Source organism: Natator depressus, chromosome 9 (assembly GCF_965152275.1).
Source record: "Natator depressus isolate rNatDep1 chromosome 9, rNatDep2.hap1, whole genome shotgun sequence".
In the NCBI taxonomy this organism is placed as follows: Eukaryota; Metazoa; Chordata; order Testudines; family Cheloniidae; genus Natator; species Natator depressus.
This window is the reverse complement of record NC_134242.1, coordinates 69,561,903-69,706,081: the sequence shown is the minus strand read 5'-3', so window position 1 is coordinate 69,706,081 and position 144,179 is coordinate 69,561,903.

Here is a 144,179-nt window from a genome sequence, read left to right as displayed (position 1 = left end):
CTATCACTGACCATTTTTAAATCCGTATTGGATGTTTTTCCAAAAGATGTGCTCTAGGAATTTTGGGGAAGTTCTGTGGGCTGTGTAATACAGGAGTTCACACTAGATGAGCACAGTGGTGCCATCTGGCCTTGGAATCTATGAATAGATGAGCTTCCAAAAACTGAATTATAAATTCACACATGTATTTGCATCAGAAATGTTACCATATTTTATCCTGTCAGTCAGGGCTGTTCTTATCCATATGCAAACCAAATTTCCCAGTGCCCTATGCAGCTGTGTGCTGCTCCAGCAACCAGCCCAATCCCCCAGCCGGTTGAGCCGACCAGGAAAGCTGCCCCTGCCCCTGCTCTGCCCCGCCTCTTCCCCTGCTTCACCCCGCCCTCCTCTTCCCACCCCTGCTCCGCACCAGACCCACCCCCACTCCACCCTTTTCCCTGAGCTACGTCCCAGGGGACTGCAGCAGGTGTTGGGCATGCCCTGCACTCACCGAGTGGCAGGAAGCGGAATGACCTGGCCCCAGCCTGCTGCGCTCTGCCGGCTCCCAGCCGCATCACCGGTGAGTGTTGGGGGATGGTTCCCCCTTGCCTCCCAAGTCCCAAGGCTGGGAGCCAGGGGAGCAGAGCAGAGCAGGCTGGGGCTGGGTCACTCCACTTCCCGAAGCCCCATGAGAGCGGGGTCGGGCCCACCCTACAAACACCAGGTGGCAGGAAGTGGAGCGACCCGGCCCCAACCCGCTCTGCCAGCTCGTGCTGGGGGGCGGTTTCCCCCCATGCCCCAAGTCTGCTTCTGCCCCCCACAGACCTTGGGCGCAGCCCACCCCCCGCGGAAGCTTGGGTCCAGGCCCCCCACCGGGGGGCTGTGTAGGTATGGCCCTGCTATCAGTGAACAGAAACAATTCCATACATGACAGGTTTCAGAGTAGCAGCCGTGTTAGTCTGTATCCGTAAAAAGAAAAGGAGGACTTGTGGCACCTTAGAGACTAACAAATTTATTAGCGCGTAAGCTTCAAGTGAGCTGTAGCTCACAAAAGCTTATGCGCTAATAAATTCCATATATGCTTCTCTGACTTCTCCTAACTGATACTCAAGATGGGTTAGTGAAACACACAAAGATTAATCTGGATTTTTAAAAAGTGACCATAAAATTCATTGAGTTTTTATGCCAAATATACATTTGAGGGGGGAAAAAAAACTAATTTAACTGGATAATTAGAATAATTTGATGAGCTGTACCAGGATTGGCAATGGCTAGACATTTTATAGTGCTCCATGTAACATGGTTCGGGGGTCACTGAGGTTTCTAGTGAACAGGTGTGCATACTATAAAATGTACCATTGTATCTGGTACCTGTATTAAATTATCCATCACTGGATTACACAGCTCAATGTAGGTGGTTACAAGGGCTGTTTATTCAGACTGTGATATTCACCTTTGAGAAAAATTTTCTAAAGGACAAAAAATGTTTTTCAGAAATCACTAACTCCGATGTTCTCTGGTTTTGGACTACCCTCTTGGACAGGTAAAACTCTTGCGTTAACTGGTCAGTGTAACCAGAACAAGCCTATTCACTAAAGTTTTAATTCCCAGTTCTCTGAGCAATATCCTCCTCCATTCTCACTCTCACTTTTTATGTGGCTCAGCAGGCCTGGTAGCCGGTTGCTGTTTGAAATTAATTAACTCTCAATACTGACTACTTACATTTCACCCTGACAATTGCCTACTTTTTCCATGTAGCAAGCTCTGATGCATCCTTTGTTCACAAAGGTGGGAAGCAGCCTCTTCCCTAATATGCAACTGGTTGCCAATCTGCAGAAGAAAGGTGCTACTAGGGGATAACAAGCAAACTTCCATTCCTCCTTTTTCAAGATCAAGCCATATCTAACAACAACAACTCTATCTGCAATGTCAACGTTTATATGAACTCAGCACATTGTGTGGGGTGGGAGGGAAGCAGTTTGGCCAGGCTGTTTGTGAGACTCAGAATGTTTTGTGTTTTTCTTACAGCCCCAGCTCCTGGAGTCATGAGAATCTCAATTTGCATATTTTAAAAAAGGTAAGTTTCTACTCCTCATAGTTGTAGAGAAAAGCTAAAAACTTGACCTGAGTGTAACCCAAAAAACAACAAAAAACAAAAAACAGAAGACAAGGAAAAACAACCCAAAGGCTGGATTTAAAAAAAAAAACACAACACAACATGATTTTTAAGAATCTCTTGATTTACCCTGGCTTGACTCATAATTTATGAATATTGGGGTTGACTATACCAGGAAAAGAAGTACTACATAACTCTCTACTTTCCAGGTCCTCACTTTCTCTGTTTTCAAAGCTCCAAACCATTTTCTTGTGTTGTTTCGTACATTCCCAGTCTCTTTTCCTTTCAGGAGTAATATGTAGATTACATCTTGGCTGTAATGTAGTATTTCTCCTGCTCAGATAATACCATACTTAACATACTAGTTTGAGGCTAGGAGCCAGATTCTCCACTGCTCTGCATTTTGTGTATCCATTACACCTGTACAAAGTGAATGTAACATGGATGAAAAAAACCTACTAAATCAAAACTCTCCATTTATTCACACTGTTGGAAGTGTTTTACACACATTTTGTGCAGAGGTAACGGCTACACAAAATGCAGAGCTGTAGGGAATCGGGCCCTCTCCTCCTCCAAACTCAGCTTTGGGTAGGCTCTCTCTCCTCTCAAGAGACTTGATTCTCCTCCTGAAGGATATATGCGACTCCCACAGAGTCCAATTGGAGTGATTTGTATCCTGTGGGGAAAAGATTGGGACTCACAGTTCTTTGTCTCTTGTTGAAATACTATATTTTCTCTCCTTTGGCCATTTTTTCATCTTGAACGATGCACTGCTAGGCTATTGGACACATTTTTCCATTCACTCTGAACAACAGGTGCTCATGTCTTACCTTAACAAGCAGCTGTTCTCAAAAAAGAGTTGTCATACTCCTTACCTTGTACAAAAGAATTGTAGGAAGCAACTTGAGACAAACTGCATCCCACCACCACTACCTGTGGAATAAATAAAAACAGCATGTGCACCAACACTGGTGATGGAGAAACATACCTTCTTCAGAGACATTAACAAGGATGGCTTTGTGGTTAAAGCAGCTCCTTAGAACTTAGGAGATTCAGGTTCCATCCCTAACTCTGCCACAGACACCCTACCACACAGGCAGTGTAATGCTCAGAATTTTAAAGTCTCACAATATCTGTGGTTTTCTTAAAGCTTCAGCTCCTGGAGTCATGTGAGAATATTAGTTATTATTTAACAAGAAAGTAAGTTTCTAAGTCTCTTGGACATGGAGAAAAGCGTGAGAACATAAATCCTAAGGGCTCAAAACCAAAAGACTAATAAAAAGAGTGAATATTTATTGTATTTTCCAATCCTGAATGCTAAAATAATCTGCTCTTTTTGAAGAGGACTCTCTCATGATTTCTCAGTGCCAATACTGTTTAGTTGATATAGTCTGGCTCATAATCATACTCTATCTTAGATACCTATCTGCAAAACAGTGATAATAATTCCTCTTTTGCACAGGGTTCCTGGAGGTCAGTACATCGATGTGCCTGATATGCTCAGGTGCTATGGTGATGGAGACCATCACCTAAACAGATCAATAGACCTGTTCTCGGCGTCCTTGAAGCTGCTCCTAGACTTCTTCAGCTCAGATATGCACAACTAAAAAAACATCATAAAATGAAATAGGTACAACCATACCAAAGCTCCGAGTCCTTGGTTGGTATTTCTTCCTCACCTCTGATGCAGCAGACTGCAATATATTAACATACCTTCCCATCTCTCACATCTTTCTTTTCTTTCCTCTGCTTCCTTCTCTCCTTTCAGCTCCCATAAGAGACACTGGGATAAGATGTGTTCTCATGCTGATAAGATGGTATATTAATATTGTGTTGTAACATCAATCTAGAGTGCACTTTATTTTCATGACCATTTTCCTTGCCCATTCTTTTGCTCATGAATATACTGTATACTGTCATTTTGTATGAATACTGCCCAACACCTGGTTTTGTATAGTTGGGCATCTCTTGAAATGTACTGAAAATGAATATAAAATATTAAAGATGATATTTTACTGTGATGCAGGGACACGAAGGCTATCATATAATTTTCATAGGCACCATTACTATTGTGAAGATGTTGCTGAATGGTTTAAAGGGGCTGCAGTAATATCCCAGTGGAACTTTTTAAAGGATTGGTCATGTGATCAAACTTGTTCTTCCATTCCTTTGAATGGGCCCCGATTCCGGAAGCTGTTCCGAGTAAGCAGATTCCTGTGTGGAGCCCCACTGAAGACAGTGTTGCTCCATGACAGCACAGTGTTGCTTTCAGCTTTGGGGACTCTGACATTTGTACATTATACTAGAAAAGACTTCTCTAGTCACACAACCTCAACGGGCACAGTAGCCTGAAACTGATCTTAAGTAATGAAGCTTAATTTGTTGGCTTTTTGACCTAAGCTTTTAGAATTTTTTATTGTCTAGTTATAAACCACACACCTTAGGAAGGATGTAAGAAACAGTAACTAGGTATCTTAATTAATCCTGGCAAGGAAAGTCTGCCCAGAGAAGGTCATTTACTGTATGTGTATGAATTTCCAGTAATGGAATGCTATTTAGTGAGTAATGTGTTTTCTCTTTTTCTGTTACATAAAAGAAACCAGGACTTCACTTGCATGGGGTGGGTCAGTGTGAAAAATAAAGTTATAGACGGAGTAAACACTGCATTATGCAATATGAATGGTTCTATTATTCATTTCTGTTTTAAAGGCCAAGTGTTAGTGTCTTTCAGAAAGTGATGTGGCATTTTATTTGTGACACACTGTTGACTGTTCTCACTTTTTTTTATACTAAGACCTGTGTGACCCTCTGCTCTCTGTTGGAAAACATTGCTAAAATACGTATTTTTATAACTTGTTCTAATTAATTTAATCGGCAGAGTTTTTGGAGCAACAACATGGCATTTTAAAGAAGATATTAATCAAAATTAAATTAACTACTATACCTTTCTAGCTGGAAATCCTGCATCATCTGGAGCTACCAATTGGAGTTATAGTAATTCTTTGAAGAACTACTAATCAAAAACCCCAGAGCATTGACTGATGTAAGGAGCCTGCCACATGGGTTTGGGCTGCATCAAAAACTGACAGACGTGAGCATCAATGAAGAGAAGGGTCAGGGAATGAGGTCAGATTATTCTTTAGTACACATTATGTATTCCATATGCATGAATGCAATGGGAGCTCTGACTGCTCAGCACCTTTCAGGATCTGAACAGTTAGTCAAAGATGTGAGCTGAACAAGGCACCTATAACATATCTTTGTGTGAACCTGACATACTGGAAAGTTCAGATAATTTTATTGATTTTTTCAGTTTATCGCGAACTGTTATGAGCCACATACATGTGTTTCATTGAAATAAAGTGAAACGTGTTGCAAGTATTTGTCTGTGTGTTGCATGTTTATACTAGTTCCATTAAAAGACTTGTGACAAGGTCAGACTTTTGGATTGAGTGAACCCCTAATTCTTGCAAATCTTCCTGCATCCTTACGCAATGAACAGTGCCCAACAAAACTCACTTGTTTTGTCTCAGTTCCACCTTTTCAGTCAAGCTATCTGGAGTAGCTCATGAGAGTGAGTACCAAGCTCAGGGAAGACTGTCAAGAAGCAAGGCATAACCTCCAAATTGGTTGTGAGTTCTACATTTAGATTTTGCCAACCAAGTAACAAGTGTGAATTCCTCAAGCATTATAGCAGCCTACCATGGAGTCACAGACATTCCCTTTGGGTTCTCCGGTCTAGCTTGCCACCCAGGCAAACTTGCCTTTGTGATAGACGGTCCCTTACACCAAAAATCACAATAATATTCAGGTTACTCCCAGTCCCAAAGGACCAGTCACTTACTCCACATCAATTGCACATTAGACCTCACACCAAAGACAATGTTTGAAGCCAATCCTATAATAAACTAACTAAAGATTTATTAACTAGAAAAAAGAAATGAATTAGTTACAAGGTTAAAGTGGGTAAACACACGTGCACACACACACACACAAGTTACAGCCTTAGGTTCCAAAAGGTAATAGAAACTGCTGTGATATGCAAGCTTTCTATGTCCTGCTAGAGCTAACCCAAGACAAGCAGCTTGGGGATCCCTTGCTTAGGCTTAGAAATATTTTCCTCTCCAAATTCCAAGCAGCACAGTGATACAGTTCCTTCTCAGAGATTTTTATTCTCTTCCCCCAGTGTTCAAACTGATGGGACAAATATTTGCGCCTGTCACCCCTTCATGGAGAGCAGGAGGGGGCAATCAACATCTTTGGCCTTTGATGTGTCACAGTGGCTCATTTGGTTTCAATGGGCCTTCTTGTGTACAGGAACAGCACTTTAATTAATGCTTCTTTTCTGTTTGGTGAGTTAGGAAGTTACAGATGTTGTCAATGCAAACACTCAATATAACTTTATTCCATGGGTACAGATGTTATAAATAAGATCAATACTTGCAGTATCCCACAAGCATTTCATCAAGTCTAAACACTAAATGCATTCTTATAAACTTAACATCTATTTAAACAATGCTAACACACAGGAGAGCCAGACTGGCTTCCAGCTATGTATTTGTCAGTGTGGCCTAGGGGCCTTGCCATGAAGTGACTCCTGGTCTGCCAGTGTCACACCTGGATTTATAAAACCTGGAAGTCACAAACCACACAAACCAAAAATGACCAAAAACTCTAGAAAGTGGAACCCTATATAAACTGAAGCAAGCAAGTTCTCTGCTAGTCTACCTTACAGCTTCAAGACTGAAAGAGTCTGTGAGAAATATCTGGGTTAGCACGGTGCTACATGTAGTTGATTTCTACAGAAATGCTATACTTCCCAGTCAGGTGCGGACGTGGCCTCCCAATTCAATGACTGCACTATACTAAACAGAGCCCAGTGCAACCCTTGTTTGCACTCACCTCCCTCCTCACCCTCTCTCTTGCCTCCTCCCCAATCTCCCTTTCCCTCCAGTTCCCCCAGATTCCCCTTCCTCTCCTCATCCCCCCAGTAGCTTTTCCTCAGAAGCCCCAGGTCCATGGCAGCAGCCAGAACAGACACTTGATGAGGAAGACAGGAAACAAGATAGGCCCAAGCGTGCAGCTCCTGCCTCACTATGTAATGGATCATATCCCCACCCTCTGCGTACAAAGCTCCCATCCCTTAGAGGAGAGATGCAGGATATGCAGTAAACAGGGGCCATGAAGATTCGAGTCACGCCCCTGTTCCACCCTTCCCCAGTAGCCAAGAGGGAGTCAAGTACTGGCCTCCAATCAGGAAGAACACATGACTTCTCAGCCAATGGGGAGGAGGCAGAAGTGGGACCCAGGGATCAGGAAATCGTGTCAGGACTATAAATAGGCACATGGAGGGGCTGTTTAAGATAAAGTGTCCCCAGAAGGGCAATAGTGGGGGGGGGGTCAGACGAGGGGCAGTAGTCAGTGATTTTGCACCCTTGAATTCGATGGCTGCAACGGAACCCATGAAACCCTGCTAAAGTCACACCTGCTCCCAGTTAGAAACAGAACTAGGAATATTAGTTGTATATTGAGATTACAGGTGAGAAATGGCATTAGAATTTCTTCACACTTCTACACATAATTTATGGGTGTGTTTGGCCTATAAGTTTCATATTCTTTTCTTGCCTAACTATAATGCACGTATTAAATGGATACCTTTTTACAGGTAGGATGCTACTTTGCCTGAAGCAGAAGTTGTACAACATGAGCATTCTGTCTGTTGTCCACTACAGTGCTGAAACTTGGACATTGACAAAGAAAATGGAAAATTAATGTAGAGTGGAGAGGGCAATGTTGAGTGTCTCTCTGAAGAACAAATGTATAGATTCAGTAAAGACAAAGATAACTAATGTCCTCTACAAAAAGAAAAGTGGCACTTTGCTGGCCACCTCATGAGATGGACGTACAAAAGTAGTCTGAGAACATTTTATAATGCTGTCATATAGTTTGCATAAAAATGGAAGGGGGGCTGCAAGCTAGATGCAGCGACAAGTGGCAGGTTGAAGTTACTAGGATGGGAATGATACAGGATCAGAGAAAGTGGTGTTTAATGGGAAAGGCCTTCATCTAGTAGCATACTAAAAAGAGTTGATTAAAAAACAGTGATCTTGAAGAACAAGATCAACTGTTTCTGAGAGAATGAAATCCTCTGTGTTGAGGCCGAACACAAAGCCTGTGTGTGATTTAAATGCTACTACACATAGACCTTGGGCTCACACCATGCATTTGGATGAATTTCACCCCAGTGACTTCCCATCCTGACATTTCAATCAGTCCACTTAGCATGTATCCCGCCACTCTCTCTCTCATTATCGGTAGCGTCATACTCCACAAGTAGTCCCACTGACTTCAGTGAGATTACTCAAATATTGTATTATTCAATTGGAATAAGGGTGCCAGAATTTGGCCTTTTTAGCTTTCATAATTTCTCATTATTAGCAAAAAAAAGGCTAGACAAGTGGTTTCCAAGGCTTCTGAAAGGCATCATATATTTCTATATTGATTCTGGCTCCCTCAGAACATGTTGCTGCATGAAAACCTTTTCCCCCATGACGACTTCCATGTCCACTCAGACAGGGGACTCATTTCTATCCTTATGCTTGGTCTTTTTGCAGAATTTAAACATAATCATATGTAACATACAGTTCCTGTTTTGACTGTTAGGATTTTTCTGGGTTCCTCCAGTCCCCTGACTGTCAATGCTCTCAATTAATGACCATAAATGTTATTTTGATTATCTTTTCTGTGCATTCTGAAGTTCCCCAAGGTTTGGTTTTGAATTCTAAGCTTTTGTACATTTACAAGCATCCCAGAGGTATTATTTTCTATCAACTTTGCTTCCGTTTTCATTGTTATGCAGATGTTCAAATTTATTTGACATTAATAGATTACCACAGTTCTGTAATGAATATTCTTGGTAATATAAAATCCAGTCAAGTGACTTCCTTATACTCCACCTAGGACTTCATCATCATATTCCTCTGATTGCTAAATAAGGTTTGAGATGGATTTATTAGGAGGTTCTGGGTATTAGGGTTTTCATAGGAAAGTCTAGCTAGTCATTATTATTACTGACTAAGGTCTGATCCTGGCATTTTTGACTATGTACGGAGTATATAACCACACTATAAAAATCTTTTGTTTTTTAATTGCTAATTTAATTACTAACATCTTAATATTATTCTTCACCTGGTCTAGGAATATTCAAAACCTAATTTTATTAATATATAAAGCCTTTTATACATTAGTAGGAGTAGTAAAGCTCTCAGTGTATGGAATTATCTTCCTATTGATAAAGGGCCAGAATCCTTAGTTAGTGTAAATTGGCATGGCTCTATTGATTTCAGTGCCTTCTCAATGGATTATACAAGCTGAAGATCTGGCCTACACTATTTAGCTTGCATGATCTAGAGCAGTGGTTTTCAAACTTTTTTTCTGGGGACCCAGATGAAGAAAATTGTTGATGCCCACGACCTAATGGAGCTGGGGATGAGGGTTTGGGGGAGTGGGAGGGGCTCAGGGCTGGGGCAGAGGATTGGTGTGAGGGCTGCAGGGTGGGTCCAGGAATGAGGGATTCAGGGTGTGGGAGGGGGCTCTGGGCTGGGGGTTGGGGTGCAGGAGGGAGTCAGGGCTCTGGCCTGGGGGTACAGGCTCTGGGATGGGACCAGGGATGAGGGGTTTGGGGTGCAGGAAGGGGTTCTGGGTTTGGGGGGGGCTCAGGGCTGGGGACTGGGGCGTGAGGCACGGACTTACCTCCTGCAGCTCCCAGTCAGCAGCGTAGTCAGGGTGCAGAAGCAGTTTCCCGCCTGTCCTGCCCCCGTGGACCGCACTGTGCCTGAAGTGGCCAGCAGCAGGTCTAGCTCCACGCAGCTCTCGCCCACAGACACCGTCTCCCCCAGCTCCCATTGGCCAATGGAGCTGGTGCTCGGGGCAGGGGCAGAGTGTGGAGCACCATGGCGCCCCTGCTTAGAAGCCGGGCCTGCTGCTGGCTACTTCCAAAGCACAGTACTGTGTCGGAACAGGTAGGCACTAGCCTGCTTTAGCTGGGCAGCATTGCTGATGGGACTTTTAATGCCGATCAGAGTGACCCAGTGCCTGACATGCTGCGACCAGATACTGCGTCGCAACCCCAACTTTGAAAAAAGCTGATCTATAGCTCTCTAAATTTTAAAGGATACACAAGAAATCTCAAACCAAAAACAGATATGGGGGCCAGAGATAGTCATGGCACAACAATGAAAACAACAATAGAAGGCCTGTGTGCTTCAGTACAGCAGGGGATCCAGAGAAAATAATGATCAGAAGTTATGTAGCATTTTCCTCAATTTCTTATAACTGGCACTGCTATGTTGGCTTTTGAGCAATGAACCTGTACCCTTATGTCTGCTTTTTTGCCAGTCCTAACAAGACATTGGGCTGAACTATGACGTTTGCTACACAACTACCTGTGATTGTGTATGCTACTGCATTAGCATTTCTTGGGATGAGGGGAACAGAGTGTTGACTCTTCCCAGTAGATATTTGTCACTCTGGGGGCAAGTTGCTCACTTTGCAAAACAACTACAAAACTGGAGCCTGGATGCTTCATCTGTCTTTCCTACTTTATCTAATTAACATTTTATAAGCAGCTTGATATCCGAGATATACACAGTGCTCTGGAATGCTGGCATATGTCACAGGGTCCATTCATTACAGTGGCACCTCCTACTAGCTGTCCTGGGAATTAGCTCTCCAAGGCCTGTGCTCCTCCTCCAGTGGTGTCTTCCCCCATCCTCTCCCATTCTGCAACCCCTCTCACTCCGGGATCTGCAGTCTCCGCTTTGTGACTTAGCCCCTCCAGCTAGGTCACTCAGCGTTCCCCCTTCCAGAGACAGTCCATCAGCAGTCCTAGGCAGTCTTCCCATTCACTGCCAAGGTGCCACTCCCTCAATGGCTTGTGAGAGGATCCAGGCCCGCCTTCTATTCTGGGTTCCAGTCCAGGGACCTCAGCTCAGCAGTCCTGGGCTTCCTCTCTCTGCTCTCACTGACGCGTCCCTGGACTGCTTCCTACAACTCTGGTTCCCCTTGTCTCTCTGGGTGTACCAGCTCCAAGAACCCTCTTCAGAGGGAGTGACTGCTTGTCTTCTTTCAGCCTTTCCCAGCAGCCCCCAATACTCCTCCCTCTTCCTAGGGAGAGAGTGACTGCCCTTTCTTAGCAGTAGCCTAGCCTGTAGCCTGCTATTGACTTTATAGGCCCTGCCTGTTCCTGCACAGGTGTGCCTGCTTGCAATCACCTAGTTCCCTGCTCCCTGGCTCCCCCAGGTGCACCTTGTGGATTTAATTGGCCTCCCTTGACACCTTAAGCCCTTCCCATCCTGTGTGGGGTGGACACGTCATCACAGCATGAAAGGCACTGTCCATACATCCAGAACATGTTAATTCAATCAGAGTTTTTGAAATAACTCATTTTAGTTAATTGTTTATTTATTTATTTTTGAAAGGAATGATGTGCTGATGAAACTTGTCAGGTTAAGAATGCTTGAGTATGAACTATGGCTCTATTCTAAAAAGGACTGTGTACAAATGGCACCCTCTTACTCACAGATCCCTATGTCAATTCAGAGTCCTGTCTTCTTACATTGCTGGAGGAATAGATTTTTACTCCTGTTAGTACTGCAAGACATAAATGGGAGAGAAACCTGGATTCTATTTTGGCTCAGATATCAACAAAATTGTTAATTATGCTCTAACTGCAGAATTTTCATCACTGATGAAGTGTGAGACAGAAAACACCCAGTCTGACTTTCAGCTTGCAGGGCGGCCAGTTAAGTATATATCTTCATCAGCTGAGCAAATCCGATCTGTAAATCATGATGAGATAATAAACATGGAACCCAATGATGCTATTTTTACAAAGTCACTCCCTTTAAAGCAGAACCTCACTCGACTGGTTTTTTGGCCCAGAGAACAAGCCAGGCACTGGGGCTAGTAACCAATGCAGCTCATCAGAGGGCCTGCATCTTAGGCAGAGAGACTAGTTCATTCAGTTGTAGGTTCTTTGCTGAGATAGAAAGTCATTTTAGTGGTTAACAAGAACAAAATAAAAAGTTTATATTTACAGCTGTATATGTATGTCACTGCAAGATTTTCTTTTCACGTCTCAAACCATTCAAATAAGTAAGTACGTTGTGGGGAAAAGATAGCAAGCACTAACAAACAACAAGCCAGATTCTCAGATGGTGGAACATGGCACAGCTCCCATATAATCAGTGAAGCTAAGCTGATTCACATCCACTAAGAAACTGGCCCAACATGTGTATGAGTTACGTGGCCTACAAGGATTGCTTTGTAAAAGTTATTTTCTGTTTTTAAATCTAAAGTTACATGATAGGTATGAACATATTGATCTCCACTATGTCCTACATGCATTTTTCCCATACTTTAACGGATTTCAATAATTATCATTAAGAAAATGACAGGGAAAATAAAGCACACACTTCATTTTCTTCTGTCTATTGCACAAGGTTTCAATCCATCCAGCACCAAGCATTAATGATAAAAGAAAGGGCACAACACAATAGGAAAATAGAACAGCTTTATCCAAGGTGTAAGTGGAGTTAAAGAACAACTATTATGACAAATCCATTTCACAGAAGAAAATTCTATACCAGAAACTATTATGAGGGATTTTCAGAGAAGCAAGAACATTTAAAACACCAGGATATACCATTAAACATTTCATAGAAATAAATCCAGTAATAATATGCAAATAGTTAAGTAAAGCTGTCTGTGCAAAATGTAATCAATAATGTGGTCTGTGCCAGTTAGAATCTACAAATGCTTTATACTCTCCTCCAAAATCTCTCCTTTTTAAATTCAGTTACATCTCTGCCCTTTCACTGAACTAAACAAATGGCTAATTTCAACAATTTTTAAGCTCAAACACACAATATCAGGATTACTTTATTGGTTTTCTGTTTCCAGAAAACTTGTACCCATATGTGTACATTAGATTATTAATATTAATCATCATCATAACTTTAGTGCATTCAGTTAAAAAGTCTGGCTAAGTCATGTTTGTCTGAATTTTTGATATTGCCTTTGAATTGTATTTAGTAAAGAAAATAGTCTGAGTTAAAACCTGAAAAAGCCCATCTATTACTGTGTATGAATTATTGCATATCATATCTAGATATTTCCATGTTGTTTCCATAAATACCCTTCATAGTTCTAACATTTGTTTTTATGTAGCGTCTTCCCAGACAATGCTATACATTGAGAGTCAATAATAAAGCAAAACTTAAAATGTTTTCTCTTAAGTTTTGAGAAGTCATTCAGTTACTCAACGGAGCAGAAATTATTAAAGATAATTAGACAGAACAAGTAGAAGAGTACCTTCTTTCACCACTAGGTCACCAATTTAAATCTGATCCCGGTCAACAGTGACCAGAACTCACTACCTTCTGAAGGCTTTGTGAAATGAATCATTAGTTTCAGTCAACACTTCCTAGTAGAGAAGTATCAACACAGAGAAATGATTACTAGAGCTGGCGTTATTATTGTCAGTCTCAGCAGAGAAGACAAAATTTCTTTTCAGATTTCAGCCCAGCTTCCCTGTTTGCAAGTGCAAGTTTCAGCCCAGCATTTTGCACTGGCAGAATGAAATGTGGGTGTACCTCTAAGTACTTTAATTGCACTCACAATCTGTGAGAGAAAAAGGGAGGGCATCCTACAGAAAAAAAAATTATGGCCTGGCAACTAAATTACCCTCTCTCTGCTAGAGGTGATCCCTCCAGATTAGCATGGACACACACTGGAGGCGCATCGTAAGGAAAGCTGGACTTCTGTTGACCATATGTTCCTATTCTGTAGCTAAATGTCAACTTCAATCTACAGGGCTGTCAAGCATGAATCTTTCACAAGCACCAAACTCACTTTAAAATATTTAAAAGCATTATCCCCTAAGGAGACATGAAGAAGTGAGAGAGGAGAAGATCAGGATTGGTAAAATAGGTAGGATAGACGAGGTTAGGTAGAGTAGGAGGAAAACTAGGAGGACAATTTACAGTGATGGATAAGGAGTCAGAGAAGCTGACAGAAGATGGAGGTTTCACTTCCCGATCTGAGAAAGTAATCTGGTCCCAAGAACATCCTATAGTTTATGAGCAGGAATTTAAGAAGACTATCAAAGAGGGAATTGCAGTAATTGAGATGGGAAGTAATTAAGGCAGAAAGAACGACTTCAGCAGAGGCAGAGTAAAGTTAAGGACTATGTCATCTTGATTTTCTTTGGAATGGATTAATGAGAAATTGAGCTATTTATAAAACATCCTGGTTTTACTAGAATTTCTTCCTTCAAACCTACCCTTATTTATAGCTCTACCAAAGTTACTGTTGCAGTCTGTTGGTTAAGAACTATTTTCTGAAGTACCTTATACAATTTCTTTTTTCATACTTTAAGGTTTTTATGAATCTATACATAAATATATTTTTAAATGTTAAAACATTAAGCTGAGATAGACCCCAGATCTAGCTCTGCATGTATCATCTGAGTCTGATATTTCTACCGAGATATTAACCAGAATACCAGTTCCAAATGCTCATAACATTTGGAGTAACGTTTCTGGATTTTTTCCTGCTTTAGCCAATATCGAGTCATTTCTATGAAACTGTGCCTGCGGTTATGGATGTACCACTCTTTTGAATCCAATGGAATAGGGTAACTAAGGACATCATTTGTGTCTGAGAATCTAATCTAATTTAAACCAGAGGGTGGAGAGTGGGAAAGCAAGGAAAATCAGACCGAAGTTAAATTCTGATGGTACCTGTGTGCCAAATAATATTGTAGAAAATATGTAAAATCATCTTCATTACGGAGACTATAACAGAATTGGCTAAGGAATGGCCGCTTCACCTGAATTTCCTTGCTTTCAATGTATATAGTTGGGCCTGACTTATGCTGTTGCAGAGGGACTTTGAGTGCTAACTGCGTATAGTTCCTGCAGTTAGGAATAGCAGCTCTGCAGCAATAAAGTCTTCTCACCCTGTTTATTTTGTGAGGCACATTTAAAAGGATTACTGAAGAGGAAACTACATCGCTGAATGGCCTGGGAGTGTCAGTCCCCTGGGAGTCCCTGATATGATGAATAAAGTGCAACGTGAATCAGTAGTGTGTGTGAGGATGAGAGGGGACTGAGAACAAGGGCAAAAGTAATGTTAGAGAAAAAGCAGACACAGGCAGGAGCCTTTAGAGTAACCAGGAATTTAGCATCCTCAGTGTAGGGGACAAGACATATGTGCTGGGAGACAGAAGAGTCTTTCCTAAAGTGCTGTATTGTAAGTGAAACAGTACAAGGATCACCAGTAAGGTCAAAGAGGCAGAGACGTTTGTGTTTATTGTTTCTCCTCTTGGTTTTCTGGGGCACTTCAGCAACTCCCTTTGGGCCAGATTTCAACCAGCCATGAGTAATTCACAAGCTGATAGCAGGGTGGAGAGGAGATAGGGTACTTGTGCCCTATCCCTGTATAAAATCTAGTCACAATTACACTCCTTATGCTTCTCAAGTGCCTACAAGAGGCTAGCACTGACTGCAGGGTTGGACTCCTGAAAAAGAGAGTGGGAAAGAATGGGGTCACACTCCTGCATCGCACTACACTGCCCAATGAAGCAAGCCAGTGAAGACAAGAACATCTGCTACCATTTTTCAAAGTACGTAGAAAGGGTTGTCCTGGTCAGTGTTCCTCAATGGTACAATGCCTTGAGGAGCTCCCACTGGGCGGGTGTGCTTCCTTTGTACTTTCCCACAGCCAGAGTTGCTATAGGGAAGGTGAGACCTTTTGCTTTCTCACATATCCTCCAAATGGCCAGCTGAAATCAGAAGCTTGGAAGCCTTCAGAAACGAGCTCCACATTGTGCTCTTCAGGAGAGAGTTTGCTATTCAGGTCCCACATATTCAGGTCCCAAATAGCTTTCCAATCACCTAGTGTGTATATATATAAGTGACAATAATCAGCATCAAACTGTAAAACTGTGCCACAAACTGCCAATTACTTTGTGTAGTCAAAAAAAGAAAAGGAGTACTTGTGTCACCTTAGAGACTAACAAAGGTGCCACAAGTACTCCTTTTCTTTTTGCGAATACAGACTAACATGGCTGCTACTCTGAAACCTGTCATTTTGTGTAGTCAGTATTTCACTTCCACCATTTTAAAAGAAGTGAGGGAAATGTCCTAGAGATGTTTTTGGCATATTTCCACACATTAAACTTTTTGAATTCATGGAGTAAGACACACAAAGCATGAAATAGAGCAGAGATGCTTTCAGGATCATGAAGTGGGGCTGTGTTCATTATCAGGAGTTTTCTAACTTTCCATTACCAATGTGTACAGGTCTCTGAAATTGATCTCTTAAATTTATTTTTTGCAGGATGAAATCTGCTCTTTTAAAATTCTGAACAAATCCCTATTGTGTCCAACTTTGTACTATCAGCATACCATTTTCAGTGTTGTTCCTCCGTACCGTCACAACAAGAGCCTCAAGCTTCTTCTAGCCCCTTACAATCAAGAAAAGAAAGTCTAAAATTTTCCAACTCTGGCTGCTTCAAGTCAGGCACCTTCACCTGTATTTAGTGCCTAATAAGGGCTACATTTTATCTGACTGTAAAGCAGTACAGTGCTGCCGCTTCCCCAACTGTGGCTGCATTAGGGCTGTTCATGTTACAGCTCCAAGTTCTTTGTGGAGCACAACCACTACTCCTTCCCCAGAGCAAATGGGTAGGAAGGGGCTACAGAGGCAAAGAATGGGCAGAGCCTTGGTTCAATCCCCTACACATGCTTGCTAGAGGAGATGAGCGGCACAGAAGGGGAAGTATGCTGCACACTTTTTATGTCTGCTTTAGATTACTTTCCCCCGGGACCAGAAAAGGAGTAGAGTAGAATTTGAAATCTTCAAGTTGCTATTCCTCCTGAAGCTCCTCCAGAGGTAGTGCAGCCAAGCAACCTCCTACTCAAGGCTCAAGTTAGTCATAGCTGAGTCCTGTGTTTCAGAGGTGCTCATCGCTTGAAGCTCCCATTGATTTCAAGACACCTTAGTTTTGGTGCCTGAGATGAATTTGAGCCTAAATGTCTATATCGTCTGTGCTACACATACTAAACCATGATCCTGTCTGATAGCCTGTACTTAATTCCCCAGTGCACCAACTCTAAGTGCTCTTCATTAACCTCTAGCTTCTCTCACCAGGGCCCTTCCATGCCCCAGGTTTGCAGACCTTTGAAAAATCATACATATTTAGAAATACAAAATACCTATAACATATATAGAAACAGAAGGCTTCTAAGAGAAGAACATTAACCTGTGCGGAACAATGTTTTGAATTACCACATCAATTTAATCCCAGGATGCGCTAACTGCTCTATTTCCAGCCATATTATTGGATCCCTTGTTTGACATCTCTTGTTTGCAAAACAGATGTCTGAAAAAAGCACGAGCCAAGATGAGTTATGTATGCTCTACAGCAAATGCAGAAGAGTACTAAATTCATATCACTTGAACATGGGCTTAAACAGTTGTCCAGCCCAATATGACTAAAAGGGAAGGACACAGAGTGGCATTTATCATTTCTGTGGGACAACGCCACCTTTATGAAAATAAGTGCCATAATACACCTGGATCCAGGTTTCAGAGAAAAGATTAGCCTCCAAGTGGGGATACAATGAGTTTGCAGGGCACATCAAACACTCAGGAGCCATCACTCCACAAGTCCTGTCACCTGAGGTCTGCCTATATTCAGCACTGTGATATGGGGATAGTTATCCTTGGAAATAAGTGTTAGGGAAGGGGAGTGTAAAAGTAGCAGTGTCACAGCGCCATGCCACACAGTGAGACAGCAGCATAACCTGTGACAACCTGTGCTATTTCCCCACTCTTCTCCCCACCTCACTTGTATTTCAATTGCCTCTCTTTTCCTCCCCTCTGACTTCCAACACATTTCCCCTTTGTGATCTTCCTGCACATCATGTCTGCTACCTGTAACATAGACATCTATAGTCAATAAGGTTGTTTTGTAAGACCTTAGAGTGGTCTGGTGTGAAATCCTGGTCCCTTTCAAGTCCATGAAAAAACTCCGGTTGACTTAAATGCGGCCAGGATTTCATACAAGGTCTATTTTGATACTCAAAACAAATCTACTTTCACATCATGGCTTTTTGCCTTGATGATCCACAGTGACCATTCTCTTTTCTGAATGGTAATGAACAACCAACACCTGCTGGCCATTACTGATTAATAGGTTTCTTTTTAGCATGTAATGCCATATCATAGTAAGAGAACACCGATATACTGCATAAATACTGATCTATAGCATGGTAAGCATCACTGACTGCTTCTGGCTGTCATTGCAAACAGCATTTTTAGAAACTGGGTTTTATTCAGGATAAAAGTATGATCATATTTAGGTTTCACTTATAACATTAGGAGCCTCCAAAATGATGTGAAGTTCTACCAATATCTGGCACCTTATGCAATTGTTTCTACTACACATCAATCCTTAGAATTAGGTTAAAAAAAGTCACATACAGACTTAATTTCCTTAATAAAATTTGGGCTGGTTTATTTTTGTTTTTCATCATTTCAACTCATTAGAGTTAAATTCCATGTCTGTAAAAAAAAACAATCCTGTAAATTTAAGCAAAATGCCATTTTAAAACAATGTTCTCATTAAATGAGAACAAGTTCTTCATTCTACATTTTTATTGCTTGCTTTTTTGTTCGGATTATGCACCTTTTCATTTCAGTTTTGTAAATTATGTTCAATACAATTATGCAGTTATACTGGGTTTTTTTAGCGCACCACCTTCCCTCACCCGCCAAACTTAAAGCCTTTTGTATTAACTTGTTTTATGACACACAAACCACATTAAAGATTTAAGTGAGTGCTGTTAAATCACAAATCTAATATTCAGACAACTTTGAAACAATTACAACCTAAACCAAAAAATTACCAGTAGCTAAATAGGACATATAAGCAAAGCAGTTATTAAAAAATAAAATGAACTGTATATTATTAACATTACATTGCTAACATCATGTCTTAACATAACTAGAGCAGGGTGAATAGTCAGAAAAATTACTCAGGAATATTTTTTCTAATTTGAATTGTTTTTCGATTCAGCCATGCTCATACCCATTTTTCACTTGCTTTAAATATTCAAGCCAAATATTTTTTCACATTAAGTTTTGGGGAATGACTGTTCTTCATGCAAATATGCATTTTCATATGCTAGAACATGCAAAGGCAAGTATCTGCTATTTGCATCAGAAGTGCTCACCTCCTGCCTATAAAGTGTCAGGCTTGCAATCAAGGAGCAGAAACAATATCATGCAACTAAAGTGACCAATCATACACCACAAATAACAAACAGTAAACAGCCAAGGCAAATAGCTTGTGAACCATCTGTAGGCACACAGATCATTACTGTGACATTCACACAACATAATATTTTTATTTGTATGCTGAAGACAGCATCCCTATATTAAGAAGATATTTCTAGTCAGAGATGGTCTCAGGCAGAGACAAGTCTTCACTGGTGATATGCTTATCTTTTAAAAGGAAGTATGTTGCAATGAACACATTTTGCCAAGATCTGACTGCCTATCTCATCAGTTAAACAGAACTTTTACAGATAACTAGAATAGCACATTCTGACAACTTCCAAATGTTTGTTGAACATTTATGAAAAACAAATTCATGAAAAGCAGTATGCTTTTTGTTGACTACAAAAGGCTTAAGTGTTTGCTGTAAAGTTTTCCAGCTTTAACTGTAACATTAAGTTAATCTTTGGGGCCAATCTCCCAGTATATTTATATTTTTGGAGGTAGTATCAGATCAATACACATACACTTAGCTATGAGAATAAGACTTATAACCTATAAATAGGCAGAATACTGAACGAAAGTCCAGAAGTTGAATAATACTTGGACAGAGTTTGGCAAGACCAAGAAAATGGAGAAAGACAGAGTCTCTTCTTAGTAGTTGCAGCCAGAGAGTTGTCAAATGTTTCACGCCCCAGAATTCAGGAAGTCATGATTTGTGTAACAGATTACTGTGTTCTCTTAGCATACTTAACCCTTTTGAAGCAGAGAAGAAGCAATACTTCAATGTCATTCAAATACTTGTTAAAAGTAATGGTTTCTATGATACTAAAAGGGTATAATGTCATTGGCTGAGCTAACTGCATCTTACACAGACTTAATATATTATATTAATTATAATCAAATTGTATAAAATAATACATATATAATAAATGTAGGATAGCACATTGCTAGCATTGAGCATGATATTAGATGTGCACTGCTAGTTAAATGTGAGGTAGATGTACACTGCCAGTTAAATGTGAACAGATGCTAGGGATTACTCATTTACTAAAAACACTATGCAGATTTGTGGTCTTCAGTGTCCTGATCTTACATTGCCAAGGATTGGATACAAAGCAGAAGTATAATTACAAGTATAATGTAAGTATATAAGTAGAATTCCAGGAGCCATTTCTAGAAAACATTGTATTGATCTCTGCACTTAAAAGTCTTTTGTTAATAAATTCCCTTGTTTATTTCCTGATTGGTATCTTTTGATCTATACTGTATAAAAACCACAGGTTATATTCTGTTTATAAACTGATGGCACAATACAGCCCCAAATTTGCAATGAACACAGCATTGTGTGAAAACAGTGGGATTTTTTTTATCCAGACAGGTGTTTTTTGTCTATAGACGTTTACTACACCCAAAACACTTTCACACAGAGTCCTTTGAAAGAATGCCCCTTTATTATCAGCTTGCTACATGTACAGAGTTCATTTCAATTTATAGATACCCCTTGCTTCATAAAAATGAATGCTATTTACAGATTTACTTATCCCCATATAATTTATTAAATCAGAATTTTTGGATATCTGCAGTTCAGGCTGCTGCTTATCAATCTCGTACCGTATTGCACATGGACTGGCTACTCCACTAGTTGAATGAAGAGGTCATTTTTAATTAGAGGATCCTATATTTAAAAGAAAAGGGATCTATTGTTACCTAGCAGCTCTGTGTGCTTTGGGAACCAGGGTGCAGTACCCAGCCTGTCTGACTCACAAAAGACTTCTCCCCCTCCCCCCCGGCCGCCACCACTGCTTGAGCCAAAACCGATCAGAAGAAAGACTTAAACAATGAAAAGGCAGTGGGAGACAAGCCTAAACCCCTGGGATAAGTGTGTTGCATCAAAGATGGGACAGGGAGGCATCTCCATTAGCATACAGAATGGAGAACAGAGATTCTAAGGCAAGAACCACATGGAACTCTGGGACCAGAAAAGCAGGGAAGCACTGCATAATGGGGGAACTCTGCTCCAGATGTTAATGAACCCACGCCTGCACACACCCAGCTCAGTAGTTGTCAGATCAATTCTAGTAATAAATCCTTTATTGATATCCAAAATAGTGACGCTCCCTAATTGCATTGTGAGCTCCCTCCAAGGAACACTGCCCATAGCCAGGAATGATTAGCTCCCATTGTCTAGCCTGAACAAAACAACTTTGGTATAGTCCCTTGAGCCATCAGTTTATACATAAACAAATCTAGTGTTCTCCCCTGAACCATTGTTGTGCCTCTACAAAAAACCCTACCCATGCTCAAGTAAGTGTTCTAATGCCCGGATCCAAAATCTGCATCAGTTCCATGGGACTTCATCTTCTCCTGACTGATTGTGCTGGAGACAGGAGAGCCCCCAGCAATCCGGACCCTCAGCTACCATCAACCCTGATCGATTCAAGCTTCACAGGGTGGTGAGAATCCATCTCTCTCTCTCTAGGTGAAGCCTTCTGACCCTGACTTGTGTGATCAGTTATAGTTTTCTAAACCTGACTTTTATAATGAAATTTAAGTTAGATTTAATATTATCACTGTTTTGTTTGTTTGGATCCCCTATGGCTACTACCTGGCAATAAATAACTTTCATGATTAAGCTGGTTGCTTCTCTCTCCCTCCCCCATGGGTGTTTTTTAGTTTCCTCATTCTCTCTGCAGCAACGCTCCTCGTTCCTAAGCTAAAAGATCCCTGCAGTGCCCAAAAATCCTGTGGGGTTTGCTCATTAAGTGGGTTACTACCAGAACTGTAATGTGAAAGTGGGGATAGGGACGTGCTGAACCTGGGACATATGAGGGTGGCAGATTGAAAGTGCTGCTCGAGCCAGCCTGCTCAGGCATGTTCTGTTCCTGCGTGGTGCCCATGGCATATAAGGGTGACAGCTTGGAGGTGCTGTTCAACCCAGCCTGCTGAGTCCAAGGGCCTATGAGGGTGATAGCTTGGAAATGCTGCTCAACACAGCCTGCTGAGTCCAGGGACATATAAGGGGGTCAGCTTGGGAGTGCTGATTAACCTAGTCCTCTCTGATGTGCTCTGTTAATGTGCGTGTGTGTGTGTGTTCGTGTTCGTCTGATTCTAGGGCTGAAGGTACCCAGCCCTGGGGAACCTAGGTCCTGCAGGATAGATCCATTGGAAGAGAACTTGCAGCAGGGAGAAGTAGAGCTCTGTATGAGAACACAAGTGACACAAGCAGTACATTGACAGAAGTAAAGAAACCCACCCCCCCCCAAGAGTAACCCTAATAAATGAGAATACCCCAAAGTAACAGGCAAAGCTGGTAACACTATTGTAATGGACTTTACCTTTGAGAGACTCTGTAATGACACACAGCAGGTAGTACAACTGGCTACATCTAGGTTTGGTGCATGATCTGTGAAGAAACTGCAAGAAATGATCTGCCTGTTGGAAACTCCTGGGTTGACTCTCTGTTAGCTGACGCCAATATTGCCAATCACAAAAATCATGAGTCAGATGACCAAAAAAATATGATTTTGGCAAAAATATTTTGAGACATAAAAATTATTTTTCTCTGCCTCTGATTTTTTAACCCCCAGACCATGCCCTTTGGATATCTGACAATTACAGTGCAGCCAACTCTCATAAATGTATAGCAAATAAGGCAATTTTGGCCTCCATTGAAGTAACACTTGCTACAGGACCCAACTGAGACCAGAACCCTGTTGCACTAGGCACTATACAGACACATAGTTAGCGATAGTCTCTGCTGTGAAGAACTTACAATACAGTGAAAAGTATCGTGGTAAATTTGTGATTTGGGAGCTGGAGCTTGGACTCATCTCCTGTATGGGCTATCAAACTTCCATCAGCTGGGAACAACTGTTAATTCCCTCTGAGTTGCACATGATCCACATTGATGACCTACAGCAACCTTTTGCATTCAGAATTCAAGGCCTATATGTGACCTAAGCCACTTTTAAACAGGGATTTCAGAAGATAAGAAGAAGGTGTTGCATCCCTTGAATAGATCACTGAAGTGTCTTTTTAAGTCCCTCCTGGTCCATTACCATAGTTTTAGCATCTTGCTATCCTTAAGATGAAAGAAACCTCAGCTCAAGATCCTTCAGGGATCATCACAATCTCAAGTTTCATGACCACCTTTGTAGATTAAAGGGAGACATTTCATTCTCTTCATTCAAATGTAGTTTCTGCCATCCTCTTAATCAGAGATTCTGAGGTTTATGAACATTATGAACTCTACCCGGACATTAAAAATGGTATTATGGATTTGAAAAGAAAGACTACCATGTACTTCTACATTAAACTCAGATGACAAGGCCAGTTTGTTATCAAAAGGATAACTTAGTTGCACTGTATGGAGATTTTTAAGAGAAAAAAACCAACAAGGGGAACATACCATATGTATCAAAGAGTTCCTCACATATGTTGCTTTTTTTAATCCAAAAAGTAGCATATGTGAGAAGGACACTTGAAAAGTGATTTCTGTACTTCTCATCTGCCTCATTTTTAATTACACTAATATCAGATTTCCTATATCGCAACCTCTGCAACAAAGTGCTATTGCTCCAGTAAGTGTTGTTATCAAGTTAGATGGCTGCAGAGAACTTTCTGAAATTCTGCCCCATCATAGGCTCTCGAAACCTGAGGCACTCTAAATCACTACACACTTTTATAAATCTTGGACGTAATTTATGGGATGATCTGTGCAGTTCTATATATCTAGTCATTGAGAAGGACTTTTAGTGTACAGCTGAGAGAAAATCTGGATGGGATCTTACAACCTAATTAAAAAACATGGGGTAAAAAAAAAAGCATAGCCTCAGTTAAGACAATAGCAAAACTCTCATTGACTTCAGAGGAGCCAGATGTTCAACCACCTTGGGGCAGAACAGAGAAGCGGAGATCCGGTTTTCACTATGAGAATCAACAACATGCAAAAAGCTAGTCTCAAATTGAAAAAAAAACAGATAAAGAAAAACTGAAAAAGCACCAGATTGAAAGAAAACAAAGGAAAGCTGGGGGGAAAGGTAGAGTCTGAAATATAAATAATGTAAACTAAATAAATATGTAAGTAGACAGTGCATATTCAGAAAGATAAACAGACACATTCATAAATAAAACATTTGAATGCGTGGTAGAATGTTAGACACATTGTTAGACTACATAAGTGCTTAACTCTAAGTATTATGCTCATCCATCTTCCCCCCATTACAGTCTCTTGTTGAATCTTTTCTTAAAGGCGATTGTGAGCTCTTTGGGAAGGGACTTACTTATGTTTCAACAAAAAATCTTTATTCAGCCCAAATGAACGTGGTGAAAAAATTTCATTGTGGTCAAAATTCACCAGTTTTTCATTGAAAAATAGTAACCAGGGAGGGTTGTTTGTTTGATAAACATCTGTGGGGGTTGGTGATAAGAAAATATTTTTGGTAAACGTATTTGCTTTCTGGGTTTTCAAAAACTAAACATCTTTACCAAAAATTGAACATCTAAACTGGGATTTTTTTAAACCAGCTATTTGGTTTAGATTGTTTTATTGAAAACCTGAAAAGGTGTTCATGAAAAAACAAAACAAATAAAATAATCTGTGAATTTTTTCTACCAGATCTAATATTATGTGTTTGTATAGTGCATATAATATTGGGGCCATGATCCTGATTGGGCTTTCCCACAAGAACAACAGCAGGGAATATAAATGGGGTGAGAATAGTCCATTTACCAAAGTGGCAGATGGATACTAACATTATAGAATCAAGAGGGCACATTATCACTTTAATTACATGTAGTTGTTGGATACTCAACAGCAAATTCTTGTGACCTTTTCTGAAATGAATGGCAATGCTTCTTACTTAAGAACTTACAATGAGATTCCTTTAGGCCCATGTTTTGAAAGGTGAATGTTTATGTTGCATATATTTGTGCATTCATACTGGGCAATAACAAGCCTAATTATTCATCTGCATGTGAAATTACTTGATTTCACATGCAAATAAATATGCTGTTAGCATTCACAAATTTGGGATGCAGAGATTTCTATTAAGAACAGGAATGACAGATTTTGCTGATTTTTAACACCCAACTATAGCATGCTTTTTACTGCTGCTGTTAATAAGCTTGGAGAATTCCGAGAGATTTGGGTGAATAAGTTCATGAAGAGATTCTGGAGGTACAAACTAGGTGCTTGCCTTTGAAAATCTGGCATATAAAGCCTTGAAACAAATTGAGTGTTGTGTGTTCAAGAGGAAGAAAAGAGGATTTTTCAAACAAAAATCAATCAGTCATTCAGTCAATAGACGTGAGCCAAACAATACATGAAACATTCAAAAAGACCCAAAGGCATGTACTAAACAAACTGTAGCAGCAGCTGGCACAGTGTTAAGAATAACGCCAAACCACTGCATAACAAGTGGCTAGTTTCTGTGAGCAAAGATCCAGGCCAGTTCAGTTCCACTAACGTTTTTCTCCATTATCTAAAAGCTGACATCTTTTCAGTAATTACTGCAGATGATACCACCTCTGATGTAATTAAAGAATGATTATTTAGAGTGAAGTGAGTCAATATCATCCTATTCTCTGTTTAGGCCAAAGCCAAAAAAAGGGCTTGTCAAAGAAAATAGATGTTTTGCATTAGGGAGCAAAAGGAGGGGTGATACAAGGAGTCGAGTAATTTAATGGGCAACACTGCAGTGGAATTAACTCAATATGTTCAATATGGTCAGTTCCGTGTGCAATAATATTGGACAGATGGATATGATAGCTATGTACTTTTGCTGCCTTTGCATTAGTGATTCAGTACTTACAAAGCAAACCTCCAATAGCTCCTGGCTCATTGCCCAGTGAGAGAGAGACTGGAAGCAAAATACATTAAATGCTCCTAAAAATCTACATACTCTGCAACACTTCTGAAATAAGTCTCTTTCAAAATGACCCTTTGGACACCAACCAAAAAAAAAATCATCATCGTAACACGATCCTATAAACTTTTCGATTTAACAGTTAAATAATAATGAGTGGAAACTGAAAGGCGCAATTCACTTTGAATGAATACAAATGAGGGAGTGTTTGATGAATTCTTTTGTTTTTAGCTAGTAACTAGGTATCAGGATTAATTATGTACCCTACTTAAAGCACAAATATTTCAACAGAAGAATGGGGTTAATGAATGCACTCTTAAACCCAAAAAGACAAAAGGTCACAGCTGACCAAAACCATACAATTTCTTAATGCACCAGATTTCTGTGATTATATGGCAAAGGTTATATTTAGCCAGTTAGAAATAGCAAACAAATTGGCCCTCCAGGAGCTGAAGGAGAGAATTTCTCAAAGCATGAAGGGGCTTATTTAGGCAGGTACAGCATTGTCCACTCGTATTTTCATGGGTATGCATGAGACTCCCACTGACATCAATTCACAGACTGATCAGGTCTGAATTCACCCATCTATGCTGAGAAGTAGCAATATGTTATCATCAACAATAAAACTATTGACAACAGGGATAATGTGATACTTCCTAAAATCATCAGTGCTAACGGCCTGGTTCAAAGCACATCAAAGTCAATAGAAAGACTGATTTCAGTGGGATTTGCACCAGTCCCTAATACTTAGGTCTGTAGCCTTATCCATCCATCCAATGTATCCATCCATGTATCTACTGCAGCCATCCATCCATGTATCTAATGATTTTAGAGAGAAATCCTGTCCCTCTCAAGTCACTCCAACCACCAAACAAGCAAGCAAAGAGAAACATATCCCGGAGAAACACTATTGTTATTATAATCAAGCAATTAGAGTTCAGGGGGTTGATAAATTTCAGGTTTATTTATATATATTAACTATATCCTTTTCTAGTGAATTTGTTTAACAGTATCCTGGGAAGAAGAAACACTCTGAGAAGAAGAGACTACGATAGGTTAAGCTTTCAAAGCGGTCTTTTGTTTCTGGAACATCTCTTTGTTATGAGGAAACTCCCTTTTGAATTTACTGGGGTTTTCTCAGTTGAAGGCTGGGTTTCTGCTTTAGGGAGGAGCATCTGATGAATCATTCGCAGTTTTTTTCACAGCCTCAGAGTTGCCCTCCTGTTGTCAATATGATCAGTAATTTTTAGTTACTAGTTTGAGCAAACCCCGAGATGTATGATTGACAGTTTAAGACAGTTGACTGAAGAAATGGCAATTATTTCAGTGTTTATTCTCATGATAAGACAAAGACCATTGCTCCTGTGGCATTGCTACTTTCATCTTCCCTGACCCCACTTCTCCTCTCCTACACCCTTCAGATCTCAGGAACCATCCTGCTGCTCACCTGCATTAGGGTGGGCCTCTGAAGAAAATATGAGTTTAGCAGTGGGAAGATGAATTGTCTAGTGGATAGACCACTAAGCCTGGCCTCAGTGGACCTGGGTTCTATTTCTGGCTCTGCCACTGGCCTGCTGGGTGAGCTTGAGCTAGTTACGTCCCTGCTCTGTGCCTCAGTTTCCCGAACTGTAAAATGGGGATAATGATACTGCCATCCTTTTAAAGCACTTTAAGCTCTACGGATGAAAAGTGCTATATAAGAGCCAGGTATTATTATTAGCTATGGAAGTCTTGCGAAGAGCACTGCCACCAGAATCAGTGCTGCAGTAATTACTGCCCTGTTCAAGGCTTCAGTCTCCAGGGCTGTCAGATTGGCATGTTTAATTACCATAATAGATGTACTAAATCTAATTTTTAAAAATTGCAACACACATCCAGGAGCAAAGTTCAGATGCTGTGAAGAACACGACGCTGCACCCTGCTGACTTAGCCCTTCCAAAGTGATGTTGGGAGCAGAAATAAAAAGTGAAGACTGTGCCTGAGTGAGAAGAGGTTTATAGTTATGGCTACAGAGGTATAATCACTCATGGCTTGACCCCTCTCTCATACATGCAGGTGGCCAACCTTAGGGAGGGCAGCTGTTATGACATTCCTGGCTGGGATTTTTGCCCTCAACAAAAAAGTGTGGTACAGATACACAGTCTCTTATCTGCCCACACTGGTACCCAACTGTTAGGATGGCTTAGTGCCCACTCACATTGGATGACCCAAACACTGGGCTGCACACATCAAGAAAATAGGAGCTAGTAGCTAAAGCAGCTTACAGAATAGTGTAAATTCCTCCCATGTGTACACCATAGAGCTCTTTAAATATAATTTACCCTCTGATGCTGTTTTAACTGAATCTTGAAAGAATACATGAATAGCAGACTTGAAGGAGATGTGATGTTTATGAGAACTTCTGGCTGAAGACCAGCTAACACTAAGGTACTGGTGAATGGGTCATGGTATACATTTTCTGATTTATATCAATTTTTTAATCCCCAAGCCAAAATATAAATATAGGAAAGTCTCAGACTACAAAACGCCATCACTCTGCAGATGATAAGTGTTCTACATAATGCATATCAAACCCTAGCATTAGGATTCTCTATATAATACACGTAAACTGAATACACCTTCAGGAATAGCATCCAACACAGGCTTCTGGAATACCTGATACCTGTGTAGTGAGTGATTCTTTTTCACTTACCTTAAGAGGCAACTGTATAAGTGAGAGTTGCAACCATGCTCAGCAGCACCATGTGCAGAGTGTAGGGAGATTGAGAGTAGAACCTTGGAGCAATAATCAAAAGGTTTCACAGTATGTCTGGCAAAAATGCCTCAGGTTTAGTTCTTTTTTCTTCTTCTGAAACAAAGTCTTTAAAAGTTTCTTATTCATTTATTTTTTTTGTGCTGAGAGAGAGGGAATTTCAGTGCCCTAGAATTGTGGTCCCACTGAACACACTGTGTTGAGAAGAGGAGAGCCAGTTACACCTAACATATGTAAGACCTACACAGATTACGGTACACTGTCAGTAGGAACTGTTGTCATGCTCTCAGTGAAAGTGGTGTAGAGAGGTCCCCAGTGCACAATTGTTACCTGAGTGAAGGCCATTGTAAAGGAGGCATGGGCAAATTCAAGGAGTTTCTTGTATTTTCCTAATAAATGTACCTAGGGAAGTGATACTCACACCTCAGTGGTTCAGGAGCCAAATTAGCAATCAACATTTTCCTAACAAGCCACAATAGTGTGAATTCATTGTTTCATTAACTATAGTACTATACATTCAATTGCACGGTGTTTTAATATCATGTGCTGCAAAGACACAGGGGAGACACTAAAGAACCACTTGCAGCTTGAGATCCTCAGTCTGAGTATCACTGACCTATGGTAAACACAAAGTAAAGCTGCCTTCAACTGATATAAATTGCATCTTTCAATATGCATCACTACTCTCAAGCCAAAAGATAGCCATCCAGCCAAGCAGTACGACAACTGGAGCAAACCATTCTTGTGCAGTCATGGAGCAACGCCAACTACTTTGCTTCCAACTGACCTGGGGATCAGTGGCTATAATAGTAATGCCGTGTTTGCAGAACCATTGAGAGATGATACATTACTGCTTTCAAGCATTCCTTCACAGTTGGATGTGGTATATCTTACCATGGCTACATTGTCCCAGGGTCCACCTAGCTACTCTCACTCATCTAGTAGGTATTGTTTCTCAAAATGCTAATAATGAAAACATTGAGTTTGCATTGTGTATTGCTGAACTGTGCAAGATCGTCTTTCCCCAACTTGAACAATTTATTCCAGTTTTGCTGTTTTAACAACTGTCAAACACTTATTTAACTATGGGTTATACCAGTGACATTTTAAGACTGGCAACTTCTGTAGCAGTATTTCAGAAGGCCTGCTAGTGATCGTGCTGGAACTTCTGTTTCATCCTCATTTTAGGTAGCAGCAGCTAGTCACTGCAACAGCCCTTGATCCTTGATCACTTTGCCCACTGAAAGGCCGACTGAGTCCGACTCATTACTTTTCCCACATTACATTAGATTGCAGGCCAAAAGGACTTGCAAACCATTATGGGCTGATCCAAACCCTGGCCTGGTTACAACCTGAAATCACATCTGCCGCTCAATAACTGGCAAAAGCAATCAAGAGACATGTTTTTACTAACATTAGTATCACTTCCCTTTTGCCTTCTTTTGGCCTTGGAGAGCATCTATAATCCACACACATTGCCTCTGCATCTGGGAAATGCATCCTCTTACATGGGAAAAGCAAGCTGGAAACTGAGTGCCTTCTTTTGCAGCACAGCTTTTATCTGGGGCCAATTTTCTGTGACATGAGAAGATCAAGACTACAATCTGGATACTATGATGTGGCATTTCTGACAGAGAAAGCAAGAGAGTTTTCTAATCGATTCCCCTGCAATCCTTAATGTCCCTGAAAAACATATATAAAAGGAGAAAAATAGCAAGCCAAAAAAAGAGGAAAGTCCAAAAGGCAGCTATCATAGTGTCCTCTGTTTAAAGAACAAAATTTGTTTTCAAACTAAAATCAGAGTTACAGTAATGACAATTCAGACTGTGACAGTGTAGGGGTCTGGAAGATGGACTTTACAATACATTTCTAAAAGGGAGGGGGTGGTTATATGGGTTTAAATGTGGAAGAAGGATTTCCGTGGGTTTTGGCTTCTCGTTCAAGCTGAGTCTTTTGAGATTAACGTATCTCTACTAAAAAGCAAGGAACAAAACAAAACCCAACATTTTAAAATATTCCTTTAACTTCAAAATGACTGAGCAAAATTTTTGTAAACTGTGTTAAAATAAATTATTTCTGGCCTGAAACATTTTTGGCAAGTTTTAACCCAAGGTGAATTTGTCTGCCTGACTTACAATGGAGTCTATAATGGAAATGCTGACAGAGACAGACTTTTAAATATAGTGATGCTAGAGGCACCAGTACAATTCCTTTTTGTCAGACCTTTTTAATGTGTTACATTTGTTTTTTTAGAAGAATCCATTATTTCAGCCGACAGTATTTTTTTGAGCTTATGATAAGACCTTGCACAATTTCATGGTCTTTGTATTTGAACTTGTGTTGGTCTAATATGCAGCCTAATCTTTATATATATTTTTCCTGACAGATCATTCCTGTTCTTTCCTGGAGGAATTCAGCTTGCATTAATTGTGGCTTCATTATGCACGGTGACCTAATTACTTATGGGCAGGTATGAAAAGTTCCAAGGGTCAATGCAGTTTGGATTGATAATCCACAATTTGAATGCTTAGGAGAAGGGTTACCAAGAACTTTGGATGATAGTTTCAACTATGGCTTGAAAATTTCATGATAAGTTCTATCTCAAGATTTCTGGCTGGCTCAGAAAGATGTATTTCTGCCCCTCCACTTCTGGTTCCCTCCAGAACTAGGAAATTCAAAAGGTGCAAGGGATGGGGGAGGATTAAAAAAATCACCAAACATTAATATTTTAAAATTTAAAAAATGTTTGATTTGAATTTTGAATGAAGATTTACAGTGTTTTCACTTTTTCTAAGTGGGTTGGCTTAGTTGTAATGAAACAAAGAAAGGTGAACCCAAAAAATCCTGCAACATTTGGCCCACACAAAAGCAGAATTCACAAATGCAACTTATCCACAGATTCCATGGTGCCCTGTAAACTCACTGATAACCACATGACTAATTTTTGCAGAAATATTATAAAGTTATCAGGAATTAGTCAAAAAATGAAATAGTACACTGTCATTTTGGCAAGAATATAGCAAAAGAGCAGGTTATTGGGCCTATAGCACCCAATTCAGTAAATCACTTAAGAGCATGCTTAAAATTAAGAAATTTCTTATGTTTGCTGGAGAAAGTGGAATATAGACACATGCTTAAAATTAAGCATTTGCTTAAGTCCTATTAGAATCACAAGGTTATGCTGTAGAATGTGAAGACATCCAATAAACTGGTAACAGCTATGCAAGAGTTTATTTTTCAGGAACTCATGACAGTCCCTATCCAGTAAATCCTTTTTGCATACATTACAATATTTAGTCTAGGAATAGCTCTGAAGTGGAACTGAAGATATGAAAGCCCTTAAATATGGTTAGGTCCGGAGCTGGATCTGGATCTAAACGTTGCTATGTTTTTCTGTTTTTGCACCTTTTTCAAGACTTCTGACACAAATGACAGTGTCAACTAAAGCATGTTGGAATGCCATGGTGCAGATTGTGGGCTCTTGCTAGATACAACAATAAAGGATGAGTTTTGTAAAGAATGAAACAACCCTTTATGGGTCCTTCATGATCTCATGGAACAACTTTCCCCAATTTCTACATGTGTACATCTGGATCTACAAATGTGAGTGAATTTGGAGGTGCTGACTCTCACTTACAGAATTCCCTTCTGGATGAAAGGAAGAAAAATCCCCAACAATATTGTCTCTGATCAGAGCTGGGATGACTGAGAGCCAGGATGCTCTTGGGGTCAAAGTACTGGACTAGGTGACCTAGGCTTCCCCACAACTTGGACAAACAATCTCTCTCCTCAGCTCCTCATCTAAAAAAATATAAGAATTAATAATACTTCCTTTCAGTCTTCCTGGTCTATTTATGCTAGATATTCTTCAGGGAAGGAACAGTCTCTTACTATGTGTTTGCATTGTGCCTAGCACAATGGGGCCTTAATCTCAGCTGAGGCCACTAATTGCTAGTGTAATAGAAAAACCAAGGCTTTCCTAGGTTCCTCTCCATAGCATTTCTGCATCCTTTACTTATGTCATTTCCAAATAAGTAACTGTTGATTGTGCATTTGTTATATTATATTTTTAAACATGTTTATATGATGCAGTTTGAGAGGTTTTTGTCAGGAAGCTGACTTGTTGTATGCAGAGTTGCACCTGAAAGAATTCTGTCATGCTGCTTGCCCAGGGTTCTATGATAAAACACACTCATATTTCTTTTCTTCAAGGTCACTCAAAGCACAGATATCACCCATATCACATCCATATATCCGTCACACAGGTGATATCTATGATCCTTATGACAATAAATGACCTAGAAGAAAAGTTATTGTGTTGGATATGCAGCATGAGCTAGACCTGTGATTATTTTTTCTTTTGCTATGAATAATGTATCTTTCCCTTTCTCCTCTGAATTGAAAACATATTTTTCTTATTTTCTGTTCCTCTCCATCTCATTCACTCATTCTTTTTTTAGCCTTTTCTCCTATTCATATCAATCACATTGTGGCTGTACTTCTGGCATTGCAAAGAAATCAGGGAATATACAGAAAGCTAGATGCCTCACCGTAGGAAGTTCACCATGCAGCTTGGGAAAGGAGCACTCTCACCCTTAAGAATTTTTAACATCAAGGACAAATCTTTTTTGCATAGTAGATAATATTTGGGACTTCATGATAACATTGCCTGTGTATATCTGTCTACAGCAAGGATCTCTGCAGAGCAGTCTGGCAAATCCAACCATCTGTTTGGGGAACCGTTTTGCTACTCTGTGGGCAGTTAACTGCTTATGAGGAGGAAATTGAGAAATGTTTAACAGCACGTAATCATTGACTTTTGTCTCTCCCTTTATTAGGTAAAATTATATTGTAAGCTAAAATTACATTTGTACTTGGTTGGACTTTGTTCTCGACCTTGCTCTACCCTGGAAAAAATAGGAAGCTTATTCATAGGCCTGCTTTTAGGTGACAAGAACTGAGGGAATCACTAGCATACTATATTTGGTGCTTTAGCATGGTGGGATCTCTCCCAGAAATATCAACTACTGGAAGCAAGACCCTGAAGTATATAATGCGAAAAGTTAGTGCTCCTTCAGGCTGTGTTTCTTATGTGAGTTCATACAAGATTACACCCTAAAAGATTTATGGATTCCAAGGCCAGAAGGGACCACTGTGATCATCTAGCCTAACCTTCTGTATAACACCGGTCAGATTTTCCCCAAAATAATTCCTAAAGCAGATCTTTCAGAAAAACATCCAATCTTAATTTAAAAATGGTCACTGATGGAGAATCCACCACAACTTGTGGTCAATTGTTCCAATGGTTAATTACTCTCACTGCTAAAAATGTATGCTTTTTTCGAGTCTGAACTTTTCAAGCTTCAACTTCCAGCCATTGGATCATATCTATCTTTTTCTGCTATACTGAAGAGCCCATTATTAAGTATTGTTCCCCATGTAGGTACTTATAGATTGTAATCAAGTCATCGTCTTTGTTAAGCTAACTAGATTGAGCTCTTTGCTTCGATTATATAAAGTATATTTTCCAATCCTTTAATCATTCTCGTGGCTCTTTTCAGAACCCTCTCCAATTTATCAACATCCTTCTTGAATTGCAGACACCAGAATGGGACACAGTATTCCAGCAGCAGTCACACCAATGCCAAATACAGCGGGAAAATAACTTCTTTACTCCTACTCGAGATTCCCCTGTTTATGCATCCCATGATTGCATTAGTCCTTTTGGCCACACGGTTGCACTGGCAGCTCAAGTTCAGCTGATTATCCATCACCACCCCCAAATCTTTTTCAGAGTTACTGCTTTCCAGGACACAGTCCCCCATCCTATACGTATGGCTACATTCTTCATTCCTAGATGTACACATTAACACTTAGATGTGTTGTGTCTTATGCCCAGTTTACCATGCAACCCAGATTGCTCTGTGTCAATAACCTGTCCTCTTGAGATTTATCACTCCCTCCAGTTTGTGTTACCAGCAATGATTTGATATTTTTCGTCCAGGTAATTAATAAAAATGTCAAATAGCATAGGGCCAAGAACCAATCCCTGAATGACCCCGCTAGAAACATACCCATTCAAGGATGATTCCCTATCTATAATTATATTTTGAGACCTATTAGTTAGCCAGACTTTAATCAATTTAATGGGCCATCTTAATTTGATATCTTTCTAATTTTTTTAATCAAAATGTCTTGTGATGCCAAGTCAAATGCTTTACAATAGACTAAGTGTATTACATCAACACTATTATCAACCAAACTTGTCAGTTCTTCCTCTGAAATATATAGTGTTGGGAGAATTTGCATTCTTCTCCAAAAACATCTAATTCTGAATACAAATTGGCAAAACCTCAGGAGACTGGTATTTTTCCCAGCATGAACAGTCTTGTGATATTTCCAACAAGGAAACACTTACAAATGAAAAACCATTTGCTGAAGACTGATGTTATATGTTACTTTTAACAGCAGGATCCACATTTGTGCAAATGTCTAAGTCCAAAGTCAGTATTCCCCTAGACTTGTGTGCCATTCTTGGATAATGCATAAGGAATCATGTACAATAAGCACTTTAAATCAATTATTGAATATATAATTAATAATAATAATAAATAATAATACAAAGTAGTTCTTCCCTGTAAAAAATAATTTAAATCCCTCAAAACCCTTCTTGGAAGCAACTTATTGCAGTCATTGGGAAGCAAGATACATTAATGTAAAAAAGACTTTTAGACATACAGAAGATCTGTGACAAACTCCAAGACACTTGTTCATACTCTAATTTCTGAATCAGGTTCTTATGACAGCAATTTCCCCATTGATTCCATGAGCAGAAGGGAGAGCAAACAAGCAGCTCCTTGTGACGGAATCTCGATGGCTGGATTGCAGCATTCAGTAGCATCACACTAGAAGTGACTTTGCTGGAGTTTCTAGAAAAGGATGTGGCGAAGCAGCCACTTTCAGGTGTATGCTTCTGGGCTGAGTTGACCATTTTCTGATCTAAAGTCTAGTCAGGTGGGGTTTTGTTAAGATATTCATAAACCAGTGTTTGCTGTATTACATTTCAATGTGAGACCCATAGAATAATCACCCCCAAAAGTTCAAATATATAAGGGGAAAAAAAATCAAGCTGGGCCTCTTTAGCTCTTGCTTATGAAGCCTGCCCCCAAAGGGAATTATGCTGCAGTGTAAAAACTGCATACAAAACTAAATGAAAAATTAAAGGCAAACAAGACCACATCACCCTAAAATCCAGTTGGGTTAACACTGCTCAAGTCATAATTAACACCCATTGGACCCCTCCATAGCTATTACTATAAAGTTATTGGATGAGTCAGCCAATGAGTGGGAGGAGGGAAGGGAGGGATAGCAGCCCCCTGTGTAGAGAAACTAGATCACTGCAGATCTCAGGAGAACCACTAATTTAGAATTTTGGATCCCCTTCTCATTCTGAGACACACAAATCCAGTCTCTCCAGTAGCCCAATAAGCAGGAAATTCATTGATCATCTGTTGTACAGTCCTTAGAGAGCTGGAGGGCTTAGTGGTTAGCATCCCATTGTGGGGAAGTGGGAGGAGAGCCTGGGCCTGCCCACTCCACCAGACTCCACCCAGGGAGCTAAGATGGTCAGCAGCATTGACCCCTGAGGGAGATGAGAGTGGACCCTTTCAGTTACCATTTTGGGTCGCTTCCTACCACTGCTGGTCCCAGATAAAGAAAAAGAAAAAGGAAATCAAACCATCAGCCCCAACTGGGCTCAGCATACAGTCCTGGTACTTCAGGGAAGCATTGCTAGCTCCTTTTGGCAGAAGCCTGCAAGGTAGGTCTGTACTCCTCTCTCCAGCCTTCTGAGCTAGGTTACTCCCTTTTCAACCCTGTCTCCAGTTGAAGCATGCTCTTCAAGGTTGGAGGGGCAGGGCTAACTGGGCCCATTACTGTCCTTTAGCCCTTTCTGTCCCAATGTGGGGTTTGTATACCCCATCACTCTCTTTCCTGTCCCCTGCTTGAAAAAATCTGCATGGGGAGAATGTGGCCTTTAATTTGCAAGCCCAGTTCAGTGCACCTCAAAAAAAAAAAAAAAAAGAGTCTCACCGCATCTTTTACATGTATGACACAGAAGAACAGAAATTTAAAGGCAGCAGAGATTCAGCGAGAATGAGAGCTGAAGTCTGCCATGTGATGGACAGAGCTCAAACCTCAAGTAAAAATTTGCAATAGGCATCAGAGGCCAAACAAGAATCTTGCTGTAAGTAGTAATGTCAGAGTGATCTATTAATATGCTTTCACTTTGTAGCTTTATTATTTAGGTGCTGACCTACAGAATGTTTGAATATTGCACATTGTATTTAGATATAAATATGGAAGAATTCATTTCAAGAAATATTCATAGAAAAGCAAGATATCCTATAGGGATTGATGGCGGGCTAGAAGAAAAGCATCTTAGGCCATTAAGCCCAGATGGGTATTAATATCCAGGAAATGCCCTACCTGAAGCATGGATATTATTGTTATTTTAAGATGGAAAGGAAATGGAGATGAAAAAATAATATGGGTCAAATGCTTTTATGAACGATGCTAAGCACATGGCATCTATAAAGAATTAAAGTGCAATTGTGGTCAAGACAAGTGACTATGTAAAAAATGATGTTACCTTACTGAACATATTTTCTGACGTGCCTGAGTCACATCTGCTTACTTCAGTAACAAAGTAACTTTCAATACCACTAGCCAAGTTAAAGTCAATAGAGCTGCAGAAGAATGAGCCAGATTCAATTCGGCTTCATTACATTACAGAATCTTTCTTATTGCACACCATGATATAAGAGGGAGAAAGAACATGATTTGACTTTCATATCCTAGGCTGGAGTTGCACTGCTGGCATGTCAAGTTGCAAAGAAAGCCTTCAACACATGACCTGATGCAGGCCTGTCTTCGTGAGTGTGCAGTCAGGCAAACTATAGAAATAACTTTGAGATGCATGAGCTGTCTTCATCCATCTCAGTGACATGTTAACTCTGACTTCTAATGAAGACAATTTAAGTGTCACTAGCTACTTCACTGACAATCATTTCAGCAGAAATATCAACTAATTGCAAGCAGATTTTGAGATTGAGGAAAATTATGCTAGTATTCAACAATCTGATAATTACCTTGATACCTTACCCTTTTACAAAAAAATAATTTTGAAAGTGATGTATATTTTCATTCTGCCTCTCTTGAGGTTACAATCTAATTATGTTTTGTCACAGAATTGTTGCAGTTGGATAGGAAAAAGCAAAGCTTTTTCTTACCCACTGAGAAGTGTATATTATTCAGACAATGATGTTTATATTATTCCAATAGCTTTACTATTCTGGTATAGCAACTACCATGCCCCAGCCATAAATATACTTTACAAGAAGCTTCAGAGCAGTTCCAAGCATTAAATATATGTTTTAAATTGCTGTTTTTCCAGTTGTACAGCTCCTCTAATTATTAAATATTAAAACAGTACTTTGCTAGCTACTGTGCCAGTCAGGTCAGTCCAAGGAATTAAGTAAACTGCATGGAAAATTATTTTACTTGCTTTTTCTGGTAGGGCAGCAAGAATGTGAGATGGGACTTTTGAAGTGAAAAGAGGGGCAAAGGGGTCAGGAAGATTTTACAGTTGGTTTATTGTATAATTTTCACTGATACATTATGTACATTGGGCCAGACCTTTCTGGATGCATTTTAATCTAAATAAAAGAAAGATGGAAAGAAAGGCAAAGAAAGTAAATAGCTGATATAGCCCAGAACTGTATATCCCAAATCATCACTCTGCCACGTAAATGGGCATGGCTATGTATCTAAATGATGGATTTGGATATCCCACTTATGCAAACCATGTCTGGAAATTCAAAAAAGTGTGTCAAATTTCAACTAGAAAGCTTTTTTAAACAAATCAATAACCTCCTGAAATTTGACTTTTTGTGCGGCATCACCACCACAATGCTCTGCATGGATCAGATACAGTAAGAAATCAGAAAACAGGGACCAGATTGCAAAATTCTTCAACATTTTGGAAGCTATTTCTAACTCCCTTCGCTTAGTTCCAAAACCAGATGGTCATATCATTGTTGCCATTATTCTCAGTTACACAGTCATATTGTCAAAGTTAAAACTCAAACAGCCTCCTTGTGAGGTAACTCATACATCTGGAGATTTTTATATTTTATATATATATATATATATATATATATATATATATATATATAGAAAAAAACAGAACTTAAACTACTTCAAAGTGATTTTTTAAACACGGCATGATAGATATTTCAACTTCCTTTCCATCCTTACATTGCCTGGATGTTCCCACTGTGTATGTACAAGCAACAGATAAAACATAGTGGCACAAATGAAGGGTTAAGTTGTAATTCCTGTCTGCTATTAATACACTATTTGGCTCCTCTGTGATCAGTTGCACATCCACAGAATGTCCTGACTGAAATACAGGCCTATATTCAATTGCCTAATAAGTATTATTCTACGTGTCATTTCTTCTCTGCATCATCTTCAAATCTGGGCTCCTGCTGTGTTCGAAAGAAAGTCACAGCTGTGGTGTCCTCTTCAACTTTCGATTCAGGCACAAAATACTATATTTTTCTCACAGAATCCCTCGATTCTTTCTATTTGTCTAGACATTAACTTTAAAAAGAAGTGAACTGACATGAGGGAAGCATCAGACGGGAAATTGTTCTTCTTTATGTCATGTCTGGTCTCAGATTTATTTAAAAAATAGTCATGCAGAGCTGGTATCTGCCATCTATATTTCACCTTACTCCATATGTACTCCTGTTGGCTGAAATGCTCCTATTCATTGAGGAAGGGTACTATTCAATATAAGTAAGGCTGGGAGGAGCTGGCCCTCAGTTTGCATTGTTTGCTCTCAATGAAACAAGATTATTTTTAATTTTTTAATGGGGATGTTAGGTAGAGCTGGTCAAAAATGGGAATTTTTGTCTCATAGGAAATTCCAATACTTCTGTCCCACTGAAAATTCTGAAACGTCAACATCTGGAATCATCCCAAACGGAAACTCCCAAAAACTTTCAACTCACAAATGTCAATACTTTGTTTAGATTTTTTCAATACAAAAAATTTCAACCTTCCCAAATCTAAACATTTCATTTTGGCTTAGTTTGACACTAACCTGTGCCCCCTTGGTACCTTCCAGCCATGGTACCTTCCTGAAATTATAGTTCAGGTTCTTCATGCCCCAGGTTTCCTCCTTGAGCTGGGCACCATAGCCAGATTGTGTTTTCCATGCTGGACAGTGACCATGCTACTCCCATGATGCACCAAAATCATTTAACCAAAGGGGATACCACCATATATTATGGGAAATGTAGTTTAGCAAAGGAGCCAGAGGGATGGAAGATTCCTCTCACCTGTAACCTGTCCACCACCCTTTGCCTGGGTTTATGAGCCCCTTTTTAAACTGCTCCTCCAGTCAGAGCATGCTTGGCAGGCCTGGAGCCAGGGGGTTACCTGGGCCTTTTAACCCCTTCATGCCCAGTGTGGGGTTTGTATACCCCACCACAGTGTCCACAGGCTCACTCTGGAGGTGCAAATCCTAGCAACCTGGCCAGAGAGCTTTGACTGCACTGTCCCCTGCCCAGCAGTGGTGACTCCTCAGACTCCTCCCATAGCCTTAACACACCCTCTTCCCAGAACTCCACCCAAAGGTGTGAGCTTTCAGGTTTACCTCCTCAAAGGGGTACATGGCAGGTGTAACACATAATGCAGAGAATTCTAACACCATTGCTCTTTACTTTAGAGATAAAGGACATAGAGTACAGACCATATAGGAAACAAAAAACACCCTACTCACAATGTCCCTCACAGCTAATCCTCTCCTTGGGGGAACTTTTGTCTTCAGGTAGGCAACTTTATCTCCTACCTCATCAGGATCATGCAGCAGCTTCTTTCTGCTTGAGCTGGTGAAAATGACTGAAGACCCCAAATAGATTAGATCCTACCCTTTCTATAACCTTCCAGTATCTGTCAGATGATCCCAGATTCCAACCAGCTGACTTCATTGCTAGGAGACCTCTCTCTGATAAACCAGTCCTCCTGAGTAGCAGCCTCTTATTGTTTAGAGCTTTTCCATTTCAATGGGAGAGCACATAAGTCAATTACTCTCTATTGTTATCTCTTTGCCATGAGCCTTTGGAAGTTCAGCCCAACCTGGAAGTAACAGGACAACAGGAAAGCTGAAGAACCACACATCCTAAAGGAATTATGCAGTCTAACAAAGATACACACAGAGTTCATAAGCACACTCAGAATTCATAAATTGTACAAATAAATCCCCCAAATTGTTACAGGCTGCATTTTGGAAAAAAGACACAGCTCGACATAGAGGTCCATGCTGCAGTTATAGCCTCTTGTAGGACACCCTGCAGTGATTCACAAGAAGCTGGGTCACTGTGGTGAGATCTGCTTTTGAAAGAAAAAAAATAAGCACAGATTAAAGAGAGATTATCTATTCTGCTGTCTGGACACAGAGAACCAGCCAGGGATCAATGAGACCCCAGGCTGCATACTTACAAACCTGAGGGACAGCACAGTCTTTGTACCATGTCCAGGCCTAAAGCCAGATTTGCTGGGGTCATTCAGAAGTCTCCAATTATTGCTCAAATAGGAGAGGGATTTCTGAGACAGAGCAGTGATGGTGAGATGGTCCTTTTCAAGCAAGTATCAGTGGGGTAGCTGTGTTAGTCTGTATCCACAAAGACAACGAGGAGTCCAGTGGCACCTTAAAGACTAACAGATTTATTTGGGCATAAGCTTTCATGCGTAAAAAACCCACTTCTCCATGCATCTGAAAGTGGGTTTTTTACCCATGAAAGCTTATGTCCAAATAAATCTATTAGTCTTTAAGGTGCCACCGGACTCCTCGTTGCTTTTCAAGCAACGGGTTCTTAAGCCGGGGCTGATCATTCACTTCTTTAAAACAAGCTGACTCCTGAAGGTGGACATTGGCAATATTCTGTAAAAAAATAGTGCCAGTTCTGCCTCACAGGACTTCACTAGCCAAGAACAACATGGAAACAATTCGCAGGTCATAGCCTAAAGCTTCCAAAACTTCAGTGAATGTCAGTGGCTAAAATTCAAGTAGAGAATACTCTGTATTTAACTGCAGATATAATTCGCTACCACATGAGCAAATTGCCTGGCCTTCAGTCAAGTTATTTTAAAATATTTACAATGTTGAATGAGGTTTTTATTAAAGTGTATATTATTAAGGTGTAAAAGTAAGTCCTCATTATGAACAAGAATCTACAGGAGAGATAAAATAGACAAGAATGCAGTTGTTGCACAGAACATACAACACCATACAAATCTATAGATTCACTTCTGTTGTAGAAGTAGTGATTTTTTTAGCTGAATTCTCTCAGTGATTTTATTTGCAGTTTTACACTTGAAGAATTTGAAGTGGGAGAAATAAGCTACCAGTGTATAATTCTAAACTAGAAAGTTAAAAGACGATATATGAATACTATAAAGTGTTTTAAAAAGGGAGTCAATGATCTTAAAAAAAAAAAAAAGGCCTAATCTAATTTGACAGGCAACTGGAAAATGAGAAGAGCATCAGCCGAAGAATAGTTTTAAGAGCTATTTATTATTTAGTCTGTTAGGAATCACGCTATCTACTGTAGCGTATGTAAGATCCAAACTACTTCTTTCCTGAGTAAAAATGTCTGTGATTGTCTCTCACCTGTGGTGATAACCTGTCAGTTCTAATTAAGTTCAATAGAGAGATGTTATGCTGAAGTTGTTTAAAATGCACAGCTACAGGTGCATAAATCCTGTCCTTGGATGGCAGTTTTCTGCTCACTAACATTCTGTCACACAGTATAGTACATCTTGCTAATACATGGTAGATCTTAGGGAGACATCATACATTATAGGTCCATTAAGACATTTCACATCAAGATTGTGAATTGCTTCCCAGGAACAAGAGGAAGAGAACTATGTGCAATAAGTATTATTTTGTGTGTGCATTCACATGGAAAGTTGGAGGTTTGGTCAAGAATATTTCCTCTTATTGGACAGATAAGAGTAATTTACACATGTGTGCGCTCTGATGGCTGGTGATTTCATCTGAAAAGTCACTAACAATTTGGTCTTGGGAAAAATAAAACCAAGACACACAATAGACTCTAAAATTCGTTTTAAAAAGTTACTACAAACTTTTCATTTGTACACTAAAATTTATCCTGATGTTTTACATGGTAACATTTAACATGTGGACTACGTGGCTCTGGGAAGAAGGATAAAGGAGTTTGAGGCGCAAGTGGTGTTCTCGTCCATCCTCCCTGTGGAAGGAAAAGGCCAGGGCAGGGACCGTCGAATCGTGGAAGTCAACGAATGGCTACGCAGGTGGTGTCGGAGAGAAGGCTTTGGATTCTTTGACCATGGGATGGTGTTCCATGAAGGAGGAGTGCTGGGCAGAGACGGGCTCCATCTTACGAAGAGAGGGAAGAGCATCTTTGCGAGCAGGCTGGCTAACCTAGTAAGGAGGGCTTTAAACTAGGTTCACCGGGGGGAAGGAGACCAAAGCCCTGAGGTAAGTGGGAAAACGGGATACCGGGAGGAAGGACAGGCAGGAACGTCTGTGAGGGGAGGGCTCCTGCCTCATACTGAGAATGAGGGGCGATCAGCAGGTTCTCTCAAGTGCTTATATACGAATGCACAAAGCCTTTGAAACAAGCAGGGAGAACTGGAGGTCCTGGTGATGTCAGGGAATTATGACGTGATTGGAATAACAGAGACTTGGTGGGATAACTCACATGACTGGAGTACTGTCATGGATGATTATAAACTGTTCAGGAAGGACAGGCAGAGCAGAAAAGGTGGGGGAGTAGCACTGTATGTAAGGGAGCAGTATGACTGCTCAGAGCTCCGGTACGAAACTGCAGAAAAACCTGAGTGTCTCTGGATTAAGTTTAGAAGTGTGAGCAACAAGAGTGATGTAGTGGTGGGAGTCTGCTATAGACCACCGGATCGGGGCATGAGGTGGATGAGGCTTTCTTCCGGCAACTCGCAGAAGCTACTAGATCGCACGCCCTGGTTCTCATGAGTGACTTTAATTTTCCTGATATTTGCTGGGAGAGCAATACAGCGGTGCATAGACAATCCAGGAAGTTTTTGGAAAGCGTAGGGGACAATTTCCTGGTGCAAGTGCTAGACGAGCCAACTAGGGGGGGAGCTTTTCTTGACCTCCTGCTCACAAACAGGGAAGTATTAGTGGGGGAAGCAAAAGGGGATGGGAATCTGGGAGGCAGTGACCATGAGATGGTCGAGTTCAGGATCCTGACACAGGGAAGAAAGGTAAACAGCAGGATACGGACCCTGGACTTCAGGAAAGCAGACTTTGACTCCCTCAGGGAGCGGATGGGTAAGATCCCCTGGGGGACTAACATGAAGGGGAAAGGAGTCCAGGAGAGCTGGCTGTATTTCAAGGAATCCCTGTTGAGGTTACAGGGACAAACCATCCTGATGAGTCGAAAGAATAGTAAATATGGCAGGCGACCAGCTTGGCTTAATGGTGAAATCCTAGCGGATCTTAAACATAAAAAAGAAGCTTCCAAGAAGTGGAAGGTTGGACATATGACCAGGGAAGAGTATAAAAATATTGCTCGGGCATGTAGGAATGAAATCAGGAGGGCCAAATCACACCTGGAGCTGCAGCTAGCAAGAGATGTCAAGAGTAACAAGAAGGGTTTCTTCAGGTATGTTGGCAACAAGAAGAAAGCCAAGGAAAGTGTGGGCCCCTTACTGAATGAGGGAGGCAACCTAGTGACAGAGGATGTGGAAAAAGCTAATGTGCTCAATGCTTTTTTTGCCTCTGTCTTCACTAACAAGGACAGCTCCCAGACTGCTGCGCTGGGCATCGCAACATGGGGAGTAGATGGCCAGCCCTCTGTGGAGAAAGAGGTGGTTAGGGACTATTTAGAAAAGCTGGACGTGCACAAGTCCATGGGGCCGGACGAGTTGCATCCGAGAGTGCTAAAGGAATTGGCGGATGTGATTGCAGAGCCATTGGCCATTATCTTTGAAAACTCGTGGCGAACGGGGGAAGTCCCAGATGACTGGAAAAAGGCTAATGTAGTGCCAATCTTTAAAAAAGGGAAGAAGGAGGATCCTGGGAACTACAGGCCGGTCAGCCTCACCTCAGTCCCCGGAAAAATCATGGAGCAGGTCCTCAAGGAATCAATCCTGAAGCACTTAGACGAGAGTAAAGTGATCAGGAACAGTCAGCATGGATTCACCAAGGGAAGGTCATGCCTGACTAATCTAATCGCCTTCTATGATGAGATTACTGATTCTGTGGATGAAGGGAAAGCAGTGGATGTATTGTTTCTTGACTTTAGCAAAGCTTTTGACACTGTCTCCCACAGTATTCTTGTCAGCAAGTTAAAGAAGTATGGGCTAGATGAATGTACTATAAGGTGGGTAGAAAGTTGGCTAGATTGTCGGGCTCAACGGGTAGTGATCAATGGCTCCATGTCTAGTTGGCAGCCGGTGTCAAGTGGAGTGCCCCAGGGGTCGGTCCTGGGGCCGGTTTTGTTCAATATCTTCATAAATGATCTGGAGGATGGTGTGGATTGCACTCGTAGCAAATTTGCGGATGGTACGAAACTGGGAGGAGTGGTAGATACATTGGAGGGCAGAGATAGGATACAGAGGGACCTGGACAAATTGGAGGATTGGGCCAAAAGAAACCTGATGAGGTTCAATAAGGATAAATGCAGGGTCCTGCACTTAGGACGGAAGAACCCAATGCACAGCTACAGACTAGGGACTGAATGGCTAGGCAGCAGTTCTGCGGAAAAGGACCTAGGGGTTACAGTGGACGAGAAGCTGGATATGAGTCAGCAGTGCGCCCTTGTTGCCAAGAAGGCCAATGGCATTTTGGGATGTATAAGTAGGGGCATAGCGAGCAGATCGAGGGACGTGATCGTTCCCCTCTATTCGACATTGGTGAGGCCTCATCTGGAGTACTGTGTCCAGTTTTGGGCCCCGCACTACAAGAAGGATGTGGATAAATTGGAGAGAGTCCAGCAAAGGGCAACAAAAATGATTAGGGGTCTGGAACACATGACTTATGAGGAGAGGCTGAGGGAACTGGGATTGTTTAGTCTGTAGAAGAGAAGAATGAGGGGGGATTTGATAGCTGCTTTCAACTACCTGAGAGGTGGTTCCAAAGAGGATGGTTCTAGACTATTCTCAGTGGTAGAAGATGACAGGACAAGGAGTAATGGTCTCAAGTTGCAGTGGGGGAGGTTTAGGTTGGATATTAGGAAAAACTTTTTCACTAGGAGGGTGGTGAAACACTGGAATGCGTTACCTAGGGAGGTGGTAGAATCTCCTTCCTTAGAGGTTTTTAAGGTCAGGCTTGACAAAGCCCTGGCTGGGATGATTTAACTGGGAATTGGTCCTGCTTTGAGCAGGGGGTTGGACTAGATGACCTCCTGAGGTCCCTTCCAACCCTGATATTCTATGATTCTATGAACATACAGTAGCTGACAGGTTCACTCTTCCTAAAATGTAATAAATACCATTATTTAAAACGTAAAGGGGAAATGCAAAGCTAAAATGAAAATTGAGTGAAGCCCATTATGTGCTCATCAGTTTTTGCATCATTCTGTGATAGATTTGATATGGTACTTTAAAGCCACTTATGATAATGGTCCTCTGTCCCAAGTATCTTGCAAATCACAATATCAGTCACAGAGGTCTCAGCGATGTTGCAGTATTATGGTATCAGTTATAGTCTCAGTGATGTCAGAGACTACATTTTGTGCAATGTCTTTAGAAAACAAGAAGTGTCAGGATGTGTTCATAAACAGGAAAACGAACACATAAAGGATTCTTTAGGCTGATATCTGTATTTAATCTCTCTCACACTGTCCCACACACAGCCTCATTACTGAGAATTCAGCATCAAACTTCCTATGTGGCACATCAAGTCTATCCAGTACTTCAGAAAAGTGACTGTCTTACAGTATCTAAAAGTTTGTGGGCCAAACATACCCCTGACTGAACTTCATTCAGTATTGGCTCTCTCAAGCTTGGATCTGCAGAACGTTGGATAGATGATGTGAGGCAATGTAGGCCTATTCAAGCTGAGTTTGCGATCTCATTTCTAGTAGACACATGCCCACTTCACCAAAACTTCCACCAGAACTGGCAGTAATTTGGTCTCCTTTTGGTACTTCTACAAAGAACCCAAGGACTGGATAGGCTTAGAAACTGTATTACCTTCACACTGCAGAGATAATCCTTTCAAGCAGTCTCTTTGCTGGGGTAAAAACTGCAACATGTATTATATATTTCATATGCATAAAGATATTACCTAAGTCTTCACAGGCATCAGTCCCGGCTTCTTACGTGAACATTTATTTTTTTAATAAGGGAAAAAAATAAAATTGATAACTAGCTAGATCAGATCAGAAAAATAACTTTACACATATTTGCTTTTCTTTTATAAAATGAATCTCAACATCTGTGTTATTATTTATTTAAAAATCTTTAGTTACAGGTTTCCTTTATTCCAATTTAAAAAGAAAAATAAGTATTATAAGTTTAATACTTTCTGAACTTATTTGTACTGCTAAAATAATCTCTTCAGTAAGGCTTATGGTTTTTCCTTTCATTAAAATTGTCACCTATCCTTTTATTGACATGGCAGATAAAATATCAGTAATGCAAGATGTCTTTCTTGAAGCCAATTTCTTAAAATGAAAAATCTTTTTTTTCCCCAAAGCTAAGTTTAAAAAAAGGCATCTTTCTGGCAGTGTTAGTTTGATCACAACATTCTTATACTTAATTATACCCAGTGTTCCTCCATGTTACGTTCACATATTATGCTGCTTCAACTTTCCCATTTGTTATATGCCACTTTTAACATTAAACTATCAGCTTTCTCTTTGACTGGAAGCTGTTTAAAGATCAGACTAACCAGCAGCCTTTGGGTTGTTCTCGTGTGAGTTACTATAGACTATAGAAATACATTCTGAATCAGAAAACCTTTCCATATAAGTAGTAAATATATCTACATCTTTGATTGATGGAACATTTAATGACTACGTTGCCCCAGATCAATGTGTGAGTAGCCCTACTGACCTCATTGGGGATGCACATGTGCTTCAAGTTAGGCATGTGCTTCAGTATCTTGCTGAACAGGCACATTAAATATCACAAGATGAGGGCCAGTACTTTGATAGAAGAGCTCCAAGCAATGGCACCCTGTTGTAGGAAGCTGTGATTCAGCCTAGGGCTAGCTTCTCTCAGAAGGAGAGCGGAATTGATGCTGCTGCAGCATTGTTAGTAAGGGAGTGCAGTTGTCATTTTTAGGGAGAGAGATAAATGTGATAAAGATCCTTTGCCACTTTTCACTGGAGTTAAGAAAACCTTTCCTGGAATCGAAGCCATTAAAGAGATCTCCTTTGGGTTCCCAAGGGCATCTTGTCTGTAATATGTCAGTCTTTCAGATTACAAGCCTTTTCAAAGCCGTATGCAGTCAATTGTTGGCACTTAGACACTGTGACAAAGTTCCTCCTCTACCTTGGTAGGTCTTGCGCTTATTGGCGGATTTGCTCGCCTTGGAGCTTCACGGCAGCCCTTAGTTTGGCCGTTTTTGTGAACCCACAGTCCAGGTCAACTCCTCCTGTGTCTGACCAGGAGTTGGGAGGATTTGGGGGGAACCCAGGCCGGCCCTCTATTCTGGGTTCCAGCCCAGGGCCCTGTGGAATGCGGCTGTCTAGAATGCCTCCTGGAACAGCTGTGCGACAGCTACAACTCCCTGGGCTACTTCCCCATGGCCTCCTCCCAACACCTTCTTTATTCTCACCATAGGACCTTCCTCCTGGTGTCTGATAATGCTCCTCACACGTGCACCACAACTGAAGTGCACCACAACTGAAGTGAGCTCCTTTTTAAACCCAGGTGCCCTGATTAGCCTGCCTTAATTGATTCTAGCAGCTTCTTGATTGGCTGCAGGTGTTCTAATCAGCCTGTCTGTCTTAATTGTCTCCAGAAGGTTCCTGATTGTTCTGGAACCTTCCCTGTTACCTTACCCAGGGAAAAGGGACCTACTTAACCTGGGGCTAATATATCTGCCTTCTATTACTCTCCTGTAGCCATCTGGCCCGACCCTGTCACAACACATAGTAATAAATGTAACAGTTCTGCCTATTTAAACTCCCCTGCTGCTTTAGCTGGCTAAAGTTTTTGTTTTGTTTTTACTTCCTCTCACTACAACTATTTTGTAGCATTGCTAGGGCTGTTGTGATTGATGCATGCCTCCCCTGAAGTGCCTGTATTTCAGTGTTGAGTGAAGTGAAGTGACCCCTAGAGACAGCAAAAGAGAGAGTTTGTAATTATGTAAAGTGCTTTGAGACTGACAAAAGGTGTTATATAAATAAATGACTACTAATAATCATCATGTATAGCAAAAATTACAAAGGGCTAGATAATTCTCTTAGGAAGGCAACATCCATTGTTGCATCTCTTCAGAAAAGTCTGCTATTGGTATGTGAGATGGGGAATATACCTAAGATTAGGGTCCTCTCCAAAGCACTTTAAATTTTGTTAGTGAATTTTTAATACTTAGTACTTCCAGCCACGTCTATCTAAGGTATTTATAAGCCCCTGCCACTTCCATAGTATTTGAACACCTCACCATTTTTAATGTATCTATACTCACAAGACCCCCCACAAGATAGGGAGGTACAGTTATCCCAATTTCAGAGGTAGGGAACAGAGAGATGAGGTGACTTGCCCAAAGTTACACAAGAAATCGGTGGCAGAGCAGTGAAGTCAACCTGGTTCTTCCATGTCCAGCATCCTAACTATTGGGCCATCCTTTCTCTGGACCTCGAGATCGAAGTCTTCTGTTCATCCACGGTGAAATTCATCATCATTTCCCCCAAACCCGAACAAACAAGCTTTTCTGAAGGGAGCAGGGAAAGATCTGACCTATCAACCTGTAGTCAGTTGCAGAGTAGGTTGGCAGTCCCTTCATAGTAGCTGTGCTTTCTTAATACATATCACAGCGGAATTAGTGTCCTGCTGTGCATTACTAAAGTCCTAACCCCCCTGTACTGAGCTATGTGGAGCTAACACACAAGCCATGCCAGGAGTGCATGATAGGAAGAATAGTAAGAGTCCATATGGCTCCATCAGGAGCTCTTTAGAGACCTGAAAATCATAAAAGAAATCAAAAAAGAAAGAAAAAGTGGGAACATGGATGAATTGTTAAGAAGGAATAGAAAGGAATAGCACAAGCATGTAGGGACAAAATTAGAAAGGCTAAGGCACAAGATGAGTTACACCTAACAAGAGACCTAAAAATATGCTCATTAAATAGAGGCTCAATAAAAGAGGCTCATTAAATACATAAGCAGCAAGAGAAAGTCAAAGGAAAGTGTAGGTCCTCTGCGTAGCAGGGAAAGAAAGCCAAAGAAGCACAGTTGGTGGGTTTACCTTACATTGGTGTGTAGACATACCCTCAAGGTCCCTTTCGCTCCAAAATTTTATGATTCTATGTCCACTCTAAGGTTTTGTCTATACTGCAATAAGGAGGTGCGATTGAAGCATGTGCGGGTATACTAGTATCACAAGCTAGTATCACTTGACCACATACCCAGGGCAGGATTGTACTCAGGAAGCTAGTCTTTGCTGCTGCCACTGGCTAGATTGAAGCTAGTTTATATGATACCTTCTGACTGTCATGTAGACACACTAAATCCCTCCTCCTCCTCCTCCTGTGTAGGAGAACTATGGCAACTCAATGACACTGGAACTTTCCAGAATTCTCTCTGATGGCTGAATTTCACCTGGCGCACGCTAACCTTACTGCTTCCTCCATCCATGCACTTCTACCCTGAATTGGAGATACAACTCAGATGTGTGAGAATCTGCACTCTTCCCATCCCCTTTCATTCTCTGGACTTTCTACTAGGACTGCAATCAATTGCTCTGTTGGTTTACATGTTGCAGATATATGTCAAATTGCCATCAGCTGTAGCAGTTTGTTAATTGCTGAAATGGCCGGCTTTCAAATTGGGAACCTAGAAGCAAAACGTTCCAAATTCAATTGCCATACCGCTAAAATGTCCTGTGCCCCCTCCCCAATCCAAAATGTTCCTTACATGAACATAAACCTCACCAGTATTTAGAATTAATTAGAGTTCAATTTAACAGTAAAAAAATTGAAATTTTTGTTTTAAAAATTATGCCCCAGATCTCAATGGAGATCCATCAATTTAAACCAGCTGAGGATCTGATCTTGCATGTTTATCTTGACTATTATTATTAATAATAATCCATGTCATTGATAATCACAAAAAGGTGTCAACATTATTATGGTACCAATAAGAGCACAAACCACTGCTGATCATCTTTCTGGCAGTCTAATACCATATCTGTAACATGCTATATATCATATCAGGTTGTGCAAAATTTCTTGAAACAAATAAAGCCAAAGAGGGATACCACTGAACGTAAAATCTGAAGAAGCGTTCCTATTTTGGGGAGTGAATCGTCCAAAGGCTAGCTAAAAAGGCAACTGGACAAACTTCTGGGGAAATAAAATAATCACACATCCACATGTTAACAATATTCTTTGAGGAATATTTTATTCTCACTTGTATATGTTGTTCCACTTTTCTTGTGAATTTCTCGTGCCACATCAAACATAAATAGTTGCATTTGGCCTAAATTGAGGCAGGAAGCACATTGTTTTAAGGTTAGATGTTTAGACAACTATTTGCTTCTCAGGACTTTAATACCATGTAACCTTACGAGTTTATGCACTGCTGAACATCTTGAAGATTCATGCCACAGAACTATAATACCAGAAAGAGGTATTTTTCCCAATAACTAAACTAATAAAAACAACAGAAGGTGCATATTAGACCATGTTTCTGCCACTGAGGGAAAGCTATTGAAATAACGAGATCCAGATGTTAGACCAAATTGAATCTTACCTTCCTCAGAACCCCCAAAATTACATCTGATATATAATGTTTCAGGTAAAGAATTCCTTAATTTATAGAGGTTTGTTTTCTTGTTATAAGATAGAAACAAAACACACACCTGTGATGAAAACTGTTTTCCAAAGGCTTTGGAATGACATCTGTGTTATGTAAGTGTTGGGAAAATTTAGCCACTCATTAAACTCTTCCACACAAGCCTCACTTTGGACAACTTTATCCTGAAAATCGCTCAGGGGGGAACAATATGCTTATAATTTATTTTTAAAACTGCTTTCATAGTTAGGTTGAAAATAATAAATTGTCTGAGGGATTTTACTACAGCATAAATCATTAAACTTTCTTATAAGTCATAAATATATAATTCCAAATCATAAATTGGCAGAAATTGGGTTCCTTTATGGTCCTATAGAATTTATAAGAGATGCAATCAATAGAAATTAACCTAAAAATCTATAGAATTCAACAGAGAATTATGACTGTCCTATAACTTTACCATCTTATAACATTCTACAGCATGGATATAATTATTAAATTTGATAAGGTAATTTTGAAAATCTATAGACAGATCATCATTTTTCTACCAAAATTTCCCTCCCTTCCTGCACTAGGGGTGAACTCTCTTCAAAGACTTTCTGTGGATTTTCATGTTTTAAAGGATTGAGACCATATTTACGGATTTGTCAGGCCGGAAAAAGAAAAAGGAAGAGATACTTAGACACATGATTAGTCAAAAGCATAGAAACAATGGGCCATTTACCTTGACCTAGCAGTCAGTGGGAGTTCCAAGCCTGGAAGGAACAGATTGATCAAGGCTCCAATTCTGCAAGGTACTTAAGCATATGCCTGATGTTAAGCATGTAAGTAATTGAGTACTCACTTGTTTAATGTTAGACATATGCTTAAGTACCTTGCTGAATCAGAATCCAAGTGATTTGCTTCACACAGGAAGTCATGAGCAGAGCTGAGAACTGGCACCAGATCTTCTGAAACCCTGTCCAGTGCCTTCATCTCAAGACCATCCTGCCTCTTTTTAGTTGTTTTATGTCATAGCGTCACAATTTCCCAGTATTAGTGTTTACCCATGTGGAGCCTAATCTGAAACCTGTTTAAGGCCAGGGCCCCTCTACTGTTACATATGGGCCTGGTGAAACATAACTTTTGAAACTCTATATCTAACTTCCTCTGAAAGAAGGCACTGCCTCCTTGTAGAATTGGACAAATGTCTACTTGTACCAAAGACATCTCTAAAACCAATACAATCATCCAAGGGAAACTTGTACTGATGATGCCAATCACATTGTTAAATTAATTGCTTTAGAGGGCATATTAGGCAAGCATGTTAACTGACTGGCTGAGGCATTTACAAGAAAGTACAATGCAAACAAATGCTGTGGATTAAGATAATCTTTCAGATCTGTCCTGCAGTACAAAGTGCAAAGTTGCAAATATTCCTCTGTAAAATGTTACTTTGATCTCCTTAATCAATGTCGCTGCCAACATGGTCTGGTATAGATTAATTTGATTGGTATAAGTGATTCAGAATAATATTCCTAACATTTGCTTTATTTATGGATTCTGAGAAGGCTCAAGAGTGATAGATAAAGGTCTACTCCATTATGGTTATCACAAAACTTTGCAAGGTTTATTCAAAAGAGCTTAGAGGGTTAAACTGTTTCTTTTGCCTAATAAATGAGAAAACTAGAACTAGTAAGCTAATTCTCTTAGCAGTAAAAAAAAAATCTCAACAACTGCCTTCACTGACTAATCTAATAAAGGAACAAGCATGAAAGTATAAAGATTGATAACAGTAGTAAAGGCAACCTGAACCATAGAATCCTGCTTGTGTTCATCCTAGTAATGAATCAAACTCCCAGTTACAAATTACATTAACCATGTTTTCAAATAGTGTAACATTAATTACAAGCAAATCAAGTTCTCACTGATAGATATTTAATCTGCAGATGTGTACATAATGTTTATGTGGTAAATCACCTCTTGGGTAGATTTTTAGAAAACGGATGGAATGTGACACTGTTTTTGAGACCTTAGAAATATATTTAAAAGAATCTAAATATTGAAAAAACCAAATGAAGGTAATGACTTCACTGAAGGGAATGAGCTCATTAACTCATCGCTTTCCCTGTGATCTTAACACCTTTGTAGATTGAGTCTCATGCTGAATCATTCATGGATTTGTAAAATTAAAGACCAGATCCAAAACCCACTGAAGTCAGTGGAAAGACTCCTATTGACAATAGACTTTGGGTCAGACCTTAATATCTTGAGAGTGTCAATTCAATAGATATCTAATATACAGAGATGAAGGAGGATCTTGTGCATAAGACACCAGGCTGTGACTCAGAAGATCAGGATTCAGTTCCTCACAGCCTTCTTATGTCACATTGGGCTGGATGCTTAATCTTTCTATGCCTCAGTTCCTTTCTCTCACCTTTTACCTATATTTCCTGTTAATATTGTAACTAGTTCAGGACAGGGACTGTCTCTTATTATGTGTTTGTACAGCACCCCATTCAGTGGTGCCCCGAGAATGACTGGGGCCTCTAGGTGCTAGTTTAATACAAATAAGAGAAGCAGAGAGAGCATATCATCCCAATTCACAGTTACAACAGAGTACTGAGAGGTCCTGATAGTCTTTGGAAAGTTATAGCTCAGAACTGTGGATCATAGACTGACTTTTCCACTCTAAGGCTGAAGCAAATCTCTCTCACCAATAGGATTATACCTGATGAGTTGGGCCTACTTTGGGGGGTTTAAAAGACTGTCTTTGTATTCTCAGAAAGATTTGTAAGGTCTTTCTCTCATCAAGGTCTGCTCAAAATAGGTTTCTCTTGCCCAGTATACAAATTAAAAACATGATTTGGACTAGGAGGCTTCTGAATAAGCAGGTTAACATAATGCTGAAGCTAAGCACATCTTCTAATTATCACAGTGTAAATGACATACAGTATTAATCTTTTCTCCTCTCCCAAAACACTGAGATGTTAAGCTTTAAAAGATCCTGCAGGTATTACATAAGTGAACTATTTCACTTATTTTCCATATATTTGAGGAGAGTAGCAGTTCTGCTAGAACAACAGTTGAGTCTTATTTGCTGTTTAAAAGAGGACTATAGAAAGTGCTGTAACATCCACATGCTGACTCAGATTCACTTGAAATTTGTTTTGCCTCACAAAGGTGAGGGCTAGGGTTACTAATCCAAACATATGATTATATGAGTAAGGGTTCCCGAGACACAGACCCGATTTAAAAAAAGCATGTGTTTACAAAATCACCTGGTGGTTCTAACTTTTTTTGCCCACACCTAGGCCTCAAACTACAGCTCTGTTCTGCCCCAAACTGATCCAAGCCACTCAAGAGCTCAGCTAATGCATGGCACCACTCCATGAGAAAGGTATACTGAAAAGTTATTGAGGGCAAAGTTTAGAATTCCAGGTCAGCATAAGCTGATGGGCCAAAGGGAGTGAAATGCACACGTGCAGCAAGCCTGGGGCTCTGCTGAAGCCAGAGGTTCTGCAAACAGTTCACAGAATCATAGAAGATTAGGGTTGGAAGAGACCTCAGGAGATCTAGTCCAACCCCCTGCTCAAAGCAGGACCAATCCCAACTAAATCATCCCAACCAGGGCTTTGCCAAGCCGGGCCTTAAAAACCTCTCAGAATAGAGGTTCCACCACCTTCCTGGGTAACCCATTCCAGTGCTTCACCACCCTCCTAGTGAAATAGTTTTCCCCTAAAATCCAGCCTAGACCTCCCCCTCTGCAACTTGAGACCATTGCTTTTTGTTCTGTCATCTGCCACCACTGAGAACAACCCAGCTTCATCCTCTTTGGAACCCGCATTGAAGCCTGCTATCAAATCCCGCCTCACTCTTCTTTTCTGCAGACTAAATAACCCCAGTTCCCACAGCCTCTCCTCGAAAGTCATGTGCCCCAACCCCCTAATAATTTTCGTTGCCCGCTGCTGGACTCTTCCCAATTTGTCTACATTCCTTCTGTAGTGGGGGGGCCCAAAACTGGATGCAATACTCCAGATGTGGCCTCACCAGTGCCAAATAGAGGGGAATAATCACTTCCCTCAATCTGCTGGCAATGCTCCTACTAATGTAGCCCAATATGCCATTAGCCTTCTTGGCAACAAAGGCACACTGCTGACTCATATCCAGCTTCTTGGTCACTGTAATCCCCAGGTCCTTTTCTGCAGAACTGCCGCTTAGCCAGTCAGTCCCCAGCCTGTAAGAGTGCATGGGATTCTTCCGTCCTAAGTGCAGGACTCTGCACTTGTCCTTGTTGAACCTCATCAGATTTCTTTTGGCCCAATTCTCCAATTTGTCTAGGTCACTCTGGACGCTGTTCCTATTCTCCAGCATATCTACCTCTCCCTCAGCTTAGTGTCATCCGTGAATTTGCTGAGCGTGCAATCCATGCCATCATCCAGATAATTAATGAAGCTGTTGAACAAAACCAGCCCCAGGACCGACCTCTGGGGCACTCTGCTTGATACCAGCTGCCAACCAGACATCAAGCTGTTGAGCACTACCCATTGAGCCCGATGATCTTGCCAGCTTTCTATCCATCTTATAGTCCATTCATCCAATCCATACTTCTTATAGTCCATCCAATCCAATCCATACATAACTTTCTGGCAAGAGCACTGTGGGAGACCATATCAAAAGCTTTGCTAAGTCAAGGTATATCACATCCACCACTTTTCCCCATATCCACAGAGCCAGTTATCTCATCATAGAAGGCAATCAGGTTGCTCAGGCATGACTTGGCCTTGGTGAATTTATGTTGACTGTTTCTGATCCCCATCCTCTCCTCCAAGTACTACAAAATGGATTCCTTGAGGACCTGCTCCATGATTTTTCCAGGGACTGAGGTGAGGCACACTGATCTGAACTTCCCTGGATTCTCCTTCTTCCCTTTTTTAAAGATGGGCACTATATTTGCCTTTTTCCAATCATCCAGGACCTTCCCCGATCACCACGAGTTTTCAAAGATAATGGCCAATGGCTCTGCAATCACATCAGCCAACTCCCTCAACACCCTCGGATGCATTCGATCCGTACCCATGGACTTGTGCATGTCCACATTTTCTTTTCTAAATAGTCCTTAACCTGTTCTTTCACCACTGAGGGCTGCTCACCTCCTCCCCATACTGTGCTGCCCAGTGCAGCAGGGTGGAAGCGGACCTTGTCTGTGAAGACCAAGATAAAAAGTTTATCATCACATAAGCACGGTGGCTGAAGGTGACATGCTGTGGTCATTCCACTGAGCTGAAACCATGGACCTTGAATTAGCATCCTAATGTTGGTACGTGTCAGAGAATGTGCCTATTCCTTACTCTTTTCCTGCATTTTGTGGGGGCTCCTTTCAGGCCAAAATTTCTGGTTTAAGAGAGATTTTTTAAACTGCTCTAAAAAAATCAGAATTTTATAATGTTTTTGATGCTGAGCTACAGAATATGGCTGGTCTGAGCACTGAGGAGGAATGTGGGGGATGTTGGAGCAGGGCAGGGAGATGGGTGTTGTGAGGGTGCAGGGGCTCTGCTCCTTTGCCAAACTTTGCCCCTTAAGTATGCAATCTGTCACAGCAGCTGAGGGGCCAGCATACCCCTGGACAATGACCCTTATGTCTTTGACAACCCAGTTTGAAGACTAGAGAATTGATGAAGCTCTGGGTTTCCAAACATGTAGCATTTCTATAATCCCTCAGAGAACAAGGGATCATCCTCAAAAAGACCTTTTATCTGTGTCTGCTCAGAATCGCTGACAGAGCAGAACCATAAGGTAGGAAAGTTGGACATCTTCTTTGGCGACATACTTGGGAAAATGGCTGTGGAGGGAAACTCCTACAACTACCCTCCAGTCCTCACAATTGCTCCCCATGTTTGCTTCATCAGACACAGGGAAGGGGTTCCATAGCACAGACACATAGCTGGGAATGGGCACATGTGGCATGCAAGGCCCATGTACCGTAACTCTCCTTCCCTCCACTGCACCCGAGTCAAGATGCACCCCCAATTAAACAGCCCCTTAGCCCAACCCCCTGTAGTCGGAGTTAGCTGGCACGGGCCAGCTGTGGGTTTTCAATTGCACTGTAGACATACCCTTAGAGGACACCTCCTGCCCAATTCAGGAAAGCTAGCTGTGTTATGCGACACTGGAAAAAGTTGTAAGGAAACTCCATTCCCTCACCACAGTCAGGCCTGATCCAAAACCCACTGAAGTCAATGGAAAGATGCTTATTGATTTAAATAGGCTTTGGCTCAGCACTCCTGAATACATACACACACACACACACACACACACCTCTGTAGGGCAGGATTTCTACCTCTGCTCAACAAAGCACTAGGGAGCAGACCAATCAAGGGAAGGAAGCCAGAAATCCCCCCACCTTCCCCTTGCTGCCTCCGGCCATGAGGAAGGGGCTCCAGGTTCACCCTTCCCCTTCATGCTGCTGGCTTTAAGGGAAAGGGGAGTCAGAGCAGTGTAGGAGAGGTTCAGAGCTGTGCACTGGGGTATTTACAGGGGATTAGGGCTCTGTCCCCCCAAAATCTCCCCACATCCACCCCATTTCTGTTCCCCCTTCAAAGTGTGCCTCCATAGTGCTGAGATTGGGATGGGAAATTGGGAATGAGTGTGTTCATTACATAGCACAGACACATAGCTGGGAATGGGCACATGTGGCATGCAAGGCCCATGTACCTTAACTCTATATTTCCTGGTTTTCAGAGGTCTGAATGTAGCTGAACTCAAAAATGTGCTGGAGAGGCACAAGGGACAACCAGGTAACCTTAGCTCTGTTTTGGGGCATTTACGAAGATTACAAAGCTTCATTAACAGTAACAGCTCATGCAAGTTGCATGTTTTTCTAATTACATCTTTTCAAAAATTACAGAAAACAAGCCAAAGTAAAGATTTAGAAGCAGCACAGATTTATAATCTACAAATTAAACAATAATGATATAATGTAATATAATAATGTAAAAGTTGTGAGACAACTTCTCACAAGCAAAAGAATTCACAGCTTGCTACAATAAGGGTTAATCCTGACTACAAGGACAAGAGAAGGTGCAACTCTACATTTCCGCTACCAAACCACAGTGGTGCAGAGCAGAATATTAGTAATCCTTAGCAATGAATTTTCTTGATCTTGCTCAAACTTCAAACCCTTAACACAATTTTAAATGAAATTTTATGATGTGGGGAAAAAAAAGATCGCCATTTGTCTGGAGAGAGAAAGTGGTTTAACAAATTGCCTGATCCAACACCTTATTCAGAGAGGTATACTTGGCTTCTCCTGCTTTCTCAAATAAACTCCACAGAAAAAAACTCAGAACACTGAATAAAACCTTACTAGAACTGCTCTTTAAAGTTAAGAGGGATGTCAGATGAAGTGCCTTTATGTATTTGCTAATAATGATAAAGCCAATTACAGTTACTGATATAGTTGTACATTATGATGTTACTTCATTATGCTACAATTAAATCTGATCAAGAATTTTTGCTTTTTCTTGCTAAATTCTTCCAACTATTGAGTGTTTTGTAGGAGATGCTGAGCAGTTTCAAAGCTGATTATAGGCATCCAGCACTCCAGCACCCTGTAGGATCTGGCCCTATAAAATGTATGTTGGGACTGTTCGTTTCATTATATCCAAGGAAGTACAGTATGCAAGCTACTAAACTGAAGATTTATCAGAAATACAGTATGGAAAGACTGGACACTTCAGGTCCTGTGAACTTAGCACTGAAATAGTCACCACAGAAAAAATGGATGAACATCTTGATGTCTTTGGGCAAAGAATGTTTTCCAGACAGAACTCCAAAGAAGTCTACAATACCACTGGTCAGAAAATTTAAAACATCACCTTGTTTGGTCAAATAGGCAAAGCAGTTTTCTGCCAAGATGATGAAGTTATTTTAGTGAAGGTGGTGGCTTCTAAGCTTGTAGTGAGACTTTGTGTAAGAGTGGTGCCTGACATTGATCTAACCGGCAAGGGAAGAGGAGATATGATGTAGCTGTAGTTTAACGGTGCTATCAGACAATAAATATCATACAACAATAGGGTAGTTCTGCATGTAGTAGATTGTCCAAAGTGGATAGAATCCTAGAATCTCAGGATTGGAAGGGACCTCAGGATGTCGTCTAGTCCAACCCCCTGCTCAAAGCAGGACCAATCCCCAATTTTTGCCCCAGATCCCAAATGGCCCCCTCAAGGATTGAACTCACAACCCTGGGTTTAGCAGGCCAATGCTCAAACCACTGAGCTATCCCTCCCCCCCAATATAAGACCTGGGGAGCATGTTGACAGTGAAAGACTATGGGACCATTTGAAAGAGATCTCAAGATATAAAGCCTTGCAAGCTGTCTCTCTGTGTAAAGGAACAGTAGTAGCATTCACACTTAGGAAAGAATCAGAAGAACCAGCAGCCATTAAGAAATGCCTTGCTAGGTATATTTACTTGTAAGGAGCATGCTTAGCCAGGATCCAAGTAAATATAATGGATTGTATTAGCAGAGGGATGAAATGTACATGTTGCAGCCAGACATGACTCAAACAATTCTAAATCAATTTTTGCAATATGTCTGTATTCAAAATAGCTTGGTAAATCCTTAAAACATCTTACTGCCTTTCATCAGATTAGTCAGAACATTTTACAAATCTACAAAATATACCAGGATCATTTTGGTCACTATGGAAATAGAGCCGCTTCTGAAATGCGGTAACTGTTTACTAGTATACAAGAAATATCACATAATAGATAAAAAACAAGCTGGTGAAGAATACTATATCCAGTTGAAATTGAAGGGGGAATAATAAGGGATCGAGTTTACTTCTATATTTCTACAACACATGGCACAACTTGGCCCAAATCTGAATTGGAGCCTCTGAACGCTACCATAATAAAAAAGATGAATATAATACATAATAATATACACACCAGGATTAATAACCCATCTCTTATGAATACTCCCATGGGATTCTGATTACCTCAAATCTTCAAGTTCCATGAAAAAAAGAAAAATAGAGCTTACCTTACCAAAATGGGGGTAGGTGGGGGGGAATTCTCAATTTCTTAAATCACTGAATTTACGCTGTCCAGCATATAGCAAATAAGTAAAGATGAGACACTAGACTGAAAATAGAAGCAGGACTGTTAGTATTAACCAAAAGTGCACCTCTATAATGTCATCAGAATATTGATTGAGGAATATTTTTTAACAAGTCAATATCTGTTCACTTCCATAATAATGGTGGAACATATATTTTCTGCAAAGTATTAGGCTTGTGTATGGGATCTTGTCTTTATCTTTTCAAGTCCCAAAGGTGCCTTTGGTAATGTATCTTGCAAGACTCGATACTGCACTTGCATGCACAGTAGTTCTTTGGCATTGGCAATATATATTGTGACAAAGCTCTGTCCTTGTCTCCGTGGGTCCCGCATTTCCTGGCGGATTTTGCTAGCCTCAGAGGCTCAGTGTGACTCTCCACATAACCCTTCTCTCTCTAGAGACAAGGGTCACAGTCTACAGAGCCATTTTCATCATAAGCCAGCAAGGGAGGTGAGGAGAACTTATCCTTCCTTGCACAGTCTCTGTTGTCTCCCAGTGTCAGTGATTAATCGGGGGGGGGGGGGGAGAGGGAGCCCAGGCCCACCCTCTACTCCAGGCTCCAGCCCAGGGGACCCTAATAGTATCAGCTACGGTAGCTGACCTTTTAAAAACATGACACATACAATTCCCTGGGCTACTTCCCCACAGCAACCCCCACTTCCTCAAGCTCCACTTCACCCTTACCTCAGGGCCTCCTTCTTTGTGCCTGATATGGTGTGTACTGCTCAATCTCTCCAACAGCACAACTTCCTCCCACAGCTCCTGACATCCACATCCACCTGACTAACCGGGAGGCTTTTAACTAGTTTCAGCCAGTGGCTTCAGGTGTCCCAATCAACCTAGCATTCTCCCTGCCTTCTGGAAAGTTCTTAATTGACCTGGAGCAGCTGCCATTTAACTTATCCTGGAACCAGAGATTTGTTTAGCCTGGAGCTAATATATCTATCTCCCACTACTTTTCTATAGCCATCTGGCCATGCCCCGTCACAATATACACATGGACAGGACAATGCAGAATTAGAGTTTAGTGTTTTCTTTACTTAATCTTCAGCCCTGCTAGCCCTGTGATACTGTAAGATCTATCAAGCTAAGACAGGGTCAGTCTAGTTCAATAAGAGACTTCCACAGACTGCTTCAGGGTTCGTGATTTAGAATATGTCTCTCTCCCTTTCACACAGTATGGTTAATACCTCAGGATAGCATGAGGGACAATGTTCTGCTAGATGAGCTGATTTTAAATGGGTTCATCTTCTCCTTGAGTTAGTACTGTTAATACCTCAGGACACTGTTATACTCATGTCATCATTGCAACAATAGGTGCAGACTATCAACCCAAACAGAACAGAATACACTACTGGATTTTCTGCAGCCACTGTTCGTGATAGCAGCACACCATTTAATCTGCTCTTCCCCACACCTTCCTCCTAATCAAAAGATGTATAGAGCAGTGGCAAACTCCAGCCCAGATGGGAGCCCTTCAGAGATGTGAGATCCTATTTCTGAGACAAGCCTAATCAGGCTTTTAGCTTCAATCTCTGGAGAACATTTTGCTGTACATCTAGCTCACAGGTCTTTTGAAAGCTATCAACAGGCATTTTATGTTCACAATTTTGTGACTTCCCTCTCCCCAAAGTTTTATCGGTTCTTACATTTAAAGACCTGGCTTATGCCTTCTTTGAGATCCGTTTATCTTTTTCCTGTTAGTGGGTCCTACACTCTTAAGTATATTTTAAATTAATGGGTTTAATCAGTTGTGATTTCTACAAAGGGGTCCAAGCAACCAAGAAAATTGGACTCTTTGCTTACTGATGTGGTTGTCATTGCATGAAAAATAACAGAATACTATTGCAACAACATCAGAGTAATTAAGAATAATTTACTGTCTCTTGTTTCAAATGATTTCCAAGTTATAGGCCATCAGAGCTTTTCAACTTTCTCAAGACTCTAATTAAAACTTTCCCAGCCAGATTCTCAGCGGGTTTAAACTGGCATTGACTTCAATGGAGCTAAGAATCTTGACCATCTTTTTAAAAGAGTGGGCACAGAACCTCTGGGATATCACTTCTTAGCAGTTACCTTCCCTGCTGTCTCTCACACAGGAATATTAACTTAGCAGTTATAATCACCTGCTGCCTTTAGAGCAATTGTATAATTAAATGACAATTATGTGCCAATATGTCTACACATAATTAGACAGCACCAAATGGAGTTGTATTTCAGTCAAGGGGCAATAATCAAATTGCATTAATTGCCTCCTTAGTTAAATACTGTACCTGTTTTTCAAAGTAGCTAGTAGAAATGCTGAATGGCATGCTGTAGATCAAGAGGTTAAGAAAGGATTACAGAACAAAGCAATGTACTTCTTTATCTTGGCAGCTCCAAGCAATGTGTAGAGTGGGAATAAATTGTCTTTCATCCAGCTTTAGGTGGCCAATGAAATATGTATTGATTTGATGTTTCAAAAGAAGAATATAGAGAGCTGTCCACTTTTAGATAGATAGATAGATATAGATGATTAGATAGAGTGCCCGTTTTATTATTTGCTTTTTTATCCAGAAGGGAGCAGTTTTTATGTTAGAATTAACAAAAATAGGAATTTTTTTGGTAAAGAAAAAAAAAGACATAGGGCCAGATCTTACACCCTTATCCACATAGAATAGTACCATACACCATAGGAAGTCTCAGTGAAATCAATAATTCAACTAAATAGGAACACAGGTATCAGAATCTGCCTCATAATAAATTAGACTTGTTTAGCCTCTTGGGCCCTTTTAGTTCTAGAGGGAGTTGACATGCCATGATCTGCAGCAGCATTTAATTAATTTTAGTTAGAAAATAATCCTTCCATTCCAATAGACAAGATATTCAAATGATTATTGTTGGCTGTTATGAGAACCATCTCCCCTACTTAGCAATCTCTCTCTAAAATGAGGCTTTTAACACAGAACCCAAATGCACACTGTCATAAATATAAAGGGAAGGATAAACAACTTTAAAATCCCTCCTGGCCAGAGGAAAAACCCTTTCACCTGTAAAGGGTTAAGAAGCTAGGTTACCCCCACTGGCACCTGACCAAAATGTCCAATGAGGAGACAAGATACGTTGAAAAGCTGGGGGGAGGGAGAAACAAAGCCTCTCTCTCTCTCTCTCTCTCTCTCTGTGATGCTTTTGCTGGGGACAGAACAGGAATGGAGTCTTAGAATTTAGTAAGTAATCTAGCTAGAGATGCGTTAGATTATGATTTCTTTAAATGGTTGAGAAAATAAGCTGTGCTGAATGGAATGTATATTCCTGTTTTTGTGTCTTTTTGTAACTTAAGGTTTTGCCTAGAGGGATTCTCTATGTTTTGATCTAATTACCCTGTAAGGTATTTACCATCCTGATTTTACAGAGGTGATTCTTTTTACTTTTTCTTCTATTAAAATTCTTCTTTTAAGAACCTGAATGTTTTTCATTGTTCTTAAGATCCAAGGGTTTGGGTCTGTGGTCACCTATGCAAATTGGTGAGGATTTTTATCAAACCTTCGCCAGGAAGGGGGGTGCAAGGTTTTGGTGAGGATTTTGTGGGGAAAGACGTTTCCAAACAGGCTCTTTCCTAATAAAATAAAACCGGTTAGATATTTGGTGGTGGCAGCGAAAGTCCAAGGGCAAAAGGTAAAATAGTTTGTACCTTGGGGAAGTTTTAACCTAAGCTGGTAAAAGTAAGCTTAGGAGGTTTTCATGCAGGTCCCCACATCTGTACCCTAGAGTTCAGAGTGGGGAAGGAACCTTGACACACACAAATGTTATTAAATTATATGATTAATGGGCCAGTTTCCTCATTGTGCTACTCCAGTGTTACTTCAGTATAACTCCATTGACTTCTACACTTTCATAGAGTCTAAAGCCAGAAGGAACCACCAGATCATCCAGTCTGATCTCCTGCATATCACAGGCTACAAACATCATGTAGCACCCACATACTAAAATCTGAAATGAGACCAAAGTATTACAGCCCACAGGAGACTAGACTATTATGTGCCACAAGCAGAGAACGGGGGGACCGAGGTGCACCAGTGCTTGAGGCCTGCACAGTAGCACGGAAATGATTAAGTGAGATATATTCAGATAATCCAGGCAACCTGTGTGACCTGTATCCACACATTGCAGAGGATGGAGAAAAAAACCCCAAGATCACTGCCCGTCTGATCTGGGGGAAATTCCTTCCCAACCCCACATATTATGATCAGTTAGGCCCTGAACTTGTGAGCAAGAACCAGCCATCCAAGCACCTGAGTGAGAGAACACTCAGTGCCATCTCAGAGTCCTGGACCACTGTGCCCAAAGTCCTGTCTCCAGCTATGGCCATCACAAATGCTTCAGAGGAAAGAGATTAAAAAAACCATCTCCGAATACATTGCAGGAGGGGAAGCAGAGGAAATCCCTTATTAAGCCCTGCCAGTTGCTGAAGCCCTGAAGCAAGAGCTTTGGGAACATAAGACAAACTGGAGGTGAGCCCAGGGCTGTTGAGCCCTGCCCCTACTGTAGAACTGAACACAGGGATGGATCAAGACCAATTTTTATAGGATTTTAATAGCACCTTAGTATCCTCTGCTTTACATGGGGCATCTTGACATGGGACATCATGTCAACAAATAATATGATTTTGCCCTACTTAATTTTCAGATCATATGACAGGCTAGCACTCTTCATTTCAACAACATAGTCAATATGTTATTGAACAGGGAGCAAACTTTAAGCTGCACAGCAGTAAGAAAAGGCAAATTTATCAAAGAAAGATTGCATGTATGAGAACGACAGGAAAAATAAGAGTTAAGAGTATCAGAGCCATCTCATCATAGCAGCATGGTGAGTAAACTCATAGCAGTATTGTCATGCTCTGCTTCTATAAGATGTATTTGGGTGATCTGTTAGTATCAAATGATAATGAATAGTTCCTGGGGAATGAAGTGGTAGAGAGAGTATAGCATAGCATTGTTCAGCATAGCAGGACTAAAAGAACTGTATAAGCATCAAGCAGAGAAACTTACATCTATAGGTTTCTCCACATTGTGATAGAATTACAATTTTGTACTTTAGTGACCTTATAAAATGGGATGACTTCAGAAAATGTTCCTATCAGTTTTTACTATTCCAATACCTATTATTCAAAGATGTTCTGTTTTCTTGTGAGATAAGGATGTAATGAAAAGCTGCCTCTACTTATTTAGTAGACACTCAATCAGTTAGATGAGCCAACAGCAATTACTTTAAATAATTTATTTGGTCTTAATATGTTTCATTATTTTTGAGAACAAGGTAGCACTAGAATGGTTGCAGCTCATTAGATGACCCTCTAAAGGACACACAATATGTGTTTATGCTGTTACCAGGAAAATCATTTTTTCTCTTTCTTGCCATGAATACGTTGAGAGGAAAAAGGAACAGCAACTTGCCTCTTCACTAACAACGTGTGACCTGAAAAATTTTAACTAAAAAGTGGTTATGCTACAAAGAGCCTAGCAACCAAATGTTCAGACAAGATGCAATCAGCTTCCAGAATGATATAATTGGAAATGTCGTCAGGGGAAAAATGCATCAAAACGTGACTGGTGCTGGAAGACTTCAGATGAAATTTATGTAGCTGGAGAACTTACCATTATATACAAGGCACTGTTCACAAAATGTCCGGTGCCCATAGCCTGGCTGCAATTAAGATTAACTACAATTTACACCCTATAAGACTTTTTCCAAGTGTAAGATCTATCTGCAGCTCCCGTGCTAACAGAAAGGAGGGCACCTCCCCTGCTATTATCTATAAAAAGTGATCTTTACACAAATGCTATATTGATTAAAGGAAATGTACTCAGAGAGAACAGTGCTATCATTACAAATCAGCAGCTTCTCAGAGTAGATTGACAGTTAATGCCACTACACCCAATCCCTCATATTAGTTGCTTGTGTGCTAGTGTTCTGTTAATAAGTATTTACAGGCTCTGGTGACTCATGGAATGAATTTGTTATCTATGTTCACTAACTATGGGCCTTAGTCTGATTCTCTATTACACCAGTTTAGATTCTGATTCCAAGCAATCAGATCCTATATATCTTCGCATCTACTAGATGTTTGCATGTGTGTAAACAGTTAATAGATAAGGTGGAATATGAAGCATAATTCATGAGTTTCATAGGACCAGTCACACTTCTTGTTGTACACTGCAACTGACTTCCTTTGTGCAGTTCTAAACATCAGCTCTTAACATCCATGACCTTTGCCTATATCCCACAACAGAGCTCAGTACTATTTTTCAGGAGCAATAACCAAAACTCTTGTGCCCTGTCCTGCAAGCAGACTCAAGTTTTCTATAGTTAAGGTTATGTCTAGAGTTGTTCAAGCTCTTTATTTTTGCATATTTCTTACTGAGAAATTTTGCAGGGGTGAGCTGGCAGTAGCTCTTCAGTGGAATTATGCCATGTAACAGAGGGCAGAGTCTGTCCCTACCGAAATGCAACCAAATTTACCAAAACAAAAATGGGTAAAGGTTCAAATGAATTTAGTAACGAAAAGAAAGGGACTTCTGTTTAAACAAGTTTTTGCTCTTTCCTTCCCCACCTCCTAGCATCCAACACCTCTTAGAGAGTAAATATCTGAGAGTTATTAGCAGCAATGGCAGTTGGAAGGGAGTGAGAGAGTGAGACAGTAAAAACCCCTTTTGATTGTTTCATAAGTTTTCAGTACACACACTAGTCTTGACTATATTTTTAATAAAAAATGCATTTGACCAAGATAGTGATTTTCTTTCCATAGTTTTATTCTACACACACATCACTAGGTTTCCACTGTTTGTCTTCTACCTGTCCTTTTATCATCACTTGTTAGGATTTCCCAATATATAAACTTGCGTCTTGGGACCAAAGAGATGTGTTTTTTGTGGTTCCATTTGCCCTCCTGTGCCATTAAATTTGCACTATGGGGCTCATTTTACTCTCATTTACATTGGTACAAATTACATTGGTACAGAAATGAATGGAATTGTCCAGGTGTGAGTCTGGTGTGTAAATGAGATCAGAATTAAGTCCTGTGTGTTTGCTGCTATAAATAATTTTAGTGCTATAATATCCTGTTGACACATTTTGAGCCATTTGAATCTTTGCCTTGACTTCAATGGGTTTAAGATAGGCCCATAAAGCACACAGTGAAAAGCAGTGGAAACAGAGCTGGATTGCTGAAGTCAGAATCTCATCTCTCATTTTTTAAAAAATTAAGTTTCTAGCCATCATGGATGGAAAGAAAAGGTTGAAAATGTGAACTGAGTTTATCAGCTGCCTTCTGAGTCTTTAAACAGCCGGAAAAAATAGCTCTTAGATATGTGAACTGCTCCCTTCCCTTTCACTCTGAAACCTGCTGTCCATCCATGGAGGGTTGGTTTCCTGAAGTGGGGAGATAGCTGTAAGCGTACAGCATGGGGAGTGCTTATAGGCCCAGATTGCCTTCATTCAGCCCTGTCTGGAATATATATTTGAGGCATCAGTGAATGTCTTTAACCCCCTGTCAAGGCTAATTCCCCACTCTGGCACTTTGAGTGCAGAAGGTGGGGGCCCAGAAGGATTCTAAAAGCCCTTTCACCTCCCTCCGGGGAAGAGCTGAGAAAGGGAAAAAAAAAAAGGAAATCAGCTGTTGCCACCAGCTAATTAAACAACATATGCACAAAACTCTTCAAACACAAAAATCCAATTCTGTTGTAAAAAAAGGTATATTTTATTAATTAAAAAAAAGAAAGAAAATACATCTGGGAACTCGGGCTATTGCTAGATTTTAAAAGAGCAATTACAAGGATTAAGCACCAAGAATAGCTTTCTTGAGGTCCAGCTTAAAGGTTACAAGCAAAACAAAAGCACCTGGGGTTAGCACAGAGGAATCCACAAGCCATAACGAAATAAAAGGAATAAACCTAATCGTGTCTTCCTAGACATTTCCTGATCTACTTACATATCTGGGGTTTTAAATGAGTAGTTTCTAGGTATGATACTGATGATTTTTTCATATCTGGCCCCAGCTCTTACAGCATAGCTCTTGCCCTGTCCGCCTCTCTCCAGGAGAACAGACAGACAGACAAAAGGGGAGTCTTGTTTCCATTTTTAAAAGTTCTAGCCTTCCCATTGGCTCTTTTGGCCAGCTGCCCACTCACTTCCTTTTACCTATGCATAGCAGTGAGACTTTTTAACCCTTTACAGGTAGAGCAATTAGAGAAAAGCTACTGATGCTATAGCTACTGGCTGGCTGGGTGTCCATAAAAGGAAGCTTCCCCCTCCCTTCATTTATCACACCCCCATTTTTCTTTCCTCAATTGTTTCGTTATCATTTTGCTTGGTACAGAAGAATTAGAAGGTTAATCCCATGACAAGAGGTGCTTAATATCAATGTTTTAAGGATTGTCTCAGAAGAGACACCTCTTGCAAAAACAATGGTACTTGCACTATTGTTCAAGATAGTCATCTAAATTCATAATGGTGAATGGTTCTGATAAGTATATGAGAGGGCTTGATGCCATTTTAATTAATGGTTGTCAGTGTGGCCAGCCAAGATATAGTATGCATATGAAATGTATTTATGGTGGCATCCCAGCTGGAACTGTCCAAATTTGTCGGTAATGTTGAGGTTATATGGGTAGAGCTAAGGACACATCGCGCTATAATAATACTCTATGGTCTTAGTTTAATTAATTTTCAGAACTCAGGCATTGTGTTCGTAACTTTGCTGTCTTTATGTTGCAATGTCACATGGATGTTGGAACAAAACAGAAGATACTAAGATCCTGTGGTGATGGGTGCAATAGAAATAGATTCTTCAAACTTTTTACCTTTCCCTGAGAACATCAGGTAAAGAAAATTTCCATGACTGACCTTCTGTTGAACAGGTTCAGGTTTTCAAGGGGTGGAATCAAGGATCTGTGGTCAGCTGGCATGTATACAAGGGCTTCTTTACCATTTATGCTAAACAGAATTCCTGATTATTTCATTTTGCTTTGTATTCCAGCACTGACATCCAAAAACAACAATAAAAAAACCGTTGCTTATCTCTTTGATCTTAAAGTGTAAAACGAACATGTTTTATCATAAAGTGCTTATTGTTAAAAAAATATATTTCTTTGAACAGAATATCACACAAAATGACATTTTTTATAATGTGTGCCAAATAATTACTGTATTTTGGGAAACTAAAAGAATCAAGACAATTGATAATAACACAGCAAATCAATACAATATGTGTGAAATATATGAAAAGGAAAAATCACTATTCTGCTTCGATAAATGCTGAAAAAATACAATAAGAAAGAATAATATAAACGATAGAAAAATAAAATGGTGTTGTACTATTAAAAATTCAGGATCGTTGGGTGCATCAATTGCTGGAATAGGATCGTTACGCTAAACCATATAAATATTTATATTTTACTTTTGTTCTAGAGAGGGCATGTCTATACAACTTTGTTTGAAACAATCATTGGAATATGCTTGGGGGAGTCAGAATATTAGAATAAACTGAGTAAAGGCACATTGCTCAAAATGCATGAAAGAGTAAACATATCACATGGGCATCAGATCCATCACCTATATATATGCTATATAAGGGATACATAATCACAGGCAATCACTGCTTATAGGCCTGATCTTTAAAATCACGTGGGTAATCACAAGCCTCATTTGAGCACACAAATGGAGGCTCTTCTGTGCTCAGAAAACTCCCTGAACATTGAATTTGAAGCCCCCCCTCATATCCTTGAATGTGTATACAAATAGAAGGAAACATTTTCAGAAGTGACCTAGAAGCCTAAATTCCATTAAGAGTAAACGTGACTTAGGTGCTTTATAAAATGTCACCCAGGTTCCAGTTTTCTTAAGTCTACCCCTGCTCCCATTGAAGTCAGAGGGAGTTTTGCTACTGACTTCAGTTGACAGCAGGAACAGGCACCAAAGGAGATGTTCATATTTATCATTAGTAGGCTCATACAAGCAAGCCCACATATGGGATTTGGACATTAAGATGCTTAGGACTGCTAACTGGGATGCCACACCTTTCCTGGAGCTAAGTGGCAGCATTACTTCAGTTTCCAACCAATTGTGAAAATGCATTTTGGAAAAGTTAGAATCAGTTTTGGCTGGTGAAAAATAACTTCCACTTTTTGTGCGAATGAGCAAAACTTGCCCCATCGGAACATTATTTTTTCCCTTGAAAACCATCCAAAAAACCAATATGCATTGTTTTGGCTATTACATGCATAACTTTTCACACAGGTCTATTTGAACAATTGTCTTCATTTCACTGAAGTGGCTTCTTGATATAAATAGAAGTTCTGAGACATCTGCCAGATTTTCAGCAGATGTCCTCTGTTTCACACTCTTCCTTTTTCTATTCATTTGACATGCATGCTGTTTGCATTCCTTTACGAATGGATCCTTTAAAATGTGACCTCACTGGATCTCTCTCTAATTTCTGGCCAAAAAATAAAACCCACTCCAATAACAGCAGCACATGGACACGTACATCTAAAATAGGATTCAGAGTTATATTTTTCATTACACCCAGATCTGAATAGTTCACCCACAAGGCAATAACCATTCTTTCCCTTGGCAAAATAAATAGACCTGGAGATACCAGACAGAACATTCCCAGAATAATTGAAGATTTTTTTCCCCTTTGAACATTTGTCAACAAGCAGGATTATTGAACAAAATAAGTTTTCTTGACAGAATGATTTCAGCTTTTGAGAAAATGTATTCTGTCAACAAGACAAAGTAAGGACTTGACAAAATAATATGTTTCAACCACTGAAGGGTTTGAGCTTTCTTCTCAAGCATAAAAACTAAAGTTGCATGCACAAAGCTGAAGTAACTCTTCAACAGCATATGCATATTTCCCCTTCAGATGTCAAAGTCAAAAGCCAAAGTCAGGCAACCTTTCTAATGTCTTCATGTAATGAGCCATGGCAACTTATGTACAGACACCAGAGTCATCAGCAGGGATTGAACTCAGGTTCTCAGCACCAAAAGCACAAACCTCCACCACTTGAACTAAATAATTAACTCCCTTAGTTTTCACAAAGTAGCAGTTCTTCCTGGGGTCACCCATTAGATGGAGACATGATCTTATGCACCGAACTACTGTATTGCATTAAGACAAATGTTAAGCACGGGGGAGCTCCTACAGAGGAGAATGGCATATTATAGAAAAGAGTGCATCAGCAAAAACCAAGGGCAGCATCAAAGAATAGGTTCATGAAGAGGACAGAAAGTATAGTGGAAATATCCCAACATTGTTCAGAAAGATTCTTGAAGGCAAGGAGATTTACAAAAAAGTACTGATCCTGGAAGTTACTTTATACTGGTTGATCCTGTACTAATGCAAAATCCCATGCCCAGTGAGGCACAGGTCTCCTCATGCAAAATTACTTACCCGATTGAGACCTAAGAATCCTCCACACCAGCTAAACTATTTGACTTAATCAGTAGTGCTGTTAATCTAATGATCATTTGTTGGAACTAATCAAGAAAACAAACAAACAAAAAACCCAAAGACTCCATCTGCAGCAAGGTTCTAGTCTCTGCAGTTTTACTGAAGGCACTTCCCCAGTCAGTGAATTTTGGTATTAAAACCATCCAGCACAAACCTCTAAATCAATGGTGAGATTTAAATATTTTGTTCATGTCATCACCGTCAGATCAATGTCAGATGGGGGTAAGTTATAGACACCAGTACAAGAGGGCTTTGATAGAATCAGCACTGTAAGGAAGCTAACAAGAAGGGAAAGAAAAAGAAAGGGCATTCTTTATAGCACTATTTATTTGCACTGAACAGCAGTCTCCATCTATATTTTGGCTGATATTTGTGCTGCTGGATCTCCGATATGTTTATGAAAGGGCTCTTAAATGGAGTGGCATTGTGACCTGGTGCATGTGGTTTTGACCATCACAACATCACCCAGGTCACAATGCCACTCACTCAATTTCGGCACAGCATCTTTGTCAAGACGGAGAGGTGGATGTGCAGAACCTTAGTGGTGCTGTGATCCCACATGCCTGGTCACAATGCCACTTAGTTTGGGGGGCTCTCTCAAACAGGGGGCCCAAGGCAAACTGCCCTACCTACTCCTGCTTATGAATTTCAGTCAGTGAAAGATCAAATTGCACGCCATACAGATTGCTATTGTAGTTGACTCACTTGAAACAGTCTCCCTTTTTTTAGCACTTTCCTGTCTTTTTCCAATATCTTTATAAATGAGCTTTCTAATTATATCTACCGTGATAATACTGGTCAGCACCATGGACAATTGGTGCTGCTGTCTCCCTTTGTGCTCACCACCAAAACACTTCAAAACTCTCTCTCTGCAATATATCTATTACATGTCATAAGATATTAACTTCTTTACTTCCATCCCACTCTTATTCTTCATATTAAGCATACAGTTCTCACTGGCCACATGTTGAAATGAGGGCTGTCAAGTGATTGAGAAAATTAATCACAATTAATAGTGCGATTAGAAATTTATATTGATTAATCGTGCTGTTAAACAATAATAGAATACCATTTATTTAAATATTTTGTATGTTTTCTAAATTTTTAAGTATATTGATTTCAATTACAACACAGAATACAGTGTACAGTGCTCAATTTATATTTACTTTTATTACAAGTATTTGCACTGTAAAACAAATAGTATTTTTCAAATAACCTAATACAACTACTGTAGTGCAATCTCTTTAGTATGAAAGTTGAACCTTACAAATGTAGAATTATGTACAAAAAAACCTGCATTCAAAAATAAAACAAACAATGTAAAATTTTAGAGCCTGCAAGTCCACTCAGTCCTACTTCTTGATCAGCTAATCATTCAGAGAAACAAGTTTGTTTACAGATGCAGGAGATAATGCTGCCCGCTTCTTGTTTACAATGTCACCTGAAAGTGAGAACAGGCATTCTCATGGCACTGTTGTAGACAGCGTCACAAGATATTTATGTGCCAGATGTGCTAAAGAGTCGTATGTCCCTCCATACTTCAACCACCATTCCAGGGGACAGGTTCTGCTCGATAACAATCCAAAGGAGTGCCAACCAAAGCATGTTCATTTTCATTATCTGAGTCAGATGCCACTAGCAGAAGGTTGATTTTCTTTTTTGGTGGTTCGGGTTCTGTAGTTTCCACATTGGAGTGTTGCTCTTTTAAGACTTCTGAAAGCATGCTCCACACCTTGTCCCTCCCAGAGTTTGAAAGGCACTTCAGATTCTTAAACCTTGGGTCGAGTGCTGTAGCTGTCTTAGAAATCTCACATTGGTACCTTCTTTGAGTTTTGTCAAATCTGCAGTGAAAGTGTTCTTAAAATGAAGAACATGTGCTGGGTCATCAACCGAGATGGCTATAACATGAACTATATGGCAGAATGCGGGTAAAACAGAATAGGGGACATACAATTCTCCCCCAAGGAGTTCAGTCACAAATTTAATTAATGCATTATTTTTTTAATGAGTATCATCAGCATGGAAGCATGTCCTCTGGAATGGTGGCAGAAGCATGAAGGGATATATGAATGTTGAGCATGACTGGCACATAAATACCTTGCAATACCGGTTACAAAAGTGCCATGTAAATGCCTGTTCTCACTCTCTCGTGACATTGTAAATAAGAAGAAGGCAGCATGTCTTAGCGACTGGCTGAACAAGAAGAAGTAGGACTGAGTGGACTTGTAGGCTCTGAAGTTTTACATTGTTTTGTTTTCGAGTGCAGTTATGAAACCAAAAAAAATCTACATTTGTAAATTTCACTTTCACAACCAAGAGCTTGCACTACAGTACTTGTATGAGGTGAATTGAAAAGTACTATTTATTTTATTTATCATTTTTACAGTGCAAATATTCGTAATCAAAAATAATTTACACTTTGATTTCAATTACAACACAGAATAAAATATATATGAAAATGTAGAAAAACATCCAAAATATTTAATAAATTTCAGTTGGTATTCTATTGTTTAACAGTGTGATTAAAACTGCGATTCATCGCAATTAATTTTTTTAATCATGATTAATTTTTTGAGTTAATCACATGAGTTAACTGTGATTAATCGACAGCCCTAGTTGAAACCATTTTTTAGTTTTTGCCTAATGTCCCAGTTCTTCAATAGGTTCTGCACAGACCTGATCCAAAGCCCAAATGATGTCAATGGGATTCTTTCCAATCACTTTTATGGCTCTAGATCAGGCCCCATTGGACCATCTTGTTCTCATCTGGCGCATGTTACAGTATCCAGGGCCTAGGGGCTTTTCTATTATATTTTTGTTTAATTACCTTACAAAAGCCTATTGCTTGATAACATATAAATAGGTACTTTCTGACCAAAGGTATTACTGATAGTACCAACACAAAGTTTAGACTCAGCACAAAACTCCATAAATAGCAAATAAGATGTTCGGAACCACATTTTCAGAAACACATGTGCGCTATTCTCTGGGAGTGTTACCTTGTATGTATGTGCAATTTGGGTGTGTGTACACACAAATTGCTAGTTATCTGTAGTAATTTCATATGCAAATTAGGTGCTTTTTATCTCTTCAATTTTCTCTTGTTTAGTTTTCTTTCTAGTGGTTTTGCTGGCCATATGACAGAAAAAAAATGTGGATGGATCTTAGGCCAGGCTATTTTGTATGTCAATACCATAAATGCTCTTTCTGGTCGGGGGAGGGTGGGGGGAGAATGAGTGAAAGGGGACAAAATAAAGAGAAAACTCACCAAGGAACAATGTTGGTTGATTACGATCATCATCATCATCAATATTGTCCCACTGACTCATCTTTAACTGTGCACACAATAATATTGCATATGCAGTAATTCTGCAATTATTTGTAACTGCACTGAGAGAAGAAAACATTCAAACATAATTCGAGCTTCAGGTGTGCCAGCATTACCTGTAAGATTCTCTCATTACATTTATATCATCCTACAGGAATAACTGGACGACATGATAATACAGAAGATCAGAATGTGTGTTAGCAGCATGCAGACAGCACACAATACACAGACAGCATGAACATAAAGTGCCGGTCACTTCTGACATTATTGACAATGAGTCCAGTATAGATGGAACAAAGTGCTGTGGTTAGAATTATTTTACTGAAGAACTTTTCAATAACAGCCAACATTCTCTTTTTAAAAGGCTGTTAGGCATTTATGTACTGTGTTTCCATGTACTTTATATGACATATTGAAAAGCCTCACCCTTAATCGCAAGACAACAGTTTGATTAAAGCACATCTCTTCAACACGCACTTCTGTGCAAGTCACAAATTGAGGGAAAAAACACCACACAAATTACATTTTGATATGTCAGTGTGTCAAGACTGCAGTGGTCAGACTATAAGGGAACCCAGCCAGAAACAACCGGAGCAGTGTCAACTTGGAAAAAAATTAAATTAAAAGTTCACCAAGTTACTCCTCAGCTGACTGCAAACCTCATTAAAGCCAGCAGAGAAACTAAAGATGGAAATAAACAAAGGCTACTAAAACCTAAACAAACCTTGCTGAGTAGGGAAAGGAGAAGAGCAGTTGGGTCTGTTCTTTAAAATGCAAATATTGGACCTGATTTTAAGCTCCATGGGCCAAACTGTTTGTAAGTCAAGCAATTTACAAAGGCTCAGGCTCAGCCCTGGATGTGGGGTAGGGCACTAGCTGCATGGTGGAAGAGGAGAACTTGGAAAAGAATTTGGTCTCAGGAACACTCTTCTGAAGCACAGTTGCTCTGAAATGATACTTTTCTGTAGGGGCAGGAGGGATGAGTGCTACATGAGCTCCTTATAACCCAGTTCTGCTGTCTAGTGCATAGCAGGGGGCAGAACCACAGCTAAGCCAACTCCTCTTCCCTCCGTGCCCCTACTGCGACTCTAGTACTGGTCCTCTCTTCTCCGTCTGCCTTCTAAAGATTAACTGAAAAACTGATCATTCGCTGTTTTAAGAAAAGCAATTCTAACCATTTTCCAGACTGTTTCCTTTCTATCCATGCAGACTCTTTCACACTCACACACACACACACACACACACACCCCTACTCTATGTGGTATTCTAGCTTTGTGCACAGCTGCTTGCAGAGAGCCAGCTCCTGAAAACATACTGTAGCAAACCCAGCTCATCCTTTCAGTGTCAGGCAGAATTTACATCTTCACTCAGAGCAAAGCCAGTAAAACTGTCTCACAATGAAAAGTGGTTCCTCCCTCCCACAAAAAACCCAAACGAAACAAAAACAAAACAAAACCTTTGGTGGTACTGTCAAAAATGAAATGTGGTTGTTTCTTGTGTGAAATTTCTCACACAGGTTTACTCTGCACAAGACAGCAAATTCTAGGGCAGGCAAGCCATGGTAGAGTGTACAATAGAGAGACACAAAAAGCTCATATAATAAAACCGAATAATTATTATTATTTTTCTGTTGAATGTAATGGGAGCAAGATCACATCTGGGATCCTTTTCCCCTCTTTATTGCTAGCTGCCCATTTTGTATCTATTAATTTTACAGTAAACCTCCCTTTTTGTTATTGATTAGGGGTGGGATGTTCAAAGGAACCCAAGGGAGTTAGGTACAGAAATCCCAATGAAATGTAATGATAGTGTGGTGCCTAATTTCCATAGGCTCTGTTTATAATTCCAGCCTAAAGCTGTGTAATCTGACAACTGATCTCAGTTACTCAGTCATTTACTTCAATGGAGCTACTCTGGATTTACAAAACAACAAAATCTGGCCCATCATTTCTAATACCTAGGTCACATCGGCAATCTCTTCTGAGGCTGCCCACAGTGTGCAGGTCCATTTTATAAAGGCTGCTTGAATGGATACCGAAACCGATGTGAAGGGCTCTCCACTGGCTTGATAAAATTCACCCCAAAAACCTTATTTCTCATTAGCCCCAATGCTGCAGGGCAAATTCACTGAACTGCTAACCATGCTAAAAGTTTATTTTTTAAAAAAGGCTGCCATACACATACACTGTACTTTATGCATCAGAAAAGCCCTTTTCAGCTTCCTGATTCCTTTTGAAGTTGATCATCCTACGAATGCATTGTCCATTTGCTTGAAGGCAAAAAGACTTGATGAACTGCAAATGCAATAAAAGTGTGTTTTACACTATTCCTGCATAAAGCCTATGAATCTGGGCAGAAGTAAGAGTTGTGTGGGGCTGGGGCTTTGGTTTTGATTTTTTTATGAATAGATTTATAACATTGTTATCAAAATATTTTGAAACATGTTAAAATAATAAAGAAATAAATGCTGAAGCAGAGTACTAGGCTTCTGTGCCAATTTTCAGTGTTTGTAAAGTTCCCTTGAGGGACCATAAGTGGCACTTCAACAGCCAGTGTTTTTAAAAGCCCCAAGGATCCAAGAATCTCAGATCAAAAGACCTTTTAAAGAATAACAGGTGCTAGAAGCTTTTAATATATAAGATGTTAGAGACGTAAAAAAGGAACACTTTACTAGCTGCTCTTTTTCTATCTACATCTGTGTATCTCATGAATCCCGTGAGTAGGTTAATCTTTGACACAGCCTACAGCTACTTTTAATGTAAGAAGTTAAGCAAAGAATGGTGTAAACCCTGCCACATACCAATCTAGGATGTAGAGTGGGTTAGATTACAGCAAGCAGCAGTGCACATTAGGATCGCTATTAAAAATAAATAAAGGCTTCTCAACATTTTACCTTCTGAGAAAACAACAAAGGACGCAGTCACAAAAGCGAATATTAATCTTTCATTTTAGCTTGTTACCAGGATATGCCACAGAGCAAAGGAAAACAACATGAGCTAGTGCAATCAAATAAGTTTATACTGCAGCATGGATGGCTTATCAGTCAGAATCAAAGGACATGCCTTACCGGATCAGATCATTGGTGCATATAGTCCAGCAATCTGATTTTCCAAAGAGAGCTGACATTCCCCTATAATATGCATCTAACCAATCACGTGATTGGCCCTTTGAAAAGTCCAATAAAGTAGCACTTCTGTGTTTCCTTTTATTTGTTCTAAACGTGTTGCCTTTACCATCATTGCACGTCCCCTTGTTTTCACATTATGTCATAAAGCTCTCTGCTATTAAACTGTTTCTGCTAATATTATTGAGCAATATTAGCAGCAGTTTTACAAAAGTCAGCAAGTAATTGTGTATCTTATGGCATGGATTAAATTTCCAGTCAGCTTGACTGTTGATCTATAGAACTCGGCAATACTATTCAGGTGGATCAAACCACTGCCGTGACCACTACATGCAGTTTCTAGCTATGCCAGAACTCAGATTCATGCATTTTCAGATTAGGGGGAATTTCTGGGCAGATCCTGTGACGTGCTAGCAGCACAGATTTAATCCTTGTGCTGCTAAGGGCTATGTCATGGATTTTTTGGTTCCAATCGGATATTTAGTATCCATATCATGATTACACTAGTCTACTGCATTTCCAATAGTGGGGAAACATTTAGCAAGGTGGAGTAGACCTACATGAATATTTTCATTACATCTAGAGAATAAAAAATGCCAAACATTATTAACTGCAATAAATTAATTATTTCAATTTAGTGCTATTGCAGAGTTATTCATCAGGACTAACAACAAAACTTCAGCTGGGAAAGCGTGGATAATACCACATTCATCCCACCTGCCAAAATATTCATCTGTCCTGGATGGAACAAAATCTCCAACCTTTTCACAGACGGGAAAGCGTGTTCCTTTCTCCATATTCACAAGGCATGCACAAGAGATGAGAGGATTCTTTAATGTAGCAGACAAAAACACATTGCCAAACCACTGGAAAGACATAGAAGCAGAGTTGGCTCAGCTGCTCAAGTCTGACCACATACGACCTTTGACCCAAAGAGCAAATCATCCCTGTGGATCATTCTCTTCACCCAGGAGAAGAGTAGCCCTAGTGCTGAATCCTCGTGAGAAAAACAAGTAACAACGTTTGAGGCACATTTCCCATGCTTGTATCTCGTAGAGCTGTCTTAAAACTTGCAGATAAATACACATGCAAAGATAATGTGAAATATGTACATTTACCTCTCCAAATTCCCAGAGGTACCATCAATTCTAAGACTGGAATAGGCAGCAGGTTTAAAACAAACAAAAGGAAGTATTTCTTCACACAACGCACAGCCAACCTGCAGAACTCTTTGTCAGAGGATGTTGTGAAGGCCAACAGGGTTCAAAAAAGAACTAGATAAATCCATGGGGGATAGGTACATCAATGGCTATTAGCCAGGATGGGCAGGGATGGTGTCCCTAGCCTTTGTTTACCAGAAGCTGGGAATGGGTGTCAGGGGATGGATCACTCAGTGATTACCTACTCTGTTCATTCCCTCTGGGGTACCTGGCATTAGTCACTGTCAGAAGCCAGGATATGGGCTAGATGGACCTTTGGTCTGACCCAGTATGGCTGTTCTTATGTTCTTACTGCTTAGCCTCACAGAAGGAACACCTACATTCTGCATTGGGGAGGGAGGAAGGAAATGACCTTCCAGCTCCAAATGGCAAGACTGACAATTCCATAAGCAAATTCCTTTGTTCCACTGAAGTCAGTGTCCATAGCTTGTGGGACCTATTGAGGAACCACCATTCCCACAATTCATCCATTGTATCTGGAAGGCCTGTTCTGGTAACTCTCAGAAGTCATAGATGGTTGCCTTTACAACATTATTATTCAAAAGGCGAGATGGTGATTTGACCCGGTGGCTGCTGTCTTGCAATCCAGAAGCTTATGCTACAAACAGTTTAAGAAGTGAAAAGTTTTCAAATGTGAAGCAAGTGTAATTCCTGCCTCCTGGCCGCCCACCGATCTTTGGATAAACAGTTTTTACATGAAGAATTCAGGCATTAGTTCCAGAGGACACCTTATAGGGAAATCCAAAGTAACCCACTTAAACAGCTGTGGCAGAATCACATGGGGTGAGATGTGGTCACTCAAGGAGACAGGTCCAGACTCCTGAGCCATTCAGGGCTTTATGGCTCAAAACCAACAGCAGCAAATGCAGATCCTGAAGCTATGAATCAATTGTGAATGTGGTTATAAAATTCGCATAATCCCGAAACAGGGGAAGAAATATTTCTAACTGTTACTGACCACACTTAAAGGAGGTAGAAGCTGCAGCAGCAAGTGCTGTAAGGCAGATGCAACACAGAGTTCCTCTGCAAGAAAAGCTCCCCATTTCCCTCAGCAGTGGGGACCAAAATTTAGGTACAGAAGCACCATGGTGCTCCGCTGCATTGTGAGCTGCATGTTTATTTGACAGAGTCTACAAAAGCTAAAGACAAGATATTTTATTTCAGTCTTTCTATCTGACAGCTTTTCTGAGCTGGCCATCTGCATTAGTTCTGCATGTCTGCCATCTGACAAGTTCTATTTGTTGTGCAGATAATTGTAACTGTTTTATTTTCCCAGTAACACAATATCATAAAACACAAGAGTGTTCAGCTTACTTTAGATATGTTCTTCAATATGCAAAGGGCAGTGAATAATAGTGAAAGCTGTTTTGCCTGACAACCAAAACATAAATGTGTCATGTCAAATACTTTCTCTTTCCTACAGAACAGATACCATTTAGCCTGCCTATTTTACAAGCAAAACTAGGTAAGACAGATAAAGACAGTATATTCCAGTTAGAATTTCTGAACAGTTTTCCCAGTCGTTCCATCTCAATCTCCTTAGCAGCTAGACTCAAACCGCACACTTCCATGCTGAATTGATATACCACCTGTATATCCGGTTTTGTATACTGCACGCTGTGTAATAACATGAGAGGCCTCCACGTGTGTAAAACTAAACTAAACTTTTTAAAATACTACAAGTGCTGCAACTGCAGCTAGAATTCAAGCCATGTTGCCTCCTTCAAACACTTCCCTCTTGCAACCTGTGTTTTCTTCCCACCAAGTTCCATGCAGGTGGCTACACACCCTATTGGGGAATATCAGGGACATTCAGAAAGAGAGAAGTTTATATATTATATATATAACAATGCACAGCATATTATGCAACACTTTGGGCAAGGAAGTGACCTTGAAAAGTCGAGCCATTATTTTAAATTATAGCCAAGTGATGCTAGCGTGATCATAAATATTGTTCTTTTGTAAGTACTTCTTTATTTTTATGAGCTATTTAAACCAACATGTATGTATGTGTATGTGTCTTGGTAGGAGCTTTAGTTACGTTATGCTCATGTTACATGAGCTTCCAGAAGATTTTGTCCTGCCACATGACTGGTAATGGGTGAAATCATGACAAGTTCACAGTTTGGATTCAATGCAGACAAGCATCTAGCCTTCAAGACGCTCATACAATGGTTACTGGAACTATTCAAATCACTTTAGTTTGGAAAATTAGGCTGGACATCTCACCTGAAAGACGTTTCTCACCAGCCATCTAGTCAGGTCATTGGGAGAACAGTTTTTCTTACAGTGTTTTCACACTTCTGATAATGGAGTTAAGATTGAAAAAATAAAGTTACCAAACAATTCCAGCTTGCTTCCAGAAATGGAAAAAGGCTATTTTTAATTGTGTGAGCGTTGGGGAGCAGGAAAGGGGTAGGGGACAGGTTTTTATTGTTTCAAATACATTTCACTTATCCCAATTTCAGATATGCAAAAGAAATCCCCTTTTCTATAATATTGGAACACCACTCCTTACTGTAAACGTATGGACCAGATACTCAGCAGGTGTAAATTTGTACCAGCTGAGGCTCTGACTCAACATCTTATTCACCAAAGATATAACCCTGATCTGTACAACATAAGAAATGTGGGCAGACAAATTTTATAGCATAGACCAGAAGGAACTGCCTCAGTGTAGTCTGCTCACACAGATGGCCTCTTCCAATGCTCTATAAGGAGTTGACCTCCTTCCCTTTGTGTTGGTTCCCTGGGACACTCTCATGGGTGACGGGTCAAGGAGCACATTCTGAATCTTCAAATGCTAAGATAAGAAAAATCAATTTCATACCCCAAAAGATAGGGCCGCTGGTGTAGAAGGTCATTAAAAACTAGCAGTTGCTTTTTGTCATTTAAGCATCAAAGGAAAGTATATAAATATATTTTTCAAGCCCAACATGAGTTTTGATCAAATTCCTGTGCTCTATAAAACTTTACTGATAAGATAAAGAGACAAAGAGGAACTCAGCTACAGGTGCTCACCATAAATAAGGGGTGTTATGGTGGGGAGTGGAAGGCTAGGGATAAATTGCTACCTGCAAATACTTTGGATAGCAAAAATAAATAAGAGGAGTTCTGGTTATATTTTTTAAAGCACATCCTTGGATGATGTAAATAGCACTGAGGATCTGCTACAACCCCAGTAAAGTCTGCTAGAACTTTGCAGGAGAAATTCTAAAGCCGACCACGCCAAGTGAAGAGGGCTCATTCACCACTGAATTCACCTGACTTTCCATCCTGTTCAATTCCACTGTAACTCTAATTACGTTGGTGGGTGGGATCCGCCACTGCCTCAGTCTTCTATTATAGCAGGGTAACTATTTACTTAAATTGAGTTACTCCAGTATAAATAGGGAGGGATGAGAACCATTCATGTTTAACCTTTTTGTTTTATTTGCTCTCCTCACCCACCACTCCCTTCCAGATCAATGGTAAAATTCACTCACATTCCATTTTGTCAAATACTTAGACTAAGCATCAGACCACCCTCAGAGAATATGGTACGATAACTCCATGGATGCTTTTAATAAAAATATATTTTTTTTATAAAGCTGCCGTTCCTAATTTTTTTCTTTGTTAATCAAACAATCATTTACACATCAATGGGGAGCTTTTATAATGCTATTATTTCCTCTCCACTGATTAAAGCAGGAAAGTTCGGCTTCAACTATAAAGAATCATTACTGGATCCCATTATGCACAACTTTTTGTATATAATTTAGATTTGAATTTTTTTAGCCAAACCTGTCATTATATTCTGCTTACCTGAATTTTTTCTATTAAGAACACACCAAAAAAAAAATGTTCTCTTAGATACAACAGAGCATGGAGTAATAACGAAGGCTGACAGGATATGGAATCCCTACTCAAGCACATAAAACAAGGAGTTAAATCTGCCTGATATCCCCCCCTTTCAGGTGTAAGGTGGGATAATCAGGAAGCTTGATGGCTCTCGGCGCAGTCAGGATTTAGAATTAAGCTGGGGAGCTCTATCAATACAGTAAAAACGGAGTCAGTCTCTAAGGAGGCAGAGTTTTTTTGGCTACTAATTAGAGGACTGATGTCCTAGAACCTGAGTGGAATTGTCTGTTTATGTAAAATCCCCTTTCCCCCATTATTCTGTTGCAACATGGCCCCTTAAAACTCAAGATATTAATAAAGGAAAACTCTTGGAGAAAATGTTGCTGATGCTGAATTAGTTTGATCCACATGACTCGTTTATATGAAGTTATCTACACACAGGCAGGCAGCTGTAATTTCAAACTGGTCAGTGGTTGATTTGCTAATGTATATACTTCATATCACATTCAGTTACTTAAGGATACTTATTTTTCCATTAGCTTTAGGGGAATTAACCATATTACCTTTAAAAGGTTTTGGCTGCTAAATCCCATAAAACTCATTGAAAAATTGGGTCTTTCAGTCCCTTAGTATCACAGACAGATTTTTCTACCCCAAATTATATTTCAGTTCACTTTTATCATTGATCATCAATGATTGGCTGTTTTCCTGGGGATCTCACATAGATCCTTTTGTTGGCTAGAGTATATTCTGAGTTAATAATCATCTCTGCATCTCCAAAAAGCAGTAATTTTGACGGAAGAAGCCATAATCTTTCTGATAAAAACCAAGCCAATTCTCCAATCTTTTATTTCCTTTCTTCAGTCCCCTGCCTTCATGCCCTGGGAATCTTTCCTTCTTCCAAGAAGCTAGGTACCTTTCCATCCCAATGTGATAAGGTCTTCCATAGCTAGGCAGCCTAGTGGCTAGATCACTGGGGCTGGGAGGGAGGGACTGGACCCTCCCTCTCTAGCAGGTCCCAGCCCAGGGCTCTGTGTGGATCAACCCCTAAACAGAAGAGATGGGTCTCCCTCCCGGCAGGGAGTCAAGATCCACTTCCCTAGGCTACTTCCTACAAGTCTCTTCAGTTTGGGGCATGGCCCCGCTAGGCCAGTTATCCTTTGGCAACGGAGCATTTACTTGGCTGCACTGTCTGGCAGGTCACTTATCCACCCTTTCAGGCAGGAAGGCAGAGAGCTCCTGGTTCCTCACCAGTCAGCCTCTGTCTGAGCCAGGCTCCCTACTTTTCTCCCCCTTCCAAGCCTGCAGGTTTCTCTGCTCCCTCACACCTACTTTTGGTGAGTAATCCTTTTGACTCACCCTTGAAATTTTCAATGAAAGTTTTATTTATTTTATGATAAACCCTTCCCTATTTTCATTGTATAATTGTGTGGCTTTAGTTGGGGTAAAAGTGGCTGGACTCAGTGCTTTGTATGATAATATTATATTTTAATATTTATTATTATGTAAAATAGTGTCCATAACATGGTAGGCACCTTCACAGAAAAAACTAAAAACTAGAGTAAGGACCAGTATGAGGTGCAAGGGCAATGGGACCAGGGAGATGAGGAAAGCCTATTAGTGATTCATAGAGGAGTGGCACAAAGGAACAAACTGGGACTCCTAGAAAAGGTGGTCTCTTTGGGCAATGGAGATGCAGAAAGAGGTTTCCATTTTGGTTAAGAGTAGGTCTGAATGTGAACTGAATTAATTAGCTCAACCATTTCTAACAAGACTGTCTATTATATTGTCTAAGACATAATTTGACATGAGCACAATTTTAGCTTGGGCAAACTAAACATGAGTTAAATACCTTTGCTCACACTTATTTATACTTTTATGCCTGTTTCTCAAATACAAAAGCAAATAAGCAGATGACCTTTCCATCTAACCAAAACAGTTCCAGCTAATTGCAAGTACATACAGATAATGACAATATGTTCAAGATGTGGTTGCAAATTACTATATTTTTTTAATATACAAAAAGTGTCATTTCATTCAAAAACAACTCATGAAAACAGAGATCTCTGATAAAATGTATGTGAGCAAATAGAACAGTCAAACTTACCATGTCAGAAGAAATCTGCAGGCTACAACACCAAACGTTTAGAGCAATGATTCAGTCCAAGCTTCTTCCCAACCTTGGAAGGGCGAAAGAGAGCAGGCAAGACTACAAAGAGCTTCCTTCTTATGCCCAAATGCAGTGGCCAGGCATAGTATAGCCGCCATACGCCTGTGAGTGCAACACTATGCAAACTTAGTGCTGTCACTACTGCTAGCCTTTCCAAATAGGGCGGAGCGGGGAGTAAGGGGAGACAGCTGAGGAAATGTGCAGAGAAGGATTTATGGCCACATCCCCTGGTCTGCCAAGCCAATAGGTCTGGAAGAGCTCAGAGGAGAGCAGATGCAACAATTTCTCAAGGCTGAAGTAGCCTTGAGTACTTTTGGTGTTCTTCACATTGCTTCCAACCACAGTTACAGGGTTGCTAGCTTTTAGCATGGGGGAAATGGACCTCAAGGAAAAAGAAAAAGAGATAAGGGGGTAAAGGTGAGAGACAGAGATGAGGTAGTAGCAATCAGCATGCAAATTTTAATTCATTTATGAAAACTGTATACAAATCAGACAACCGGCTTTTAGAGTGGGCCAATGTAGGCAATTCAGCCCCAATCACTGGGCTGTGCTTTAAAGGGCTGTCAGAACTTAAAAGCTCCTTTGTCATTGAATGGGTACTCAGAAAGCCAGAAAAGAATTAAACCTGTTTAGAAGGCAAAAGAGAGTAGTACAACTATATTGTAAAATGACAAGGTGGGTGAGCTAACATCTTTTATTGGACCAACTCATGTTCGTGGAAGGGGCAAGCTTTCAAGCTTCATAGAGTTCTTCCTTAGGTTTGGGGATGGTAACCAGAGTGTCCAAACTAAATACAAGGTATGACAGATTGTTAAGCATAAGGGGTTCTCACCTGTTGTAGGAGACACTTAAAATGAAGTGGGAAAGTAACACCTCTGCAGTCACAGGACAGACAAAGGAAGATTAGTAGGTATCAGGGCGTGTTACAAACATCGGTGCTGGAGCTGGGAGTACTGCCTCACCCCCTGGCTTGAAGTGGTTACCATCATATACAGGGTTTACAGTTTGGTTCAATGGCTCTCAGCACCCCCCACTATACAAATTATTCTAGCACCCCTGGTTACAAATTGTTGTAATGAGCCATAGAACTGCTAAGTCTGCAGTTTTTAGTGTCCAAAGCTATGAATTTAAGTTCCAGCTTGTCTTTTGAAAGTGTGGTGCAGGTTTCCCTGAGGACAAGTTAAAAGTGTTCACCCATAGGTGGTATGGTGCTTTTTGTCTTTTATCATTTTTCTGTGTGAGTTCATTGGAGAGCACAGTGCTCTGATTTCACCCACACACTTGTGGTTGGGGACATCTGATGCACTGAATGAGGCACAGCACATGTTGTGATAGGCATGTATAGGACACATATATCTTGAAAGGTGTGTTGTGTGGGGTATTGATCATCATAGCAGTGGAGATGTATCTGCAGGTCCCCTTACAGCCTTGTCACATTTATTTCATACCTAAATTTCATATTTAAATATTTCATACTTGTCCAGGAAAAAGCCTCTGAAGAATCAAATGTCAGACTAAAAACAAGAGGAAAAAACATAACTTCTTTTGACAACAGTAAACCTTATGAACTGCGAGTGGACTCTGTTCCTTGAGGTCTTCTTGTTTGTAAGACTTCTTCTGAATGTGGAATTAGAATGCAGGATTGTGGAGTTTACTGAAGCTATTAAAATGTCCTGAATTTGGAATTGGTGGAAGAATAACTGATAATATAGTTATTGTTTTTGGTTGTCTATTTTATATATATATATATAAACAAAACACATGAAGGCTTTATGCACTATCCAGAAATTTAATTGCAGGATCTAGAAATTCTGATACATTTGTGCTGTGCAAAAGAGATAACCGTGTCCACAAGAATTTGTAAGTACAGTCGGCAGGTATAAACAAGTTCAGCAAGCGTGCATGGAATCTGTTCCACATTTCAGTAGGAAGCTGCTAGTGATTCTCCTTCTGACCTGATGAAAGGCAAAATATAATATTTTAAGCAGTCGGCAAGCAGTTGCTATGTACGTGTATTTCTTATCATGGGTATTCAGCAATGGAATATCACCTGTGTTGAACAGAGAGTCAATGACACAGTCAATAAGAAGTAATAATAATCTCACATTTGTAATGTGCCTTTGCCCTGAAGGATCACAATTTGCTTTGCAAACTAGGTATGGAGCAAATGTGCAAGAACTTCTGCAATCTGTACCTTCAGTGGGTGCTGCTAGCCATGGACTGTGCTATTTCCCACTCTTCTGTGAAGCTCATAGCGGAGAAAAGAAAGAAGAGGAGGCAGCCACCCATCCCAGAATATTCCCAGTAGAGTAGGGTGGAGCAGCTTGATCTGATTTCATTGTTACAAATCTATTACCAAAATCTGAAAAGAAGCTAGCAGTGCTAGTATCCTCATGCTTGTATTGTTGTTTTTTGTAATCAACACTGTGATAAATAGACTCAAACCAAATCTCAGCTCGCAACTTCCCTGCTCTTTAGGGGTAGGGTTTGGAAATCTAATCCCAATTTTCAAGGGAGAGTGTCCCTATTACAAAGAGTTTTCAATCTAAGTATAGAAGGTAGAGAAAGGACATATTATTCGCTTCATTTTACAGAGAGGAGCAGAAGCACAGAGAAATTAAGTGACTTTCCTAGGGTAGCACAGGAAGCTTGTATATGATCTGGGAAATGAACCCCATGCATTAACCTACACATGCCAATTCTATGCATTGTGAGAAGTCATGAGACGACTCACTTGCATCTCTTTAAGCGTGCGCATATTATTTCCCAAACTGCTCCTTTAAAAAAAACTAATACCACATAAATACTTTGTTTTATTTTGACTTTAAATGTCACTCATGCCCTGTATATAAAACACATGAGATTTTTAAAAAAATTAAAATACAGTATGTATTGCTAATTGATTTGAGTAGTATTCTGGGCTTTCACTGTTGACTGTCCATGGATCCGTTTTAGTACTATAAGAGTAAACTGGGCAAAGGTTTTATGTGGATATTTCACTTGACATCCACAATAACATGTAGTAAGACCCCAATCCTACAAGATGCTAAGCACTTTTGATACCCATTGCACCACTGAAGCCAATGGTAATCAAATGTCCTCAGTACTTTTTAGGAGGTGCTCCACACTTTACAATACCTGTGACGTAAAATCTATTGTCTTGTAGATAAGGGAGCTCCAGGCAGACACATACTATATAGTACAAAACAATACCTCACAAGAAGTACTGTATTACAACATAGAGACCAGAACAAATGAAGAGCACTGCATGGCTATTGAAAACAAATGTAAGCTAGTAGATAATGGATGGAAGTCAGAGCACAAAAAGAATTAAATTTTCTAAGCACAATTATTCCATAAATTTGCTGACAATGGTTTCAAAATTCATGTGTTAAAGGTTGGCTTTTCTCTGTGTTCTAAAAGAAAACTTAACCAGATAGCTGTGGAGCCTGTGTAAATCACAGGTTTATATTTAGGATCCATAAAATACAGAAAAAAATGAAGATTGCAAAATACAACATAGGACCCAAAGTTCAGTTAACAAGATAAATATTCTGGTGAATCCCCCTTACTTCAGTTATGGAGACAATGCAACTTAGCACTTAGGAGTTATGTAATGGAATGCTATATCTCTTTATCGATACAGCAGACCTATAGACCTATAGAAAGGCATGGGATAAAAAGAAGTCAACACCAATTTTTACAAAGAAGAGTGAAAGTTTAGTGAAGAAATTAAATGGAAACCTCAAATGTATGCATCTCAGCCTTTTGGATTTTTTTTTCTAATTTAGGTTGAGCAGGAGTTCTTTGACAGAACACCAATTTCCTCTTCTGAATGAAAAAGCAGTATTACACAATCTCTTGTTTAAATTATGTCAAGAGCTAAGATGAGTGTAGGTGCAGCTGAAAGGAGAAAAGGGCTCCAAAGGTCTAGCTCTCCTAACATGAAAGAACAGGAGTAGAGTTGAAAACTGTATTATGCACAAGAACCTTGGTGGAGAGACAGTGGCTTTCTCCCCTCAATAAACTCGCAATGGGGAATAATGGCCCTAAACATAGAAAATGCCCTTTTATACTATACATTAAATAAATCAGACAAAAGAATAAAAGGAAGAAGTAGCAGGGTGGAGGTAAGTGGTGCAAAGAAAGCTGGACTCTGTGTTTTGCTTTCCTTCTTTTATTTGGCTGTATTTTGTTCTTGATCAATTTTAAGATCCAAGAATTGGGTCACCTTTTGTTACCTGTGAATGCTGGGGGAGGGGAATCAATGGCAGATTCCTTTTTCCTGATAACAGCAACTGATGAGTTTGCTTCATGGAAACAAACCCTGACTAGAGTCTCACCAAAACTAATAGAAAATATTCTGATCTGACTCTGGGTGGAGGATGCCAAATTAGGATTTGATTTCAAATTACGATGAATGCTGTTAAACCGAAGATGGCATTTTAAATATAATCAGCTCATTCCTCTGTTTGGTATTATCATTAAATTCATGGACTGCAAAAAACAGTTCAGCGAGTCTCCCCAAATGCAGTGTTAGTTTCCTAGCCCTGAAGAAGAGCTCTGTGTAAATTCAAAAGCTTGTCTCTCCCACCAACAGCAGTTGGTCCAAAAAAAGTTATTACCTCACTCACCTCATTTCCCAAAATGGGATGCAATCAGTGATGGGTGAATCTCAAAAGCTTGTTTTTAGTTTTTTTGGCTGTGCCTTTGAACCTCAGCTGAAGTATTTTGGTCAGAAAAAGAGGCAAGAAGTTTCATAAGGCCAGGTTATCTTGTGAGACTGCCAATAACTTCCTGTCAACAATGCATGACAGGGAAATTCTGAACTCCAGGAAAGAGACAAGATTATAATTTGATTACATTAATGCCCATCACGTGCTAGGTACTTCCAGAAAGAAATGAAAGAATGGCTTTTGCCTCAGGGAGCCAAGAATCTAAGGACAGACAGAAAGTAGGTTTGTTTTCCTGGGACTGGTCTGCCTCTGAACAGGTCCTAATGCAGGAATAGGCTGACTAGGCATGACTGAACCATGCATCTGTATTTCTGCAAACACATTGATATTAAACTGCACGTTCATTCTCCTTACAAATATAATTAAATAAAGAAAAGAGCTTTTTTTAAAGTAATTAGTTGCCTATCAAAGGATGTCAAATGTTCTCCAAATGCTAAAGGGATTTAATTTCTGTCAGAAAGAGTCATTGTCCTGGGAATCATCTCATAACAAGTATCCTTGGCACCAAGGCAAAGGGAATAAGTGTTGGGGGAAAATGTGTGATTGTTTGTGAGAAGGGATTAAAGACCAATCTCCCTTGTGATACTAAATACTTTGCAAAAGGAGGCGCTTCCTCCACTTACAAGTCAGTTTATAGATTAAATTGGACGAAGGGATATTTGATTAAACAGTTTTCTTAAAAGCTATCTTTTGAGAATTACAAAAAAGAATTTGAACTTTCCTGAAAGTAAAAGGGAATATATTGGCCGCTAGATCATTTTGCATGAAATCTAGTTTACAGGAAACTTTTACCTAAGAATGCTAATAATAATTTTAGGGGCACATTTTCAAATATGTTCTACAAAAACTCATGTGCATCGATTTGCACATGTACCTTCAGAGGTTGGTATACAAACACTGGGTTTGTGTGTGCAGGTACCTTTTTCCAGGTGAAAAATGACACATGCAAAATGTAGAGTTCTTATATAATCTGATTCTTTGTATCTGAAGTGGTCTTTTATTAAATTATAAAAATCCAGATAATCAATATAATAAATCTATGGTAGAATTTGTTGGGGTGAGAATCTCCATTGTTTCAGTTTTTTTGCTTTGTGGCACGTTGTACCTAGTTTAGTATTGTCAAACTCAAGCATTCAAAAACTATGAATCAAGCTACCCCAAAACAATGAGATTGGTTTAAAAGTCATAGGGTTTTTTTTTTAAATGAGAAATACTGGTCCTTTTTACTTAACTGCAGGTTTTTAAGCCTATGGTCCATTTTGTCAAACTTTTCTCCACAACAAGGACTAGAATTTTGTATTTATTGTTATGTTAAAGGATATCTAAGTGTCTAACATAATCATCTGACTCTGGGAGTTGGAACTTTAAAAAAAAACAGAAAATATTGTGCGACTTGTGTTAAAATTGAGAGAGTCACTTTCACCCTTTTACCCTACAAAGGCTGTTAGTCAGTTTCCCTGCTGTTTGTCTGGGTTTTCCACATAACCAGGAGAGCCACAACATGTAAAGCCCAGACCCTTCTGCATGGTTCCCAGATCACAGAGAACAGAATTTCATTGAAACAGAAGAGTGTTGAAGGGATAGGAAATAGGAATTCTGAAGCAAACAGGCAGGAGCTAGGATCCTAGTTTTTCTAGTTCAAAACCTAGGATGATATCCCAGTTCACAGCTCTTTGCAAGCAGTTTGGTTGTAGGAAGTCTGGGAAGTTACGCAAAGGTTTGGATGTGCAGGATGCATTCAGTTCATTGGTGTTTCCTTTCCCACTACTTAAAACTTAAAATTTTATATTTGTGCTGCTGGAACGTAAAAGCATTTGTTGAGTAATTTCAAATTAATTACATTGTACATTGATTTTCCTCTTGCATAATTATTAACCCTCAACAACTCTCCCAACAATCAATTTATACTTAGTTAAACCTTCTCTTTGCCATGCCCTTTTGGTATCTCACTGGGCACTTTTTAAAAAGACACTTCCCAAATAGAGACACCATCTCAGCTTGTTGTTTTTGGGAACAATACTCCCAACCCATCTTATTTTCTACCTACATTTCTAACCTTTACAGCTTCCTTTTATTAGATTATTAGAATTTTTGTCTGAGCAAGCATCTGCAGATTCCAGGGACAGTGAAGGCAGAGAACAGACTGTGCCCCTCCCTTGTGCCCCATTGGGAATGGAGTGGCTGAGCCACTTATCAACCCTTGTTAGCAGCAGCGATAGCTAGTCCTGACAGCCTTCGTAAAGAGGCAATGAGCGATAGTGGCCAGTCATTATCCCAAAGAACATCCCTAGAATGGAGATGGAGGTCTTTGAGGCCTTTCTTCTAGAAGACAGCAATGGTGAGTGGGAGCATGGGAGAGCGCAGGGTCTAATTCCTGTCTCTCAACCACACAAACATACATTTGCATTTTCAGGAATCAGTTCCAAAAGCCAAGAGTTAGATCCGGATCCAGTAGATCTTAACAGGGCCAACATTTTGATGTTCAGGACCCCTTCATTAGAATTCAGGCCCATCTCTACATACAACTGTCATACACTGTAAATAGGTCTGATAATACATTGTTTTAATTCTTCTAACTGAATTCCTAGTTCATCGGGAGAGGGCTTTTTTATATTATAAAGACTAGAAGGTGGGGCAAATTTCAGGGATATGGTGACAGTTGTATCAGAGCAAGTACTCATTTGTGAGGAAAAGAGGGAGACATTACCATTAAACTCTTCCCCTGGAGGTTCTACAGCTTGACTTTTTCCAGGACATACCAGCATTGAATTTCTGAGACCAAGGAGCTAAGCAGAAAATGGTTCTCCTGTGCCATGAACATTTTTGAGATTTTTTCCCCATCCCAAATCATGGCATAAAGTTAAAATCTTAACTGTTCATCAACAAAACTTCAATACAACTTGACTTTTTTTTTTAATCAAAACATTTCATTTCTAATTTTGACTTTATTTTAAAGGTGTTTGGGGTGTTTTCCCCCTCCCCAGTATAAATGCACTTACATTTCTAAATGAAATGTCATTTTGATCAGAAACATGGAACTTTTGTTTTGAAACATGTTTTGACAATTTCTAAACTTTTTTTCCTCAAAAAAATTCAAAACAGAAAATTCAATGAAACTGATCCTTTCTCATGAAAAGTTTTGGTTTTAAGCAATCAACATTTTTTGACCACCAAAACATATCTAGTCATAAAATTCCGAACTAGCTGTTAGCCAGGCTCCACCCAGAGGCTGTGCCAGGTAGTTTCTGACTCCCTAAGAGAGAAGGGGTTGCATCCTGTGCCCCGAATAACCAGCAGCTCACAACCTGAGTCCCACTGCCTTCCACTGACAGAACCAAAGGAGTAAATTTACCTGGTATTTATAAGTGCTTAGTGGTGCTATTAGTATATTAAAACTACATAAGAATGGCCATCCATGGTCCATCTAGCCCATCCAGTATCCTGCCTTATGACAGTGGTCATTGCAAAATGCTTCAGAGGGAATGAACAGAATAGGGCAACTGATCCATCCCATGCTATCTAGTACCATCTTCTGGCAGTTGAAAGTTTAGGGACACCCAGAGAATGGGGTTGTGTTCCTGACCATCTTGGCTAATAGCCATTGATGGACCTATCCCCATGAACCTATCTAATTCTTTTTCAAAACTAGATATACTTTTGGCCTTAACAACATCCCAGCAACAAATTCCATGGGTTGACTGTGCTTTGTGTGAAGAAGTACTTCCTTATATGTGTTTTAAACCTGCTGGCTATTAATTTCATTGGGTGATCCCTAGCTCTTGTATTATGGAAAGGGGTAAATAACTCTTCCCTATGCACCTTTTTTCTTCATGATTTTAGACCACTATCACATTCCCCCCTTAGTTGTCTCTTTTCTAAACTGAACAGTCCCAGTCTTTTTAGTCTCTCCTCATATGGAATATGTTCCATACCCTTAATCATTTTTGTTGCCCTTCTCTATACTTTTTTCCAATTCTAAAATATCTTTCTTGAGACATGGTGACCATAACTTCATTCATTATTCAAGGTATGGGCAACCATGGATCTATGTAGTGGCATTATGATATCTTCTGTCTTATTATCTATCCCTTTCCTCATGGTTACTAACACTCTGTTAGCTTTTTTGACTGCCAGTGCACAATGAGTAGATGTTTTCAGAGAACTATCCACGATGACTCCAAGATCTCTTTCTCAAGTGGTAACAGCTAATTTAGACCCCGCCATTTGTATGTATAGTTGGGGTTATGTTTTCCAGTGTGCATTACTTTGCATTTATCAACACTGAATTTCATTTGCCATTTTCTTGTCCGGCCACCCAGTTTTGTGAGAACCCTTTGTAACTTGGTTATCCAATGATCAGTATCAAATTAATTTGAACTAAATGCCATTTTCACTCTGCATATGGGTACTAGAGTATATTTCAGTGATAGTGCCCCATACATCACTCACTGAGGGTTTAAATTCACCAGTGGCGTGAAGGGACAATCCATGGACCTACATGTCATTTAAGATCTGAGTTTCATTGACTGCTTTGCTCATGGTCTGCATTTCATGAGTATCTCAGCACACCTACACAAATGATTCTCCGAATGACTCAGCTCTCATGCCTTGGCCCTAGGCTTCACTGACTGTATTGTCCCAGAAGAGTGCTACTGTTTCAGCAGGTCCTGGACGGGGAGGCAGTCTCTGCCACTCCTTAGAACAGACTGGAAAGCTGCAGTGGGAGCAAAATAGCAGAAGGAAATTATTCTGCATTTACATTAACCCAACATTCTCAATACACTACACAGGAGATGCAACCAACACTACAACCAACAGGCTGGAATACCAGTTCTGTGCCCTGACCCTGAACCAGAGGTAGGTCTCACCTCCTTAGCCCATTTTCCCTTCATCCACCAGGTGAGAGTAGTTGAGTTTTACCTGACAGAGCTGTTCCTCACACGTACTATATATGTGCTTTAGAAGTGCAAGAACTGCTCTAACAAACTGGAGCAGACATTTTTAACCTATTAAGTTAAAGCTAATGCAAACTGTTCTGCACTCAGACTAGATGACATTCCCTATCAATGGCATTTTTTCCCTTGTAGCTACAATGAAATGAGAAGGAGCATCTCAACACTTTCTGGTGCAAAAGTTACAGTGCTTTATTTTAATTTGTTACTTTGTCTATTAGGCTAATTAACACTATATACACAAAGCTGATGTGTATGAAAAAGTTACACAAGGCTCATTGTGACTCCTCTGATGAATTAATTGTCATCGTGTTTTGTAGGAGCAGAGTCAGCAATTATGTGCAAATTGCTGTTTTGAAGATCATGAGATTCACAAAAACAGATGTAATTAAATGCACTTGATAATTACCATTATGCTTGTACTTAATATTAATTGGTCCGTGGAGTCCTGGTTTTCTCCACTAGAAATTAGAACAGTGAAGGAGAAAAAGGAAAGCAGAATTTATTAACAGTCCTGAATGAAAGCAGCCATAGGCACAATTTAATTAGAATGGGTGGAGTCATGAGGGGGGATGTTTTAATGAATAAGTTGGAGCAATAGATCAACTTGCTTAGGGGCTTAGCTGTCATGCAGAGCCTATTGCACTCAAGAGACCAGGTTTAAACTTTAGTTTCTCAGCATTCTCAGTGTGTTGGTTTCCTCATCGTATATTACTGTATACATGAAAAAAACTTTGACTGAAGAACAAAAAGTATTTTATCTGTGTAACAGAGCTTGTGAAACTTGGAAAACCTCATCTTGAAAGTGCCTGTTCACTCTGACCTTCAAACTCTGCACTTCAAGGCATCTACTCAAGGAAGGTTTGCAGACCAGGAAGACTCAAGTTTGCACAATCAAAGACCAAATAAGAGTCACTGAAGCCCAGGGAGGGTTTCAAGGATAAGCAGTGTGTACACCACCCTACATCAGGTACATGTTGCTGTAAATTGGCTTGGAGCACACCTTTATCTGTTTTACCTTCCCTCTCGCAGGTCTCACCAGCTACCACTAATACACTGCTGTTTGCTTTAAATGTCTGCTAGCCCTATTATGAAGATGTTTTTTGACAATTCCTTTTAGGTGAAGTATCAATGTCACAGACAGTGTTTGAAAGGATTGTGTTGGGAAAACAAGCTGACCCACCCCATATGCTTTTCTCCCTTTGCACACAACAGCTGCCAGTGCAGAATCCCACCTGCTCTCCAATTACCAAAATGATTTACTTAAAACAAGAGTGGAATGAAAATACCAATTTTATCCATCTATTCTGTCTTCTGAGCATCTGTACCACCGTCAGTGCTGATGCACCTGAGTGCCCTACACAAATCAATGAGTTACAACAACTCAGCTGGTGCACTGCACTTTGCACAGCAGATCCCAAGTGTATAGTATAGTCCCTTATCTGTCCTAGTCTGGTTTCTAGTTATTGGCATGATCTCTTTAGGAAGGATGAGCTAACCAGGAACTTGGCTTCCATTTCAGCTGTTAGATCTGGGTCACAATTCAACAAGTAGGGTTGTTTCTACCAGCTGTCTATAGCCTCTGCCTTATGTACCCATCTGAGCAAATTTAATTGTGAGATTTTGTAGCAGACTATACTATAAGTTTCACAGTAGTGAAGTCTGCAGCATCTCAGTCCAAATTCTCTTTATAACTCTTGCCAGCCACAGAGCCTACAGCACAAAGCTAACTTTAAAATCCCCAACAGGGAAAAAAATCATACAGAAACATCATCCAAAACTTAATAAATAGGCTTAGCAAGAGTAGTCTTTGAAGAAGGCACTATAAACAGATATTTGGGGGCTCTCAAGAGCATACAAGATTTTTGAGAGATGTATATGTCTCTCTCTCTCTCTCTCTCTCTCTCTATCCCCCAAGAACCTAGCATACTGTTAAGTGGATTAACAGCTTGTAATGGGTTTCGCTGCTAGTTTTCTCTGTGTGGAGCTTTCCCTTTTCAGTATTCTGAGGTACCACAACAGCAATGGAGAGCTTCTATATAGCGCACTTACTCTCTTTTGATAAAGCTTGCTTATGTGCATGCTTGCTTTCTTGAATATTCAGCATGACCATTCGCTTTTTTCCTGTCTGAATTCCTAAGCTTCCCAGGACTCCTTTTCTAGTCTGACCCTTTTCAAGGCAAGGAGAAGCATCTGCATCCCACAGGTGCATCCTATAAATGAGGTAACAAACTGCCTTGCCAGAATCCAGGGAATCAACTAGAGACATACAATATAAGCCTCTCCTCAGAACAAACTCACCCGAAATAATATTCTTGGGAAGACTGACTTTAACCATATTAAATTCTCTATATAGACTAATCCATAAGGGTCCATCTTTGAGAAAGCCATTTTTTGTTTGTGTTCTTCACCACTGAAGACAACTGCTCAGTTCCTTTATATAAGTGCAAAGTTAGGGATGTTATTTCAGTTTTTGATTTACAGTATTAACAAAATCTCTCCTCTGTGGAAGAATCTATAGAATCTATTGGAGAATTCTAACCTTTCTACAGAAGTTCTAAAGCAGCCTAGAGCATTCTAGGAGAGGGATATAATTCTCTAATAAATTTCACAGCATCATGGACTGGGGCGTGGGCAGTCATCTCTAGTGGTTGAAGCAGAGGTGGTCAGGCCTAGTAGTCAGAGTCAGGAACCAAGCAGGGTAGGAGCAAGGCTGGGAACAAGGTGGGGAATAAGGCAGGCACAGGAGCAATTGCAACTACAGGTGAAGCACTGAACAGCCACCAGCCAAATGCTACCGCTGGTCTTCAGAGCAGTCCTGATAAAGCTGCTCAGCCAATTAGGTGATCCAACCAATTAGGGATTTCAGCTGTAGTTAGCTAGCTGACGGCAGGCATTCATTCCTGACACAAAAGTTTTTAGAGTAAGTTTTATAGGATCCTACTTAAATTCTATAGAACCCTATTAAATTCTAAAGGATTTTTCGATTAGGGGAGACTTGTAGGGATTAAGTTCCAGTATTTGGCCTTGCAAAGCATGTGATGCACTTTGTGAACCTGAGTAGCCACACTGACATAAGCTAAATTACACATGCACACAGAGCTAAGCACATGCATAAATCCCTCCATGATCAAGCCTAAGTGAGACTATTATGTTCATCAAGAAAATTAACATAATGGAAAATTCTGTGTAAAGTGAAAGATCCTGATTCCATTCGAAAAATCAATGAAAAACTATAGGGATTATTTGATCTCGATGCTTATGAGATGACAATCAAGGTCAATTAGAACATCATTATGATGCAAACATACAGTTAACTGGAATTATGTAATAACTCAACTGAGATGTTTACTACAAAACAATAGTGAAGGTCAATGGGAATATGATTACAATATAAAGGATACCATGTTTTTATAATAATTTAAATGAAAAAATATAGTATTGAACATTTACAGCACAAGAATATACTTTCAGTGAATGGACAATGAATGACTTGGCACTGACATTTCCAGAGATTCCATTGTATAGATACTGGGCTGTTGTGTTGATTACATTGCACTATTCAGTTAGTATTGGTTACCAATGTTCACTTTTTGAAATAAAATGATCCTTTGGAAAATAGATAAATGAACAGGAAAAAGTAGGAAAGAGACACATTAGCACTGTGCATCCCTCAGAAAATCTGAGTCTGGGTCACATAACCACAAGTCATTATTTCCTTGGCCAGAGCACAGTTAATGCATGTTGGGACACACTAATGGGACTGCATTGTCAGATAATTTTGCTGTACATTGATATTGCCAATGAAGTACAAGCATCTCACTTTATGGTTTTTTAATCATCTCAAGTTCCTAAGTGGGGAAACAGAAAACAACAACACCGCATTTCAGCTCCCTCTTCCCTCTGCTGAAAAAATAGGCAGGTTGCAGAACATCTATTCCAACCCTTTAGAAGGTTCGTGGCCTAAGCAAACACCTGTCTTTTGTGATTTTTGCAGCATAACAGCTAGCCACAGTTTTGTGTTGGGGTTTCCAGTAAGAATTAAAGCATATCCTATATGTAATACACTGCCATGTTGAGTACAGTAAAACTTTGTGAGGAACAAGTATTCCCATATGGTTTAGGGTTTGAGATCCCAAAAGAAATGCTTCTATTTCCCAGAACATTAACATATTCTTTAATTTAAAAAAAAATCAATGATGGCTTACTACAGTTTGAGACAGTAAAATGGTAATTTCCTGCTTTCTCATCCAAAAGAAAAACAGTCTACTGAAATTAGGGGTTAATTCTGATTATATTTGCCTTTAAGCAAACATTGTTAAATCTGTCAAACTCGTTGACCTGAGAACCCCCTACACACACACACAATTAGGCCCTAAAGCTGCTTTCAGAATGTTGTATTTCATTTAATTATAGTCATCTAAAGGGACATTATCATGATTGTTAGGCCTTAAAACTAACCTACATTGACAGATTTCCCATACTGTAGGATTTAGCCTTTGGGTGGCAACAGCATACTATTTTAAACCTGTTTTTACTGCACAGCACTTTTAAAACATCCCCTAAAATATATTTTGTGATTTACATCAACGCCACTTCCCTGCACTTCCCCCACCACAAGCAGAGCATTCTCTCTCTCTCCCTCCTTCCTATTAGATTCTGTCCCTGTCCCATCTTACATAGATGCAACACTCTGACACTCCAATCTCCTCCACAAGATTCAGATGCCTCCCTTGTCATACCTTTAGCAGCTCAGGTGATTAACCCTCATGGGCTTCTGGTGTTGGTTTAAGAGCAACAGCACTCAGGTCTGGGTTTACACTTAAAAACACAGGCTAACAAAACTATATTCTAAGGGGTGTGAAAAATCCACACTCCTTAGCGCTGTAGCTATGCTGACCTAGCCCCAGTGTACACACAGCTCAGTCAATGGAAAAATGCTTCCATGAAACTAGCTACAGTTGCTCAGGGAGGTGGTGTTCCTACAGTGATGGAAAAGCCCCTTCCATCATGGTAAGCAGCACTGATAACATGGGGTTGTGCTGGCATAGCTATTGTGCCAAGGCTATGCTGGTATACTCCCCCTAGCATGCCCATGGTGTCAGCCTCCTCTGGTAAGGGCATGATGGAGGTGGAGAAAAGGGACAGCTTCCTCTTGTGATTAGTGAAGAGGTGGGAAAAGGTTCCTTACTCTTCCATGAAAGCATGGGAAAAAATAATCTCAGTTTTAGTACTGCCAACCTGAACCATTCAAAAATTGTGGGTTAGGTGTGCCCCTTTCCTCCTTCCCCACCCAAAAAATAATAATAATTCTGAGATGGACTTAAAAATCCACGAGATTTTTAAGTAAATAATACATTTTGGATTCTTGTTGCTTGCCTTCTGGTTTCTAAGCATGTAGTGTACACTCTGGTCACATTTTCAAGCTTTTCTCCACAACCAGCCAGGGACTAGAAACTTACTTTTTTTTTTCTTTTTTAATGAATGCTGACTTTCTGACAGAAATCACAACTCCAGGGGCTGGAGCTTTAATAAGAACACCAAATATCACAATACTCAAGCAAGAGTTGGCAATACTGTAGTTTGGTTAGGACAGGTCTCTGAAGAAACACCTGACAATTCTGCCTGTCACCATCCCCAAATCTCTCTTACAGAGGAGAGGCTTCAGAACAGTGTGTGGAAAAAAAGGTGCCGGAGGAGTTCAGAGAAAGAAGGCAAAGAGAATGTGGTTTCAGTGGGAGTTTTGGAGTGGAGGCTTGCAGTTTCTTGCAAATGCCATTATGAGAAGGACCTTTGTCTCTTATTCTCCTCCCCAATGTAAATGCTGCACTCTCCAGCCTTTCCTTTGTAAATCAGCTCACCGCACAGCTGATCTTCTGTCTTCTTCCCCTGCCTCTCAAGCTGGAGAATTGAACCCCCGACCTGAAGTTTTTCACATACCACATGGGGCACATTACATAATAACCCACAAGTTCAGTGGGTTCAGTTCAGTGTTAGTATGTGTAGCCAAGCACATTACACAATTCAGAAGGAGAAGGCATGCTCACAAACTGCCAGGAAAGAAGACACCATTTTCTGATTCTGCATAGAACTGTCTATTGTTTAAACTAAACTTTGTAGCCTGTGATGGTATCTATGTTAAAAATATACTGAACACCCTTATAAAAATGAACAAACACTAGTGAAGATCCCAACACTACAGTATCAGTTCTGTGAGACTGTTATGGGCTATTATTTAAGATTAGATACATATTGCATTTATTTGTAATACCATGCCATCCTTATAAATCTAGTACCAATCTGTTCACAAATAATAGACCTCATCTGCTTCACCATCTTATCTATGAAATTTGGATCTAGAATGTTATTTAGATTTCATCCTGCGGGATTGGATCTGGCCCATTTTCAGCATGATTGTCAGGTTACAGGAATTTCCAGACTGAAATTTGAAATGAGAGAAACCTCACAAGCTTTAGATCAGTCTGGAAAAGCACTTAAATGTCACCCCTGGCACCTGTAAAACAGCTCGTCTTGTGAGATCTCTGGTGCTTCCAGCTTCCTTTAGAAACAGAGATACTTCAAGAACTCTATCTCATTTGATTCCACATGAAAGCTACGATTGCTGGGATGTGTGAATTAAAAAAAATGAATTAAACATGTATGAATCTCAAAATAACTATAACAATCAAAACAATAGCAGAGGGTAGCATCATTTCAAGCTCTCCTGAAGTTTTTTTAGGAAATGCATTATCTTGTTTTGCCCAAAATGTTTCATCCATCCTCTCATCTTGATTAAAATTGTTCTCTCTTTCACCAGAACAAGTTTTAAGCTGAGGGCAGGGCTTTATATTTATCACTAATCATGAGTGAGTAATTATTTACTAGGCATCAGCAAGACTCAGAAAGAAAACAGCTTAGGGTGTTTGATCTTTCTTGAGTGAAATAGGTAGACCCATTTCTCTAAGGTGTACTTGTGATCAGCTTATTTGGGGGAATGAGGGCTGAGGGATGAGAAAGAAGATAAATTATGTAGCATACTTGGTAAAACTTTTAGGAAAGCAAAATCTATTGCTTTTAAAAATTGTTTGTAACTAGAAATTCAAGAGTGCATTTCCTTTGACAGCAGCTGAGATGAAGACTGTTTGAAAAAAGCATCTTTTTAAATCTAAACAGGGAGAAGCAACTTTTAAGTCTGTGAAACTGAATATGGTGGATGCAGTACAAAAAAACCTGGAATATTTCTGAATGCTTCAGATGGGGAACTTGTCTTTGACATTTGACAAGTTGACATTTGACACTGACCAATCAGATTGACCTTTGGTTGATATAGCCCAACCTAGATGAAATTGAACAGACAATCAAATGTACACACTGTATCTTGTCATTTAGAGTCCCTCAAGTCCATTCCAATTTTTTTCATCCTTTTCCCGCAAATTTTTCTTAAACTTTATGCCTTTCCACCATTGGTGTTTAAGAGAGGGCAGCAAGGCTGGTCTAGTGGGTAAGACACTGGTCTACGATTGACAAAGCCTGGGTTAAATTACCATCTTATCCATGACTCCTGCATGATCTAGGGCAATTCCCAATCTACAAAATGAAGGTAACGGTTCCCTACCTCAAAAATCCATTGATGATGACTGTTAGGAGCTCAGATGCTACAGTGATGAGAGCCATGTAAGAACCCAGATAGAAAGTTCATGTGTCTGACATTCCTTTTTGAAATGAAGTCCATAGGACAGATAGCATAACCAGCCCAGGAGGTGTCCTGAAAGAAATACACAAATTAGACATAAATAAACTCTAGCATGTAAACAGCAATTTTATTTTTGTTTTGGAGAAAGGCTGAAAATCAGGAAACAAATCATTGTTCTGAGAAGCATCCAGCCATGTTGCTGGAGAATGAGAGATCGCCTGCTCATTATTTGTAAGGGCTCTTGTCATTTAATTACAATCTCACTTTCAGATAATTGTCATTGCAGTGCCAGGATACCGGCTGATAGCTATTCATTTATTTATTGCCTACATGTCAGTAGCCTGATAAAGTATGTTACAATTTGTCTAAACATTCTGACAAGAGCAGGGGCGGCAGGACAGATGTCTGGAAGATGTTTCCAAAATGAAAAGAGCTCTCTATAAAAGAGAAAGTGGTAAAGTTCTATTTGAAAATTAATGTATGTGGTGCATTGTTAGAGTGTTGGGGGAAAATAAATAAATAAGACAGAAACATATCTACACAGAAAGACACAAAGTGAATTGGGCCAGATTCTAATAAAAACCTGTGACTCAAGAAACAAATAAAGAAAACGGTTTAGGTGACTGGTAATTTGATCTACAGTTTTCCATCTCAAATGGCAAAAGCAAGGGGTGCCTGAAACTCCCTATTGCCATCTGACATCTGTTCACTAGACTATATGAAATGAGTCAGTCTAGCTTCTACTTGACAAGTGCCCATATCACATGTGGCACTCATTGGCTGTCTTGTTTGGCAGTTTTAGTGGTGGTCTGAATAGGCATGGTGGTCTGAATAGGCAAGGTCTGAATAGGCATGGCGAGGAAAGTGAGCAATTCTTTCAGCTCTCTTTCAACCCCCTCAAACAGAGCCTTCAAGACAGCATGGAAGTGGACAAGAGCACAGTGTGGAACCTTACATTAGCACTGACTATGTTGTAAGTGATCTATGGATAATCAAAAGCTTTCATTCTCCAGGGTTATCTGTTTGGTGTCTTTCACCAGGACCACATTCACCAAAATCTCCCATCTACCTAGAAACATGTGCCATACATTCCAGACTAGAATCCAACCCCATATACCTTTAGATCAGGCCTTTTTAAAATCACTCTACTTTTTAATAACTGCTTTATTAATTGGATAAATACTCTTTTTAATAAACTATTCTTCATTTTTGGGGAGTTGCTGAGAAGTGCAATTCCTATTGACTTTTATGGGGGCTGTGAGTGCTAAGCAAAACTCTGAAAATAGAGACTACATGTGTCTTTCAGAAACCTGTTCCCTCATCTTTACACTAGTTTTGCTCTGGAAAATCTACATAGGGACCACATGCCATACATTCCAGGTTAGAATCCAATCCCACAGTGAAAGCAAATAGGTTATGGAATGCCCAAGTTATAAAGTTGCTTTATACTTTTTTGCTAATGAGAAATCATTTTCCATAATTGTTTTAAACAAACATGTGAGGAAATTACTGCATGGCTTCCTGGTATCCTAATCTCTGCCATGATGGCTTTTACTTTATTGCATTTCAAGAACTATAAAAATGTTGTCACGCTGCCTGGTATGGAACACAGCTAAGAGTGTCAATCTCAGGTCAGACTGCCAGAATACAGGGCATATACGCTAGCTGGTGGTATACTGCATCATAAGATTTTACCAAGCCATTAACAGATGTGTGCTTCCAAAATATTATGAAGCCATATATTATGAAGTCCCCTTCAGGCCCTCTAGCCCCGCATGCACCACCCGACAAACCAGACTTCTGTAATTAATGATTATTAAAACCAGAAATCACATATATTAGGTTCCTCCAGCTCCAGAGAGCCAAGTCAAAATATACTTCAGAACATCACCCATAAACCATGCTGGTAGCCAATCCCTAACTAAACTAACTAAATATTTATTAATATAAAAAAAGCAAAGAGAATTCTTAAAAGGCTAAAATGAATCATATACATTACAGTTGATTTCAGAGTTTGTAGATCAGGATAATAGCAGTGATGTTAAATCTGCTAGCTTGCAATAAGGCTCTCTGGCTCATCCCAAATATTGGGGTCCTCAGTCCATTATTCAAAACTCCTTTGTGTTAGAAATCAGTCCAGAGATGTGGGACAGGAATGAGGCAAGGAGGTGATGTCACTGTCTCCTATTTATATCCCCAGTCCATGTCCATGGAAAAACACTGGCTCAGACATGGAGTCATGGTTCACATCTTGCATGCCTTACTAAGTCATGGGTATCCATTGTGTCTGTGCTCTTTGAGACGTCTTTGGGAGGGGCCCACTGGAAGAGCTGATTCTCCTTAATGGTGCATCAACACATGACTGGCTAGCTGAATATAAATCTATCCTTTGGGTGTTACCCAGGAACTAATGCTAAGTAACAAACATATAGTAAATATTTCAAAATTTCATACCCAATGATGATATACACATTTCAACAAGATAGCACTTTTCAACAGATCACAACTTTTCTGTTGCTATCTTACATGGCATATTTTGTACAAGATTTAGCGCAGGGATTGGCAAAGTGGCGAATCGCGGCCAGTGGGAGCAATCGCGGCCAGTGGGAGCTGCGATCAGCTGAACCTGGGGACCTGGCGGTAAACAAACCATCCCAGCCCACCAGGGGGCTTACCCGGGCAGGCTGCCTGCCAAAGGTTGCCAATCCCTGATTTAGCGCAACTGTGTAACAGTGGTGATAATGCTAGAGTAGATGGTCAACTTCCTTTTTGACACAGTGTCACAAAAGTAACAAAAATAAACCTCTGCAATCTGAGTCCAAACAGACAGCATGTTCTTTAAACTTCTGCAGTCTAAGTGTCAATTTCCAAACAGGCACCATGTTCTTTGTGCATTTTCTGTTGTTTATATTTTCTCCAAATGAGAGCAGGTTGTACATTTCATTTTGCATCCCCTTAAATTGCTAGGTAGCAAGGATAGCCTAACAATCTTGTCTTATCAACACCAATAACAATGAATACCAATTTTCACCTGGTTTGAATATTGTGTAGCTAAATCCTACCTTGCACTGGACCTCAAAAATACAGTTGCAGCTTTATAGACTATAAATCCTTTCAAGGCAAATTCATGGTTTTGACTCATCCATTGTGTCTTAACAATCCTACACGCAATGAAACAGGTTTGAAGCCTAGTTATGTTCTGCTTTCCACTTAACAATGTGTTATGCAAAATGCCTGCTATTGACATACAGAGAGTTTCAAGTAGGATAAAATAATAAAATTGTGGCTTTCTTTAACCCTTTAAAATTACTTAGATACAAGACAGGTTTTCTTTTACTGTACCAATTAGAAGGTTTTGAATGTCACACACTGCAAATAATGAAGGAGGAGAAATGCTATCACTCAAGGATGCCAGAGGTTTCCCTCAATGTTGTAAGTACTGGGGAGCACAATAGTGTATAATCACAGCTTCCTTCACATGGCAGATTCCTGTAGAATAAAAAGAAAAGGAGTACTTGTGGCACCTTAGAGAAAATTTGTTAGTCTCTAAGGTGCCACAAGTACTCCTTTTCTTTTTGTGAATACAGACTAACATGGCTGCTACTCTGAATCCTGTAGAACAGAAATACACACAGGACGCTGCCACCTCTCAGTAAGAAAAAATGCACAAAGGACACACTGTAGCACTTCTCATCGACTCACACTCCTCCCCAGTAAGGCTCCCATGAAAGAACTCCCTGCTGCATTATGGGAGGGGGTGAAGGGGGATTGGGACTGTGCTGTCTACTGGGATGTTAGCTGACTGGCTCTTTCTCACACCTACTTCCTCCTCCCTTCCTTTCCAGCTTCTCGGATGGAAGGGGATTTAATATGTATCTACCCCAGAATCATGGAACGGGTAGGAAGGCTCAACTGTACATCATTGCTTCTTACTTTTCAAAATGGCAGCCTCCACGTGCCCACCCTCCCCCATATCCTTCTCATGCCAATCCCCAAGGAACTGAACTCTTTTACTCTGTAGGTGATTCTTTAGGTCCCACTGAACTGCTGAGTGAGAAGCAGGAGCACATGACTCTGTGGCATTTAGCTGACTTCTCAAGAGTCCACATGAGATAATGTGAAGCCTCCCTCACTGTGCAGGTCTTCTGGTTCTCCACCCTGAGAGGGATGCATAAGGGGTGCAATAGTCTGCAAAGCAGCTGCAAAGCCAATCAGTACCATATAGCAGGCAATTCCCTTTCTTCCCCACATATTTGCCAAGTTGCTCAGGCTCAGTATTGGGATGATTTGACTTATAATGTTTTTGTTTTTTTTTTAATGGTCAGAATTTTTTTCCACATAGGCCCCTTACACCACTTTGATCATGTAAAAGGGCCATAAGGTGAGAATTTACTCCCACTTCCAGGTCCCTTTACACTGCCAGAGTCATATAAACAGATCTTAGTGTAAATACAAATCCAGCCCAAAGGCTCTATAGTCCAGCTGGCCACCGACTGATGGCCAGAAACCTTATTTTATTGGCCACCTGCTTTCTTGGAGTAGCATCCAAATGTAAATATTTAACATTTCCCGAATTGATTAATATCCTAGTGATGCAGTGTCAGCTATTGTTTATATGAGTAATCTGTAATTGGCAATGTACTAATCATCATAGAAAATAATAAATTAATTAATCATCAGCATAGCTATCATAGTCTTCCAAACACATTACCCAGTAGGCCCATCAAAATGTATCATTGGGATGCCAAATTTTCAGCACCACAGTATCAGTCTCTGATCCAAAAGGAAAGGAATTCTACCTCCCTTCTCTTTTTCACTCTCACTTCCTCCAAGAGCAATCACTCTCAATGGGACCCAATCAAGTAGTTTAGGCCCCAAATTAGGTTTTGGAGGGTGAAAAAAAGGCATTTTTCAAAAGCAAATGTTGTTAGAAATATTTGAATGAACTGTGTAGTAACTGACTCTAATGGAAGGCTGTGTGGGTGCAAGTACAAATAACTGACGTATCAATTTCAACTGATTTTGTTGGTTAAGTTTGTTGTTAATTGATATACCACTTGCGAGGCTTAGGTGTGACATTCAGTGGAAGCCAATGACAGTTTCTCCAGTATAAGCAGTTTCAGCTCTTAGAAAAACAGCAACTGAGTTTAATAACTTGCTTTTAGATGTTTAAATGTGATTTCTCCAAACACCTTTATTAATAGAAAAAGTTGTTTTGTAGGGACCCCAGAACAGCAGAGTGTTCACAGCAGCCAATGTGCCAGCTGACACTATGCTGGACTGATTTATTAAAAGTTACACATGTACAAACAGCAGCTAAGGTGCTTGCTACCATTCTGTGATATGCCCACTGTCCTTGCCCCTCATTTCCTGGAGTGGGGCCACGACACTTGGTGTATCACAGGGTGACAGTCAATATATTTCAGAGTAACAGCCGTGTTAGTCTGTATTCGCAAAAAGAAAAGGAGGACTTGTGGCACCTTAGAGACTAACCAATTTATTTGAGCATGAGTCAATATATTGGCTGCTGTTTGCAGGCTTTAAGAGAAATGGCTTCTGGAGAAAACTATTCTTGAAATTCTGGCCAAATGAGCTTTTGAAACTCATTTCAATTGACTCAGTTCATTTCTGATGTTTGGCCACAGGCAGGTTTTTTAAGGCAGAGATTTTCTAATTGGTGTTATGTGAAGCGTGTATGGGAGGGTTCTTTCCTTTTGTAAAATATTCTGATGGTCCCTGGTACTATTTAAGAGAATAGTTTCTCTAAGTATTCTATTCTAAATTGGCTTTTTATTATTATTATTTCTCCATCATGTATATTTGTAGTTATAGCTGTAACTTCAACTTCACAGGCAACTTTTTCTTCTAGGCACTAAGGAATTGAAGATCCGTTGAGAAAGTAAAGTTGCAGAAGCAGATGAACTAGTTCATCCCTACAGTTTAAGGACCAAAGTGACCTCTAATTTTGGGTGCCTCAATTTCTGGGTATCCACCTGGAGACATCTTGAGTCTGGTTTTCAAAAGAGGTCAGGCCCCAAAATTCCAAAGCTTGGCACCTTTCAGGCCCAGAGGGTCTAAAGCTGGTCACTGGGAAACAAAGGCACCCACAATTAAAGCCCACTTTTGAAAATACAATTAACAATATGCATCTTAAGTAGTATATAGCACCTTGTGTCGGCCATTTGCAGTAGGTGCAGTTCATCCTACGAGAAGGTCTAAACAAGACCTTGGAAACCCTGGCTATCATAGCTATCATTTGATTCTGTTCCACTCAGTTTGATCCTGAAACCCTGAGGTTAGAAACCAGGATGAAACTCATGTTCTGCCATGCTTCTGTTCAACCACCTAACTTTTATGATAAAATATACTAACTGATAAAGATTCCAAGACTAATATACTCTTATTCATGGCCACTACACACAAAGTCCCTTTACAAGTCATAATGTTGTTGCTATTTCAGTTGGCAAGGCTTTTAATAAACCAATGGCAGCTCAATGCTGACAATTAAATGAGATAAATTAAAACATGCACTGTTTAAAAAGAATAATGGTGCTACTGATAAAAGATGTAAATCACTGTGTTATCTAGTCACCCTTTTAGCTAGTGTTTACTTCACTCCAATTTCAAAATTTGTATTAAATGTACATCAGTAAAAGTGCAGTGATCATGTAACTGAACTGATTTAACATCAGCCTAGTGAGTCTGGACAAACTATTATTCGGAAGTTAGACATTAGTCTTTCAAATACCCTGGACTGTAAAAGGTGGAGGCTCCCCTGAATTACAGGAGGGGAAAGTTTTAATGGCTGAACCAGAGGACTGAAAGTCAGGACTAGATGCCAAGATAAACAGGGTGATCAGATCTACACTTTCTATGCTTACCATAAGAATGGATTCTCAGTTCAAGGATTCACAACCACCACATGATTTGTCAAGACAAACACATAGTGGCAGAAAGAAAAGGAGTACTTGTGGCACCTTAGAGACTAACAAATTTATTGGAGCATAAGCTTTCGTGAGCTACAGCTCACTTCATGGATGCATTCATTGGAAAATACAGGGGGGAGATTTATATACACAGAGAACATGAAACAATGGGTGTTACCATACACACTGTAAGGAGAGTGATCACTTAAGATGAGCTAATACCAGCAGGAGAGCTGGCGGGGGGGGGGGGGGGGGGAGAGAGAGAAAACCTTTTGTAGTGATAATCAAGGTGGGCCATTTCCAGCAGTTGACAAGAACGTCTGAGGAACAGTGGGGGGGGGGGGGGGAATAAACGTAGGGAAATAGTTTTACTTTGTGTAATGACCCATCCACTCCCAGTCTCTATTCAAGCCTAAGTTAATTGTATCCAGTTTACAAATTAATTCCAATTCAGCAGTCTCTCGCTGGAGTCTGTTTTTGAAGTTTTTTTGTTGAAGAATTGTCACTTTTAGGTCTCTAATCGAGTGACCAGAGAGATTGAAGTGTTCTCTGACTGGTTTTTGAATGTTTATAATTCTTGATGTCTGATCTGTGGCCATTTATTCTTTTACGTAGAGACTGTCCAGTCTGACCAATGTACATGGCAGAGGGGCATTGCTGGCACATGATGGCATATATCACATTGGTAGATGTGCAGGTGAATGAGCCTCTGATAGTGTGGCTGATGTGATTAGGCCCTATGATGGTGTCCCCTGAATAGATATGTGGACACAGCTGGCAATGGGCTTCATTGCAAGGATAGGTTCCTGGGTTAGTGGTTCTGTTGTGTGGTGTGTGGTTGCTGGTGAGTATTTGCTTCAGGTTGGGGGGCTGTCTATAAGCAAGAAATGGCCTGTCTCCCAAGATCTGTGAGAGTGATGGGTCGTCCTTCAGGATAGGTTGTAGATCCTTGATGATGCGTTGGAAGGGTTTTAGTTGGGGGCTGAAGGTGATGGCTAGTGGGAGTTCTGTTATTTTCTTTGTTGGGCCTGTCCTGTAGTCGGTGACTTCTGGGTACTCTTCTAGCTCTGTCAGTCTGTTTCTTCACTTCAGCAGGTGGGTATTGTAGTTGTAAGAATGCTTGATAGAGATCTTGTAGGTGTTTGTCTCTGTCTGAGGGGTTTGAGCAAATGCGGTTGTATCATAGAGCTTGGCTGTAGACAATGGATTGTGTGGTGTGAACTGGGTGAAAGCTGGAGGCATGTAGATAAGAATAGCGGTCAGTAGGTTTCCGGTATAGGGTGGTGTTTATGTGACCATAGCTTATTAGCACCATCGTGTCCAGGAAGTGGATCTCTTGTGTGGACTGGTCCAGGCTGAGGTTGATGGTGGGATGGAAATTGTTGAAATCATGGTGGAATTTCTCAAGGGCTTCTTTGCCATGGGTCCAGATGAAGATGTCATCAATGTAGCGCAAGTAGAGTAGGGGCATTAGGGGACGAGAGCTGAGGAAGCGTTGTTCTAAGTCAGCCATAAAAATGTTGGCATACTGTGGGGCCATGCGGGTACCCATAGCAGTGCCGCTGATTTGAAGGTATACATTGTCCCCAAATGTGAAATAGTTACGGATGAGGACAAAGTCACAAAGTTCAGCCACCAGGTTTGCCGTGACATTATCGGGGCTACTGTTCCTGGTGGCTTGTAGTCCATCCAGGGTGCCAATGCCTGAGATGATGGGGCGTCCAGGATTTCCATGTTTATGGATCTTGGGTAGCAGATAGAATACCCCTGGTCGGGGTTCCAGGGGTGTGTCTGTGCGGATTTGTTTTTGTGCTTTTTCAGGGAGTTTCTTGAGCAAATGGTGCAGTTTCTTTTGGTAACCCTCAGTGGGATCAGGGGGTAATGGCTTGTAGAAAGTGGTGTTGGAGAGCTGCCTAGCAGCCTCTTGTTCATATTCCGACCTATTCATGATAACGACAGCACCTCCTTTGTCAGCCTTTTTGATTTGATGTCAGAGTTGTTTCTGAGGCTGTGGATGGCCTTGTGTTCTGCATGTCTGAGGTTATGGGGCAAGTGATGCTGCTTTTCCACAATTTCAGCCCGTGCACGTCGGCGGAAGCACTCTATGTAGAAGACCAGTCTGTTGTTTCGACCTTCAGGAGGAGTCCACCCAGAATCCTTCTTTTTGTAGACTTGGTAGGAAGGTCTCTGTGGGTTAGTATGTTATTCAGAGGTGTGTTGGAAATATTCCTGGAGTTGGAGACGTCGAAAATAGGATTCTAGGTCACCACAGAACTGTATCATGTTCATGGGGGTGGAGGAGCAGAAGGAGAGGCCCCGAGATAGCCCAGCAGAAGAATCTGTCCTAAGAGTATAGTTGGATAGATTAACAATGTTGCTGGGTGGGTTAAGGGAACCACTGTTGTGGCCCCTTGTGGCATGTAGTAATTTAGATAGTTTAGTGTCCTTTTTCTTTTGTAGAGAAGCAAAGTGTGTGTTGTAAATGGCTTGTCTAGTTTTTGTAAAGTCCAGCCACGAGGAAGTTTGTGTGGAAGGTTGGTTTTTGATGAGAGTATCCAGTTTTGAGAGCTCATTCTTAATCTTTCCCTGTTTGCTGTAGAGCATGTTGATCAGGTGGTTCCGCAGTTTCTTTGAGAGCGTGTGGCACAAGCTGTCAGCATAGTCTGTGTGGTATGTAGATTGTAATGGATTTTTTACCTTTAGTCCTTTTGGTATGATGTCCATCTGTTTGTATTTGGAGAGGAAGATGATGTCTGTCTATCTGTACGAGTTTTTTCATGAAGTTGATAGATTTCCACTCCATACGGCTAAATTCAGTGCCTTGCAAAATGACAGGTTTCAGAGTAGCAGCCGTGTTAGTCTGTATTCGCAAAAATAAAAGGAGTACTTGTGGCACCTTAGAGACTAACAAATTTATTGGAGCATAAGCTTTCATGAGCTACAGCTCACTTCATCGGATGCATTCAGTGGAAAATACAGTGGGGAGATTTATATACACAGAGAACATGAAACAATGGGTGTTACCATACACAATGTAAGGAGAGTGATCACTTAAGATGAGCTAATACCAGCAGGAGAGCGGGAGGCGGGAAGAAAACCTTTTGTAGTGATAATCAAGGTGGGCTATTTCCAGCAGTTGACAAGAACATCTGAGCAACGGGGCGGGGGGGAATAAACATGGGGAAATAGTTTTCCTTTGTGTAATGACCCATCCACTCCCAGTCTCTATTCAAGCCTAAGTTAATTGTATCCAGTTTGCAAATTAATTCCAATTCAGCAGTCGCTCATTGGAGTGTTTTTTTGAAGTTTTTTTGTTGAAGAATTGTCACTTTTAGGTCTCTAATCGAGTGACCAGAGAGACTGAAGTGTTCTCTGACTGGTTTTTGAACGTTATAATTCTTGACATCTGATTTGTGTCCATTTATTCTTTTACATAGAGACTGTCCAGTTTGACCAATGTACATGGCAGAGGGGCATTGCTGGCACATGATGGCATATATCACATTGGTGGATGTGCAGGTGAACGAGCCTCTGATAGTGTGGCTCCAACGAGAGACTGCTGAATTGGAATTAATTTGCAAACTGGATACACTTTTAACTTAGGCTTGAATAGAGACTGGGAGTGGATGGGTCATTACACAAAGTAAAACTATTTCCCCATGTTTATTCCCCCCCCGCCCCGTTGCTCAGATGTTCTTGTCAACTGCTGGAAATGGCCCACCTTGATTATCACTACAAAAGGTTTTCTCCCTCTGCCCCCCCCACCCCGGCTCTCCTGCTGGTATTAGCTCACCTTACCTGATCACTCTCGTTACAGTCTGTATGGTAACACCCATTGTTTCATGTTCTCTGTGTATATAAATCTCCCCACTGTATTTTCCACTGAAGGCATCCGATGAAGTGAGCTGTAGCTCATGAAAGCTTATGCTCAAATACATTTGTTAGTCTCTAAGTGCCACAAGTCCTCCTTTTCTGTTTGCGAATACAGACTAACACGGCTACTACTCTGAAACCTGACATAGTGGCAGGATAGTTGGGCAAATGTGGTCCTCCAGAAATGGTAATGGCTTTAATGGCAACAACTGCACTTCACTGAACCAATGGGACAGTTTCCCTGCTGGTGTAAATTGGCATAAATGAAATTTTGGCCCATTGTGAGATGCCCTTTTGAATACTGGAAAGGAAAACAATTATTTGATGGTCTGATCATGTAAATTAACTTTTGAATTCATAAGTTTTCCAGTAAATAACGTGTTCTAAATGGATGCTGTAGGGGATATTGTAACAGACCTCAGATCTATGTTGCTACAAGAAAATGGATGGACTGAACCTCGCTAGATTTACATAGTTTTGTGGCAGTAGTCCTGATGGTGACACTAATTATTTGAAGGATGGCTAAAATGAGTTATATTGTCCAAACCAGTAGAATTTGAAATTTTTCCACGAAAAACAAAAGGGATTTAAAAACATATTAGGAAGAATCCTTGACAAATTCAATGTCTGGGGTGAAAATGAACTATTGCAGGAATTAGAGATTAATTGAGGAATTAGAGATACATGGGTAGCTATTTTGGGTCTCTTGCCTTTTTTCTAATGAATAAATAGCTCTAATATTTATTCCTGTTTGCTTTTAAACTGGGAATTCAGGAGTTTTCACAGAGATTGTTGCAATGATTATGTGTGAATAAGATACTTGTAAACTTTGTTGCATGATTATATATTTATGAAGTATGGGATTTGTTCTTTCTGGCAGTATAATTATATTTGCACTTTGGATGTATCTGTATGTGTCATGTAATACATCAGTCTCTCTTACGATGACTCACTAAGACCCCAATTAAGGAAAGCTAATCTATTCAGGGAAGAGTGCATAAGCAATTGCTTAACTTTAAGCACATCCTTGAGTCCCACTGTGATTTAAGCCCATGCTTATGTGTTCTCCTGAATCAGGGCCTAAACATGGCTGTGTTCATAGAAAAGTCCATCACTCTACTAGATTTTGTCAACTGCTGTTGTTTGTAATTCTTCCTTCCTCCATCTTTCCAGGTTTATGTGCACTATTTATATTTCTAACAGATGCATGATAACTAAGTAATACACTTTGTCCCTGTTCTTTGCTCACATAAGACTTCAGGGTATTTTGAACTTGTCCTGAAGCTCCCCTGGCTCTAAGTTTTCATGTGTCACACTAGGACCTCTTCAGTACAGCTGCTTTGGGGCAGCTAGAAATATCCACAGACCTTTTGTCATCCTCTACCATTCAGCATGTGTCACTTTCTGTGATGAAATGTAAGGAGGAATGTGGCACAAAAATTATTTCAGATGAAGTGCAGAATTATTCTGGCCATATCCTTATTTAAAACAGGCTATTACCCATATCCTAATGAAAATGGGCTATTTTGAAATGGAGGAAAACCATCCAAACAGATGGCCTTGACTGTATGCAGCCAAAAGACTTTGTAAAAGCACCAAACATCTTTGTTGCAGAGATTTCCAGCCAGGAAAATCAAAACGTCTGTCGGTCCTGTATTTACATTGCTCTGAAGAAATGCTTATGCCTAAACTTGCTCAGAACTGCAGCATGTTTGAAAAAACACATGCCTTCCCCATTGTAAGTAAAGTTTTAAGCTGTGATGAATCAGGGTTAGTATTCAAAAAAGAGTAGAGGAGTAGAAAAAAGTGCTCTAACACAGCTAACGCCTTCTTCTAAGAAGGCCCAAGTGCAATTAATTTTGAAACATTCGGTGTGGTAAGTGGATTTCATTGAATATATTTACATGGATGAGATTACTTCTGTGAATCAGAGTCCTAAGAGATAAGGATAAAACTATGTACAAGTACTGGTCAAGCAGTGTAAAAACAAAAACAAAAAACAACCCTAAAACTAAATTGTGATTTGTGAATATTTCAATCAATAAAAGTTCACTATAATTCATGAAATCATGTTATTAATTTTATAGGTATTTAGATAAATGATAGGTAACTGGGAAAATGCTCATGAATACCTTAGTTTGCATGAATGATTATTCCTCCAAATATCCATACATAAAGTGCATTATTATTCATTTGCCATCATTGTTGTATTCTACTATTTAAAAAGTTAGTCAAACAAGAGAGAACTAAAACCTAACCATGTGATTTAAGTGACCATCTATGCCACACAAATAATGGACAGCAGATCACCATGGTCAAAGCATACATTTAGCAAATCTCAAATAGACTGAAAATTATTTGTCTAAACAATTTGGCAAGTACTTTAGAATACATGCATACAAAAAAACCTCAGGAATGATCTATCCCAAAACCAGGTTTAAATTAATAAGACATATTATTTGGAGGGTGAAAATGATACCTGTGCAGAGGGCCAGCCTGTGCATCAGTTAAATCTAAATGGGATTTGCAGTTAATAGGACTTAAGTGATGTATAGGCCTTGAGTAGTATACAGTGAGTAGTAGCCAATTTCTCCCATAATGAATACTTCTACAAGCTCTCCTGCTTACTAATACCCAAGCTACAGAAATGTACAACTATCTGAACATAAGCAACTTATCTTACACTGGTGCATTCCTGGAGCTTAACTATATTTCCCCAAATTTGTCAGGCCTTCTTGTTTATGCTTTAGATTTCTCCTAACCTCAGGTCTTGTGTGGGACATTTGTAAGGATTAACGTTGGATAAGATGGCCTTTAAAAAGAAACATTTTCAACCAATTGTGGGGGTAGGGGGGGAGTGTATAGGAAAGGGAAATGCAACTTTTCAGATTACCTTTAAAACATGGACAGAAAGTCAAAAGAGATAAAACCAGATTTAAAGAAAAAGCTGTTATTTTTCCTCACGTTTTGGTTAGCAGCTCTAAATATCATCATGGGAGAAATCAATTTGCAGCAGCTGTGGACAGCCTTCGGGCCCTGAACAGCTTAATTGGGGAAGTGTTTTAAAAGTTAAAGGGCCAGAGTCATGTCAAGTACATGAAGCAAAACCAGGCTTATGGCTCCCAATATATTCATTATAGTGCATTCCCTGTATGACATCAATTAAAGCATCAATGTGCAAAATGGGCTGTTTTAAAGCTACATTTATTCCTGAATTCTTTTCTAGTTATAAATATTGTTCTAAACTAGTTCAGAAACCAAAGGTGCATGTTATCAGCAGACAATAACTATTTTTAGATTGTGCAGGAGCAGTCAGTAAGAATGGCATTCAAAATGGTATGTTTTAAATGTACAGTATTTGGAAATACTGTAATGACTTTAGAAGACACACATAGAATGGAATGTAAAAGTTGTGGTCAGGCTCCAAATTTTCCATATGATTTTGCAGGTGCAACACTTAAATTGATGCCCATTTAGCATTTAAACCTCAGGGATCGATTGTATCTTTACACTCTGGGGCTGCACTTTCTTAAGAACTGGTCAGGGAGATGATGGGGCAGGAATTTTGACTCAGAGACTCATAACTCCTTCCCTGGTTCTCCCCTTACTACAGGGGGAAGGACAGACCAGAGCAGGAACTGCGACTCTCTTATTCACAAGTCCCTCCCTCACCTACTCCTAGAAAAGCACAGCCCTGTGTAGATTACTTTCCCCACCACCACTCCTCAGCTGTGCTGGTTAATGCACCAAAGGGCAGAGCCAAAGTGCTGGGCATGCCCACCCATCTGCACAGGCAGGAAGAAGGAGAAGTGACCGTGCAGAGGCTGTTTTCCCTGCCATGCTGTGACCTGCGATGCAGGTGAGAGAGGGGTGAGCTGTATGCCTCCATACTCCCCAGCACAGGCATAATGGGCAAGTCACAAATCTATCCAACAATAGAAGAGAAGGAAAATGAGCTGTTTGATGGAGGCCACGCTCAGAAAGAATAAGTGAATTACAGCCCAACAGGAGTCCTGTGAAATCCCTGTTATCTGTCATGGTCTGGTGGCCTCATTTATCCATTAGTGGCAGCAGATCTTATACCCTTTGTGAACCATCTAATGATCTGTTAGTAGGTAATACAAGATCATAACATCATTGGCTGTCCAGATTCATATTTACTATCTGAAGGAAATAGGTAATATCTACTACCTGTCAAATCAGAAAATAAAAGAGAACTTCTCCCTTCCCTACAATAAAAAAAAACAAGGGCATTTAGGACCACTTTTTCAAATGCGCATTTTTGTGTGCACCTTCCTTGCGCACATGCAAATATCACACACACGTAAGCACTGAGGGACACTCACATTGAGCTGCTTTCATGCACATATCTGTGTGCATGTTGAGGTTTGCACATGCACAAGTTTGGTGCATGGAATAATGCCTGAGCAATATGGACCACACACTTTTGAAAATGTCACTTTGTCACACATAGCTCATTACTTGGGGCTGTATCTTAACATCACCCCAAACACTCATTTGCATAGGCTTAGTCCTCTTGGATTAAATCCACTGAGGTGCAGAGGGCAAGAACAAGGCCCATTTTCTATCTGCAAATTATCATCACACAATCCACTAGAAGGTTAATTACATGGCATCTGGGTATGAAAGCTTTCAAATAAAGTGATGAGGATGCTATTAGGAGGCTCTCATTGAGTTCTTGTTTTGAAATATCTTGGTACAACAATGCAGAATTTTGCATCCAATGAGCGCTAATGGGTTTGCCAATAAAGATTTAAATAAATGATTCAACAGAAAATATTGCCATTGCTAGAAATATTGTAAATGGAACCCTTCTGCCAGGTGGAGCCAGCAGCAACAAGGGCTGGGTTAAGTATCTAGGGGTTCCTTTTCAACAATACAACACAAAACCGGCTTGAGGCCCCACCCAGTGACCTGGGACAATTACACACCACCCCCTGGGTGCCTCTAAGAGGCAGTACTTCCCCTCTCATAAGCACACAGTCTGAGCATAGCAAAAACTTTTAATAAAAGGAGGGAATTAATTCAGGATTAATTTGGGAAAACACCGCAACTAGGATTCATAAGACAACCCATAAGCAAAAGACCCACCCCCAAGTAAGTTGGGCAGTGTCCTTTTCCCCTCAGGGTCTTAAGTCCAGCAACCCAAGAGTCCCTTTTACATACCAATCCCTTCTCTGTACCCCACTCACAGTTCCTGTCCTTGGCCAGTGTAGCCCCAGAGTTCAGAGGTTCATCCGCAGAGTTCACCTCCCACCATGTGTGGAAGGCACCTTACACACTGCACTGCTTAGGCACTCGCTTGTCACCCCAATGGTCAATTGGCAGGCCTCTGCGGGGCTCTGCTCTGGCCCTCTCCACCAGCTTCTCTGCAGGCTGCTTGCCACACCTCTCCACCAGCTGCCCTGCTGGTCACACCCCTCTGCCAGCCGCCCTGCTAGCTGCTTGCCAAGCCTCTCCACCAGCTCACCAAGATGTCTTCAGGGTCCCTCACACACACTTAACACAGCTCTCAGTGATTTCAGCTATTAGTGGGGGGAGCCTCACTGCCGATGAACACTGGGCAGTCTCTTACAATAGAGACACTGCCCCAAAGTAGGTCTAATACTTAGACCTAGGTATCAGTGATTTCAGCTCTGCAGCATGTAACAAGACTCAATTGAGTCTAAATTAGCTCTTTTATTATACCATGGAGAGAGGAAGGGTCAGATTGTATCTAGGACCCTTAAACATGGCCCACATACAAATACATATCCCCACCCTCTCTCATCTCATTAGGCTTTGGAACCCATGTCCCCTGCCTAGTGAGTGCTGTTCAATTGAGGGTGAGTCCCTCCATTGGGGTATGCCAGGTACAGTTCTGCCACCCTTGGTTCACACAATAACAATCCTTTATTACTCCTGCCCCAATAACTCCAGCCACAAGTGATCATTTGGGCAAGCAGTCCCATCATGCTGAGTACCTAGGCAGGGTGGGTGTGTCCATGCAAACGAGATCAGCTTCTGAAGTCTTTTTCCACAGCTCACCACTAGATGACAGCTCACCATCCAGACTCTGCTTACATCCTCCCCACAGCCCAGAATTTGTCATCTTTGCTTACATAAATATATAGTTTTTAAAACTTTAAAACTTCAGGTCTGCTTCTGCTCTCACTCACATTTTGCACTACTGTGGCTCCATTGACTTCACTGGACCATTCTAGATTTACAATGGTGTAATTGAGCAGAGAATAAGAGCTCTGATATTTACCGTTTGCTAGTAAAATTAACTGGACAATGGCATTCACAGCACTGTTATATTTAGGATGTAGCATAATATGCAATACCTCAGGAATGATGCCAAAAACTGTGGGATTTTAGTGCACTCATCAGCAGGGGGCCCAATCCACAACTGGTGGCCATTGGCATAACTCCATTGGTCAATTTACAGCTTCTGGCTCATGGTATGTAGGTGCCAGCCACTCCACTTTTACTTTTCAATATTTACTTTTGCACTGACGTTGCCTGTCTGTGTCTCCATGCTATATTTCACTCTGTTGAATCATCCTTGGTGAATCATTCCACTAAAGTCAATGGAATTATACTAGGGATGAACTGAGCCTCACTAATATGTCAGGCCTAATGTACAGAACATGCAGGTACATTTTCAGATATACTCTTGAGCCATCTTTTCTGTTTCATCCTTCCTGAGTACTTTCCAAAATACCCATCCACATTTTTAGACCCTTTAATATTATCTAGAAATGTAAATGTAACTTTAGAGCCTTCATGGCCAAGATGGAGTCTGCTCTGCTGGCAGCTCTGGCCAAGAGAAAGCACGTGCAAAAATGCAGCAGGAAAAATCCCTTCCACCCCAGGGGCACCTGTTCTAAACCCCCCCAGAGGGAACACGCACACATCGGAAGAGTACAATGAATATAGAAACGGAAATATTTATTTACAGAGAGATGAATGGAGAAAAGCAACAGAGGGAAAATATAGGGGGAACAGTAAAACAGGGTTGCATTCAACACAAGGCCCCACAGGCCTAGTGGTTCCACAGTCTGAAAGGACTGACACCCAGCAATGTGTCTGCACACAGAGTTGATGCGTTCTGGGCAAAGTTCCATCCAGTGGTGAGTTTTGGGTGCTCTTGGTCATCTTTGGCACAAACCCCTCCAGTGCCCTCTTCTGCCGCTCTCTGCAAAGCCACACAGAGCAACAACCCCCCCACCCACCACCAATTAACTAGCTAACAGCCTCCCTCCTTGTTCCCAGTGCAAAGTCACAAGCCCCAGTACTCACGGCCTAAGTTCCCTCTAAGCTGAGCAGCCACATGGCCGCAGCCTCAGCCATGAGAGAGGTGCCCTTCCCTGGCCCCAACCCAGCCCCGGCCCGGACCTGCCGCAGCTGGGGGAGAGGCACCTCTCCTGCAGCCCCAACTCCAGAGCTGCCACGACAGGGAGAGGTGGGGAGAGACGCTCTCCCCCAGCCCTGGACATGCCACGGTCAAGGGAGAGGCGCCTATCTTGCAGCCCCAGGCCCGGACCTGCTGCGGCAGGGGGAGGTGCCTTCCTTCCCCCCCCCCCCCGCCCCAGCCCAGGTGCTTCTGTTGGAAGAGATAGCTGGGGGGAGTCCGCTCTCCACTGTAGCCTCGGGGCAGCCTTCACCCCCAACCCCTCATCCCCAGCCCCACCCCAGAGCCTGCACCCTCAGCCAGAGCCCTCACCCCCTCACACCTCAACCCTCTGCCCCAGCCCTGAGCCCCCTCCCACACTCTAAAATCCTCTGCCCCACCCCCGCCACATGAATTTTGTTATGTGCACCAATATGGAGGTGGTGTGTCACACATCACCTCCATATTGCTGCACATAACAAAATTCATTCCGCACACGCATGAGAAAAATTAGAGGGACCACTGCTCACAGTGCCATGCAGCTCTGGGCAGCAGTGATGCTGGGTCCAGCTCCGGTTTGTCCTTCTCGGGCGATTCCTCCCTGGCACAGTGCTCCTCCTGGCTCCTGTCCTGGGGCGTCCCTCATCGGCTGCACTGTCCCTCCCAGGCTTCAGGCAGCTACTTGGCTGCTTCGCTCTCTGAGAGCCTGCTTGCAACAGCCCTTCTGCCTGGAGCTCCAGACATACACCCTGTCGCTCTCCCCTCTCTCTCTGCTCCCTCCCCAAACAGCACTTCCTCCTTCTGGAACAATCAGCACTTCCCCCCCCCAGGCAAAATATTTAAAGGGGCCATGGTCTCTGAACCCCAAAGGGGGTTACATAAACAAAGCAGAAACATTATCATCTTCATCCCAAATACAGTCTTAGATCAATATATCACAACCTGTCTGAGTGGTAGAATACCACCACAGTTCCAAACTAAGCTATCCTTCTGTGACAGGTTTCAATCGGTCCACCGAGCCCCTAGGGGGCGATGGAGAGCTATGGTCTCATGGGCAGGCCTTCGTCACACCTTTCGGGCGCTGGGGAATTAGCGGAAAAGGTGTGCCGGCCCGGGTCCGCGGCGCGCCCCTCCGGCAGGCGAGCGCCGGCCCAGGTCCGCAGCGCGCGATTCTGCCACCCAAGGCGGGTTGGCCGGGGGAGGGGAACGCAGGCCCACCCAACTCCACTGCGTTCCAGCCCAGGGCCCTGACAGTGGCGGGAGGCAAAGGTCCTGCCGCTGGGTAGCGGGGGGGCCATCCACGCCCACTGACCAAACACACCCACCCCACGGTGCAGTTCTGCCCCTGGGCTACTTCCTACCCGGTCTCTCAAGCGGGCCTCTCCGGTCCCTCCAGCTCGTCTGGGTATTCTGCTGCTGGCAGCTCCAGCTCCCCCGCTGTGTCGGGCTCACACTGGCCCGGGTTACAGCCTGGCCCCTCCAGGTCCTCCGGGTACTCGGTGGGTGGCAGTCCTGGTCGCCACAGGCCTTCCTCCTGGTCAGGTTCCTCCTGGCCCCGGGCCTCCCCTGGGTCGGCAGCAGGGTCTGGAGGGAGCAGCCTCTGTCTGTCTCCCTCCCTAGTGCTCCCCTTTCTGGGCAAAGGCCCCTGCCCTTTGCACTTCCTGTCCCACCCCTCCCCTTCTGGGGATTGGCGTAAGCTTGGTCTGGCCCCGCCCACTCAGGCTGAGAGGGTGGCTCTTTACCCTCTGGTTCGGGGGGAAGCCATCCTGGCTCCCTACACCTTCCCATATTCTTTTGATATACGTATGCTCCTCAACACGTTGGTTAAAATTTTACCGACAGTCTTCTGTTTAACCCAGCCTGTGATGAAGGAAGAAATAGGCCATAAGCTCTGGTGTGTCTGCTCTCACTTGGATCACTGTCAGGTTATGTTTGAGCTGTTCATTGGTTAGCGCTGCCCCTACCCCCGCTCCTTGGGCCACTCTGTCATCTTCTTAAACTTACAAGGTGCATGCAGCCATTGTTTTTTGCCTATAGGAATCCTCAAGCAGAGCAAGCAGTGAAGTGTTATCTGGCAATTCAACTCCTCTCTACATCTCCACTCCCCAGTGAGATCTCTGTACTTTAATCTGTGAGGGCTGTGACACTTGCAATTTAATGGATTGTGGGTCTTTCCTCCTCTACACACACACGCACACACACACTCGTGATTTGTGGCCTCTATGTGCTACTGTAAAGTGACACAGCAAACACAAAAAATCTTAAACCAAAGGGAGTCAGTAAAATATTAGGCAAACAGTTCTGATCATACTTAGGCCAATACAAATACTGGAATACTAGGATTACACCAGTTATCCAAATTAGAATTAGATGACTAATAGAAGAATTGTAGGGATTGATATCATTTTTGTGAGTTACACTGCTGTAAGAAAGAGGGAAATACCTTGCTTAATTAAATAGCAAAATATATTAGACAAATACTAGATAATTTTAACATCAAGATGCAAACAAAAATAATATTAAAAAATATCACCCCTGTCAGCAAATTCTCAATAGCACAGACACTGTCATGCTCAACCCCCAAACCTACAATGTAAGACACAGAGAATAAAAGAAAATTTTAAAATGGGGGCAAAATTGTCTTGGGGCAAAACCAAAGTCTGGTTTCAGGTTTTGATGGAGCGCAGTAGTTGCAGTGCTGAGGAGGTGAAGTTGCCTTTGGCTGTACTGACAATAAAGCCTATTTAGTAGCAGGGATCGAGGAAAAGTACTAGAAGCTTGCTTTAAAAAAAAAGAAAAAAAGAAAAAGAGACATCTCCTGCAAGTCTTGCAACAGAGATGGTGTGCTACTATGAATAACTGGATATTCACCGGTTTCAGAGTAACAGCCGTGTTAGTCTGTATTCGCAAAAAGAAAAGGAGTACTTGTGGCACCTTAGAGACTAACCAATTTATTTGAGCATAAGCTTTTGCGAGCTACAGCTCACTTCATCAGATGCATCCACCAGCAGTGTTAGGCAGAAGGGATTACAGTTTAAGGAAGGTCCCTGCTAAAGAGATTATTATCATTGGAAATGTCCCCTGCATTTAAAGCAATATTTAGAAAATTATTTTAAACAATGTGATGTATGGCTCCTATTGGACTTCTCAGAGAGATGGGGAGGAGCACAGTCTCTCTACAAATAGAGTAAAGGTTTGAGTGGCTGCAGTGAGGTGTAAATGCACCTAAAAGCCATGCAGGAATCCTCTAGTTCAGAAAGAGTGCAAGTCAGAGTGTACTTTTCAATTACCTTCTTTGCTTCCACCTGATTTCCCACTTTTGCCACAACTCAATGGAACCTCCTCATTTTCTGTGGAATCTGTCCATTTCCTGCATCACCCTGCCCCTTTTTCCAGCACCATAACTGGTGCTCAGCAAAGCCACACAAGTGCTGCTATACTCCACGTCTTCAAATTTACAGAATACATTCAGTCTTCATATGTTTGGCCGCAAGTGTGAGTAGTGTTGCTTTTATGTGCGTTTGCGCATCTGTCATTCATGCAGAAACAAGCCTACTATGTACATGTTAACTCAAACAGAACTCATTGAATGATGAAGAAATTATTTTTGAGATAACTGTGTTTTTCAACTTCATATTGTAAGACATAATATGCCTATTTTCTCTTCTGACTCAAAATAGTGTAAATCAGGAGGAAACCTATTGAACTCAGTAAAATACATTACAATAACATGAAACCCTTCTGAGAGAACTGGTCTCACTCAGTGCAGCACAGAGACTATAATTTTTAAAATTCAGAGAAGGCTCTTTCAAGGTTAATAAAGGCTTCTCCTAAGCTAAGCCCCAATTCAACAGTCCATCCCCATTCAGGAAAAATGGACTCCAGTGGGACTCAAGCACGTGCCTAAATGCTTTGCTGAATTGGGGAGCAAAAGAGGAATGTCAAGACTTTGAGAACGAGTTCCTCAGATATTTAAATCAGCATAGCTCTATTACCTTCCATTATTTTCACATGTAAGGGCTAAACACTATGGACCTGAGTCTACTGCATTCCTCCCAGTTTTACCGCAATGTAACTTCATTACATCAGTGATTTCAATGGAGTTACACCAGCATAAAACTGTAGTAACACAGAGGTGAATCAGACCCTTATTTCCACATATTTTGTAGTTGTATGGCACATATTATTGTGGTTATTCTAGGGATAGTCATGTTTAGTACAAGTCAAAAAGTATATCCACAGTCAGTCATACTCCACAAATCTTTTCCACAAAGAAACACCTTTCCTGCTTTCAGATTTTCACCTAAACACAATCTCCAGTATTTCTAACATTAAACTGACTGCATTTAAATTCTCCCCTGCTAAGAATTGCTGCAAGGAAGCCTCCCACCCAGTGTCAGCTCTAACACATGTATTTGCTTTTCCTTTCTCCATTTGTAAATCAAATACATTCCACAGCTTTTGCTTTCTAAAAGAAGAATATGGTTGCAAACAAAATAGTTATTTCTGTGCAAATTTAAGTATGGGTTTCTGTATTCAGGCAAATAAATAAAGGGCTAAATCTTCCAATCCTTACTTAGTTTTGAACTGGATCTGTATTTCAATGGGTTTTGGCTTAGGTATGGTTTGAGTAAAAACCTTAATATGGACCTCAAGAGAAAACCTGTAGCAACCTCACATAGGTTTCCACAGGCCAGATTATCAATAGTATTTAGACACGTATAGATCCAAATAGGTGCCTACTGGGATTTTCAAAAACACTTCGGTTAGACCAGGTGCTTTGGAAAGTAGGCGAGACACCTAACAACCACTGAAATCAGTGGGAGCTAGGCACTTGGCCTCCTTATGTACTTCTGATCCACTATCTGCATCTTTAGGTACTCAAATACCTTTGAAAATCATCCCTAAGTGTGTGCGTGAATTGCTAAAAAACTGAGCTCAAAGTCACATTATCTAACAACATTTTAAGCCACTGCAAAATAGGTTAGAATGAGAGCTGGAAATTAGGTAAAGAGATCCAAATTTCATAATCAAATTAGAGAAATCAACGAAGTATAAATTCACAGTGCAGTTTGGCTTCTCCCTTCTTCAAGTACATATCTGGTCCCACTGGCTATGAGACTGATGGAAATGAAACTGTTTTCCTAAAAGAAAAAAACAGCAAAGCAGTAGGGTTTGTGTTTCATGGACCATCCAAAAATGTTCAATTGTTACAATAGCAGTTTTTATACATATGTATATGGGATATCAAGCTGTGTGTTCCCAACAGGACTGTTCCTGTTACCATTGACGTCAATGACAAAACTCCCATGGATTTCAATGATGCAGGATCATCCCATGTGTGTTTCACACCACAGGGTGTGATTCTCTCATTTAAATCAGTTTTCACCTATGCATCTCCATTGACTTCAGTGAGGATAATCCTGATTTATCTTGGTTGACGTAAACACAGAATCAGGGTGATAGGTGGTAGAGCTGAATGAATTATTTATTGTGAATAATTTATACAATAAAATCTGTCATTCATTATATACGTTATATATGAATCATTGGTTTAATTATTTTATCCAGTGAGCTCTAGGTTAACACTTTTTTTTTCAAAAATTGAAAAAAACTTAGTCTGCTACCCACAGTGTCTCAAGATGGGGGAAAGGTGTCAGTTCATGTGCTAACAAAGGATATTTCACATTGGAGGATAGTGCTACAATGTAATGAGTCTGATAGTAAGCATTGGCATAAGCTTACATAGGTGATGGTGTATTCAGATTTCAGTAGGGTTGCAATGTTTGTAAACCAGGGCAAAATTAAACAGAGGATCATTTATGATGCAAAAAATAATGTATGTCCTCCAGCACTGATGTCTCAATTATTCAAGTTCACACGGCTCTGGCAAAAAAAAAGTGATTATGGCAAATAATTGTCTCTATTCAATTATTTCTAGTGGAAATTATCACAAAGTAGAAAAATGTTCCATTACAAATGTCTTGGAGGTCAGTAGTGCAAGGAGGAGAATAGCAGCAGAGATCATTCCTCTTCAGCAATTTAAGCACTATCAAAGAAAAAGAAAGGTAAATGCTTGAAAAGGTAACAAGCATGGGGCTAATTATTGGTTAGTAACATCTTCAAGCAAATGTGCTTTAAAAGAAATAAGACAGAAATGGCAACCTACATGACTCACCTATGGTGAGCCTCCAAATGTCAAGTTACATAAAAATTATCTGAACAAATTTTTCGGTGGAGGCATGTTTAACACTAAACAAAAATTACAAATCCAAACAGTACCGGATTAATATTCCTTGTACTGAAGGAATTGTACTGAAATTCCTGTACTGAAATTCCATACCTTGTACTGAAATTCCATTTTCATATAATTAATAAACAGTTAATGAATGGTTAATAGCAGTTTTTAAGTATGTTACATACCTGAGTATTATGTGTTAGAGATAGTTATAAGCACATCAGTGAAAGGTGTTATACAGATGGTTATAAATCATGGCTATAAGGAATTTATTCACCTGTTGGACTTTACAGTAATCTATAGCAATGGATTAACCATTTATTAAAACATCTATTTAATCATTTATTGGCCCTTTGTAGCCTTTTATTTACACAGAGAATGTTAATATAATGTACGGCCATACCATTGTTGCAGGCACCAAAAAAGTTAAAGGAGGAATTTAAGCCATTGTGGGTTTTTTTGGATGTTTCAAAGCACTTACTCTGTACTGTTTTCATTGCTGTCTTCATGGGCAGGAGTTTTTTCTTCTTTTTTTTTAAAACTTAATTTCCTAGTGGGCAGCCCCATGTTTACACTCTCCTGTTACAGTCACTCCCAGGCTATATCAGATTGTCAGCAGAAGGACATGAGTGTCTGTGCATCTTCAAGTCCACTACAGTCAGCCTTGCACAAGGCAGAGCAATACACAGCAAAATGTAACATTTGTTTCTGTGTAACGAAGTAGGACTGGGTAGCAGGGAAGAAATCTTTGAAATATATGCACAACATTCCACTTTCAAAATTAATTATTTTAAATTACTGACTGTCTTTTTACATTATTTCCTCATTTTGATTTAGTAGCTCACATTTTCTGCTCAGTCCATTCTTATATGCACTGGGGCAAAGGATATATAAGAAAGCATGAAGTTACAAAAAATTAGACATCTCTGCTAACTTCGAACATGAGTACTTTGTAGGTCAATACAATATTTTGATGCTTTTCTCATTTATTTTTCCATTTGGGCACCACTATGTGTTTTAACTTACTGCCATTTTCCTTAATGTCTAATTGCCAGTTCTTAGATACCACGAATAGAAATGTATAGAGATCAAGCCATTTCTCAGAATTAGGACAAAGACCCAGAATCCCAGGAGATGGTGGGGGTGGCAACCATGATGTGAAACTCACTCCAGCAGCCTCCATCTGTTCTTCCTTCTGTTCTTTCCAAAGTATCTTTTTTAAGGATCCACAAAGGGAATGGTGGGTGGAATAGCCCATCCCCTCATTATCTCATTCACCAGTTGGGCCTAATATCCAACACACCATTTTTGGTTCATTAATTTCATTAATTCTGGTTCCATATCTTCTGTTTTTACCAAGCATGATGTCAGTATAGTCCTTGAATTATATCAACATGGCCTTTTTGTTTGGACTAATTTAGTCTCTGTCTGGTTCTTTTGCACCTCTTTATCGCAACTTGACTTACTTTCTATTAACAGTTGTCATTATAGGTTATTGTAACATTGTATGAACCTTCATATACTTTTTGCAATTGAGCTTACAAATAGAGTAAGTTTGTAGGCCCAATTAGCACACCAACCCTTACCTGCACTGCTGCCCTGGGGCCCAGTCTCTTGATGGCTGGGCGAAGAAGGGTGAGGGGTTGCCAGAGCCTTGGTCCCACATTCCCAAGCACCATCCAGCACAGCTGACCTAGCACAGAGGTAGAAGGAATCTGCTGCTAGTAAAAGGTAGTAGCCCAGTGGTTCTCAAACTAATAGGAAAGCAACAGAAGAAAATATTTCCCTCAAAACCTAAGCCAGCAGTTTTCTCCCCAAAATGTGTTTACAGTTTTAGTCTCAACAGGGAGGCATGTTTTGCATGTAAATAGCAGGTGGTTAGGGAGAGTTACTTTGACAGCTAATGTCTTGAGCTGCCTCGACATCTGTGGTCTAATAGAGTGGCTCCGTAGTAAGTGAAGTTGCTGATGAAAGGCAACCAAATTAAGTGGAATTTTTCATCTCAGCTTCAAGCAGGCTATACTGAGACTATTCAAGAGGGAATGACGAAATGATTAAAAAGAGATTGCACTCTGGCTCTGGTGGCAACTGACATAAATGAACCTGAAAAGGCAAATAAGAAGACACTAATTTTAAAGACACACTGGTTCTTCTCAGTCAGTTTCACTGGAAATTGCATTGTTGAAAGCAGAGGAGGGCTATATCTTGCCTAGTAAACAAGCAACAACATGCAGCAGTAGAGGGTTAAAGTCAAGTGCACCCCAAAGAGAGGTAATTAAAGTCTTCACCTTATTATTTTTGCATGTTAAGAATGTAATAGCTACAGTATCCATAAAGCCTATGCCAGCTTTAGTCCGTAGGCTCTCCCTTTTAATCCATCTCTTCTTTCGAGAGGCTAATTTATAGTCTGAAAATGACATTGCAGACAGCAGGAAACTGCATGATCTCAGGAGTGACAGTACCTTCTGTGCCAAACAAATGATGTGGCCATATCGTCCCAGGTTGCAATCAGCATGGATTCTCCTTTTTCAGTCTACCAGTGTTTATGTGTTTGCAAGTCTTGGATTACATCATGCCTTAGAGATGCTTGAGGCCAATAGCATAATTTTTGCAAATACTGACCAACTAAAAACATGGGTCTTTGGCTATTTTGTCAGAAGACATAACAAGGAATAGTTCAGGCTCTAGAGTCTACAAAACTATGTATAGGGAGCTGTGTGACTATCTGCAACATAAAGTCATATTATGCCTTGCCTCATGCAAGCAGCAGGAGTATAGGTGTGTGTTATCTTGGTAAGGACAGACGTGTGAACTGATGCATACATATATGTGAATTGAACTTGAATACTAACATGACAGAAACCTTATTTTTATTCCTCTCCAACTAGCTTGTACCTGTACAGCCTTACTGGGTGTACAGCCTTACTGCAAATCCTAATGCTATTTTCCACCTCTTTGTAGATGTTCAGGTAAGGTTTGGTGCTAGCCTGATGAAATACAGGAGTTCATCAAATTTGATTTTTTCCCCAAAAATATTGATTTGGGGGAAAATGTTTGATTTTTTTATGGGACAGTTAAGCAAAAATTAGTTTTTAATTGATATATTAAACTATTTCAACTTTAAAAAGTCAACATTTTGAAATGAAATATCATTTTGATGGAAAATGTTGAATTTCTACATTTTGACATTTTTGAACTTAAATTTGGGGAGTTTTCATTCCCCCAGACTATTAAGTATTTGACAAAGTTCCTCCTCTACCTTGGTGGGTCTTGCGCTTATTGGCGGATTTGCTCGCCTTGGAGCTTCATGGCAGCCCTCAGCTTGGCCGTTTTTCTGAACCCACAGTCCAGGTCAACTCCTCCTGTGTCTGATCAGGAGTTGGGAGGTTTGGGGGGAACCCAGGCCTGCCCTCTACTCTGGGTTCCAGCCCAGGGCCCTGTGGAATGCAGCTGTCTAGAGTGCCTCCTGGAACAGCTGTGCGACAGCTACAACTCCCTGGGCTACTTCCCCATGGCCTCCTCCCAGCGCCTTCTTTATCCTCACCATAGGACCTTCCTCCTGGTGTCTGATAATGCTTGTACCCCTCAGTCCTCCAACAGTCCACGTTCTCACTCTCAGCTCCTAGTGCCTCTTGCTCTCAGCTCCTCACACGCGCATCACAACTGAAGTGAGCTCCTTTTTAAACCCAGGTGCCCTGATTAGCCTGCCTTAATTGATTCTAGTAGCTTCTTGATTGGCTGCAGTTGTTCTAATCAGCCTGTCTCTCTTAATTGTCTCCAGAAGGTTCCTGATGGTTCTGGAACCTTCCCTGTTCCCTTATCCAGGGAAAAGGGACCTACTTAATCTGGGGCTAATATATCTGCCTTCTATTAATCTCTTGTAGCCATCCGGCTCAACCCTGTCACAAGTATTTTAACATTTTGTCCTATTTCTAGATGAAAATAAATGTCAAACTGTCAGTATTTCCCATGGGATGAAGTTCTGTTTTCGGAACAGCGCTAGTTGTTAAATTTAGTGACAAAAAGAAAAGGAGTACTTGTGGCACCTTAGAGACTAACCAATTTATTTGAGCAAAAGCTTTCGTGAGCTACAGCTCACTTCATCGGATGCATACTGTGGAAAGTATAGAAGATCTGTTTATACACACAAAGCACGAAAAAATGGGTGTTTACCACTACAAAAGGTTTTCTCTCCCCCCACCCCACTCTCCTGCTGGTAATAGCTTATCTAAAGTGATCACGCTCCTTACAATGTGTATGATAATCAAGGTGGTCCATCTCCAGCACAAATCCAGGGTTTAACAAGAACGTCTGAGGAGGGTGGGGGTAGGAAAAAACAAGGGGAAATAGGTTATCTTGCATAATGACTTAGCCACTCCCAGTCTCTATTCAAGCCTAAGTTAATTGTATCCAATTTGCAAATGAATTCCAATTCAACAGTCTCTCGCTGGAGTCTGGTTTTGAAGTTTTTTTGTTGTAATATACCACACAACAGAACCACTAACCCAGGAACCTATCCCTGCAACAAAGCCCGTTGCCAACTGTGCCCACATCTATTCAGGGGACACCATCACAGGGCCTAATAACATCAGCCATACTATCAGAGGCTCGTTCACCTGCACATCCAGCAATGTAATATATGCCATCATGTGCCAGCAATGCCCCTCTGCCATGTACATTGGTCAAACTGGACAGTCTCTACGTAAAAGAATAAATGGATACAAATCAGATGTCAAGAATTATAACATTCATAAACCAGTCGGAGAACACTTCAATCTCTCTGGTCACGTGATTACAGACATGAAAGTTGCGATATTACAACAAAAAAACTTCAAAACCAGACTCCAGAGAGAGACTGTTGAATTGGAATTCATTTGCAAATTGGATACAATTAACTTAGGCTTGAATAGAGACTGGGAGTGGCTAAGTCATTATGCAAGATAACCTATTTTCTCTTGTTTTTTCCTTACCCCCCCCCCCAGACGTTCTTGTTAAACCCTGGATTTGTGCTGGAAATGGCCCATCTTGATTATCATACACATTGTAAGGAGAGTGATCACTTTAAATAAGCTATTACCAACAGGAGAGTGGGTTTGTGGGGGAGGGGGGACCTGGATTTGTGCTGGAAATGGCCCAACTTGATTATCATACACACTGTAAGGAGAGTGATCACTTTAGATAAGCTATTACCAGCAGGAGAGTGGGGTGGGGGGGAGGTATTTTTTCATGCTTTGTGTGTCTAAAAAGATCTTCTATACTTTCCACAGTATGCATCTGATGAAGTGAGCTGTAGCTCACGAAAGCTTATGCTCAAATAAATTGGTTAGTCTCTAAGGTGCCACAAGTACTCCTTTTCTTTTTGCAAATACAGACTAACACGGGGCTGTTACTCTGAAATTTAGTGACAGTTACTTCCGTAAAGTGAAGAGCTTTAAAGTGAACAGACCAGTTGTAGCCTGTTGATGAGGCCACGGGCAGTAGAACATCACAGTTTACATAGCATGGGAAGGCCCATACTGGCAGCATGTGACACTTTCTTTATAGATATGCCCCAAAATTTTGCACATGGTGAAATATGTATTTGTACTGCAATGAATGGCAAAGAGAAAGAAGAGCGTTAGTGTTCATTTGTTTTGCCTTAGAAACACCTTGATTGTGTGGAACATAGCAAAAATCTCTGGGTGCACATAAGGCATAACATCTTTCTCCTAAACAATGAGCACAATGATGCCCTTAAAATACTACGGCACTCTTGGGGATGTGGCAGATGAGTAGAGGGTCCCATAGCTATTCTGGGTATCTTCTGCCTTCGAGTGGGCTGGGGGCAATGCACTCAGTATTGGTCCATAGCTCTGCTCCAGAAAGGAACAGTGTGTGCTTTCCTCTCCTTGTCCCTCTTCTCCCCCTCCCCACCCGACACCCCGTGACAGTGCCTGCCAGCAGGGATCACAACCAAAATCACCTTAGGGCTATGGCCCATGGATGGGTGCATCAGCCCACCCCCTTGCTAAGTATCCAGGTGAGCCTCCTGTCCATGGAGGTACTCTGATATATAACATGCCCTCAGTCTCTTTCTGCCCCTTGAACAACAAGGCAAGACAAACTGAATTTTGCCTTGATTCAGAAAAGCCCAACACTGGACCCTTCTCTCCATTGCACTAGCTGGAATTAACATAAAGTACATGTCTTCAGATGGGCCAGAATACACATGGCATGTAGGAAAGTGAAGCATTTCCCAGGAATAGTCAGGGGAAAGTTACCAAAGCTCTGAGCCTATGTCCCACAGGTAAATGTAGAGAAGTTTTGATACATATAAGCAAGATTAGACTCTGCAGTAACTAAATCAGCATAGCCCTGTGGAGGCTCCATAGCCAAAACCTTGCAAATCAAAGATCAACATGAAGAGAATCTATAACAATCCCTTAAGTATTTCTGCTCTGCCAATTATATGGTAAAAATGCCTGGAGCTTACATTTCACTCAGAGTCAAATTACCATGCAAGTGACATTTCCTTTTTTACATCTCATGATAACACTTTAACTTAGAAGTCACAAACAATCATGACACGTTGTTAACTACATGGCATTTCACTTCTATTCTGCAACTGCGGCACCCAGATAATTAACTGTGATATAATTACAAAACATTGCTCAGCAAGCCTAACTAAGTTAACTATGAGTTCGCCTGAGAGTATTAGCACAGAATGAGGCTACAAGCAGGTAGGACAGGGACAAACCCCACATTTGAAAACAAAACTCCAAAACTTTAATTTTGGTGAGAAGCGCAGAGATGGAGGAAGGGTTGTATTTGGGAACATGGATCCATACCAGTCCCAGTGAGAGTGGGGCCAATGCAGAAACAGCTCTACGCAGGAATTATTTTTGCTTCTGATTTCTGGGGAGGAAGTACTTTGAGAACACTATTCTTACTGCATCTCTTCTATGCACAACTTTGGATCTACTCACACCCCTGTCCCTGCCACAGGACCACCACATCTCTCAGTCCTTCACTCTCCATTCAGACCCTGCATCTTGTACAGGGCTGTTCACATCTGGTGGCTCCCAGGCTCCATGTCCCACCGACCTCTATAAATCTGGACACCCCAGCACCACAACCCTTCGATATCTTTGCAGTGGAAATCAGGTGGATAATTTTCCTCCTGGGTTGTGGGGTATACTGAATGGTCCCATCCCTTAGGGACCATTATAAAATTTCTTTTGTGCATTTTGGCATTGTTACAGTTGGGATTTGTGTGACTCAGAGCCATAGGGCAAGATGGATTTAAAAGTAAAATAAGTTTAGCATTTTAGCTTTAGCATGGTGCAAGTAAGCAAAGGAAAAAGGGAAAATTTTAAATACTCTAAATTCCTATAGGCTATGATGAACTGAAACCCAAAACTAGAAATGGATAGTTATGATTTTACTTGGAAACCCAAAACACATTAAGATTTTTCCAAAATCAAAACACAGCTGCCCAAGGGCATCCTATGTTATAAGAGACACATTTCTATGCTGTATAATGATCAATGTTATAGAATAAGTTGCGTCATTTATACTATTTTTAAGTTGATCATATTCGTATATAGAAAAAGCAGAGAAAAAACAATACTCATACATAGCAGACGTACAGAGAGAACTCTGTAGAATATATTCAGATCCAAATAATGTCTAGGAAAAATACATGTGACTTGTCTGTGTATTATATTTGTGTGTGGGTGTGTGCGATAATAATTTACTTATTCAACACTGTAATTCAATATCATAATGCAAATGATCTGTCCAGAAGTACACGTAGGCCAACAATGGATAGCAGGAAATAAACAAGAAAAGACAATGTATTATGTAATAGATTATTAACAGGAATTATGGCTAGAAGAGAACAATGCAATTTTGTTGATATCGTATTACTCTTTGCACTTCAAACTGAAGTATTCCTGTGTTATACTACATCTCCAATTCATTACTCAGCGTTACTACTGGTGGAAAACATGCTCATTTACACCCAAGACAAATAAAAATAGCAAATGAAAGTAGCAGTTTGTGAAAATGAAGACTGTGTTACATCAATTAGCAATTCTGTAGGGCTAACCCAAGGATAGAGATTGATAGTGGCACTAGTAATGTAACAATTGACAATTTATAGTAAACTGATACCTGGAAAACAGAAACATTTTCTGTCAATATTTTAAGTTACATTTAAATTCTATCTATTTCGGGTACTGCTATTGATAGGGAAGGGGATTGGCAAGGGCTGTGAGTGGCTTTCTCTCCTAGATCACCATTATAAATCTGTCCAAGGATGGTAGTGATTGAAAGTCATTACCTTCTCTTAGCAATTCAGTGACCTATGTGAAGTAAGTAGGACAAACTCAGTCTAGTTCCAAGGGAATAAGTAGCTTTATCAGAAAAGCCATAATTGACATCTGGAAACCCTGGAAACCTAACGACCTTCTCCTCCTTAGAAATGGTCTCCTTTAGACCATGGCTCAGATACATTTGACAAGACAGTGCAAAAAAATTGACATCAGCATAGTCCTTGCTGGGCAGGGAAGATTTCAATGCTTAGTGCTGTCTGCCTTATACATACTTAAAAATTAACTGTAAAAAAGAGTATATATATATAATTCTTCCCATTAACCGGTCTTGTACTTGTATGTTATGATGTCCATCTTTTAAGAGGAATGCATCTCATTTCTAATCCTGCTTCAGATTTTGATTCTTTGCACCAACATGTAGTTCCACCTGTAAACATTTCCTTCTATTTATGGCTATTGCTACACACAATATGTTATAATGCCATAAAAATAATCTTTCATAGGAATCACCTCCTAACTTTAGAAATTAACAGCCTTAGAAGCTTTTATAGCTTTGATATAGTGGAGTTTTTTCATACGATGGTCAGGAAATAATTCATTTTTAGTCATCATCTTCATGTCACAGTTTAATTAATGCTGGACTAAAGTGCATCTGTTACTCTGTACAATGTGCAAGGCATCTGTTCGTATAGATAAATGCAACCTGAACATTCTATTAATGATACTTATTTACTGTGCATTTTAAGTTATTTGCATTTTATGTTTTTGCACAGTAGCCAAATTGCAGGGTTCGACAGTACACGAGGGTGCATTTCTGTACTGAGGCTGGCTTCCACTTTTCCACCCACAAATTACCAGTACAGATTACTTTGGATGGAACATTTGCCCAAGTGGGGGTAATTTATCCATTTAAATACCTGATTTACAGGAATGGCCAGCTTCTTAGACTTCTCAGTCAATAACTACGACAAAAATGTGAATGCAAAAATGAAGAGTTGGATAAAGCAAGATGAAGATGGACATCAGAATGGCAATGTTTTATATGTACTTTACATTCACTTTGCACTAGTTTAAATGACGATGCAAGGTGATAATAAATTAGCCTAGTATTCCAGCAGTGGTCTCACTAAATGCAAAGTCATTCAGAAGTAATATCACCTTATTCTTACCCAATATTCCTTCTCTTAATATAGTGAAGGGTCATAGCTGCTCTTTTCAACACCGTATCATACTGGGAGTTCATATCTAGTGGTTATCCAAAAGGCTTCCAAGTCCATTGTAGAATCAATGCCTTCCAGGATGCAGTTCTATATCCTATAAGTGTGACCTATGTCCTTTGTGCCTTAATACATGACCATGTGTTTGGCTCTGTTGAAACATATGTTGTTTCTATGTAGTTTCCCAAGTGATTGAGATCTCTTTCAATCCAGACAACTATTCATGTAACTACTGACCCACTGATCTTTGTGTCATCTGCAAAGTTATCAACAATTATTTTATATTCTTTTTCTGTAGGCAATTGATAAAAACATTCTTTAGTGCTGGAATAGGTACTGATGCCTGCACAAGAAACACCACAACCTACCAATATCACCTCAGACTTCTCTGGATTCAGCCTCAGCCAGGTTGCTTGCATTCGTTCACATCCCACTTATTAGCATATACTGGGGAAAAAATCACCCCCTTGACCCTTCTGGGTCAGATGAAAAGAAAAGAGAGAGAGAGAGAGAGAGAGAGAGAGAGAGAGTTTAGTGCCGTCAACATAATGAAAATATTTTAATCCAAGCCTTTTTCCTAAATCTCTCAATTTCTCCATATATACATTGTGGAACCTTGTGAAGGCCCACATGAGAGAGCCCCCTGGGCGGAAAGCAATTATCTGAACTACCTTCAGGGATCTTCTTTAAAATGCTGTGTGCTAAGTGAAGTCCAGAATTGTGCTGTTTATGTTTCAGTGTATGTGATGCCATCAGGAATTGCTACAGTGATTGACTTCATACAGTATCTTTCCCAGGGAATAGTGAGGTTTTGTCTCTTTTAAAAAAAATATATAGTTTAACTGTCATCTGTAATTGCACACTGTGAACATATGTGCCCAGTTAAAGAATGGAGCTGATGAACTTTGGGAATGGGAATTTTGCCTCAGTAAGGACTGCAGGAGGGAGATGTTTACTTCCTTAGATTGTAACTTTGTATTCAAATTGTAAACCAGCAGGGACAGTCTTTCCATTATGTGTATGTTCAGCACCTAGACCCATGGGTCTTGGATACCTGATTGGGGTCTCAAAGCACTACCATGATATAAATAATAATAGGGATTAATAATACACAATCAGGGATCACTGGTGCTCCATAAGAGATGGGGAAGTATGCTCGTTCCAAAGAAGCTATGTACTTTACACTAATTCCCTTAGCAATGAGTTTTTGTGCTCCCTTGTAAACAACAGCAATACAACAGAAGATGGCCATTTTAACTGTAAAAGGGCTTAATAATAATCTCATAAAGGGAACTGTACTGAAGTTCTACATCACAGCATAAAATGGACTTCTTCTGAAATGGGAGGAAGAGGGAGTAACGCCGACTGACATTATAGCTAAGGTGAAATGTCACCTTAAATCAATCTGCAGCCTGACTCTCAACATATTAAATGACGGTTGATTTACCAAACATGCACATTGCATTTTTCCCACTGATGGTTGGAGGGAGCGGGGATGGGGAAGATACATCTGTTATGGAAATAATGTACATGCTATCATTAATGAGGTTGTTCATTGTTTATGTAGTTATGTACAGCATGCCTGTGCTGCAAAATGAACATGATGTCCTGAAAGGGACAAAGCCATCCACACCACAGTATGCACTCAATATCAGTCAATTTAGACAATTTACAGTTCTAGGGACAGGCAAACAGGGCTTTCGCCCTATGCGCCAATTTCCAGGGGGTGCCATACCACTGTGCTGATCGAGGGGGCATTTGAGGTCGGATGAGCCAGCCATTTTTACTCTGTTGATTGGCCAGCAAAACAACTAGGGACCTCCTACCCACTGTATTAGTTTTGAAAAGAAAACAAACTCACATAAAATGTTCAAATTATTATAATCTGGCTGGTTTCAGAGTAACAGCCGTGTTAGTCTGTATTCGCAAAAAGAAAAGGAGTACTTGTGGCACCTTAGAGACTAACCAATTTACTTAAGCATAAGCTTTCGTGAGCTACAGCTCACTTCATCGGATGCATACTGTAGAAAGTGTAGAAGATCTTTTTATGCACACAAAGCATGAAAAAATACCTCCCCCCCACCCCACTCTCCTGCTGGTAATAGCTTATCTAAAGTGATCACTCTCCTTACAATGTGTATGATAATCAAGGTGGTCCATCTCCAGCACAAATCCAGGTTTCCCCCCCCCCCCACACACACACACACAAACCCACTCTCCTGCTGGTAACAGCTTATCTAAAGTGACCACTCTCCTTACAATGTGTATGATAATCAAGGTGGGCCATTTTTCAGCACAAATCCAGGGTTTAACAAGAACGTCTGGGGGGGGGTAGGAAAAAACAAGGGGAAATAGGTTACCTTGCATAATGAGTCATTATGCAAGGTAACCTATTTCCCCTTGTTTTTCCTCCCCCCTGCCCCCCAGACGTTCTTGTTAAACCCTGGATTTGTGCTGGAAATGGCCCACCTTGATTATCATACACACTGTAAGGAGAGTGGTCACTTTAGATAAGCTATTACCAGCAGGAGAGTGGGTTTGTGGGGGGGGCAGCGGGGGGGAGAAAACCTGGATTTGTGCTGGAAATGGCCCAACTTGATTATCATACACATTGTAAGGAGAGTGATCACTGTAGATAAGCTATTACCAGCAGGAGAGTGGGGTGAGGGGGAGGTATTTTTTCATGCTCTGTGTGTATAAAAAGATCTTCTACACTTTCCACAGTACGCATCCGATGAAGTGAGCTGTAGCTCACGAAAGCTTATGCTCAGATAAATTGGTTAGTCTCTAAGGTGCCACAAGTACTCCTTTTCTTTTTATAATCTGGCTGTAAAGCTTTAGACATAGTTTACAAATCAATTTACCACGAGATAACAGAAACAAGGGAAGACACATATCCTTCCACTATGAAAACAGCTTGCAGTATATGAGAAAAGAATAGCAAAAATATATTACATACCATTCTTCTCTCTCTTCTTTATAATACCCTGAACTCAGATGCTATTTTCAAACATCCTTTTTCCTTCCATGAATTCAGCTCCCAGTGGCAGAGACATGTACTAGAGGTGGTTGGGGATTTTTCAACACGACTTTTGTTCTGAAAAATGCCAATTCACTGAAACTGGAATTGTTCACGGGAAAGGGTCAATTTCAATGAATTTCTCTGTTTAATTTTTTTTAAAAAAATAGTTTCAAAATCATCGTTTCTCATTTCAACATTTACTAACTGAAAAATTCTATTTTTTTTTCAGTTTAAAATGACATTTCACTTTGAAATTTAAGCTAATTCTAGTACAAATAAATAAATAAATAGAAAAGGATGAAAATCGCAACGAAACATTTTGACTGACTCAAACCAAAAATTTTGGGGGATTCTCAGTTCATGAAAAATGTTGTGATTTCAACTTTTTGTCCTGATTTGGAATGGCAAAACCTTGTGAAAACTCCTAAATTTTCACAGGATGGGAAAATCATTTCCCGCCCAGCTCTAATATTTAGTCAACCCAATAACATCTGGACTATTGGGACATCAACTGTGTTCGATCAATTTTTTTTTAACAAAATCACTCTCTGGATTCAACAACAGCAAAACTTATGAGTGAAAGTGAGATATGTCTGCAAGAATGATTTATTCAACTACCAGTTACTACATGGAGCAGTATGGGCTACTGCAGATTCAGGGCTGCAGAACAATTCTCACTACTGCTCTGTGGCTTCAATGATTCCTTTTGTTCCCCAGGTCCTGTGTGATTGATCTGCACCAATCCCAGCTACTTGGGTTTCGTGTAGGAGGATGACATGGAGCAAGTATACAGATTTTCCTTTTCTTTTGGAGCAGACAGCCCTTACCACACACTGCTGGGAGTTAGCTGTGGCTATGACACTAAAAAAAAGGACAAAGTGGCCAATCATAACATGGCTTTGGGGAATTAGTGTCCAGAACCATATCCAGATTCTAAATAGCATTGCAACACTGTTATAGGGTTTGATCCTACGCTCACTGAATTGATAGTTAAAAGCTTCCACTGACTTCAGTGGTGAAGTACTTTAGTGAATAATATACTGGCTATGTGAATGGAGGTAGGAACCCGTAAACCTTGGAATAGAGAGGGAAAGGTCATACATGTCTTGGACACAGGTGCAGCAAAAAAGCTTTTTATAAATGATTATTTCAGTCCTTAGCCTTAAAGGTCTACATGACCCACTAGCCTATAGTCAGGGCATGCTGGAGCAGAAATCCAAAGGCCTTGAGTCTGCAGAAACTTTGTGCATGCTTAACTTGAAGTACATCAGTGGTCCCACTTAAGTCAATGGAACTAATCAGAAGATTAACACATATGTAAATTTTTGCAGTATCGGGACCTAAATGTCTAACATAGTTGAGAGAGAGAGAGATGCACTACAGATAGCATTTAAAACGTGAAGGGCAGAGAGTGAAAGTTTGGTATTCAGACTGAAAGAGTCTACGTTTTGAATGCTAAACCAAATCTTCAGATTTTGTTCCTTTGTTAGTTCATTCGTTAATGCACACCTCATTTAGAATATTTTAATAACTAATGGACTGCACTTAGATGACTGCAAAAAAACAACACGACCCATCTCTTTTGTAAATGCTTAGTTGCCTTGATTTCAAAGACACAAACATTACTGAAATTAGCCAGTGGTTCACTAGATATTTTGATCATCTCAGTTTTTAACTGCAATGAGTTATTAGAAGCCAGAGTTACCTTTGTCTTTTCCTCACTACTTAGGTAAAGAGAATCTACATATTGCTGAATAAGCCTAGGCTACTTATGTTAGAATAGATAATGCTTTCACGTAATTCTGAGACTGTTCATAATTCCATATGTGAAATTCTTTTGAGGGAGAAAAAACATCAGATCATGTATTTTTCAGCTTTAACTCAATTTTCAATATTGTTCTACATTATTTATTCTTTCCATATGATTTTCTCTGTTTCTTCTTCCCATTGTACTTCTTTTCCTGACATTTAATTTCCTACTTGATTTTATTTCATTTATTCTATTTATTTTTTTCATATTCTTTTCTCTGTGTCAATTTTATGCCATTTTCTTTTTTTTTAAGGGTGGCTTGCTGTTTGACATGCCTTTATTGTTGTATTTATTTGTATTTATTTTTTGCTTTCGTTATTCTCCAGATGAGACACTATGCCAAGCCAAATCCCTTTTCAAATTTTCTTTGAATAAAAGATGAGCTGCTCTGGAACCTGTCCAGATATAGCTGCCAAAGTGAGCTTGTCCAGCATTGCTTTCTCTGGATTATGTTCCAAGATTGTTGAATTGCTATTACAGATACTACAGGAATACAATACCTTTCATGATGGGTCTTTTTTATGTAAGTGTTACTACATCTGATGGGACTCAGTATATTGCATTTCAAATTCAGGACTAAGAATACCAAATACAAAAGAAGTGTTGTTATCCTCACCAGTTTTTGACAATGATCTGCAAACATTTACAATAAAATAAGTATTTTTTCCTATAACCAAGTAATGGATGGTGAATTGAAAGATGCCATCAGATAAAGAATCAATTATTATTTCAAATATAAGCGGAGAATAAACTTCCTTTTGTCTTTATATTTCATACTTGGACATTAATTTTTATTAGATTAAATATGAGGATAATTTCATAAATAAGCATAGCTCAAAAAAAAGCCCCGGTTATCTGGAGAAAAGCTCAAATGGACTGGATTTTATTAAAAAAATTACAAATACTTTACTTTTCAAAAATCTTGAAATTTCAAGTAGTTGATTTACAGGGCCTGACTTTACAAAGGGCAGAAGTCCAAAACCAAATTAAAAAAAAAAAAGTGCAATTACATGCTTTATTTGTGCATCCCATGACTATAATTTCATGCACAAATGCAGTATTTGCATACATATGAACACATATCTAATTTGTGCTCAGAATCATATCACTTGCCACCATAAATTAGGCATGTGAGTGTGTATCTTTGCATGTAACTCTTGGCTTCTGCCCTTCTGAAATATCAGGCCTGTGTCTTAAGTTACAAAACATACACACATTATGCATGGGTGATTTCTGAATGGTAGAATCTGAGTGAATATTACTAACTAATTCTGCTTTGCCTTACTAGTCCCTATCAAGACGATAATTTTCTTTGCTTGTTGATTATGGCACCCAGAAGTGACTTTAGAAGTAAGGGATTTAGGCACATAAATCCCATTGAAAGTCAATGGGATTTGCACTCTCAAGTCACTTACGTGCTTTTGAAACTCTCCCCCATATAATAATGTGCTTTCTCACACACATCTCTCTCTCTCTCTCTCTCTCTCACTCTCACACACACACACTCTTCCCACCTGAAATTTCATATCTGGGACCAATCCTGAACGTGCTTACATTATTCTTACAAGTGGTCCTATGGAAGTCAATGGGAATACTC